This window comes from Myotis yumanensis, unplaced genomic scaffold (assembly GCF_028538775.1).
Source record: "Myotis yumanensis isolate MYYU_CA2020_CCGP unplaced genomic scaffold, mMyoYum1.0.hap1 SCAF_2, whole genome shotgun sequence".
NCBI classification, from domain to species: Eukaryota; Metazoa; Chordata; class Mammalia; order Chiroptera; family Vespertilionidae; genus Myotis; species Myotis yumanensis.
Window position 1 is genome coordinate 72,637,088 of NW_027223753.1, and position 144,179 is coordinate 72,781,266.

The 144,179-nt window shown below is 40.4% G+C and overlaps 2 protein-coding genes across 3 annotated transcripts; one reads left to right on the forward strand and one right to left on the reverse strand.

The window, feature by feature from the left end:
- Positions 1-12,185: 12,185 nt before the first annotated feature.
- Positions 12,186-103,464, forward strand: ABCD3 (ATP binding cassette subfamily D member 3). Of its 2 annotated transcripts, XM_070405641.1 has the most exons (23): positions 12,186-12,348; positions 34,072-34,108; positions 42,949-43,047; positions 47,696-47,784; positions 54,913-54,982; positions 57,128-57,225; positions 57,579-57,702; positions 59,840-59,896; positions 65,634-65,776; positions 69,154-69,223; positions 72,770-72,839; positions 72,921-73,018; positions 73,399-73,490; positions 77,790-77,881; positions 77,973-78,045; positions 78,172-78,235; positions 85,159-85,236; positions 85,339-85,404; positions 85,499-85,588; positions 89,326-89,445; positions 94,767-94,871; positions 96,966-97,022; positions 101,907-103,464. In XM_070405641.1, exons 1-23 carry the CDS (start codon positions 12,239-12,241, stop codon positions 101,982-101,984), a joined length of 1,980 nt encoding a protein of 659 aa, XP_070261742.1. In that variant the 5' UTR covers positions 12,186-12,238; the 3' UTR covers positions 101,985-103,464. The 2 variants fall into 2 exon arrangements, with proteins under 2 accessions (XP_070261742.1, XP_070261743.1); XM_070405642.1 differs by lacking the exons at positions 12,186-12,348; positions 34,072-34,108 and adding an exon at positions 40,531-40,667.
- Positions 103,465-128,052: 24,588 nt separating this feature from the next.
- On the reverse strand, positions 128,053-139,015 carry F3 (coagulation factor III, tissue factor). The gene is made up of 6 exons (XM_070405643.1): positions 138,759-139,015; positions 137,528-137,639; positions 133,551-133,741; positions 131,515-131,693; positions 130,801-130,960; positions 128,053-129,271 (listed from the first exon to the last, which is right to left on the reverse strand). The coding sequence occupies exons 1-6, from the start codon at positions 138,856-138,858 to the stop codon at positions 129,135-129,137; spliced, it is 879 nt and encodes a 292-aa protein (XP_070261744.1). The 5' UTR covers positions 138,859-139,015; the 3' UTR covers positions 128,053-129,134.
- Between the last annotated feature and the right edge of the window lie 5,164 nt (positions 139,016-144,179).

Genomic DNA, 144,179 nt, shown 5'->3' on the forward strand with positions numbered 1-144,179 from the left:
ACCACCAAACCAGTATTATATGAAATGCTGAAAGGTATCCTTTAAGAAGAGGAAGAAGAAGAAAAAGGTAAAGATACAAATTATGAACAACAAATACACATCTATCAACAAGTGAATCCAAAAATCAAGTGAATAAATAATCTGATGAACAGAATAAACTGGTGATTATAATAGAATCAGGAGCATAGAAAGGGAGTGGACTGACTATTCTTTCGGGGGAAAGGGGTGTGGAGGATTCAGGAAGAGACTGGACAAAAATCGTGCACCTATGGATGAGGACAGTGGGGGGGGGGGGCGGTGGATGGGGTGGGAACCGGGTGGAGGGGAGCTATGGGGGGGAAAAAGAGGAACAACTGTAATAATAAAGATTTAATTAAATAAATAAATAAATAAATAAATAAAATAATAAATAAATAAATAAAATGCAACCACTTTCTGACTTCTATCATAAATTTATTTTGCCTGTTCTTGTACTTCATTTAATCAAGGATGTTTGTGTGTGTGTGCATGTGTGTGTATACATACACGTATCTTTCACTGTTTCTGATATTCATCCATATTGCTGTACTTAGCAATAGTTCTTCCTTTTTATTGCTGAATAGTATTCCATCGTAGGGATATACCACAACCTGTTTACTCACTCTCTTGTTGATGGATACTGGGGTATCCAGTTTTAGGCTGTTATGAATAAGGTTGCTATGGATATTCCTGAATTAATCTTTAATTTTTCTCTTCTTAAAAAAACTTATTATTTGAATAAATTTCAAACTTACAGAGAGTTACAAAAATTAAAATAGCACAAAACACTCATATTCTTTATCCAGATTTATCTATTATAAAACCTTTGCTTTATCATTTGTGTGTGTGCTTTCTCTTTTTGTATATGTATATGTGTGTGTTTTCCCCTGAACCATTTGAAGGCCTTTTACTCCAAAATTATGGTCCTTTACTTCTAAAAGTTCAGTGTATATTTCTTAGAATATGGATATGGCCTACTATAACCACAGTATGTTTATCAATTTCAGTAATATAACATCAATATAATACTCTAATCTACCAATCATATTCCAATTTTGTCAGTTGTTAACCCAATAATGTCCTAACAAAGTCTCTTACTCTCCCCTCCCTCAATATAAAATCCAGTTTGGGATTAGCTATTGCTTTTAATTGTCACCTCTCTTTAGCCTCCTTTAATCTAGAGTATTTCTAAAGCCTTTCTTTGTCTTTATGACATTGACATTTTTGACAAACACAGTACCTGCCCTTTTTAAATGTTCTGAGTTTATAGGTTCTGAGTTTCTTCATGATTAGATTCACATTATACCTTCTAGACCAGAATACAGCATAAGAGATATATCCTTTTTAGAGGAGCTCATTTACAGAGATGAGATGTCGATCTATCTCACATTGATGATATTAATTTGGACTGCCCAGGCAAGATGTTTTTCATTTTGTTCTCTGTAAAATTACTATTTTCTCTCTGTTGTAACTAATGGTTGGTCTATGGGGAGATAATTTAGTATTATGAAAATGTCCTATTTCTTACCAAAATTTCCTCCTAGATTTAACATCCATTGGTAATTCTTGTCTGACTCAATCCTTACTATGACTGTTGCAAAATGATAATTTTCCACTTGTGTATTCCTACACATTTACCAGTTGGCCCTTAGCATTCCACTGTATCAAGAGCTCTGTCTTCTGCATTATTTATTTATTATAGGTATTGTTATTAATTTCTATTTCTTCAATTACTGTACTTATTTTGGTGCATAAATTATCCCAGATTTGGGCAAAAGGAGTCTCTTCTAGAGGGCTCTTGTGTTCATGTGACACATGCCCATAATTCTTAAAATCATCTCCTTATTTTCTGGAATAACTAGATGTTCTAGGCTCATCTTATACTTAACCTGCTCCATCCATGGAATTAGATGTTATTTTGAGGAGCCCCAGTTTGTCAGTGAAGAATTGTATTAAAGATCAAGATCTAGGTACCAAAGTATCTGCTTCTTGGCCCTTTCAGTGGACAAAATTAAGGAATATATTATACAGATATACAAATATACACCTGTGTAGGGGTTCAGAATGAATGACCCCAAGATGTGCCTCTGTGGTATGTGGATTATTTTGAGCTAAAGGCAACTATGGGCTCAAGAGAAACTTCTGTCCACCCCCTCCCTCAACTACCTAGAATTTAAATTAGGGGCATTACCCATAAGAGATGATCAGAGATAAACTTTTTAACCTATCTCTATGGCAGGAAAAACTACTAATTACTAAACACCTATCTTCTTATTGTCCTGGAAATGCCCTTCCTCCCCACTAAAGACCCAAAGCGCTTTACCTCATCCTTAGTTCAAAATGTCATACAACCTTACTTTTCTTTCTATCTCTGAACCTCTCATGTACTGTATGTATAGGATTTCTGACTTTCTTATACTTACGTAAGTACATACATACATACATACATACATATTTAAATTTGGTAATTTTCTCTTGTTAATCTGTCCCATGCAGATTTAATTATTAGACCAGGCAAAAGAACCTGGAAGATAGAGGAAAGTTTATTCCTCACCATTATCTGCAAATACATAAACATATGTACTTACACACATGAACTTTATATATGCATACACACACTATCTACATGTTTTAGATTTTATAAATTCACACCTGAGAACTTCAATTCCAATCCATTCCCTCAGGTTCTTTTTTTGCCTCCTTCCATTATATATTTCTATGTCTCTTCTACCTTCCTGAGGTCTGTAGTTACCAACAACATCAATACATTTGCTCAATCCTATAATATATTCTAAAATAGCTTCAGAATCACTTTGCCCATAATACTACAATAAAGACATTTCTAACATGAGCTCAGCATTAATTTGTAATTTGTTCTTATCCTTCACCTTGCCAAGAGTAGTCAAATATTTGTTCATCATTTACTTGGCTTCTTCCATCTTTCCTTCCTTCCTTAGCTCATTTCTTAGTGTTGTACCCTCTTCTCCCCTAACCCGCTTGCCCAGTTTGGGTTATGGTTTCATCTGAAATACAATTATGTTCATTTGTTTTGTTTTCCTTTCAGTTTTTCATTTCCCCCTCATTCTTAGTGGTTGAATTTAATTTCAAAATATGTAAGACATAAATATGCTTCAAGAGTCAGAATTACACCATATATATATATATATATATATATATATATATATATATATACAGATATATATATATTCTCAGAGAAGTGATATTCTCTTTACATTCATTCCATCTGGTTTCCTGCCGCCCCCATATACCACCAATTCATTGTTATCTGTTTTCTCCTTTAGTGTTTCTTTTACAGTGATAAGAAAATATGTATATATATCCTTGTTTTCCCTTCTTTTGTACTTAAAAGGTAGCATTCTATATAAACTTGTCTGCTTTTTGTAACTTAATGATTCCTTCTGAAATTATTTCATTTCAATTCATAGAGATCTCTATTATTTTTTACAGCTGCATAGAACTCAATCTGCACCTTTACCAAAGGTTTTAAAATCATGTCCTATGTTTGATTAGATTCCATTATTTTGTAATTTCAAATAATGCTGCAGGAAATAACCTTAAATAAAATTGTTTAATAGAACTCATTATTTATCTACGGTGTCATTTAAATTTTAATTTTAAATAACCCTGTTTTGATTATTAAAGCCTAAATGTAATAACTTTAAATAGAAATATCTAAATCCAGTGGGTACCAACACTGATTACATTACTATTCTGAATGGGTCTATCTTAATGTAACTCTATTATAGAGGAAAGAAGTGGGAAAGTCTAGAAACAGGTGATGGAATAGGAGAGGTAATACTGATTCCACCACTAATTAGTCACAAAACATTGGCCAAGTCACTTCACCTCCCGAACTCACCTCTCCCTATGATCTGTCTTCATCTGCAAATAAGGCCATTGGTCTAGATGTCAAGGTCCATTGCAGCCCTGAAATCTTCCTCTTTTGTTTGTCTCTTTATAGCTTCCCTCTCATAGCTATCATTATTACTTAAATAATCATCTTCTGGCATCTGTTTCACAGAAAAGGAACGAAGTAGATGTGAGACTAGATACCAAGGTATAAATAAATAAACTAAGTCAGTTGAATACCTAAAGGTTGGTAGTAATTTTCTTTTTAATCAGTGCTAGTTTTAGGCTTTAAAAATTGTTCCACACAATCAAGGATCATGAGTGCACAATCAAGAATTATCAGACAGCCCTGGCTGGTGTGCTCAGTGGTTGGGTGTTGTCCCATGCACGGAAAGGTTGCTAGTTCGATTCCAGGTCAGGGCACATGCCCATGTTGTAGGCTGGATCCCCAGTATGGGGCATGCAGGAGGCAGCCAGTTGGTGTTGTTCTCTCACATCGATGTCTCTCTCTTTATCCCTTTCCCTTCCTCCACTGAGTGCCTGCTATGTGCTAGCATGGTACAGGGCCTGAGGATATAGCTACTGTAAAGAAACAAGTGTGCATATGCATTTTTAATTAGTATGATCTGCTTCATTAGTCTGGGGCCGTGGTCGGCAAACTGCGGCTTGCGAGCCACATGCGGCTCTTTGGCCCCTTGAGTGTGGCTCTTCCTAAGCCTTAGGAGTACCCCCATTAAATTAATAACAATGTACCTACCTATATAGTTTAAGTTTAAAAAAATTTGGCTCTCAAAAGAAATTTCAATCGTTGTACTGTTGATACTTGGCTCTGCTGACTAATGAGTTTGCCGACCACTGGTCTGAGGTAAAAGTCACATAACATTTCATATTATTTATTTTTCCCAATGAATTGCCCAATTAATCCCCTTATTAGGAAATCCAGTATTTTGTTCTTGGTATTGCCTCTTTCACCTAGTTCACCAAAACCAATAGGAGCTAACTCAGCCCAAAGTGGTTATTAGACTTGTTTGCAGATAAGAGAGGGAATTAAGGTTTCTGAGTAGTTTGGTGACTGGAGTTTTGGCTAATAAAAATCTTTGGCTGCTAGCTGAGATTGCTATTTCAGGTAGAAGGAACAGCACAGTTAAGGGAAGACAACAGAGGGGAATAGCAGTGTGCTTTTGTCTCCTGGGGCAGAGGTAGAAAACATCTATTGGAGGGAAGGAGTGCCAAGACAAGATCCAAAGAGGTAGGCAGAGCTTCTATCGTAACTGCTTCTCTGCTCCTGTCCTCAGGTAAATATTATCCTCCTCTGTCAGTCCCAAGCACCCTTGTTCCACCGCCCCAATGCACCAGATGCACAGGTTGTATGTAGACTGGCTGAAGCACGGACTCCCAAAGCTTCTCTATTCTAGGACATTGTCCCCCCAAAACATGGGTAGTTCTAGGTGACTGAATTGGGATGGCTTTCATAACTTAGCTCTACCTGTGGTCATGAGGCTCTGCTGTTGAACTAGTTTATTACTCCAGATTTCTATTCCTCCTGAAGACTTTCTCTTTAGGATCCTGTGCTAGTGAGACAGGACTATCTCAGTCATCAGAGCGGTTCTAATAATGGTCAAACTGGACAAGAAAGAGGTTGAGATTGAAATCTCTTTCCTCTCAGAGGCTCTACTGGGCAAACTTTCCCTGTACCGGTTTGGGCTAATAGGAATTATCTTGTCAGGATGTCTTATTATATACTCTCCCTGATGCAATGGGTACCTATCTCTTCTGCCATTTGTATCAGTAAGAGGAGCTTCTCAAGTGACTCCTTTCTAAGCAAAGATGATATGTTCCTGGTGACTTACATGTTTACTTTGTCAGAGCAATGACATGCCTCTCCAGACACCCCATTATACATTAATAGAATCATATATGAAACAGAAGTAGTACAAAGGAGGAAGTGATTAACTTGCCAGGAGGTGGGGGGTAGGTAGAAATGGTCAGAAAACACAGTTTGGAGTAGGAGACCATCAGTGCCTCCTATGAAAGGATGAGCTGAGTTGGGAGTGGGGATGGTAGGGCAGGAAGAGATTGCTATTTCAGGTAGAAGGAACAGCACAGCTAAGGGAAGACAGCAGAGGGGAATAGCAGTGTGCTTTTGTCTCCTGGGGCAGAGGTAGAAAACATCTATTGGAGGGGAGGAGTGCCTTTGTGTAAGATGCTAAACATCCTGGAGTTGGTATTGGTGATGAGGAACTAGTGAGGAATGTATTCATTTGCATATGATTACCTTCTTTGGTAAGCACACACGACTTCTCTGCTCCTGTCCTCAGGTAAATATTATCCTCCTCTCAGGCACCCCACCAGGAAATCTCAGAGTCCATTTAAAATGTTTCTTCCAACTAAATAGCAATCTCACCCGTCCCATCTAATTTGAACCCAAAGTCCTTTCTTCTTGTTTGCTCTGTGTTGCCCTGACTCACATGATCACAGCCTCTTACCTAGATTATTTCAAGAGTGTTCAAACTATTCTCTCTGCTGGATGTTTCCTCCTTCCATCCATCCTACACACTGCCACTAACATGGCCTTCCCTAAATAGAAGCTGAGGTTACTACTCAACCCTGAACTTGAATTAAACATTGAATAATTAACTCCATTAAATATTGACCTCCATTAAACATTTCAACTGTTTGTCCTACTTCACACCCTTCCTTGAACCCCCATCCATACCACTTCTTTGCTCTCATTATATCTAAAGCCCCTTTCTTCTATCTATTTTTCAAGGTGTGGCCCAGATCACATCAACTGCATAAAAAATTATCCCAAAATGTAATGGCTTAAAACAAGCATGTCAAACTCATGGCCCGAGGGCCATATGTGGCCCATAATGAATATTTTTGCGGCCCAGCCAATATAACAGTACATAAGAAATGTTTTAATAAAAATTTTCTAACTTAATTTTTACAATATCCTATTATACATAATCCTATCTAATAATAGACAAACATGGTAATCCTATCTAATAATAGACAAACATGGAGGCAACCTTCGCTATGCCTCCCATTGGCTAATCAGCGCGATATGCAAATTAACCGCCAACAAAGATGGCGGCTAATTTGCATACTGCAGGCAGGGTGGGACAGCGCCATCCCGCCTGCCCTGCCGCCATCTGGGTCTGCTATCTGCGACCCGGGGTGGCTGGCGTCCGTGTGCGACCCGACCCGGGGCAGCCAGGTGGTGCAGCAGTGATCGGCCAGCCCGCCTGGCCTCCATCCGGGCATCCCATGTGCAATCTGCCAGCCCGCCCGGGCGTCCCCTGTGCGACCCGACCCCCGGATTGGTCCTGCCGTGTGCATGAACCGGGGAGGTAGGGCAGGCACCAAGGGATCCGGCCTGCCATCTGCCACCCGGGGAGCAGGCCTAAGCCAGCAGGTGGTTATCTCATGAGGGGTCCCCAGACTGTGAGAGGGCACAAGTGGGGCTGAGGGACACCCCCCCACCCCCCTCCCCCACCAATGCACAAATTTTTGTGCACCGGGCCTCTAGTTATTAATAATGAACTACAACGTTTGCTAATGACTGATTACTATAATCGTGTTACATTCTTTCTCTTACTCGCCTTACACGCAGGCGCACCATTTCTCTCCACTAATACTAGCAACAAATATTTTAGCAGCCGATTGCCACGTCATTAGTCTTAGACTGACTTGTTTGATGTGTACAACAGGAAATATATCACTTTCAGAGAACAAGAAAAGTAGGTTTATTTGCATTACGCTTATTACTTTGTGCAGCTATTCAGTGTCTGGTAAGTTAATGCTCAAGAAAAAATATTAATTTTTATTAAAATGTTCTATTATTTATGTTAACGATTACTCATTGATTTCAGCCCTTTGTATTCAGCATGTCTCTATCGAAATAAATCTATGTTTCTATGAAAATTGAACCTTTCATTTTCTTGTAGCCCATATAAATTTAAACCTTGTTTATTTGGCCCATGTTAGCCTTTGAGTTTGACATGCTTGACTTAAAACAATGATAAATATTTATTATCTTGCACAGTTTCTGTGAGTCAGGAATTTAGGAGCATCTTGGCTGGGCCAGCTGGCTCAGGGCTGCTCCTGAGGCAGCAGTGAGGCTTGACTGGGGACGGAAGACCTGCTTCCAAGGCTGGCAGGCAGGTGCTGTCTCTTAGTGGGAGGGGAAGAGTCCTCAATTCTTCTCCAGGCTGTTTGAGTGTTCTCTGTGGCAGCTGGCTTCCCCAAGAGTAAGGAAGCCAAAAGACCAAGGTGGAAGCCACAAGGCCTTTTATGATCTGGTCTCAGAAGACACATATTACGCTTTTGGTCACACAGACCAGCTCCGATGTGAGGGAGATTACACATGGGCATGAATGCCAGGAAGCGAGGATTACTGAGGACAGTGTTGGAGGCTGGCTAACACCACATCTCTTAAGAGGTTTTCTAGATTCCCTAACTCCATATGACCTTCTCCTCCCTATTCTCAATAGGTCAAACTTTCTAAAAGTCAGAGATCCTGGAGTTCTACTGATAAAATAATATTTTTTCTTAATTATTCAGTATTATAAACTGTGAGCCAGAAAAATTGCTTTGGTTAATTATCAAAGGACGATGCTGAGAAACCTTGTTCTCTAAAATCATAGCTTATCCGAACTTGGTTGTTTGGAACTCATATTAGGGAGAACAGAGTGTTCCTTTCTTGCCTGGCGGATGTCAACTATTCAAATCACTTTCACTTAGAGAAGCAGCCTCAATTTAGAGCAGCGGTTCTCAACCTGTGGGTCACAACCCCTTTGGGGGTCGAACGACCCTTTCACAAGGGTCGCCTAAGACCATTGGAAAACACATATATAATTACATATTGTTTTTGTGATTAATCACTATGCTTTAATTATATTCAATTTGTAACAATGAAATTGGGGGTCACCACAACATGAGGAACTGTATTAAAGGGTTGCAGCATTAGGAAGGTTGAGGATCACTGATTTAGAGTGTGTGCATAGGTTCAGATAAGGACTCTGGGACACAATATTCTACAATAATCTTACATTTTTTTTCCCCCAAGGAAATAGACCCCACAGTCTGCTTGTCAACTGAGGTCTGATATTAACCCATTTACATACTGATCTGAGTCTCTTAAGTACTGTTTCACTTAGATCCTACTTAAACTCTCCTCTTCCCTTAATACCATAATGACCCCCATTTCTTCCCTTTTTGGACACATGCCCACAGTTCTTCTGCTGTGTGGTGTTCTTTGCTGCAAGTTAATACACCTAACTTCTTTATCTGATGGGCTTTATGAACAGTTATATTTTATGAGCTCATATTATCTAATTTCATTTTTTTTTTAAAGAATCACCCATGCTTCTTGATCAAGGGTACCTTTTAGAATATCTTGCCCAGTGAATCCTTATCTTTCCTCTGAACTACAGTCTACTTCCTAAATATATCCTTCCTCTGAAATATAGTCTATTTCCTATACAGACTACATTTTTAAAAAATGTTCTTATTGATTTCCGAGAGAAGAAGAAAGAGGGAGAGAGTGAAAGAAAAATCAAAGATGAGAGAGAATCATTGATCTGCTGTTTCCTGTATAGGGGGATCATACCAGCAATGCAGGCATGTGCCCTGACCAGGAATGGAATGGTGACCTGTTACATGGGTTGATGTTCAACTACTGAGCCACACAGGCTGGGCCAGACATTTTGAACTAAACTTGCATGCTTTTCCTTCACTGCTACAGACTCTAAAATTATTCGAATAGTCACTTTCTCCCAAGGTTCCTAATACTTTTACATTACTAAGCAATTTATTGCTCAATTAGCAATTTTCTCTTTTGTCCTTCTGAGCAACTTCTTCTTGTTAGGTCACTGAAGGAGGAATACACGAGGCCAGAATGGTGAGGGATTACGAATTTATTTGATCATCTGCACACCAGGTGGCTGAGCCTGGATAGCTCCAGCACCCAGTGACAATAGTCATTGACTTTTAAAAGTCTTTTGGTGGGCTTTTTTTCTGGGCGGATACTTCTTTATGCATACCTGGAGGGGAGATAATGGAATGTGGTCACCACAAGTGAATGTGGTCTCAGCAAAGGGAATATCCATAGTGAAATGACCTGGAAAGCCAGTTCCCAGGGGAGGAGTATCAATTCAATTGCTCAATCAAACCTAACACTTCTCTGGTCTTTAAGATTCAGCTACAAAATCATCTTCTGTGTCAAGCCTTAACTGAAGGCTCTAGATTTAGAAAAACTAAGCATTTACTCTTTTGTGCTGTTGTAATGTACCCTGCGAATCACACAAGGGCGCCTCAAGAAGACAAATTAAAGAGTCACATTTATTGCAAATCCAGGACTATGAGGGGGCATTTCGCTCTCCCAGATGTCATAGTGATAAGATGGCCGCAACACCAGATTTATATAGTCAAAAATCACAAAGGTATTGATTACACCCCAGGGTTTGGAATGAGGAACCTGGTTTGCAAAAAAGCAGTTTACAGAAGCAGAAGCAGCATGTTATCTAAATCACAGTTTTGGGGTCTCCGGAACACTGAGTCAACAGGGACACGTTAACTGTAGCCCTCTGACCTTGGGATAATTGTGCTGTCCTTCCCAGGTAAAGGAAAATGTGCTTTCTAAGACCAGTATGACCACAACCAATGGGATATTCACAGTACAATCAATAGGGTATTCAATCGAATGGGGTGATTTATATAATTCAGAAAATCAAAATAACTTTCCTATTGTTAAACAAAGCAAATAAGTACAGAAGTCAAACAGCAGGGTTAAAGTTAAACTATAGTTTCTACCTGAGATGATTGCTACCATACTTCAGTGCCTTGCTTATACCTTTAACGTGGCACTTACGACATTGATAATTTTCCCCATGTTTTTACCTCCACCACCTCTGCAAAATAGGGATTATAATCTGTTCATCCTGTATCCACTGTGCCAGGTTTACCTAATTACAATTGTTAAATGAGGTAATGAAATGTATACATGGCAAATGAACAATTTAGTAGAAGCTCTAGTTCATTGAAATTTAGACTTTTGAACATCTCTATACACACACAGATACACCATTAGTATATCTGGTCTTTGTGATTTTTGTCAACTGTTTAGGCAACTACCCACTTGTACTGAAACCAACATTTTGTGGGCTATTTTAATGAGGGCTACTTCAACACACAGGCTACTTTTAATATGTGTGCACATTATGCAAGGTTTTATGTACTCATTTTCTGAATGACACACTTGCTTTTCTCCAGTTTTCTCAACTGAAGAGAGGCGCTCACTAAGTTACTGTACACATGCCAGTCTAAACGCTAGGAATCACCATCTCTGCATCACCAGGGCCAGGCAGGAGAAGAATGCTGTAATCTGGAATGCTCCTCAGGTCCTGGGAGTAAGGCCAGTTTAACACAATGCACGATTGTGATTTCTGAAAGCTTCTTTGCAAAGAACAGCGTTTCTCAAACTTTTTGTTTGACCAGGCCCACATAAAGAAAGGCATCTTACATTACTACTTGGGACACATAGATACAAAAGACTGGGATAAAAATTTCAAAGAACTCCTTTCACCCGGGATGCATTCCGAGATTTTATATCGTGTTCAATTCTTCCCATTTCATTAAAACACAAAAAAGTAGTGGTCTCGATCTGCCAAACTGATTTCATGGTCCCCTAGAAATTACTAGTATAACCCATGGATTGGAAAACACAGGCTTGCAAAAAGGTCTTGGGTTTGTAGTCATTCTTCGCCCATCTCCCTACACTTCGGAGTTCCCGACAGTTGTTTTTGTGCATGATGACCAAGCCCCCAGTTTTATGTAAACGCCCTGGGAGAGGGCCCTTCCCTTCTTCCAGGGCTCCTTTAAGAGGGTGGTAACGGCCCACGCCGGGGGTGGAGTGGCAGATCCCACGAAACCCCCGGCGCAGGCCCGGCTCGCTTTTCCAGTTCTTGTGAAAGCCCGGGTGGGTGCGCGCGCGCGCGCGCGCGGAGGTGGGAGGAGGGGTGAGGCAGGGACAAGGGCCGGAGGAGCCGGGAGGCACCGCGGGAAGCGCGGGGGTTTCTCCACGCCCGCGTTCCCGGCGACTCCGCGGGGGTCCGCGCGTGCGCAGAGAGCGCCCGGGACGGTTCCGGCCTCCGCGGTGCCTGCGCGCGCGCCCGCGGAGCCCAAGTCCGAGGTGGGCTGCGGCGCGGCGGCGCGCGCCAGGGGGCGGTCCTGCGCGGCCGGCCCCGCCCTCCCTCCGCGCTCCTCCCCTCCCAGTCTCCCCCGCGCTTCCTGCACTCCGGCAGTCTCCGCCGCGTCCCCCAGCCCGGCTGCTCGCTCCCGCGGTGCCATGGCGGCCTTCAGCAAGTACCTGACGGCGCGAAACTCCTCGCTGGCGGGGGCCGCGTTCCTGCTGCTCTGCCTGCTCCACAAGCGGCGCCGCGCCCTCGGCCTGCACGGGTAAGAAGGCCCGTGGCCGCGCCGCTTTCCCGGGACCGAGCGGACGCTCCGGCGCGTCTCTCCCGCCCGTCCCGGCGGCGGGCGGACCGGTCCCTCTGCCCCGCGGGGTCAGGCGGAGAGAGCGCCGGCCGCGGCCGCTGCCAGGCTCCAATGTCAGGGCGTCCGGCTGTGCCCGCGGCGCCGGCGTCCTCGGCGCTCCCCGCGCCCCCGCGGGCCTGGCCGATCCCTTATCCGCCCGCGGGAGTGTGCATATTCTGCGCCCGCTGGCAAACCGGTGTGTCCGTGCCCGGACCACCTCCTTGCTGCGACCAACTTTCTGGGTGTGTTCTGGTTTTGCCATCTCATCGCCTGCCACACGGTGGGTTGGCTTTGTGGGCGCGCGCGTGTGTGTGTGAGGCTGGGAGTGGACTCGCCAGGCTGGAGGCTGTTCACTCCGACGAGGTTTGGCACGACTCCATAGGAGTTGCTGTTGAAAGTTGCGGGAATGGTTCCTGCGAACTCTCCTGGATCCACTTGGCACCATTGCCTTACGAAGTGGTGTCACCTTGGAGCGGGCCCGTGAGTGCCCTGGCGTCTCACCCGAGAGCAAGGCTCCCTCCCTCCCTTGGCTCTGCAGGTGCAAGTGTGTTTTTAGGTGAGGATCGAGATTCTTTTTCAGAAACTGATCGGTGAGAAGAGAATGCAGAGGATGAGCCTATAATGAGGCTTAAAGTTTAAATTACTGAGATGAAATGACTGGATTATTTTAAAACTCTTCAGAATGGTGTTGAGTCTGTCGTTGGAGATGTTGTACTTCCAAAATCTTACGAATGCCTTTTTAGTCGCTGTCTTTTGGCATCACCGTTTGAAGATCAGAGAATTCTAACTTTAAATTGTACTGGCTTTTTTTTGAGTATATTTGGTAATAGGGCTAGTTAATTTTACTGTCTGGTGTCTAAGGAACCTGTGGCTTCTCAGCTTTTTTTTTTGTCTGCTCTCGACAGTAGGTTTTTCTTACAAGATATTTCTTAGAATCGTAGAGCCAGTAAAACCACTTTAAAAGTTATAATATCACATTATTTCACATATTAAGAGAATAAGTAATTTAATGTTCTGAGTTACTTTTTAGTTTTGTTAATGCAGCTTTTTCATCCGTTTAAGTTATATATACATATATGACGCTTTATTATGGAAATATTTACACATTACATTTTTGGAAAAGTAGATGCAGAATAATTCAATGAAACCCTCTACACTTTACCCAAGAAGTACCATCAATATTCTTCAAGTCTTGTTTCATCTATAACTCTGTGCTCCCCATCCCTTTCTTTTATAGGTTTTTAGGTAAAAGTTGAATATATTTAATATACAGATCTTAGTTATATATATTTTATTTTTTAGAAAATCTTTATTGTTGAAAGTATTACATATGTCCCTCTTTTTCCCCCATTGACCCCTTCAAGCCCCCCCCCCCTTTGCCACACTATTATCTGTGTGTGTCCATGGATTATGCATATATATGCATAAAAGTTCTTTGGTTGATCTCTTCCCTTCCCCCCTTCTCTCTGATATTTGACAGTTCCATGTTTATCTCTGGATCTATTTTTCTTTTTAAATTTTAATTGATTTCAGAAGGAGAGATAGAAACTTCAATGATGAGAGAGAATCATCTGCCTCTTGCACCCCACCCTACTGGGGATCAAGCCCACAACCCCAGCATGTGCCCTGACCAGGAATCTAACCATGACCTCTTGGTTCATAGGTTGATGCTCAACCACTGAGTTAACACCAACCTGTCTCTGGATCTATTTTGTTAATCAGTTTATTTTGTTCATTAGATTCCACATATGAGTGAGATCATGTGATACTTGTCTATCTCTGACTGGCTTATTTTGCTTAGCATGATACTTTCCAGGTCCTCCATGCTGCCTCAAAGGGAAAGAGATCCTTCTTTTTCACTGCTGTGTAGTATTCCATGGTATAAATGTACCACAGCTTTTTTATCCACTCATCTACTGATGGGCACCTGGGCTGTCAGCAAATTTTAGTTATTGTAAATTGTGCTGCTATGAACATAGGGGTGCATACATTCTTTCTGATTGGTGTTTCTGGTTCCTTAGGCTATATTCCTAGAAATGGCAGTTCCTATTTAATTCTTTGATGAAACTCCATACTGTTTCTATGATGGTAGCCATTTTGACAGGTGTGAGGTAAAACCTCATTGTCATTTTAATTTGCATCTCTCTGATGACTAGTGACTTTGAGCATTTTTACATATATATTTTAAATATATGGGCACAACAGTGTAGCACACACCTATCATAAATTAGAACAATTTCTTCCCAGAAAGTTCCCTTGTATACATTCCCTGCTGTCACTGCACTAACTTTTTTCTCAGGTTTGCCTAATTATACATCTTACTTTGTTCCTCATTTATGGGGAGTAGTAGAATATTTTTACTCATGGATAAAAGAGACCATGTATTCAGTTCAAAGACATTATCTTGTTTTAGAATGGTACGTTACTCTGCTAGGTGCTACTGGATGAAGAAAGGTAGGTGTGTGTGTGTATTACACAAATATAAAAAGATATGACTTTTTTTTTCTCAGGGAGCTTATGTACTTGTTAGGGAGAAGAAATTTAAATGTAAATTAGGCAAAAATGTAAGGTGCTAACACAGTGCACTGCAGACAGATATTCCTTAGAAGTTCTGAGAAAGGAAAGATTAATGTGTTTGTGAAGTTAGGAGAGGTTTTTTTCCTGAAGGATGTGCGCTATGCCTAGTTTGGAGATAGGAATGGATAACAGGAGATCAATTGAATGTTATAGCAGCCTTCATCAGATTTTTGTTGTATGTTATGATAGGAAGAGAAAAAGTTTTGTGGTGTCCTTTCAATCCGTCTCCCACTTTTTAAGAAACACAAATGTGATTATTTTTTTTATTGAAACTTTTCAGGTATGCTAAAACACAAAGTTCTTAGCATGAGAGAATGGTGTTCATGGTGTGGTGCTTGATGACTTCTACCATGTATCCATATGGGATTAAAAATCTCTGAGTACGGCTGTTTCTGCCCAGCCTTTGCAGTCTGATGGTAATCACTGGTATCTACAGGTCTCCTCCCCACCCTTTGACGTTTCTTTTCCTTCAAGACTCAGTTCAGTCAACACTTTCTCTTAAGTGTTTTCTATCTTTTCCTGATCTCCAAACTGATGTTATTGTCCTCAGCTCTCAGGATACTTCAAGCATTCCTCTACTCCAGCAGTTACCACTCTGTATTGTATTAGTTCATTTTGTTGGCTTCTGCCTACATCAGGCTCGGAGTTTCTTGAGGGCATGGACTGAGTCATCTTTAAATTCTTAGTTTGCACATGTCATGGGATGGACAATAAGTGTTTATAGGGTGGACCAATGATGTGGGATAGGTGAAGAACTTGTGAAGGTAATTGTTTGACATAGTTGGAGCCCTGAGGCCAGTACAAACATGAGTAGAGACATTATCTTCGCAGAAGTGATTAATAGTTGTGTACCAAGGGTAGTGTAATATGAGCTGGGTAGTGGGAAATCAGTGGGCTAATTTTAGAAGGCAGGGAAAGGACCAGTCTACATTGCCAAAGTGTTTTATGATCTTAAAAAACAAACCAAAAACCAAAAAAAGAACAAAGCAGTTCTTTTCTTTCTTATGAATGCTCGTCAAAGTTCAGATTTCTTGTCCTGGGTTTCACAGTCTTCCTCCATCTGATCTCATCTTACCTGGCTAATCTTATATGCCACTGCCTGCCAATGGGCAGTGTCTGTTCCAAATAGGCCAGTTTCTGCAATGTTCTCCAAACAGGCCAAACTCATTCCTGGCTTTGGAGCTTTATTCACCATGTCAGCCATACCTGGAATATCTCTCTGTATCCTCTGCTCTTCAACTCTTATCCTTTAAGGGTGAGTTCCATGAAGTATTATTTAACAACTCTTGATAATTTAAATGATGATAACCCCCTTGTTAACTTTCTGAAGCATGAACTTAGGTACGTTTCTTGTTTTATCTATTAACTAGTGACCCGGTGCATGGATTCGTGCACATTGAAAGGAAATTAATTAGAAGAAATATTTTAATATCGCTATTCACCCTTTCTCTATAATAGAATGTCAACCAGATTCACAATCAACAATGACAGATGGAAACACACGTGTGTGATTGGCTCCAGTGAGAGCTTTATATGTACAGCGCATGCGCGAGTCAACTTAGCCTTTTATCTATATACTAGAGGCCCGGTGCACAAAACTTTGTGCACTCGGGGGCGGGGGGAAGAGGGGGTCCCTCAGCCCGGCCTGTGCCCTCTCGCAGTCTGGGACCCCTCGGGAGATAACAACCTGCTGGCTTAGGCCCGCTCCCGGGTGGCAGAGGGCCGGCCCAATCCCTAGGTGCAGCCCCTGGTCAGGCTCAGAGCAGGGCCGATTGGGGAGTTGGGGTGCCGCCCCCTGTCATGCACAGAGCAGGGCAGATCGGGAGGTTGCGATGCCACCCCTAGTCACGCTCAGGGTAGAGCCGATTGGGGGGTTGGGGCACCGCCCCCGTCACACTCAAGACAGGGTTGATGGGGAGGTTGCGGCACCACCCCCTGTCACGCACAGAGCAGGGCCGATCAGGTGGTTGGGGCGCTGCCCCCTGTCACGCACAGAGCAAGGCCCATCAGGGGGTTGGGGCTCTGTACCCTGTCACACACAGAGCAGGGTCCATCAGGGGGTTGGGGAGCTCCCCCCTGTCATGCACAGAGCAGAGCAGATCAGGAGGTTGAGGAGCTCCCCCCTGTCACGCACAGAGCAGGGCCCATCAGGGGGTTGGGGAGCTCCCCCCTGTCACACACAGAGCAGGGCCGATCAGGGGGTTGAGGAGTTCCCCCCTGTCACTCACAACGTAGGGGCCAATAGGGGAGTTGGGGCACCGCCCCCTGTCACACACAGAGCAGGGCGGATCCGGGGGTTGGGGCGCCGCCCTCTGTCACATACAGAGCCGCAGGGCGATCAGGGGGTTTGGTCGCTGCCCCCTGTCACGCTAATCCCAGTGCCGGGAGGCATATTACCCTTTTACTATATAGGATAGAGGCCTGGTGCACAGGTGGGGGCTGTCCGGTTTGCCCTGAAGGGTGTCCTGGATCAGGGTGGGGGTCCCCACTGGAGTGCCTGGGCAGCCTGGATGAGGGGCTGAGGGCCGTTTTCAGGCTGGCGGGTGACTGAAGCTCCAAACCGCTCCTTTTTTTCTTTTTCTTTTTTTTTATTCTGGGCCAGCTTTAGCTCTGAGGCTCGGCTGCTGAAAGCAGGTTTCTGGCCTTTGTTTACCTTCTGTATTTGAAACAATGTTGCAGTCTGGCTGGCTGAAGCCTGGCTGACTGAAAGGAGGTTTCTGGGGTTTTGTTTAGCTTCTATATTTGTTACAATGTTTCTTAGAGAGCAGCTCAGAGGCCGGCAAGGCAGGCGGGGAACCTGGCTTCCTCTGTCACTGGAGCAAGCAAGCCTCCCTGTTTGCGTTAGCTGCCTGGCTGCCGGCTGCCATCTTGGTTGGCAGTTAATTTGCATATCTCAGTGATTAGCCAATGGGAAGGGTAGCGGCTGTATGGCTAATTACCATGTTTCTCTTTTATTAGATAGGATAGAATAAACTTGCCTAATTAGACATGCTTTCTGATTTAGCTAAACTTTTTCCAGCCCAGTGAAGCACCCCAAGTTCTCTTTCAGGTAATTGTCAGCAACACAGCAGTAAATATCAACACAAAGCAGATTACTATTGTAGATCATGCAAGGAGAACAAAGGGTAAAATATTTATCTGTAGCGGTGTTTGACTGTATTCTGTGCAGTGAGAAAACCTGAAGTCATTTTCAAGTTCCACCGTTTCTTACTTCTTTTTAGTCGGGTCAAATTTCTAAACTTTCTAAATCTCTGTTTTCTGGCTAGTGAAAAGAAAATAGGATTCCACCGAGTCTCATATCTACCTACTCCAGGACTTCTGTGAGAATCAAATGAGATGAGGCACGGGAAAAGGGTTCACAAACATTTGGTTAAATTGTAAAATGTTTGCACCTGGCTATAAAGCAAGTAGTGTTTCTGGGCTGAAGAAACTCCAAGGAGGCTAGTCACTAGGGAGAGGAAGCCTGGTGTTGCTACGTGACATCATTACCCGGCCCACAATGACCATTTCTGGGCTGGGCTGGGTTGTGGGCCACATTTTGCACCATGGGGTCTTGGCAGCGTTGGCTGTGATTTGGTGGGGTATCACTCTGGGGTGGTGGCAGGGCCTGTGTCCCCTTGGGGGAAGCCAAGTGTTGGTTTATCGGCACCAGGTCCATGATGTCATTTATTTTTAAATGGCCAGTGCGCGTCATGGCAGCTCCTACGTTGAGTGTCTGCCTCCTGGTGGTCAGTGCACATCATAGCTACTGGTTGGATGGACACTTAGCCTTTTATATATATAGACTAGAGGCCTGATGCACGAAATTCGTGCATGGGGGAGTGGGTGTGTGTCCCTCAACCCAGCCTGCACCCTCTCCAATCTGGGATCCCTCTCACAATCCAGGACTGCTGGCTCCCAACCGCTTGCCTGCCTGCCTGGCTGATTGCCCCTAACCACTCCCCTGTCAGCCTGATCACCCCCAACTGCCCTCCCCTGCTGGCCTGGTCGCTCCCAACTGCCCTGCCCTGCTGGCCCGGTCATCCCTAACTGCCTTCCCTTGCTGGCCTGGTCGCCCCCAACTGTCCTCCCCTGCAGGCCTGGTCCCCCCAACTGCCCTCCCCTGCAGGCCTGGGTCCACCTCAGCTGTCCTCCCCTGCAGGCCTGGTCTCCCCCCAACTACCCTCCCCTGCAGGCCTGGGTCCCCCTCAGCTGCCCTCCCCTGCAGGCCTGGGTCCCCCCCAACTCCCCTCCCCTGCAGGCCTGGGTCTCCCTCAGCTGCCCTCCCCCGCAGGCCTGGTCACCCACAACTGCCCTCCCCTGCAGGCCATCTTGTGTCCACATGGGGCGGCCATCTTGTGTGTTGGAGTGATGGTCAATTTGCTTATTATTCTTTTATTAGATAGGATTATTAGATAAGATTGCTTGACTAGGTGTGATCTAGCTGTCACTTATCAGGGTGCATCCAAGTCCACCAGCTCATGGAGTGATCCTTCATCCTTTTCAAAGCTCCAGTCTATAGATGATGGGAACACAGTCTCCTCCTCCAAATATCTCAGAGAAGTTTCAGGGAGCTTGTGTTTCTCCTAGATATGCCTAATTCACTTCTTCACTTCTCTATTTTAGACCCCATTTACATCTTATCTCTTGAGCCTGTCTTTTTGGAATCTGCCTTCATTCCTTTGCAGTGGTTCTCAACCTTCCTAATGCTGCGACCCGTTAATACAGTTCCTCATGTTATGGTGACCCCCAACCATAAAATTATTTTCGTTGCTACTTCATAACTGTAATTTTGCTACTGTTATGAATTGTATTGTAAATATCTGATATGCAGGATGTATAGGCGACCCCTGTGAAAGGGTTGTTCAACCCCCAAAGGGGTTGCGACCCACAGGTTGAGAACTGCTGCTTTAAAGCATCAGCCACAAAGCAGGTATTTGTAGTAGAGTTTTATTGAAAATTTGGGAGTGGTGGCAGGGATTTTATCAGCATAATGAACAGCTTAAAAATGGAGACGTTCTTTTATTTACAAGTTCTTTAGACATTCCCACTGTTGGAAATTTGTTCACTATTTTCCCCTAAGCCTCAGCCTTGTGGCCTGTTGCTGGGTCTTTTCTATACTCCTTGGATGTTCTCCTATTTCTGGTTTCTGCCCCTTGTACTTTTCTCCCCACTAACCTCCGTAACAACTTTTCTGAATACTTTCATCTTGAGATCTTTCAAATCAAGCTCTGGGAGGGGTTGGTTTCACCTTTCTCAGTTTCACAGGCCCTCTGAATGTTTTGCAAATATAGAATAGGTCAAGTGAGGGGTTGTAGCTGCATGAGACACTTAGGATGAACTGAGAGTAGGTCTTACAAGGGGAGGCCTTGGCCCTAGTTGGATCCTCAGAATAAAAAGGAGATGCTTAAGCAGCCATAGGTGAAGCAGGCCTTAAAGGATTTGTCAGGAAAAGCAACGGTATACAGAAACCAGCTAATGGCAGGTATGGTCCAGATGCAGACTTCTCAAACTGTGTTGCTGTGTGTGATGGGGGAAGTAGGTATAGACTGTTTAATCACACTTCTCAGTTTTGGGCACATTAGCATCATTGACCAGACATTTTGTTTCAGGGCTTTTGTGCTTGCTGTTCCCCTGCCTGGAATGCTCTTCGCCTAGATATCCACACTGCTTACTCTGTCCCTCTTTTCACTCTTTTATTAGACATCTCACAGGCAGACCTTCCATTGCCACTCAGTTTAAAATAGCATCCTCTACACATTTACTCTTGCCTGGCTTTACTTTTCTCCTTAGCACTTCTCACTACCAAATGTGCCCATGAACATCTCTCTACAGAAGCCTTTTGAATTGACAGAATCATTTACTTTTATAACTGGGTAGTATTTAAGTTACTTTTTTGTGACATGGTTTCAGCCCTCTGTATTTTTTCAGTTGCTGCTTCCTGTATATGATACTCTTTATTTCTCCACCTCTTAAAGACAGGTGAGAAACAGTTCATTATTCTAAGTGTAGTCTGACGCAGAGTGGGACCTGCTTTGTAGATCCTAAGCTTTTGTTAGAATAGGTGAGGTTACATTCATTTTTATGACAAATAATATTCTTCACTCATATTTAGTGTACACAATTGTTTTCCCTTCCTTTCCCCTCTTCAATTTATTTATTTATTTTTTAAAAACTTAAGTGCAGGTACTTAAACTTCTCTTTGTTTGGGCACATCACTTCCTCTAATTTTTTATTTTTTTAGAATGTATTTTATTGCTTTTCTACAGAGAGAAAGGGAGAGGGATAGTTAGAAACATCGATGAGAGAGAGAAAGATTGATCAGCTGCCTCCTGCACACTCCCCACTGGGTATGGGCCCGCAACCAAGGTACATGCCCTTGGCCGGAATCGAACCTGGGACCCTTCATTCCGCAGGCCGACGCTCTATCCTCTGAGCCAAACCGGTTAGGGCTCCTCTAATTTTTTTTAAAAAAATCCGGCATACTTAATTAGTCCTATTCCTTCTCTCTCTTTTCCCAATAAATTAAGTATAGAACAGAGTTTTTACACCACTATAACTTGTCTATTAATTGACACCCTCAGGGTATGATATTGGTTCTCAGCTTTAACAGCTACCTTGCACCTTTTCACACGTTTCATTTTGCTAATGACCTAGCACTCTGACTATAGGGCAAGGCATCTGATCCATATTGGGCCAGTCAGAGTCCTCCTTTGGGATATTTCTGCTGGAGTCAGTGGGGAAGGAAGGACCTTCCTCCCTCCCCTCCACCCCCTAAGTTATGGAGCTGTGAAGATGAGACCCTAGAGCTGAATCTGGCATTGATCTCTTTTACCTGGAAAAGGTAGAGAATCCCTGAGTGGTCCAACATCAAGTGCTTGGTAGCATAATAAACTAAGTTAACCGATTTTCATGATTTCCTTCAGAGAAGAGGATGTATTTGATCTGACATGACTTTGGTGAGCTCATTTTTGCTCCTAGAATTTACCATTTTCTAAGTACCTATGCCATGCTATCAATTTAGATAAATAAGTTGTAATTTTTTTCTCGGATTAACATCAAACTAATCCATGACCTGATGAATAAAATATAAGCTGTTGCAATAAAGTATAAACTGGAATTATGAAGAAGAAAGACAGGCTCTTTGTAATTTTCTTTAGAATTATATATACCAAATTAAGTTTAATGTAAACTGGGTACTGTATTTCTCTATTTTTTTTTTTAATTAATTTTATGGAATATTAGAGTTGTTTAAAAATGGCATTTGTAGTCATTTCTACAAAAAATTTAGGCATCAGGCCTTTGTTTAAAAACATGGCTTTCATTATAAAAAAATTTTTCATAAGGAAATCACTTTGGTTTTAGGCATCTCTGTCAAGAACATAGCCTTCCATAATATAGGATAAGATGCTTTGGATAACTGATGTTTGTGCTTTAGTGGGATTATTTTTTTTTTATTAAGATAACTTGAAGCCCTATTAGGTAAACTGTAGTGAGTATGCTTAAAGGTGGTTTTTTGAAACATGCATTTGTTATATCTTGCTAGATTTAGCAGTCCTGAATTAATGCAATTAAATTAATAAACTAGAACATTGAAAATAAAGGTCATCAAAGCTCAATCAGTTATTTTGATACCTGAATAGATATAGCAATCTCACATATTACTATAATGGTACCACAATACTACCCATAAACATAGATCGTATGATTTACTCTATGCTTAAGAAGTTATCTGTTGCCATTGAAAATAAATATGCTATGCGGAATGAGGCAATGTCTTTTGGTAAATAATAATTTAGTCATTTAATCAGGATGTTGTGTCTATATGTCACTGTTTAAAACATTTGTATACTTTCATTAACCTATGAAGTAAGCAGCATGACATGCTATTTCCTCAGAAGGAAAAAATATGGTCCTATAAGGTTATCTTACTTTAGTGAGAAGGACAAAAATTTTTATAAAAATTTATCTTTAATGTTGAAAGTATTACAGATGTCCCCCTTTTCCCCCCACTGTTGACCCCCTCCACTCTGCTCCCGCCCCCTCCCCAGGCCTTCCCCACACTATTGGTTTGCCCATGGACTATGCATGTATGCATATAAATTCTTTGGTTAATCTCTTCCTACCTCCCCCTCCACCCCCAACCTCCCCCTTCCCTCTGAAATATGTCAGTCTGTTGCATGTCTCAATGTCTCTGGGCCTATTTTGTTCATGAGTTTATTTTGCTCATTAGATTCTACATATAAGTGAGATCATGTGATACTTGTCTTGCTTAGTATAATACTCTCCAGGTCCCTCCATGCTGTCTCAAAAGGTTAGAGTTCCTTCTTTTATACTGCTGCATAGTCTTCCTTGATGTAAATGTACCACAGTTTTTTAATCCATTCATCTACTTATGGGCATTTGAACAGACATATAGATCAATGGATTTGAACAGAGAACCTAGAATTCGACAAGCCATTATACTTAATTAATATTTGACAGTGGAGGCAAGGACATACAATAGAGTAAAAACAGTCTGTTCAATAAATGGTGTTGGGAAAATTGGACTGGTATATGCAAAAAAAAAATAAATAAAATGAAACCAGACCACCAACTTACACCATATACAAGAATAAACACAAAATGTATAAAATACTTAAATGTAAGTCATAGAAGAAAATATAGGCAGGAAAATATCAGGCATCTCATGTAGCAGAATTTTCACAGATACATCACCTAGGGCAAGAGAAACAAAGGAAAAAAATAAACAAATGGAACTATATCAAACGAAAAAGCTTCTCCTCAGCAAAAGAAATCAGCATCAAGCTGAAAAGGGAACCCACTGCATGGGAGAACATATTTGCCAATGATGCATCTGATAATTGGTTAATTTCCAAAATACATAAGGTACCATACAACTCAATAAAATGAAGACAAATAACCCAATTAAAAAATGGACAGAGGGCCCTAACCGATTTGGCTCAGTGGATAGAGCGTCGGCCTGTGGACTCAAGGGTCCCAGGTTCTATTCTGGTCAAGGGCATGTACCTTGGTTGCGGGCACATACCCAGTAGGGAGTGTGCAGGAGGCAGCTGATCGATGTTTCTCTCTCACCGATGTTTCTAACTCTCTATCCCTCTCCCTTTCTCTCTGTAAAAAATCACATGCGGGCTTTTTCTGGGTGGAGAATTCTCTGTGCAGGTCCAAGTTCTGGGAAACTCTGGAGGGGATAGGTAATTGTCTTAGCAAGTGGAATGTGGTCTAAGTAAGTCGAATGTCCATTGTGAAGTGGCTTAAAGGTCAGTTCCCAGGGGTGGGAGTATCAATTCAATTATTTGATCAGACCTAACACTCACTACTTTATAAATGCATTGGAGGAACCCTATTTTAAGACAGTGACTCATAAACAAAATATGAAAAGTACCTCAGTTACCAACATTTGCATTGGTATTACTTCTTTATAAATTTTAGAATCAGCATGTTGAGGTTTTGATGTGGATTGCTTCTAATCTGTAGATCAATTTCTAATATTGCTTATATTGCCCTCTCATTTTTTATTTTGATTAGTTTTGCCATGAGTTTGTAAAATGTGTTAATTTTTTTTCAAAATTCCAACTTTTAGTTTTGCTTTACCTCTGTTGAGTGTCTACTTTTATTTGCTTTTATTTGTATTCTTTTATTCTTTATACTTTCTTCATTTAATTTTTTTGTTTTTTCTGATCTGTGATAAATTACAAATTTTCAGCCTTCTTTCCCAATGTATGCATTAAAGACTATGACGTTCTCTCTAAGCACTGCTTTGGTTGCATTCCACAGGTTTTTTGATATGTATACTATATCATTTTGCAAACATAATTTGATATGTATGTGATTTATTCTAAAGCACATTTTTATTTCTTTGACACGACTTTTCACAAGCATATCTCTTTATGTCAGTTATATATAGTTGCATAACAAATAACTCCAAGATTTAGGGCATAAAACAACTATTTCCCCCCTCAATTCTATGGGTGGCTGGGCAGTTTCTCTGCTGCTGTTTGTCTGGGTTCGCTTGTGAGGCTGCATTGGATTAGCTGCTCTGGAAGGTTCATACCTGGCAGTTTGTGCTGGCTGGTGACTGGGGTCCCTTGGTTCTTATCTAAGTGACTTTTTATCATCAAGCAGGCTTGACCAGTCCCTCACATGGTAGTCTCAGGTCAGCATTCTAAGAGGTGAAGGTGAAAGCAGAAACACTTTCACTACATTCTATTGCAGCGGTTCTCAACCTGTGGGTCCAGACCCCTTTGGCAGTCGAATGACCCTTTCACAGGGGTCGCCTAAGACCATCCTGCATATCAGATATTTACATTACGATTCATAACAGTAGCAACATTACAGTTATGAAGTAGCAATGAAAATAATTTTATGGCCAAAACCGGTTTGGCTCAGCGGATAGAGCGTCGGCCTGCGGACTGAAGGGTCCCAGGTTTGATTCCGGTCAAGGGCATGTACCTGGGTTGCGGGCACATCCCCAGTGGGGGATGTGCAGGAGGCAGCTGGTCGATGTTTCTCTCTCATCGATGTTTCTGACTCTCTGTCCCTCTCCCTTCCTCTCTGAAAAATCAATAAAATATATTTAAAAAAAAAAAATAATTTTATGGTTGGGTCACAACATGAGGAACTGTATTTAAAGGGCCAGAAGGTTGAGAACCACTGTATATTGATTAGAACAAGTTGCAAGCCTGGCCCAGATTCTAGGATGGGGAAATAGATCCTTTCTTTTTAGGAAGAACACAAGGAATTTGTCTTGGTATTTAATCTACTACAATTTCCAATAGTTTGGAAATTTTTTTTTGTATTTTTTGTTGTTGTGATGATGGACTAGACTTGATTATGTTCTGGACATTTTATGTAAAATTACTTACAGGAATAATTTTGAGGCTTATAGTAAACATACCTTCAGTATAGGAGGAAAGTTTTTCTAAAGGTTCCTGGAAGCTATATTAGCCAGGATACAACTTAAACCAAGTTCCTAAAGAGCACATTCTAAAATTTTTAGTATAGCATCTTAATAAACAGATGCAAGACTCACATTTCAGATTTCATATTTTTGTTTTTCAAAGGAGTTATATCATTGTATGTCTACATCATTGTCATGTTAATGCCTTTGAAATCAAAATGTCTACTCTTGAACTTCAAATCTAAATATATTCAAAATTGTCTTCTGGCCCTTAAATTTATCTTATTGAGACTTGAAATTTAACACTTTTACAATGAGTTTATTGTAGAAAAGCATTATTTCTTTTAATGCTTCTTTGCCGGAAGCCGGTCCATCCTTGCTGCTTGACACAGTCGCTGAAGGAAAGAAACATCTGCACAGCATATGTTTCAAGGGACCTGGCATATATAGCATATTGTTCTTAATATGTTTGCTCTCCTTAGCGCCATGTGTTTTAACCAAGGTCACCTCTCTGAGAAAGGTTGTTTCCCCAGGTGGGGATTTTTCCCTGAGGTTAGGGAGGGGATACAACCCCTTAATTAAGTGCCAGGCGGGTAGTTAAGCTACATAATCTTTACTCCCTGGAATGGAGATAAGGAACGCCCTAACCTTTGTAATAGAAATTGACAGGATTAAAATCGGCTGGTATAAATACGGATGTAACAAGACAATAAACATCAGATCCTAACTAGAACCTAGCCAGAGAACATGGCAAAAGATCCTGGACAGAACCTGGCTACAGAACTTCCCTGGAGAACCTAGACAGAACATGGCAGGAGAAACTGGATAGAACCTGGCAGGAGAACCTGGCGACAGAATCTGGCTGAGGAACTCAACTATGATGATCACCTGAATGCTGCCTTTGTGTCATTCCTTCTTCGCCGACTCCGTCCACACCTTTGGGGACCCCTGGACCTGCTGGGGTTGGACCCCAGCACTTCTTCTACTGTTATTCTTTTTTAAAATTTTTATTAATTGATGTTAGAGAAAGGAAGGGAGAGAACATCCCTAGGTTGCATTCCACATGCCCCCCGACCCGGGATCGAACCTGCAACCTTTTTGTGTACAGGACGATCCTCCAACCAACTGAGCCACAATGGCCAGGGCTACTGATATTCTTTATTAAGGTTAATGGAATCACTGTCTTCTGTTCACTCACGGTGCATATTATGAGATCTTAGGAAAATGATCTGTGTCTTTCAGGGCATCAGTTTGGAGCTAAAGGTTTCTATACCTCCTCTACCTTTACATAGTTTTTTAAGTCTGTGCTCCTCTTCTCCTCTCATTTCCATATTTAATTAGTGCCCAGCTCTTATCTATTTCTTCACCTGTATTTCTAGCAATTTTCCTTTCCATCCCCATAGCCAGTGGGCCCTGATTGACCTTGGCTGTGTACACTCTACCAGTGATGGCGAACCTCTGACACGCGAACTCATTTTTTTGGTTGATTTTTCTTTGTTAAGTGGCATATAAATATATAAAATAAATATCAAAAATATAAATCTTTGTTTTACTATGGTTGCAAATATCAAAAAATTTCTATATGTGACACGGCACAGAGTTAAGTTAGGGTTTTTCAAAATGCTGACACGCCGAGCTCAAAAGGTTCACCATCACTGCTCTAGGCCAACTCCATCAGATACCAGCTTTTACACATGCCCTAATGAATCTCCAAATCTCTAGCTCCCTCTTCTTTCCTGAGCTTCTGACTTAAATATTTGTGTGTGTATGTATGTTTTTAAAAATAAGTTATCAGTACCTGGGCCTACTAAAACCATTTGAAACTGGATATGTCTTTGTTTGAATTTACCTTTCCATCCCAAATCTGTTTTTCCCATTTCTTATACTGAACATGGGCCCTAACTCATTGAAGGTTTCTTTAGGGCCTGGAGACAATAGACCTAAAAATGAATTCTCTAGGGTCCTAAAGTTTTTGGAGAATTTTCTAATTTTTTGTTTTCACTTTGCTGATAGATAGCTCAGTTGGTTAGAGAGAGTGTCCTCTGGATATGCCAAGGTTGCAGGTTCAATCTCTAGTCAGATCACATAGAAGAAGCAACCAATGAATGCATAAATAAGTGGAACAACAAATTGATGTTTCTCTCTCTCCCCCGCCCTTCCCCTTCTCTCTACAATCAAATAAAATTTAAAAATATGTAAATAAATTAGTATGAGCACATTCTGGTTCATGTAACTGATTACCATACTATTGAAAATGTTTGTGCCTATATTTGCATATGAATTGTTGCTAAGTGAATCATCCAAAGACCCACATGCATGGTAAAAGAATCTGCTGCATTAGTATCTGCCTTAGGTTGAAGTATAGTAATTTAAAATTAAGAAAATCCGTCTTTAATTTTGTACTCATACTGAATTATTTTGCCATTAAATTTTTTTTGTAGTGATAATTACAGGTAAAAAGTGTTTTTATAGAATTTCTAAGAAACTGAAATTTTATAAGGAAGCTTTTATTTGATATGAAAATGACACAACAATAGAGTAATGCACCATTTTAATTGTCACAGACTAATAAAAAATATATAGAATTTACATGTAGATTATGAGAATGCCTTGTAAGATGTCATGGTACACTCTGATGGGGTATTTCATGGAAGCCTGAAAAGAGAAAATTGGTGGGAGATTTGACTAATCCTGTGGCCCCCAATTGTGTGTGTGTGTGATTTCAGAGAGGAGAGGGAAAGAGAGATAGAAGTATCAACGATGAGAGAGAATCATTGATTGGCTGCCTCCTGCATGCCCCCTACTGGGGATCGAGCCTACAGCCTGGGCATGGGCCCTTGACCGGAGTTGAACCCAGGACCCTTCAGTCTGCAAGCCGACACTCTATCCACTGAGTCAAACCAGCTAGGGTGCAAATACTTATTTTTGTGAGCAGTTGCATTACACAGAACCCTGTTTGTCTCTCTACATATCAACTTGTAGCATTTATTAAATAGTAGTAAGTGCTATGAATTTTCATTGAATATTTTAATTTTTAGAATTTTGTTTTGGGATATTCTAATAAATTAATTATTCCATCAACATTAATAAAGCAGTGATTTAAAACCAGTTCATTGTTTATTAAAGAAAAATAATGAAGATTATAAAATAATCTTGGACCTCAACTGGAACAAATAATACATAAATAATTCTTTCTACTCTTTTACCCCAGCATTGGTGATTAGTTGTAGCAGTGTTATCTCACCCATCACTTTAAATGAATGTTGATTCCATTTTTATTGGCTTTATAATTTTTGCCTGTTTTAAATGATAAATTTTATTTTCTGGTGTAGAAGAGCTATAAAAAAAGTTAATGTCTTCTTAATTTTATGCTTATACATACTTAAGAAAGCACCACTTTAATATAAGGCAATGCTAGGGTCTGTAGGATTTTTTTTTTTCCCTCAGAAGAGGTTTATACATTACCCTGAGTCTAGAAAACACTGTTTAGATAAATGAACTAAATAAGAAAAGCTTTAGGGTTAGAATTATTGTTATAGTTAATTAAATTTTTATTTAAAGTTTTCAGAATTGTGTTCTTTTTTACTTAGTCTGAAAGCTCTAAAAAATTCTATATTTTAATCCCTTGCAGTTTTTCCTCCCAGTCTCATAGTTTATCTCCATCCATCTTTAGGGGAAGTTCCTGTTTATTAATTTTGCATGTTTTGTTGGCATTATTAAGGAACAGTAAACTTTATCTCCTTTTCCCTTACCTTTCCAACAATAAAGAACAAACAAAATACGCTATTCTATTATGTTCTTAGGAAAAAGTGTCTACTAAGTTTTGGTCAAAAATTTTTATAGCTTTATTGAAGCATTATTAAGATACAACAAACTGCTTATATTTAAAATCAACAACTTGAGTTTTGACATGTAAACACTTATGTAACCATCACTATCTATATCTATATATATATAAGCCTAAGCGACTGTTAAGACTGAGCGACTGGAACAATCAGACAAGAGGCCAGTAGCTATGACGTGCACTGACCCAGACCTTGCTGCTGGAGCCCTGACAGCCCCGAATCTGGTTCACCCACACCCCAGACCAGACAGGACGGAGGAGGGAGCCCGAATCCTCATGGAATCGGCCGTTGGTTAGCTTGCTGCTGGGGCCAACCTCCCGTGGTTCCTCCCCCCGGCTGGCTGAGAGATCCCACCCGTGCATGAATTTGTGCACCAGGCCTCTAGTAATTAAAATAAGGAACATTTACAGTCACTTCAAAGATCCCTCATATCTCTTTGTTGGTCACTTCCCTCCCTTCCACCAGCCTGGAGCAAGCACTGATCTGCTTTCTGTACCACAGTTAGTTTGGGCTGCTCTAGATTTTCATATGAGAGAAATCATACACTACATACTTTTTTGCCTAGCTAATTTTAGTCAGCATAATGATTTTGGGATTCATTCATGTTGTGTACCAGTAAAATTGTTGAGTATGTTTTATGGCTATACCACAATTTTTTAATCCATTCACTCATTTGGATTAGTTCCAGGTTTTAGCTACTAATAATAAAGTTGCTATGAACATTCATGTAAAGTCTATGTATGAACATATGCTTTCATTTTCCTTGAGCAAAATACTTAGTAGTGGAATGGCAGGGTTGTATAGAGGGGGTTAAACTTTTTAAGAAACTGCCACACTGTTTCCAATTTAATTGCACCATTTTATAGTCCCATCAGCTGTGGAAGGAGATTCCTGTTGCTTCACATCCTTAATAACACTTGTTATGATCTTAGCTATCCTAGCAGATATGCATAGTGGTTTCAATTTGCATTTTTCTAAGAACTAATTATTTTGAGCATGTTTCATGTGTTTATTTTCCATGCATACATTTTCTTTGGCAAAAATGTTTAAATACTTAAGTGAATTGTCTTCTTATTCAACTGTAAGAGTTTTTTTAATGTATTCTGAATACAAGTTATTTCTTGGATATATAGTTTGCAAATATTTTCTTCTAGTTGGTAGCTTGTCTTTTAACTTTCTAGATAGTATCTTTTCACGAGCAAACTTTTAAAATTTTAATGAAGTCCAATTATCTTACCATTACTATGTGTATGTTTTGTACACCTTTATTTTAATCTATTTAGCTGATAAATTGATCTTTTTTGTTAGGCAAAAGGAATACACAAAGGTAGAAGACATGCCTATTTGTTGTAGAGCCTTTTTAGTTTCATAGGATAAAAATCAAGAAAAGGAAAATACGGAATTTTTGTTAGACTTGAATCTGCCTATCAGTAGATCATGTTTCTGGAATTAAATTCTCTCCAGTCTTTAGCGTAACATTTCAAGTGAAAACAATATAACCAATTAAATGGGATTCTAATATACTGCTCTGATTTATCCTAGGAGATCTCTATATGTTTATATAGCTAGTATCTTCAAAATTGAGAACATCTGTGGAAAACATTTAAAGAATTCCTTAAAAAGCGGATTTTTAGAAAGCCTTATAAAAGAGGGCTCATAATTAACTGAGTATGCATGAGTGTGTGTGTGTGTGTGTGTGTGTGTGTATATGGCATTTCTGAAACAGTTTTGCAATCTCATAAAAATTTTAAAATAGATAATCCTGTAATACAGTTGAGATTAGAAATAATAAGCCTAAGCACTTTTAAAATATGAGCATCTACTCTTACTGAATTGTAGTTAAGTTTGGCTTTCTAGCCTTGTTCAGTGTGACCTGGTATTCTATTACTGAAAATGTTTATTCTGCAGATTCTTGGAGCTCAACTAGATGTTGAATAGAGGGCTGAGTAATATATGACCCCTATAGTAGGTATGGAGATATGCTACTCAGATTCCTCTTCAAGAAGGTCTAGTCCAGCTGTGATAAGTGCAGACCAGGTAACCCTTTCTGCCCACATTTTAGGATCTGCATTAGCTGTAGAGCCACCTTCCTAAGGTCATGACCTCCTTGGAGCAGCATGCATTTGTACACTAAGCAAGGAAGAGGTATAAAGACCTGATCATTTCAGCCAATCACAGCTTCCCACCTGGTTAGGTGAAATTTTGTTGGGCCTGCATCACAGTTTAAATTCTGCCCAAACTTGCTTTCTTCATCTTCCTTTCACAGGTGTTGAGCCCCAATAAATATATTGTACCCCAAACACCACCTTGTCTATATTGTGGAGAAGCCAATCTGCAATAGCTCCTGATCTGATAGAACTAATGTACTGGGAGGAAATAGACATTAAACAAGAAATTTGTAATGTGATCGTAGCATAGGGTGCTATGATAGTGTGTTATAAAAAGAACCTAAGCCTGGTCATGATATTGTTCAGGGTGGTGGCTTAGATCAGTAGTCAGATCTGGGTTAGTGCCAGACTAACTACTTTGAGTAGCATGAAACTTAGATATACTACTTCTTCCTTTCCAAGCCAGTTTTTTCATTTGTAACATGGGAATGACACATAGTCTCTCATCCTGTAGGTAACTAACCTGGGATTGTTCACATGGCTGGGAAAAGGTTCCTAGCATCAAGAGAGAGTGTTCAATGCACAGACATTTTCAGGCCTTGCTTGCGTCAATTTGCAAATGTCCCATAGCCAAAGCAGTTTACGTGGCCAAATCTTTTTTTTTTTTTAATATACTTTATTGATTTTTTACAGAGAGGAAGGGAGAGGGATAGAGAGTTAGAAACATCGATGAGAAACATCGATCAGCTGCCTCCTGTACCCCCCCACCCCCCCACTGGGGATGTGCCCGCAACCAAGGTACATGCCCTTGACCGGAATCGAACCCAGGACCACTCAGTCCGCAGGCCGATGCTCTATCCACTGAGCCAAACTGGTCAGGGCAACGTGGCCAAATCTTGATTCAAGAATGGAAAAATAGATTTCACCTCTCCATGGGAGAATTTGAAAAAACAAGTATATATGTGTATATGCATAAATTTACCAATATATATTATCTGATAGTAGAAGTTAACATTTATTAAACACTTTCAATAAATGACTTATACTAATAAAAGGGTAATATGCTAATTAGACCAGATAGACCAGACGTCTTCCGGGCGCCATTCCAGACATCCTTCCTGACAAAGCCGGGGGCATGACTGGCCTGCAAACTGCCCATGGCCCCTTGCCCGGGCAGGCCCACCCCCCAGCCGGGACCCCCACCCCGATCTGGGGCCCCTTTCATGGCAGGCCAGCTGGCCCTCACCCATGCACTAGGCCTCTATACTATACTAGAGGCCCAGGGCATGAAAATTCATGCACTGGAGGGGGGGTCCCTTAGTCCAGCCTGCCCCCCTCTCACAGTCCAGGAGCCCTCAGGAGCAGGAGGTGACCCGGCATTCAGAGGAAGGCGACGCCCCCATCACACCTATGCTGCTGCCACTGCCAGCAGTGCAAGCCTCGGCTGGCCCTGATTACCTGAGCCTCGGGTGGCCATGGACAGCTGGGCAGCCAACATCCAAGGCTTGCCTGCGCCTCAGGCTGGCCCTAGATGGCTGGGGGCTGAGGGAAGGACCGGCTGCACCGTGCATCTGCTGCCCCCCCCCCGGCTGTGTTGAAAGGACTGGGGGATTCTGGCGGGGCTGAGGGGACTGGGTGCCGCCATCTTTGTGATGGTGTGATGGTCAATTTACATATTCCCTCTTTATTAGATAGGATAATAAAAGGGTAATATGAAAATTGACCCTAATGGCAAAGCGACCAGAACGACCACTGGACCAGTCACTATGAGGCGCACTGACCACCTCTTGGTCCCTTTCCCTGGCCAGCAGGCTCCTATCACCTGATGGCCACCTGCGACGGGGGCAGGGCTGGTGAGCGGGCGGGAACAGCCCACCTCTCGGTCCCTTCCCCCGGCTGTCAGGCACAGATCACCTGATGGCTAACAGGGAACTGGGGGTGGGTGGTGGCGGGGGGCGGGGCCGGCTGTGGGTAGCTGGGGAAGATGGCCCTGATAGCAGGCCAGGCCTAGGAACTGGACCTGCTCACGAATTTCGTGCGCCAGGCCTCTAGTATTTAATAAGATGCAGCTGTACTATTATACTTAATATAATCTATGTATGATATGTGAAAGAAGAAACCTTTGGAGAATTTAGTATGTCCTTTTGATATCTTAAAACAAATTTTATGATGGGAATAGTTTGCAAATAAAGTGCTTTCTTTTTTTTTTCTGCAGTAAGAAAAATGGAAAACCACCATTACAGAAAAATGAGGTAAAATATTAAATCATCAACTCCTTGGAATTTTATGCATTTATTTATGTGTTATATAATTTTGAATTAAGATAAAAATCATAGCATTTTTAGAATTGGAGAACTTAAATATCACCTCCAATCTGCTACATATTATAGGAATTCTTCCTGAAATAGGAGTCCTTGATAGACTGGTATTTACTTGAATCTGTTCATTTGTTGGAGAGTACCTAGGAGGCAGACATAACTGTATTAGTTCTAGCTCATGATGAGATTAATCTCCCCCCGGGCACTTAGTGATGGCCTATTTTGTCTTTTGCAGCAACATAGGACAAGTCTACTCTCTTTTCTCTGATAGGCCCTCATATTGTTTAAAGATAGTTATATCCTTTGGGTCTTTTTTCCCCCCATTCTAAGCAATCCTCATTTTTTTCAAGTGTCTCTGACAGTGTTTCTGATCCTTTTTCAATTCTATATTCATTCCTCTAGACCTATACTCATTAGTTTCTCTAGACTTAGAATAGAATGTAGTTGAACAGACATGGTCCGATTAGCATGGAATATATCAGCACTATTATATCTCTTTATATGTATTGCTAAAAGTCAGCCAAAAATTGCTTTTATTTTTTTTAACCATAACTGCTGTTTACATTCAGTGGAAAGTGAGTAGAAGGAAGTAAATAATAAAGATGAGAGCAGAAATAAATGAAATAGAGTCTAAAAAAACAATTCAAAAGATCACTGAAACCAAGAACTGGTTCTTTGAAAAGATAAACAAGATTGATAGACATTTAACCTGACTCATCAAGAAAAATAGAGGACCCAAATAAATAAAATCAGAAATGAAAAAGGAGAAGTAACAACTGACACCAAAGAAATACAAAGGATTGTAAGAAAATGTTACGGACAACTATATGCCAACAAATTGGACAATCTGGGAGAACTGGGTAAATTCCTAGAAACACAATCTTCCAAAACTAAATCAGGAAGAATCAGAGAATCTGAATTTACAGATTACAACTAGTGAAATTGAAGCAGTAATAATAAAAAAAGAAAAAACTCCCAACAAACAAAAGTCTTGGACTGCATGGCTTCACATGTGAATTTAACCAAACACTAAAAGAAGAACTAACACCTATCCTTCTCCAACTATTCCAAAAAACAGAGGAGGGAAGACTCCCAATCTCATTTTATGAGGCCAGTATCATCCTAATTCCAAAACCAGATAAAGACACTACAAAGAAATAAAGTTATAGGTCAGTGATGGCGAACCTATGACACGCGTGTCAGAGGTGACACGCGAACTCATTTTTTTGGTTGATTTTTCTTTGTTAAGTGGAATTTAAATATATAAAATATCAGAAATATAAGTTTTTATTTTACTATGGTTGCAAATATCAAAAAACTTCTATATGTGACACGGCACCAGAGTTAAGTTAGGGTTTTTTTTTTCAAAATGCTGACACGCCAAGCTCAAAAGGTTTGCCATCACTGTTTTAGGTCAATATCCCTGATGAACATAGATGCTAAAGTCCTCAACAAAATATTAGGGAACTGGATCCAGCAATACATTAAAAAAAATCATACACCATGATTAAATGAGCTTTATTCCTTGGATGTTAGGTTGATACAATATCTACAGAACAACACATACACCACATAAACAAAATGAAGGATAAAAACCACATGATCATAGCAATAATTGCAGAAAAATGCATTTGATAAAATCCAGCATCCATTTATGCTAAAAACTCTCAGTAAAGTGGGAATAGACGGGACATACCTCAATGTAATAAAGGCCATATGACAAACCCACAGTCAACAACATACTCAGTGGGCAAAATTTACAAGTTTATTATAACCTTCAGGTATCATTCTGATGAACTGGTCAGTTGACAGATTCTCAACATCTGTATTTGTCAGTTGATGTCTTCATTTCTTTTTTTAAATAACAGCTTTATTGAGATACAGTTTATATGCCATAAAATTCATCCATGTAAGTGTACAGTTCAGTAGTTTTAGTTGTGAGACCATCACCCCTAATTTTAGAAAATGTTCCTCTCCCCCAAAAGAAATCCTGTATTCATTAGGAGTCATTCCTCATACTCTCCTGGGCCCTGACAGCCACTAATCTATTGTTTCTACAGATTTGCCTATTTTGGACATTTCATAAAAATGTGGCTATTTGTGACTGGCTTCTTTCACTTAGCATGATGTTTTTAAGTTTCATCTGTGTTGTTGCATGTATCAGTACTTCATTCCTTTTTATTGATGAATAGTTCCATTGTGTAGACATACCATATTTTATCAGTTGAGGGAAATTTAGATTGTTTCCATTTTTGGTCTATGATTAATGATGCTACCATGAACATTCATATGCAAGTTTTTGTGTGGATATATGTTTTCATTTCTCTTGGGTATATACCTAGGAGTAGAATTGCTGGGTTGTGTGGTAACTCAGTTAATTTATTTGAAATAAACATTAATTTTCCCTATAAAGGTCAGCTTATTTGGTTTATAATATTAGTCTATATGATATCTATATTATTATACATATTACACTATGTACTGTTATATATATTACTAGAAGCCCAGTGCACGAAATTTGTGCATGGGGGCGGGGTTTAAGGTGCCCTCTCGCAATCCGGGACCGCTCGCTCCTAAGCGCTTGCCTGCCTGCTTGCGGCTGCCTGCTCACTCCTAACCTGCTTGTTCCTAACCGCTCGCCTGCCTGCCTGCTCAATGTGCATCGTTTTGGTCATTCCAGTTGTTCCATCTTAATGGTCGCTTAGGCTATTATATATGTAGATAATAGGTCTATCTATTAGTATAATTTTGAATGTAATTCTAGCATCTAGTCTATTAGGTAGCAGGTATTATCTACAAATTTAATTGGCCTTCTCTTTTGTTGTCAAAATTGCTAATAGAATTAACTAGGTAAGGACCAATGAGATTACTCTGTGGCATCTCTTAATTTTTTTTTTTATGGTTATGTTTTATTCAGCTGTAATTTTATTCAACTGTAGCAAAACCTGGTCTTTATTTCTCCATTAAGGCCACAATAATTTTATAAGAAACACCAAGTTCCTTGATTAATTTAGTAATCTTTCAACAAATATTGAGTCTCTTATATATGCCTGACATTGTTTTTGGCTCTGGGTGTATAGCAGTTATAAAAGTAGGTCCCTGTCCTTATGGAGTTTACATTGTATATGTCAGCTAAATACTAGTATAATATCCTCAAAAAGAAGAAAATTAGAAGAGTTTAACATGACTTATTCCTAGTAAACTCACACTGGCTTAGAGTGGTTAGTGTTTCTTAAGTATTCCCAAATCCTTCATATTAATATCTATTCTCTGAATATCCTGGAGATTGACATCAAAATTGCTCTTCTTTAGTTTCCATCATCTTTTCCGCAGGCTTTGAAAAATGGTTCAAGATGTGTTTATCTCTAGTGGTCTGGCATATCTCCATCTTCATAATCTCTCATATATCTAAGTTATATCTGAGTAATCAAACCATAGCTGATTTATATCAAACCTTAGTTATTTATATCTACTATCTACATATTATATCTGCAAATTCTAGGACATCATCGAAACTAGTTAGTACAGCTAAGTTCATTCACTTGTTTTTAAATTTTCTTTTTTTGTACTATGTTTTTATCATATACTTATTTGCTGATCATATTGTGTGAGCAAGATAAATTTAGATTAATAGGTTTGCAAAAAAAGGATGTAAGGTATTGTGCACACTGATACCACACTTGTAAAATTTATTGAGGAAGTGCACACATGCACATTATACACATCTATCTATATATATATATATATATATATATATATAAAGAGGTAATATGCTAATTGGTCCTAACGGTGTCACAGCAACGACCAATTTGCATATTGACAGACCAGCAGGAGGCTGCATGCGCAGCAGGGGATGGGTGGCCGGAGCCAAGTTCCCGGGGGTCTGAGGAGAGTGCCTGACAGGAGCTCGGACTGCAAAGAAGGAAGAGGAAGCGGCCATGGGGAGCTCTTCCAATCCCCCTGCATGGACACCCTACCCCAGCCCCCACACCCCCAGGGGGATGGGGAGGCTGACCGGATGGGGAGAAGACCCAGCTTCGAGGGTAGCGGCAGCCCACACCTCTGACTCCCGATCTCTTCGCCCGCCACCCCCCGCCAGGGGCCACCCACAACAATAGCATGCCGGCGACCACCCGTCAGCACCCCCGAGGCACCCAGGGCCTGCGGCCTGCTGCTGCTGGGCCCCCTCTGCTGGGGCCGGGCATGCCTCTCCTCCCTAAAACTCCAGACTCGGGTGGAGGCAGGCCTGAGCGGCCCCCCAGGGTCAGGCCCCCCCCCCCCGCCCCCCCCCCCCCCCCCCGCAGTAGCAGCAGCACCAGCAGAAGTGTGCTGAACCTCACTGGGGGCGTGGCTAAACCCCTCCTAGCCCGCCTGGCTCTGCCCTGGCCCGTTCCCCCCCCCCCCCCCCCCCCCCCCCGGTTCCAGGAGATTGGAGTCCTGCCCTGAGCAGGCACAGCTGTGAAAACAGCCACGGACAATTTAAAGAATGGCGCCAAGCGAGAGGTTTGACATTTACTCCCCCTTCGACCTCACTGCTCCCCTAACGCCCCGCCTCCAGGGACAACCACTGCTACAGGGCTGCTGGCCAGAGCCCGCCCCTCCGAGGCCTGCGGAACCCTCTGCAAAGCTTCCATAGCTACAGTGCCAAGAAACAATCATGCCCTCCTTCCCTAATCAGCACCTGCTACCTGCGAGGGTACCCGTGGGTTTAAAAATAACAATCCCTTCCCGTTTAGACATCACTTACTTGATGAAACATTTCTAGGTTTATTAGCTCAGAACCTCCTCATGACAACCCACTGAGGTAGGCGGAGAAGAGATTACAATTCCCATGGTATATGCATATGTATTCATAAATGAAGCTCAGAGAGGAAAAGTATCAAGCCCAGTGGTTCCCAAGGTGCAGCACATGCCCCACACGGGGGCAATTTGATTTTAAATGGGGGCAATTTGAGAATGAGTTAACAGTGAATTTTTTGCATTTCTTATGGTTCTAGGGGTCCTCATCTACAGAGTATCCTACATAATAAAAGGCTAATATGCAAATGATCGAATAGTGGAATGACTGGTCAGTATGATGTGTGCTGACCACCAGGGACAGACACTCAACGCAGGAGCTGCCCCCTGGTGGTCAGTGTGCTCCCACAGGGGGAAGCCAGGCTCACGGCTGGCGAGTGCAGCAGCAGTGGTGGGAGCCTCTCCCGCCTCCGTGGCAATGCTAAGATGTCCAACTGAGGGTTTATGCCCACTAAGCCGACAGTCAGACATCCCCCCAGAGCTCATGGACTGTGAGAGGGTGCAGGCCAGGCTGAGGGAACCCCCCCCCCCCCCCCCGTGCACGAATTTCGTGCCCCAGGTCTCTAGTATATACTAAAATGAAATCTGGTATATATGCCAAATATTAAGTTGATATCTCTAAATGGTAGGTGTAAGCCTCTTATTTTTGCTAATCAGAATTTTCTTTTTCTTTCTTTTTTTTTTTTTAGTGAATATGTTACTTATGAGGGAAAGCAATTTAAAAGAGATTTTTTTTCATTGAAATTTGTTATAATCTGGTAGGATGGGGTGGATTGAAAGAATTTTCATAAGACATAAGATTTAAGAAGGAGAAAAAGATTGAATTCAGTTAGAAAACAGTATATAGAGATAATTAATTTGATTTTAAAATACTTTTTTATTTAAATTTGTTGTAATTTACATCATGTAAATTCAAAAGACATTAAGGTAAACAGTGTGCTGGGATTGGTGTTTAGCATTCCCATGCATATTTTTATACTTTTTGAAGTATAGGTATGTATAGCTCCATAAACAATATAGGTAAAATTATTTTGCATTTTGAAACATTTTATAAATTGAATCATTGTATATATTATGCTTACACTCTGGTCAGCACTGTATGGCCTTTTATTTTATTTGCTATTTCAAATATCTATCTTTTTTTTAGTCAGTTTTAGTTCATCTCTCCTTTCCAAATCATTGACCCATAAATAGGAACTTCTCAACGCCCTTGTTGCCTCCTGAATATTAGGTACATTTTTTTCTGGTTATATTAATACTTGAACTTCTTAACTGGTCTTTATCTAATGGCTTGCGTGCTTTTTCTATAATTTATATGTTAAATTTATAGCAACAAAGTGGTTTTTGTATTTTTAAGAAATTACTGGGAAATTTAGAGGTGGGGAAAGTCAATTATAAATTTAAAATGCATGCTTACTGTTTACAAAATGTAATGTCTCTGTAGGTATTCTCATTTAGAATGGTTTCAAGGTTCAAGAATGGTAGAGCATCTCTATTTCTTGAGCTCTTCTGAGCCAGTCCTCCAGTCCAGGTGGTGTTTTTTGTTTTTTTTTTTGCAGAAAATCCTGTGAGGACTTTAAGAAGTATATAGTTCCCTTCATGGATTGAAATGTAATCAAGGCAGGCTTTCAGACAGCTTAAGCAATAGGAGCAGTGACAACAGGAACAGAAAAAAAGAGGAGGAATTGTATACCAGGTAGCTGTGTTTTGTTTTTGTTTTAATGCTTCAATGTTACTATCTTAGAACTTTTTTTAAACCTTCCTCATTGTTTGCCCTAGATATTTATTTATTTATTTATTTATTATGTATTTTTTGTGAACCCATGTAGAAGTAGGTAGTGCTCTGTTTAAGTCAGAAGATGGCCATTTCACTTTGGAATTACTCTATTTCACTTCAAGTTAGCAATGGAAAACTGGCTATTGATGGGATGAGGTGAGGTAGGGAGGCAGTGACAGGAGAAAAAATTTGAGAGTAGAAGTTTAACTATTTTTTTTAAGGTAATTGGTGTGTATTGCCTTTTCCTTGTTCTTTTCAGTTTGGTGGAGTAAAAGGGAAGATTTAGGTTGAAGTTGTGAGATTGCCTGGAAAAGAATAGGCTAGCTAAGTAAATAGAGTAGGGCTTTTTGTCTGTTTTATTTACTGCTGTGTCTGTATCATTTAGAACAGTGCCTTGGGCTGAGTAAATATTGAATCAATGAATGCATGTATGTGTAAGTGAAGTAGACTGGGCCTGTAACTCAGTAGGATGAGGTTTGCAGCCTTCAGTAAGGTTTGAAAGACCTGACTCTATTCCAACAATTGTAGGATTGGCTGATTTTTATCCAGTTCTTTTTATCAGTCTTCCTGATTGAATTCTACAAACACAAACTTAAGACTTCCTTCCTTGGTCTATAATTTTGTACTACATTCTGTGCCTAATCCTATATAATAAAGAGCTAATATGCAAATGGTTGTCACACCCTTTTGCCCTCCCGCCCTCCCACTGGGGCTGGTGGACCTGAGGCCGTGCCGCCCTGCCCGGAGGAGGTTGATGGGGGACCTGAGGCTGGGCCCCCTGCCTGGTGGGGCTTGACGGGGGTGGGCTGGCCAGGTCTGGGTCTCATGTGACTTTGAGGTGCATGCGGGTGGGTGGGGACTTGACTCTGGGTCCCACGGCGCACCCCAGACTCTGACAGGAGGGAGATTTTCATATACATCTCACTAATTTTCTTTCATCTCTGACACTTCTATTATAGAGAAAGGGCAAATAGCAATATTAAAATATTTCTTCTAATTAATTCCCTTTTAATGTGCACGAATTTCGTGCACTGGGCCACTAGTAGGATTATAAAGCACTTAGCACAGTGTCTGACATATAGATGGTAGCTTATTACTAGTCTAATTTAGTACGAAAATTATTCACTGTAGGGTATCAAGATAGATGCTAATTTAACTATAGCATATTTACACTAAAGTTTGTCTAACTAATAGAATTCACTATATCTTGGGTATTTATCAATAGTATATTCGTTAACAAATAATTGAGCTGTGATTGTGGGAGATGTGGGAAGGGCTAGGTAGGGGATGGGTTCCTTCTGGAGTGTCTTATCTATCCCAAGAAGTTCCTCCTATCTATTCTTCCAGACAGTCCAAGGGTAATAAAGTAAATAGCCTCCACCATACCCAATTCATATCACTTTGTCCTTATCGTTGCAAACCAGTCAAAATGAAGAAATGTCTGAGGGTAATAAGATTAATTACTACTCTTAAATATCTTTAGTGGTTTCCCTCTACACTGACAATAAGTCTAAATCCTTACTGTGGCTTTAACCCTCTGTTCTTCATAGGTCTTTGCCTACCTTCAGCTTTCTCATTTTGTTCCCTTTGCTCTAGCAATACTATCATCTTGCTCCCATTTTATTCCTACCACTAGGTTTTTCTGCTTGGTATTTCCTGTGCTTCACTACCCTCTTCCCTCCAAGCTGATGACATAGTTTCACTTTGTTTATATCTCAGCCCAAATGCCACCTTCCCAAAGAGACCTTTCTCATCATCTTGTCTGAATCATTGTTCATTTTCTCATGACCCTGCCTAGTCTATCTGTAACAATTTACTTATTAATTTTTATGTTTCCCCTGCTCTGTGAGCTGTATGAGTGAAGAAACATTGTCATTGAATTTATGAGGAAGAGAGAGTGAATTGGCAAATTGCATATTAGAAATGCTAAGTGATAAATTTAGGAATCTAAAAGTTTCATGCAATTGATATCAGGGAAATTCATGTTCAAGATAAAACAAATGCAGCTTATTGTTTTTGGTAACATCTTATTTTTCTTGAAAGCATGTTTGAATATGAAGAGCAGTACAATTCTGTATTTTCTCAATGCAATAACATCTTGATAGTTTATATTGACTTAGATAACACATGGTTCTTTAATCTTATTTGTTGTAGATTTGTTATAGCTATATTAAAATTTTTGTTTTGTTTTTTTATATAGAAAGAAGGAAAAAAAGAGCGAGCTATGGTGGACAAGGTGTTTTTTTCAAGGCTCTCACGGATTCTGAAAATCATGGTCCCTAGAACATTTTGTAAAGAGGTAAGTCATATATAAACAAAGTGAAATTATAATATTAGGTGTTCAACTTTAAAGGTTACATGAAATTAGAACAATAAAATTATAAAGCTTTTGTCATACTAAGGCCAAATGTTTTCTATATGGGTCATGGTGACTACTAAATTTTTGTCTTTAAATCATTGTCACATAAGTATCCTTATTGTTCAGTGCCAGTTTTAAAATAGTCTTCTCTTATTTATGAAATATTATTTTATTATGTTTTATGTAACATTCTAGAGTACATTAGTGCAGCTACCCTAAGTTATGGTGCTGAAAACAAGATTAAATTTAGAAAGACAAATCATTTTATTTCATTAATATACTAATAAGTCACATTGATATGGGATAGGTTTCAGGGTTACTTCTTCATATTTGACTAAATATGTTTTGTTTATTTTTAAATTTATTTATTGAATTTATTGGGGTGACATTGGTTAATAAAATTATTAAACATGTTTTTAAAAAAGATACCAAAATGATATCTGAAATTTCAAATATTTTCAGTGAGTTGGTTGTAGGAATAAAGTTTTATTATCCCTTTCTTTGCCCTTTTATCAAGATTATCTTTATTGATGTGTCCTTTTTTTTTACTGGCCTGAAAATTTTTTTTTATTGTTTAACATATTACAGATAAGTTTTTTTAATGATTAAAAAATAAAATATTGCTGTGTTTTCCATCTTTAATCACTTCAGTATTTTCCTTTTATACAACTAAAAATATCACCTTTTTAAAAAAAATTTAAATTCCTTATTGTTTGAAGTATTACATATGTCTCCTTTTCACCCCATTGACCTCTCCCTGGCCACTTTCACCCCCCTGCACATGAAGTCATCCCCCTACTGACTGTGTCCATTGGTTTTGCTTATATGCATGCATACACGTCCTTTGGTTGATCTCTTACCACCCCCCCCCCCCCCCTCCGCCTTCCCTCTGAGGTTTGACAGTCTGTTGGATGCTTCTGTGTCTATATGGATCTATTTTTGTTCATAATATTCCACAAATGAGTGAGATCATGAGATATTTGTCTTTCTTCGACTGGCTTATTTCGCTTAGCATAACACTCTCCAGTTCTATCCATGCTGTCGCAAATGGTAAGAGCTCCTTCTTTTTCAGCAGCGTAGTATTCCATTGTGTAGATGTACCACAGGTTTTTAATCCACTCATCTGCTGATAGACACTTAGGCTGTTTCTAAATCTTAACTATTGTAAATTGTGCTGCTGTGAACATAGGGGTGCATATATCCTTTCTGATTGGTGTTTCTGATTTCTTGGGATATATTCCTAGAAGTGGGATCACTGGGTCAAATGGGAGTTCCATTTTTAATTTTTTGAGGAAACTCCATACTGTTTTCCACAGTGGTTGCACCAGTATCATCACCTTTTACTCTTCTTCTCCTCATACCTTATCCTTTCAGTCACTGGGATCTGACAGTTTTTCTTCTAAATATTCTAGCCTGGATGTCATAGTGTTCTTTAATTAGTCTCATTTCAGAGAATCTCCCTTTTAATCTTTTCTGCCAAATTTATCTTACGATGTTTCCCATTGTTCAAATTTTAAAAAGCATTTGCCTTATAATCTATTAATAGCAAGAAAAGAATAAGATGCTCCAAAAACAATGTGATTCCCGAGGAGAATAAATATTCCTCCATTACACTGGACTTGCTCTCCTTCTCCCTTACTTCCACCTTTAAGTGGAACTCTTAAGAGTTCCACCCTTAAGAAACTCTGAAAAATAAAAACATTTGTTTATTTCTGATTAGATAGAGATAATGTGTTCCTTGAAAAAAAAATGGTAAATGCAGATAGATATTTTTTTCTTCTTGGTGCCTGTTAGCCTCCCACTCAGAGAGAACTTCTGTTATTATTTTGGTGTGAGCACATAATAAAAATGAGATCACACGGAAACTTTGAAATATGCTTCCTCCCTTGTATTTTAAATGTTTTTCCAAGTATCCTTGAGTTTCTCTTAAATTAGTCGCTTTCCATTTCTACTGGATTATTATAATCTCTTAAATGGTCTGTTTGCTTCTCCTTTTCTAACTAGTTAAAATCCTAATAAAAAGAATATATACATTTTCTTATAGGATAAATCACAACCTGACTTTGACCTTCCTTTCAATATCATCTGCTTAGAAGATTCTTTGCCATGTTTCAGTCAGGCTGTGTGCTGTCATGACTTCATGTCTATGACATCCCGGGCCTCCGCCCCAACAAAATTAAGTTATTTTTTAAACGTAACAAATACTTTTAAAAAAAATAGCTTAATGCTCATTATCTTCTTTGTGAAGGTTTCCCAGGACTCTTCAGGCATAGTTAGTTATTTTCTTATTCTACAACCTACCTGACTTTGGAGAGTTCTTATTTAAAATACAAGCTTCTCGCCATAACCAGTTTGGCTCAGTGGATAGAGTTGGCCTGCAGACTGAAGGGTCCCAGGTTCGATTCTGGTCAAAGGCATCTACCTTGGTTGCGGGCACATCCCCAGTAGGGAGTGTGCAGGAGGCAGCTGATCAATGTTTCTCTCCCATCGATGTTTCTAACTCTCTATCCCTCTCCCTTCCTCTCTGTAAAAAATCAATAAAATATACATTTAAAATACAAGTTTCTCTGGAAAGTTTCATATATTTCCCCCCTCATCAGTTAACAGCATATACTTATTTAACTACTTAGCAGGGGTTTGTTGACTACAAAATGAATGCGAGACATTGGATAGATCTCTAGGAGTTAGTAAGGAGATAGAAGAGCCTAACTTGGCTAACCTGCCAGTTTTGTCTAGAGTTTTTTTATGAACCATTTTTGAAGGATATGAAAATCCAAATTTAACCCTAGTTCAAGAAAGTGAAGTAAACTCCTATAGAAATCAAAAAAGATTGGAGGTAGGGATAGATTAACTAATTTATAAAATAGAGAAATGAAAATACTACATATGAATATATGGAAATTCATATATACCAGAAGGTGAGAGAAAGCCTACATTAGTGCAGATCTTCAATTTCTGTCATAGTCTGCAAACCCATTAATAATGGGAAGAGTGGTGATTTTAACTACATCTTTTATATAAAGGCTTTTTGGGGCTGTCAATAATTAGTTTGCCAGATTTTGCTAAAGTGACACAAGTAAACTTGATACTTACTTTAAGGATAAATTAAGCCAAGAGCATAAAATGAAGAAATAAATAAACTATCTTTGTCTAATGCCACCTTTATACAACTGAAGTGAGTAATTTAGGATTGAGACTGTATGAAAGGTCTGAATTAAAAGTTAACATTACAGTTAGAATGGCATACAGACAACATTTATTAAAATCAATAGGTTCTACTGTCAATTGAATATCTAACTTTGAGATGGTAAGATAGGGTAGAAAGATGGTATTGTTTCTTTCCAGCAGACATTGGGGTAGCATTTGTCATAGCTCAATCACAGACTTTATTTCACACCATCTTCTTTCTTACAGCTTCATTCACTACTTCTGTGTATGACTCCCTGCCTTGTCTTTCACTTAAAGGGCTATATTTTTAGTACCTTAATCTTTTAAAAAAAGTATTTGTTTTGCAAAAATTACATAAGTATTAGATGCAGTTGCCCCTCAATTCCATAACTTTGAAATTAAGCACCAGCTTCCCCGACTTTAGCTTCTGTGTTACTGTCATATTCTTCCTGTTTAGAAGGTTTAAGGTCAGTTTTGAATGTGTATTGGAGGTTGGAGGGTAGATTTTCATCTAACAGAGAGATAATTGATTACTAGCCAGCCACTCGATACCTCATCTCTTCCCCCTTGATAATTCTTCTTGTACAGCATTGCTTCAGTAATTTTTGCTAAACAGTACCTTTAACATTTTGTTCTACCTACAAGCCTTTAGTAGTTTTATATTGTCTAAACTCTGCTGGATATGCTATACTGTAATTCATATGGTTTTAATCCATTAATTTTTCATTAAATCATTTTTTTTTTACTCATAATCCTCATTCTTTCTTTTGTTTTACTTGGTATGATTAATGTATTTCTAATATCATTACCCTCTTTTGCTACCCAAGGCCTTCCTATCCTGTTACTTAGCACATGAAGTGATGCAAATATACCTACATTGGTCTGTTTTCTTCCTTTTTTTTTAGTGTAAATTTTGCCTTGATAACTAAATTGAAAGTCCTGTGAGGGCAGAGGCACTCTTAGAGATTTTCCTAAAAAACAGAACCAAACTTATTCTACTTGGGCAAAAGTATAGTCTTCCATATTAATTGTTTAATTGTATATTGACAGTTATTATCATTTTTCTTAATAATATACTAAAAATACAAGATAATCATAATACATGTGATTCGGGTAATTTAAGTAATAATGCTAATTTCTGACAATGACTAATTGTATGAAGGCAAGTCACTTAACCTGCCTGGGATTCACTTTTGAATTCTGAATAAAAAAGTTAGATTAAGTGATCTATAAGGCCTTTTCCATTTATATTTAAAAAAATTTTAAAAATTGCCTATAGGTAAAATATCAGCCAACTGTATTAAAGCTAGAATAAAGCCTTGAATTTAGAAATAAAAAATCTTTACCAAAGTAATATTTGTTTGTTTTTTAAACTTTTTAAAATGCATTTATTTAATTTACTGTACCTGATTTATTTTAGACAGGTTACTTGTTACTTATTGCTGTTATGCTGGTGTCTCGAACATATTGTGATGTTTGGATGATTCAAAATGGGACACTCATTGAAAGGTACTTTTCTATTCACCTTCCTCCCATATGTATGAAATACTAACCTGTTTCATATTTAAACAATATGTTAATGAGCAAGAAATATATTCTACATTAGGTAAATACTTTAATCAAATTATGTCTCTGTTCATTTACTTCAATATTTATTGAGTGTCTCCCATGTGCCAGGAACTCTATGAGAGGGATATACTGGTGAATGGGAGAGACCCTCCCTGTATCCAGGCCTGCAGAGCTGACAATTTATAGAGGGTTAGAGAAAAATAAGAGGAAAATTAAAATGCAGAATAGTAAATGCTTTACCAGTATTAGGGATTTTAAAAAGTCACCACATTGGATGACTAAAATTAATGAGATAATTTGGAGGAAAATATCAAAGCATTTTAGGGAATCCCATTGAAAATGTTGATTAAAAGGAAAAACAATTCTTAGACATTTCTTTCAGTTTTTGAAGTTAGTGTTTATAAATTTTTACTATGGTCATTTTACATATTAATTATTAATTACTGCAATTGATAATTTTGGATCTAAAAACAAAAATAACGTGTTGATAAAAAACTTATTCCTCATAATACCAATTGAATGTCAGAGTAAAATTTTTCTTGGAATTTTGTTTACTGGTATGTAATATTTTATCAGAAAATGTCTTAAATACTTAATCTAAGATAACTTTTGGAATGATAGTACTTACACTTTTTAAATGCTCTCAAAGTTTGAAATAAAGATTATTCCCCCTCATATCCTCGATTTGCTACTTTGAGGATTTGTTGGAAGAGGAAGAATGCTTTCTTTATGTACATGTTTTCTGACTCAGCTGTCTCAGAGAATAAGGGTTTTCTGCATAAGCTTAAAGCCCTAATCACATGCCTCTGAATTTGTGTAAATTGTGTAGGCTCCTATATTCAACACAAGTCTCTCTGAAACCTGTGGTCAGTCCCAGGCCTTTTAAAAGGTTTTAGTCAAAGTAATATATAAACAACTTAAAAATGATATGTGAACATAGCTTAATGTCAGATAGTCTTGCAGGAGTTAGTCACAAACGTATCAATCCTGTGCACCATTTCTCCAGTCATAACTGTCATTCCTGGAGCCAGTAATTTTCTGTTCTTTTTATTGTTTCATCTCTCTCTCTCTCTTTTTTTTTTTTTTTATCTCTGGACTTTAGTGTGACATACTTGTGTTACTGTTTCTAGATTTTTCAGTTTTAAGTATGTATTTATTTCCTACTTTGGAAGATGAGAATCAGCTTTTTACACTTTTAGCCATGCCCATGCTCATCCTTTCCCTCTCAATGTTGTTATATCACAATATTTTATTAAATTGGAATTTATTGTTTACTTGATTTTGACTATTGTTTATAGCTGAGCCACATGGCATATATTTTAGTAGTTTCTTTTATATACAATTTTTTGTTTCTCCTGGCATTTAGAAATTGCAAGGTTTTGTGTGCTTTAGGTTTTTGCCTATTTCTTACTAATTGAACTCAAGCTTATTGACAACACTGTAAAATCATCTCAGTATTGTAATATGGTCACATATACCAAATAATCTGTTGATTTTATCTATTACTACCCACTCTGTGCTTCATGTTAGTTTCCTGTCTTCCTGCTCTAACCAGGATGGATTGCATTTTAGGCCCACTAAATAGCAGTCATGTTTGAATTTGCTTTTATCATGCATGATCTTGGGAATTTCTTTCATACTTCTCTGCTGCATTGACTAACCTGTTTTCTGTATCTTTTGTTTTCTTTTTCCTCAGTTTATGTTCTCATTTTGGCAAATTCAGTCTTTTTCTGAGAAAAGGTACAAGGGAAATACATTTTTGAGACCTGTTAGATCTGATAATACTTGAAGTATTTATACATTCCCAGTTGGAAATTACTTTTTGTCAGAATTTGGAAAGTATCCCCTGTTATCTTCTACTAGAGGCCCAGTGCATGAAATTCGTGCATGGGGCGGGGGGGGGGGGGGGGTGTCCCCTCATCTGAGCCTGCACCCTCTCCAATCCGGTACCCTTTGGGGGATGCCTGACTGCTGGTTTAGGCCCGATCCTGGGGGTCCGGTCTAAACCAGCAGTTGGACATCCCTATCACAATCCTCTACCGCTGGCTCCTAATTGCTCATCTGCCTGGTCACCCCTAACTGCCCCCGCCCCCCCCCCGGCCTAATCGCCCCTCACTGTCTCTGCGTGCCAGCCTGATCGCCCCTAACTGCCTACCCCTGCTGGCCTGGTCGTCCCCAACTGCCCTCCCTGCCAGCCTGGTCGTCCCCCCCCCCCCCCCCGCCAGCCTGGTCGCTCCTCATGGCACACCCCCCCCCCCCCCCCCCCCCGCCAGCCTGGTCGCTCCTCATGGCACACCCCCCCCCCCCCCACTGGCCTGGTCGCCCCACATATCCTGCTGTTCAGTCATTTGGTTGTCCCTCACTGACCCCCCTGTCGGCCTGGTCGCCTTACGCAGCCTGCTTGTTCAGTCGTTTGGTCGTCCCTCACTAACCCCCCTGCCGGCCTGGTGGTAGGCACCCATCTTGTGAGGGCATGAGGGTTAATTTGCATATTACCTCTTTATTATATAGGATAAGACTTACTGGTTCTTAACCTTTGGAAATTTTTATGATCATTTGTTACTGATGTATTGCTGGTGTTTGGGAATTTTACTGAATATTGGTATGATTTGTTCATTTTTTTTTTTTTACTTCATTGTGCTGGGCATGAGGTGGGCTCTTTTCCATCATTCTTCCTCTCCATTTTTATCTATGCCTTTTCTGGAATCCTTATTAGTTGAGTGTTGTACGTACTGGATTGATCATCTGATTATGCTATAATTTTTATACTATTTGTTAAAATACGTTTTTATTGATTTCAGAGAGAGGATAGGAGAGGTAGAGAGAGAGAGGGGGAGAGAGAGAGAGAGAGAGAGAGAGAGAGAAACATAAACATCAATGATAAGAGAATCATTGATTGGCTGCCTTCTGCACAACTGCTACTAGGGATCTAGCCTGCAATTCAGGCATGTGCATTGACCAGGGAATCGAACTGTGACCTCCTGGTTCATGGGTCGACACTCAACCACTGAGCCACACCGATTGGGCTCTATACTGTTTTTATTACTGATATTTATTCTGTATTCTAGGAAGTTCCTTTTAACTTTATCATCCAGAGAATTTTTATTTCTAAGAGTTATCTTTTTGTATGGATGTTCATTTTTATAGCATTGTTTTTTGTTTGTTTCCTTCATGATCCTTTGACTGTTGTTCTGATCTTGTTAGAGGCTTTCCTCAAGCAGTTTGCTACTCTTGGCTCTATATTCATATTTAAAACTGAAGGCCTAAAAATCTTGTTAGAAGCCAATTTGAGAGCTTGTTGAGTGTCTGGTCTCCAAGGTTTGTAGGTGTCTGTGGGCAGAGTCTGGTCAGTTTTGTGTCTGTGTGCCTCTAACAAATCTAAAAATTTCAATATAAACATAGTTCAGATGTTCATTGTTGCTAGCATATTAGCTTTAGAAGGATCGGTTTTATTGGAATCCTTTATGTATTTAATGTAGAGAAAAGTGATGTTCTTTTACATTATTATATAATTTTATGCTTTTTCTTTGATGGCTGTATTATTTAGATGCCATATCTGTTAATAAAAATATAGACTCCCCAACTATTACCTGTGGTAAAAATATATAGGTTACATCCGCTCTGAGTAACATTATCTATAATAATGAAAGTGTAATATGCAAATTGACCGAACGACCAAACAGCAGAACGACTGTTCGGATGACCTTCCGGACGACCATGCTGTGACACCCACTGGCGCCAGGCCATCCAAGGCGAGTGCGATGCGATTGGTCGGGGGGCCCTGCCATCACCCTACGATCACCCCACAGAGGGAGGCCCAGGCTACCCTCTGCGGGGTGACCGATGTGGGGATTCCACGATTGATTGACCCAAAGAGGGAGGCCCAGGCCACCGGCTGGTGGGGCGATCAATGGGGGGGCCCTCCGCTATCTCCCCAAAGAGGGAGGCCCAGGCTACCTGGCTGGTGGGTGGGGCCTCCCTATGCGCAGCGATGGATTGTGGAGCCCTGGTTGGGTGGACGGGGCCTCTCTCTGCTGGGTGATCGATCACAGAGCCCCGTGATCGATAGCCCCACAGAGGGAGGCTCAGGCCTCTGGCCAGCGACACTGTGGCGGGTGTGTGGGGCCGGCCAGCGATTGCCCCGCAGAGGGAGGCCCAGGCCAGCTAAGTGATCACACCTACGCAGCCAGGGGAAGGAAAGCCCCAGTAGGCCCTGATCGCCGGCCAGGCCTAGGGACCCTACCTGAGGAGTCCTAGATTTAGAGAGGGCGCAGGCTGGGCTGTGGGACACCCCCTCCCCCCCCCCCCCCCCCCCCCCACACACACACACACACAAATTTTGTGCACCGGAGCCTCTGGTATTAAATATCTGTATAGAATTTGTCATATATTACATATTAAAGTCATGGTATAATACAGGAGATTAGTTTATTTTAAAAGATTTTCCCTTTTATTCAGATTTTGATTTCATGTTTTTGTAATCCAAAAGTATATTATTTATTCTTCTAAACTAGAGATTTCCAACTTTAATTGAATAGATGCCAATACATATTTTCTTAAAGACTTACTGTCCTGTAGAAAATGCCTAACTAAGAGTATGTGATGCATTAATTTAATTGGTGATTGTGGATAGAGGAAAGTTATTGTGTAGCATGAGCCAGCCTTTAATTGTAGAGTAATCATCTTGTTGCAATTTTAGTTATGAGATGTAAAAAAATATTTTTTAAATTTAATAGCTTTTAAAAAACTTATTTTGATACAATTTAAACTTACAGAAAAGTTGTAAGAATAGTATAAGGAACTACCTTAAACAGTACTTTTAATCCAAATTTACCAATTGTGAAATGATCATTTTAAAGTTAATTTTCTCCTTAATAAATATTTTTGAGCTTCTGCTGTAGCAGAAATATGAACTATTTTATATTTAGTCAAATTACAAGTTTTAAAATATTGTGAGTTCATAATATGGAACATTATTTGAAAAATTTACACATTTCTCTAACTTGCTACTAAAGCTACATTGTAAATGGATTTATCTATTGTTTCCCATTTGTCTTCCAAAGTAGGTTTAGATTCATCCGTTTCTGCTTTGGTCCTTAGTGTACCTCATTTTAATATCCTTTATACCTTTTAGGCTTATTTGTTAACAGTGGCTAATTCCTTTGGAGTGTGGGCACATTTTAAATAGGACACACCTTTTCTTTAAGAAACTGTGGTAATTACATGATATGGAGGTGAATCCTTCTATCTTGTTGCTGTTACACGTAATCATCAATATATATATTTTACTTTCACCCATTTGGCTACAAGCAGCATCTTTATCTTTTATAAGATTCTTATATGTATTGAAAGTAATAATGATTGGGACTACTATATTCTTCATTATTATTATTTTGTTTTGCAGTGGAATAATAAGCAGAAATAAAGCTTTATTCAAGGAACCATTTTTTAAATTTATAGCTGCTATTCCAGTGGTAAACAATTGCTGAATGATGGCATGTGTTTTACCAGTTTTATAATTTTGTGTGTTTCGCAGCTTGGGCAGCACTAAAGCACTTGGTTTTATGTAAAGTTTGGTTCAAACAATTTTAAATCTCTAAACCTTTTGTTCTATCTTAATTGCTTTGTGTCTCTAATAGTCTTATTGCTATAAACAACATTTTTGTGTGCTTCTATTTTAACTTTTTTCTAGCTCAACTTAAATTTTTTAACTTTTTAGTAGTTGTATCAAAATTGGACTATTGATTTTTATACCAGTCTAAAGTAACATTTCCCAAAGTTTGTTCTGTGGAATGCTAGTTACGACAGAGGAAATGCTGCAACATGCTACAAAGTCCTCTCAGAGAGTAACAATGCACATATACATTAAGTGCTTTGAGAAGGTCTTCGGTAAAGATATTTGTTAGCTTTGTTTAAGCCAGGTTTTCCTGAATTTATTTGACCATGGAATTATTATTTTTTTATCTAAAGATCAGCTAACATAACTTGGCATTATTCACCTAATCCTTCATTAAAAGCAAATTATTCTCTATCATATACCGTGTGTGTGTGTGTGTGTGTGTGTGTGTGTGTGTGTGTGTGTGTAGTTAGGTTTAAATAATTTAGTGCAGTATTTTTCAAAATATATTTTATTTATACTTGAAGTATTAATGTTATTTGATGAAAGTGTGTGATCAAATAAATTCTATCTCTTTACTGGATCATAGATGTACAGTACTCAAATATTCTTTACTTACATTATATTAATGGCTTTCAAACTTTTTAAAAAAGTAGTGGAACCCTTACATTAAAAGTTCTTAATGGATATTTTACAAACAAATAAGTATGTAAAATTGATCAAAAACAGATTTAAAAAAGAGGAGCTAGTTTAGTTGAAGTATGTTAACAGACCTTGAGACTCTGAGGAACCCTATTGATTTACTGAGTTATTTAGTCTCCAGGGTCAGCAAAGTAGACCTACAGGTCAAAGCCCAATGCCGTCTGTTGTGGTAAAATTTTATTAGGACGGCACTGGTTTCATTCTTGGCAGTTTTTGTTCTACAGTAGCAGAAGTGAGTGTTTGCAACAGAGATCCGATGGCCCACAGACTTTAAAATATTTGCTCTTGACCCTTTATAGTAGGAATTTGCTGATCTCTCATTAAGTCTATGTGTTCATAACAAGGCAGAATCAGAATGTTAAAACATTTTAAAAACAAAGAAATACTAGTTTGTTTTATCCATAGTAACCCATTCCTGAGTCTGTAGAGTTAATTGTTTTGCCATTTAAACCCCTTTTGTGGCAGCCTAAGCCTTTTTAAAAAAATTAACATTTTGACTAAGGAAAGAACTAGTTCCTCTTATTTAATGCTGCCTTTTATATAGAGTGATTTTCAAGAAAGCTGTTTAAAACGATAAAATTTCAAAAGTTGAAACATGTATTTGTAAGAAAATATTTAGCATCTTTTTTTCATATTCTTTTGATTCAATAAAAATTTGCAAGAGTAATTTTACAGCTGTTTTCAGAAGTTTTCTTAGTGTAAAATATTGCTTCTTTTGCAACTAATGCATTGCATGTGGTGGTTTGCAGTGGTATCATTGGTCGTAGCAGAAAAGATTTCAAGAGATACTTATTCAACTTCATCGCTGCCATGCCTCTCGTAAGTGGAATTCTTTAAATTTATACAGGGAAAAAAACTGCATCTTCCAAAAATCTTTAAGGATATTTACTTATTAACTTCTTTAAAGACTTATGATACTGAGTTCCTATTTTGAATTTAGTTTTATAACTGTAGTAGAACATTTCAATGTAAACCTTTACACTAGATGAAAAATTAAAAGAATGTCTACATATGTGGATTTATTTTTAACCTTTAAGCTAAGGTTTCTTGAATATTTATAGTATCCCACTAAATGGGAGTAGTCCCCCCCCCCCCCCCCCCAATTCCCCAGTGTGAGAACCAAAAATGTCCCATGGGGCTGAGCTTGCGGGGGGGGGGGGGGGGGGGGGGGTGCGGCACAAAATCATCCTGATTTACATTGATTGCTTCAGGCCACAATATTATAGTAACTCAAACCACTAATGTAGTTTAAGTTAAACTATAATTTATTATCTGAATTTATTAAAAATAAAGGTGAGTATTTGTTCTAAATCAGTGGTTCTCAACCTTCCTAATGCCGTGACCCTTTAATACAGTTCCTCATGTTGTGGTGACCCCCAACCATAAAATTATTTTCGTTGCTACTTCATAACTGTAATTTTGCTACTGTTATGAATCTTAATGTAAATATCTGATATGCAGGATGTATTTAGGTGACCCCCCAAAGGGGTCGTGACCCACAGGTTGAGAACCGCTGTTCTAAATTATCAGTGATTTTCTTAGCTTTGGTTTTTGTTCCATTTTATTGGCACTATAAGAATTTTAGTGTTTTAAATGTGGGAGTTAAAAGGAGAAACTTGATTGTAAAATGCATTAATTATATGTCAGATTTAATAAAGCTGAGATAAGTAGCTTAGCTATCAGTCAAAAAATGAGATTAAGCAGAAAATCAGTTTTGTTTTTGGATAAAAATTTTATGTAAATATGACTCAGAACTATGGAAAAATATATATATATGGCTAATATTCAAAGTGTCCACTCGGAGTTCGACCTGGAGACTGGGAGTTCAATCGTTCACTATGACATGTGCTGACCACCAGGGGGCGGCTTGGAACGAAGGAAGGCCCCGGCCGGTAGCCATCAGCCAGGGAAGGAAGACCCCTGCTGGCAGCCAGAAGGCCCCCATCGGCCCTGATCGCCAGCCAGGCCTAGGGACCCTACCCGTGCACGAATTTCGTGCACCGGCTAGTTTTAATATAATGATGGGAAAAAGTAGTAAATATGACTCTAGAAATAATCTGTAGGTATAAGACATACAACTTTAAAAAATATTTTTTTTTATTGATTTCAGAGAGGAAGGGAAAGGTGATGAGAGAGAATCATTATTGGGTGCCTCCTACATGCCCCACCCTGGGGATCAAGCCTGCAACGTGGGCATATAACCCGACCGGGAATCAAACCATGATCTCCTGGTTCATAGGTTGATGCTCAACCACAGATCCACGCCAGTCAGGCTATACTACTTTTTAAAACAAATACAGATGCAATATGTATAGAATTCCATTGTCTGGGGTTGTAACACTGGTAGTAGGAAGCAGAAAGTATACACAAATGTCAGTACTTCTTAAAAGCAAGTTCTTTACATTAGATAGGAAGGTGACACATTTGGCTTTTTTTTCTACCAAAATAAAAGGTAGCAAGAGACTTATCAGAATTAATGATATTAACATACTCTAAAATTAAGTTCCAAGTAAAGTTTAACATATCAGGATAATAGAGCCTTTGGCTTAGCACAGTGATGGCGAACCTTTTGAGCTTGGCGTGTCAGCATTTTGAAAAACCCTAACTTAACTCTGGTGCTGTGTCACATATAGAAATTTTTTGATATTTGCAGCCATAGTAAAACAAAGACATATTTTTGATATTTATTTTATATATTTAAATGCCATTTAACAAAGAAAGATCAACCAAAAAAATGAGTTCGCGTGTCACCTCTGACATGCGTGTCATAGGTTCGCCATCACTGGTTAGCATGTTCTTTTTGTATCTGTAAATTTTAAGTAAAACAGAACTAAATTATATAAATTTGGACTATTAATTATAAAAATCATAGGATTTGGGGACATAGCCAATGACAGAGAAATACATTATGATTTAGTAAGTAGAAATTAAGCAAAATCAGTAATATGTGTTTGTTTGTTTTAGATCTCTCTGGTTAATAACTTCTTGAAGTTTGGGTTAAATGAGCTCAAACTGTGCTTCCGAGTAAGGCTAACTAAATACCTCTATGAGGAGTATCTCCAGTAAGTAATAACCTATTTTTATATTAAAATACTTAAATTGAACGGTAATACTTATGATGTTGAGATGTAGATTTTCTTTTTTGTTGGCTATGTTTTCAAGAAAATTGCTTTTAGACCCAGAAACATATAAGGAAAGACCCAGTATTTAGAATCTATAATTCTGGCTCTTCCATTAATTGGCAAGTCATCCTTCTCTAGACTTGTTTCCTCATCTTTAAAGTAAATTAGGACAATCTCTGGGGCCTCTTCCAACTCCAAACTTTTCTGTTTCTATTAATGTGAACTAAGTAGTATAATGTGAGTTTTTAAAAAATATCATTTGTTTTAAAGTCATTTTCTTATTGCTATTTTAGAGCTTTCACATATTATAAAATGGGGAATCTGGACAACAGAATAGCTAACCCAGACCAGCTGCTTACACAAGATGTAGAAAAGTTTTGTAACAGTGTAGTTGATCTGTATTCAAATCTTAGTAAGGTAAGTTTCTTAATTTTTTATTATTACTTATTAATTTTTTGAATTTTGAATGTCAGCAAATTTATGTAGAATTGTTTTGATTCATATAAGAGCATCATGTAAATATTTAATACTTTTATGAGAAAATTTGAGTTTTAATAGTTTTAACTATAATTATTTAATTTTGTATATTATTTTTATAATGTGCTTTAGCTAAGAACTGAGAATTTAGTGTCCTATAAAGATTTCATAAGAATATTAAGTCTGATTTCAGTAAAACAACAAAAATTTACATTTTTATCTTTTGACTTCTCTATTTTCTGCAATTGTTAAGAGATCTGCGGTCAATTTATGCTTCTAGTTCTACATCCATTACCATTAGGCTAGCACTTCTTTCTGCCCATTCTCTCCTTCAGTATCTCTAATCCTATTAGATCATTTAAATAATAGTCAAAAAGCTTTCATAAGATATTAATTTACACATGCACTTGGACATGCAGTGGGTACCTGTGAGACTATCTACACAGCATTTCCTCCCGTCTTCATTTTAGATGATGCCCCATTTCTCACTTTGATGCACATGACAGCTCTTGGTCTACGGTGGGAGCTTGTCTCAGACTGGACCGTTTATAATATCTTTGCCTCTGGCCACAATTGATCCAGATATCCATATACAAGGGGCTTGGTCACAGTGTAAGAACAGGAATGCTCTGCTTCAACCATATGGATGGAGGGAGGATAGGCAATTCTTAGAAAAGTAATATGTATCCACAAGAGCTTCACTCCTCATGATATGCTCACTGCTAAGATACCTTTTCACTTCATGCCAAACCCTGTCTTTATTCTGCTCTCTAGAAGAAGCCTTTGCTAACTGGTTCCAAACTCTAGGAACTCTGACAAAACTATATTGTTCAGTAATTCAGCTTTCTTTTCACCCATTACCACATTTATTTATTGTTTAAATTTATATTTATTGTTGGAGGTATTACAGATGTCCCCTCTTTCCCCACCTGCCCACCACCTCCGTCCCACCCCACTCCCCCGGGCCTACCACATTATGGTCTGGGTCCAAGGGTTATGCCTATATGCATATAAGTTCTTTGGTTAATCTCTTCCTGTCCCCCCTTCCCTCTGAGATTTATCAGTCCATTACCATATTTTAAAGTTTGTTCTGTATATATGTGAGTGTGTGGGGTTAATATGTAAAGTTTTTCATGTAATTCTGTAGACTTCTAGTCTTTACATCTTGGCACTTGAGCAAGTCTACAGCTCAGGTGTTGTCACATCTGCAGTAGAATAAAATTCCAAATTAATTGCTATGCATTATAATATATTTACTTTTAATATTATCTTATTGTTTGAACTCTGACTTAAATTATGAGTAATTTTTATCAACTTTTAAATGTACTTGAATTTCACAGGTATCATAATTTATAAGGCAAAAAGAAAGTAGTACAAGCCAATTAATAAACCAAGTCCCTGATCCTTGTAATGTATATATCAGTCAAAAAGGGGTGGCTCTAGACTTAAGTGAGCGAACTCAATTTGGATTTCTTGAGAAACACTTCAGAAAACACTTTTAGCATGTCAGTTGAGCTGTCTCTGTGTGAGGTTCTTAATGTATTGTTTTAGTCCTAGAAATTTGAATTTTATATCAGAAGATTATATTCATAAATAGGCTTACTATGTTATTTCAACATATAGATGTTCGGACAAAATAATAGAATCAAACAGTAATAAGAGCAGGAAGAGCCTCTCATTTTTATAGGTGAAGATATATAGAAACCAGAAAAGCTGGTAGCACATTTGGAGTTACAACTTGGGTCATTTTATGTCTTTGCACTACCTTGAGAAATTACTTAGTTACTAATGGTCAGTTATCACAGTAGAGCTACCTTAGGTGATGAAAAGTGATAAAAATTTTCCACCAGTCAGTAGACATTGGTCAGTCTTCTCCATTTTCTATTTTTTCACAATAAGAACTGCCTTTTGTATAATCATTGATCAACATGTTACAGTACATTATACACAGTGGGAACTCTACATGTTAACAATTACATGTTATATATTAAATAGCATTTTGTATTTAATGTATTAGCTATCAATCTAGGTAACCTAATTCTTTTTACTGATATACCTTCTGATACTTATTTTACAGCCATTTTTAGACATAGTTTTGTATATCTTCAAGTTAACGAGTGCAATAGGAGCTCAGGTGAGTTTACTTTTATTCTGCTTTTTAAATTACTGTAATGCTGTATTGTGAATAACTGGGTGGTTTGTAAGAATATATTTTATATCTCAAGAACATGTTTTTATAAGATTTACCTAATAAAGTCTAGTTATAAAATAATGCCATACTAGAGCTTTAAAATTTTTTCTAATATGGCTTTTTAATTTTCCTTAAATCAGATACTTGAAAAACTTGTGGTATTGATAACCAGAAGTGCAGTGTTTAACATTGAACATACATGTACTTATTGTTGCAAAGTAATGTCTAAAAAGAGATTTGGAAACAATGATTTAAATATGAAATTTGAATGTTAAAATATCAGGAATACTTTTAGAATGGCTATACCAGTTTCAAGGATATTTTATGATAATATATATGGTTGTTATATGAGCCTAATTACCCTGTCTCTGATATTTGTGTTGGTAAGAGTGACCTTTAATTTTTTCCTGAGTATTCTTATTAAAATTTAACTTTAGTCATTTAATATGTAATGTTATTGTTATCTCTATATATAAAAGCCTATGCAACCGGCCGACCTGCCGGTAGCTATGATGCGCACTGACCACCAGCAGACAGATGCTCAATGCACAGGCATGGAAACTGGAACAGACTGATGAATCTCAGAGGGAAGAGATTAACTAAAGATCTTATATGCATACTAGAGGACCGGTGCATTGTTGGGGTCCCTCAGCCTGGCCTGCGGGATTGGGCCAAAACCAGCTCTCCAATATCCCCGGAGGGTCCTAGATTGCGAGACGGTGCAGGCCAGGCCAAGGGACCCCACCAGTGCACGATTGGGGCCAGGGCGGGATGTGGAAGGTTGGCCAGCTGGGGAGGGTCCGTGGGAGGGCTCCGGGGCATGTCCGACTTATCTCACTTAGTCCCGATTGGTTGTACCCCAGCAGCAAGCTAACCTACTGGTCGGAGCATCTTCCCCCTGGTGGTCAATGCACATCATAGCGAGCGGTTGAACAGCCTTAGCATATCATTAGCATATTACGCTTTGATTGGTTGAACGGACAACTTAGCATATTAGGCTTTTATATATATATATATATAGAATCCTATCTAATAATAGAGAAACATGGTAATTAGCCGTACCTCCGCTACCCTTCCCATTGGCTAATCAGGGCGATATGCAAATTAACTGCCAACCAAGATGGCGGCCGGCAGCCAGGCAGCTTGAAGCTAACAGGAGGCTTGCTTGCTTCAGTGACGGAGGAAGCCACTGTTCCCCGCCTGACGCTGCTGGCCTCTGAGCTTGCAGTTTGAAACATTGTTACAAATATAGAAGCTAAACAAAACCCCAGAAACCTGCTTTCAGCCAGCTGGGATCTCAGAGCTGGAGTTGAAACAGTGTTTCGATTATAGAACCCAAACAAACCAGATACCTGCTTTCAGCAGCCAAGGCCTCAGAGCTGGAGCCAAGCCTCAGAGCTAAAGCTGGCCCAGAATTAAAAAAAAGAAAAAAAGGACAGGTTGGGAGCTTCAGTCACCTGCCAGCCTGAAAACGGCCCTGAGCCCCTCACCCAGACTGGCCAGGCACCCCAGTGGGGACCCCCCACCCTGAAGGGGGTGTGACCAGCTGCAAACAGCCATCATCCCCTCATCCAGGCTGGCCAGGCACCCCAGTGGGGACCCCCACCCTGATCCAGGACACCCTTCAGGACAAACCAGCCGGCCCCCACCCGTGCACCAAGCCTCTATCCTATATAGTAAAAGGGTAATATGCCTCCCGGCACCGGGATCAGCGTGACAGGGGCAGTAACCAAACCCCCTGATCGCCCTGTGGCTCTGTGTGTGACAGGGGGCGGGGCCACAACCTCCCTATCCGCCCTGCTCTGTTCGTGACAGGGGAAGGCGCCCCAACCCCCTGATCAGCCGTGCTCTGTGCCTGATAGGGGGGAGCTCCCCAACCCCCTGATCGCCCTGTGGCTCTGTGTGTGACAGGGTGTGGCGCCCCAACCCCCGCCCCCCCCATGGGCCCTGCTCTGTGTGTGACAGGGTAGAGCCATAACCTCCCCATCGGCTCTGCCCTGAGTGTGACAGTGGCGGCGCCCCAACCCCCTGATGGGCCCTGCTCTGTGTGTGACAGAGGGTGGTGCCCCAACTCCCCTATCGGCCCTACTCTGTGCGTGATGGGGGAGCTCCTCAACCCCCTGATCGACCCTGCTCTGTGCGTGACAGGGTACGGAGCCCCAACCCCCCTGATGGGCCCTGCTCTGTGAGTGACAGGGGGCAGCGCCCCAACCCCCTGATCGGCCCTGCTCTGAGCCCGACCAGGGGCTGCACCTAGGGATTGGGCCTGCCCTCTGCCACGCGGGAGCAGGCCTAAGCCAGCAGGTTGTTATCTCCCGAGGGGTCCCAGACTGCGAGAGGGTACAGGCCGGGCTGAGAGACCCCCCTTTCCCCCCCGAGTGCACAAAGTTTTGTGCACCGGGCCTCTAGTCTACACTAATAAAAGAGAAACATGGTAATTGGCGTACGACCGCCACCCTTCTGATTGGCTAATCAGCGTATCCTTATGCAAATTAACTGTCAGCCAAGATGGCGGCCGACAGCCATGCACTGAAGCAAGCACTGAGGCTTCCTTGCTCCAGTGACTGCAGACTGCAACGTTCCCCGCCTGACTTGCAGGCCTCTGAGCTGGCAGTCTGAAACATTCTAACAAATATAGCCGGCTGGGATCTCAGAGCTGAAGTTATACATTGTTTCGATTATAGAACAGCAAACAAACCAGCAGTGGAAGCCTCAGAGCTAGAGCCAGAGCTAAAGCTGGCCCAGAAGAAAAAAAAAAAAGAAAAAAAGGAGCGGTTGGGAGCTTCCCGCCAGCCTGAAAGCAGTCAAAACCGCCAGCCTGAAAGCAGCCCTCAGCCCCTCACCCAGACTGACCAGGCACCCCAGTGGGGACCCCCACCCTGAAGGGTGTGTGACCAGATGCAAACAGCCCTCAGCCCCTCATCCAGGCTGGCCAGGCACCCCAGTGGGGACCCCCACCCTGAAGGGTGTGTGACCAGATGCAAACAGCCCTCAGCCCCTCATCCAGGCTGGCCAGGCACCCCAGTGGGGACCCCCACCCTGATCCAGGACACCCTTCAGGGAAAACCAGCCGGCCCCCAGGCCTCTATCCTATATAGTAAAAGGGTAATATGCCTCCCAGCACCGGGATCAGCGGAGCAGTGAGGCCTCCTGGCACCAGATCAGCGTGACAGGGGGCAGTGCCCAAACCCCCTGATCGCCCTGCGGCTCTGTGTGTGACAGGGGGTGGAGCCCCAACCTCCTGATCGGCCCTGCTCTGTGTGTGACAGGGTGCGGCGCCCAAACCCGCCCCCCCCCCCCCCCCCCCCACGGGCCTTGCTCTGTGTGTGACAGGGTAGAGCCATAACCTCCCCATCGGCCCTGCCCTGAGTGTGACAGTGGTGGCGCCCAAACCCCCTGATCCGCCCTGCTCTGTGTGTGACAGGGGGCGGTGCCCCAACTCCCCTATTGGCCCTACTCTGTGCGTGACAGGGAGGAGCTCCCCAACCCCCTGATGGGCCCTGCTCTGTGCGTGACGGGGGGGGGGGGGGGGCAGTGCCCCAACCCCCTGATTGGCCCTGCTCTGTGAGTGACAGGGGGCAGCGCTCCAACCTCCTGATTGGCCCTGCTCTGTGCGTGACAGGGGGTGGCACCACAACCTCCCCATCGACCCTGCCTTAAGTGTGACAGGGGGCGGTGCCCCAACCCCCCAATCGGCCCTACCCTGAGCGTGACTGAGGGTGGCATCACAACCTCCCAATCCGCCCTGCTCTGTGCATGACGGGGCGGCGCCCCAACTCCCCAATCAGCCCTGCTCTGAGCCCGACCAGGGGCTGCACCTAGGGATTGGGCCTGCCCTCTGCCACCCAAGAGCAGGCCTAAGCCAGCAGGTCGTTATCTCCCGAGGGGTCCCAGACTGGGAGAGGGCACAGGCCGGGCTGAGGGACCCCCCCCTTCTCCCCCGAGTGCACAAATTTTTGTGCACCGGGCCTCTAGTATATATATAAAAGCCTAAGCAACCAAATGACCAGTCAACGGGTCGCTATGACGTGCACTGACCACCAGGGGGCAGATGCTCAATGCAGGAGCTACCCCCTGGTGGTCAGTGCGCTCCCACAGCCAACCTCCTGCAGCCAGGCAACCTCCCATGGTCCTTCTCCCCAGCCAGCCAGCCCCGATCGGCCCCAATTGCCGGCTAGGCTGAGGGACCCCACCCATGCACAAATTTGTGCACTAGGCATGTAGTAACCATATAATAATAGTTGGTTTATGTGTGTGTGTGTGTGTGTAAATTGATTAGTAAATAATTTTGATTAGTTGTTTAGTAATTGATTAGGTGATTATTAAGTAATTTATATAGAGGTTTTTGTTTCTTTCCAAATATATATATTGTAGTTGATTAGTAAATAATTTATATAGTGGTTTTTGTTCCTTTCCAAAAAGCTGGGAACAGCAGTTTTCTATTTGAATTTTATTGTCTACCTTTATTTTGCTATTTCTGGATCCAGGCTTAATCATTCTTATAGCATGTTTTCGTTATAAGAAGTGAATAGGTCTAATCCCTCTTGTCTCTATGCTGTAATATTTTTTTATGGTTCTTATTACATTTTATCTGATTCTGCATTTTTTGAAGGTAGAAACTATGTTTTAGTTATATTTTTGCCCATACTTGTTGCAATGCATTGAATCAGTCGTATTTAATTTAAAAAAATCGTGAATACACACTGTATTTTACACATATTGTGCTGGGGGGATAGGAATGAAAAGATGAGTAAGACAGGAACTACTGAGGAGGGATTATGATCTGATAAAAGAGGTATTCGAGCAATTATAATGCAGAGTGATAAGTCCAATAATAGAAGTTTGAATAAAATATTTACTCTTGGAAGAATTGGAAGTGATATCTGAGCTGCTTTGAGAAGGATGAGTAGACATCTCTGAATGTCAGGCTTGCCAGACATAAGAACAACCTCATTGAATGGCATGTTCAGGAAACAATTATTTTCGTATGGCAGAACATAGCATTTGTATGGGAATGAGGGAAGTGTCAGTATGAGCTTGGGAAGGTCAGCTTGAAGACTCTGCCTTGGAATGGTCAGTGGGCGATGAGGTCACTTACCAAGTTAGAAAGTGTAGAGCTGGAAGCAAGATGTATGAGAATGGAAAGGCAGATGGAGCTTGTTTGGGGGAGCTAGGCTTGAGGCTCTACAGAGCAGTGAGGTGAAGATGAATAGTACTTACTTGGAAATAATTTCTTGGGTTTTTAGGAATGATGGGACTAGAGATATAAATTTGGGAGAAGAAAGCTGAGAAAGAAACCTCAGAGAATATTAACATTCAAAGAAAGTAAAAAGGAGATCTGAATTATTGTGGAATCTTGAGTAAATATCAAGAAGAGTTCCATTGGGAAAGTTAGATACCATAAAGAGTGATGATGACTGACTGCAATTAGGAGTTCTTAGGTGAGCATATTTGGGAGAGCTGGGGATGAGCTGCAGAGGTGGGAGGAGGAATAGATGAATAGATGAATAGTAAAAGCTTAGAGGTCCAGTGTGTGTTTTTTCAGAAAAGAAGGGAAAAAATTAGTCAAAAGATCAACTTCTCTCAAAGTCACAACTTAATTATAGAAATTGTATATGTGTGATCAGTAAATTTATTAAATATCCTTGAACTTTGTGTCTTTCTCTTGCAATGATAATAGGGCCCAGCGAGCATGATGGCCTATTTGCTTGTTTCTGGGCTGTTCCTAACTCGACTTAGAAGACCCATTGGTAAGATGACAATAACTGAGCAAAAGTATGAAGGAGAGTATAGATATGTTAATTCCCGGCTCATTACAAACAGGTAAGGAGAAATGTATTAAATGTATTTAGCTGTACTAAAAATGTATTTTTATGGATATTGATACCATGTAAGTCAGTGGTTCTCAACCTTCCTAATGCCGTGACCCTTTAATACAGTTCCTCATGTTGTGGTGACCCCCAACCATAAAATTATTTTTGTTGCTACTTCATAACTGTAATTTTGCTACTGTTATGAATCATAATGTAAATATATGATATGCAGGATGTATTTTCATTGTTACAAATTGAACATAATTAAAGCATAGTGATTAATCACAAAAACAATATATAATTATATATGTGTTTTCTGATGGTCTTAGGCGACCCCTGTGAAAGGGTCGTTTGACCCCCAAAGGGGTCGTGACCTACAGGTTGAGAACCGCTGATGTAAGTTGACTTCAAAAATCTAGTAACACTGTAAATGAAATTAGGTGTGTGTGTGTATTACCTCTTTTGAAAATATACATTTTGAAAGATATCAGTTTCATAACCTTTTTTTCTGGTTAACTATGTAGTATTTCTGATTCACCTCTTCATGTTATTGACTAATTTTGTTAATTTAACTTTAAACATAGTCAAAATACAATTCAAATTTATATATAATACTCAAAGAAAATTTTGTCTCAATTTATCTCAAAATGTTTTTAAGACTGTGTTTGTAATACTCAGTAATCCAGTCCTACTGCATGTGCCTCTACCTATTTTCCACAAAAATCCAAAATAGGAAGAAAAAGTATTGAGCTTTGGAGCCAGCCTGACTAGTTTCAAAATCTACCTCTTCTCCTCATCCATTATATATTCAACAACTTTTGGCAAGTCGTGTATAGCTTCACCTTTTTTGTTTAAAATAGGTAGATAACAGGTCTATTTTGAGGATTAAATATGAAATATAAGTAGCTTGTAGGACAGTTTTTTTTTCAAAAAATACATTTTTATTGATTTCAGAGAGGAAGGGAGAGGGAGCGATAGAAACATCATTGATGAAAGAGAATCACTGATAGGCTGCCTCCTGCACGCCCCCACTGGGGATCGATCCCACACCCAAGCATGTGTCCTTGACCAGATCCAAACCTGGGACTTTTCAGTCCACAGGCTGACGCTCTACCTACTGAGCCAAACCAGCGAGGGCTATAGGACAGTTTTTAAAAATTTTATTTTTTAATATTTATTATTGAGAGCATTATAGATATCTACCCCCCTCCCCCATTTCCCCGTTTACCCAGACCCCAATCCTCTCCCAGTCCATACCACTCTGTTGTCTGTGTCCATGGGTAATGCATGTATGCATATAAGTTCTTTGGTTAATCTCTTCCCACCTTCCCTTCCCCCTTCCCTCTGAGATTCCTCAGTCTGTTTACAGGACAGTTTTTGATATGTAGTGGTGCTCAGTAAATTTTCTCATATATTGACCTGTCAACTGTATGTTATTTTTAGGGTACTAATATTTATTATTACCCTATAGGCATTTACAAAATTACTCTTTTAATAGTTCCCTCTTTTTTTATTTCCTTAGATTGCTAAAATGGTACTGGCTTTAAATAAGGTTTTATGCTCCAGGGAGGCAGAGAATAGATGGTTGCATAGAGAGGTGATTTGCCAAGTGACTGAAAGATGGTATCAGCTAGGATTCTTTTATTGTAAGAAACAGAAAACCCTGACTCAGAGGGCTCCAACCTAAGGACATTTACTACTTCACACAATAACTCATAAGGTAGAGCAGTTCCTGACTCTTCTTTGATGTTCTCTTTGCTCTGCCTCCTTTTATGTTGCCCCTTTCTTCAGCCTGGTTCTTCTTGTGATAACCAGGAGATGTCAAAAGCAGTTCCAAATCTCATTAACCTTCTTCCCTTGCAAAAAGTCTGGAAACAAAAATGGAGCCATTTCTTCTGCTGTATGAAAGCAAGGAAACTTCCCCAGAAACCGTACTGCAGACCTTCTTTCACATCTCATTGGCCAGAATTGTGATTTGCTCAGGCATGCCTCAAGCATTAACAGCAAAGTGATTGGCTTAGAACATAGAAACTCATCCCCTGTAGATGGTGTTGAGGCCATTACTAAACCTTTTGGATACCCAGAAAAGGATAGGTAACTTTAAGAAAATTGGGGTTCTCTTAGGGAAAAGGATGAGGACAAGAATAGGTGTTGGAAAGGCAGCCATCAGTACTCTAGGATGTCTTGTCCTTTCAGTTTTAGAGGGGGTCTAAGCTGACTCAGTTCAGGGGAAGTAGAATTCTTACCCCATCTTCCATCAGCTTAAATGTGAAGAGGAGATCGAAGGAAGTAAGAAAACTAATTCTAGGTGCAGATTCTGTTTCTGTTTCTGATGCTTTGGGGCTCTCATTGTATCAAGGGAACCATGAAACAGGTCAGACATGATGAATCTTTATGGCAAGTTAATTTTACTTGAAGGAGTTGAAATAGAAGCTACCTTATTTTTATGATGGAGAAAATACAGGCATATTTTGGAGTAGAATATGTATTTCACATAAATTATTAAAGGAGAAAAGAAACTTGAAATAATTAGGTGTTTATTGAAGGCTGTTTTAACTGTGCCTCCAGGACTCCTATGTAAATCTTTCCTTTGCTGTAAGAGGTGCTTTGCTGGGAAAGTTTATATCATACTGAATAAAATGGAAAGACTGAAACGAGGATCAGATATGGTCAGTTTTAATCTCAACTACTTGACTTGCTAGCTGTATGACTTTAGCAAATTTACTTAATTACACTGAACCTTTCTTCATCTGTAAACACACCCTTTTATTTCTAGTCAAGACACTTGTGGCCCTTTTGGGCCCATTCAAACCAGCTCAAGAAAACGGAAGTTGTTGGGAGGATACGGTGGGGTTCCAAGAATAAGAACAATTATCCAGCTAGGCCCCCTGGGAGCTGTCACTGTGAGGCTGTGAAGTCTGAGTTCGCTTTTCTGTCTTTCAAAGGCTGTATGTCATGGCATCACTACCTAACTTTCTCTAGCTGTTGTTTTCCTCTCTCCTTCCTATCTTGGTCTGTACTCAATTTGTAGTTTATGATGGCTGTCCCTGCCGTGCCTTCTGTATATCATGGCAGCTTCCTTCTCATTTCTTATTTCTTTATTCTGATTTCTGAGGGTCAGCACACTTTTTCCAGCCAGTTATATATGACACATACAACATATGGTTGCAGTCCAGTCTAGGATCTAGTCGGGTATGTATTCCTATGCTCTGATCAGCTGAGTCAGGAGCTGGGTCTCAAGTGCAGACCACTGCTTGAGATGTACTTGGTAAGCTCTTAGTCACAAAATGCCCATTTAGATAAAAATACTCAGTCATAAAATACTGTTTTGCAATTTTTCAGGCTTGGTTAACATCAAAATTAATTGTTAAATTATTTTTTTAATAGTGAAGAAATTGCCTTTTATGATGGGAATAAAAGAGAAAAGCAGACAATCCATGCGGTCTTCCAAAAACTGGTAAGAAAACATGCTTGAGGCTCATGTATTTATGGAAAGATTTTTTTTTTGCTTATGTAAAATACAAATATATTGTTTTCATTAAACAATATGAGAATAAAAACTATCATATCAATATATTAAGTTGCCTAATTATAAAATGGTAGATTTATTAAAATAATTGTCAGCAAATTTTTACAGATGTTGCATAGGAGTCTTATTTAGTGATAAATTTAGTGATTTCTATAGAAAATTTGTTTCAATAGCATTCATGAAAATACTATGAAGATGATTATTTAGAGCAGGGGCCAGCAAACTTTTTCTGTAGAGAACAACATAATACATATATAGTTTAGGTTTTTCAGGCCTTATGGTCTCTATTAAAGATATTCAACTCTGCCACTCAAATGTAGCCATCTATAATCTATAATAATAAAAGCGTAATATGCTAATTAGACCGGTAGACTTTCTGGACGAAGCCGGGGCTAGGAGGGAAGCCTGGTGTCGGCAGCTGGGGAAGGAAGGCCTACTCTTGCATGAATTTCGTGCATCGGGCCTCTAGTATTCTATATATAAATGAATGAGTGTGGCTGTGTTCTAATAAAGGCTGGATTTGGACTGTGGGCCATAGTTTGTTGACCCGTGATTTAGAATATAAACATTGTTTCTTGTGGAAACTATATTTCAGTTTTTATTTACTTGCCACTTGGAAAATTTGAATTCAAGTAATTTTATTTATTATTCATTCAAAAGATATTGAATGCCATCTAGTTGCCTGAGCCTGTTCTAGGAGCTAGTGTGTTAACAGTGGTGAGTGTGATGGCAAAATCCTGCCTTTATAGAGCTTACATTTTAGTGGAAGCTGGTAAAATTTAATATATATTTGAAGTGATTTAAGAAGATTAAAATGGTTGCCATTTAAAATTATTTTATAAATTGGATTTTTGTCTTATGTATATTTAACATGACTGAACTTTGATAGTGCTCACTAAATTGCATTTAAGGTAATTTTCCAGGAGTCGTTCACCAGCCCACTCTTAACATGGCTTGTTCATACTTATCCTTTACATTTCAGCCCAAAAGTTTACATCTTATTGATGCCTTGCCTTCTCTGATTAGTCTGTCTGAAATGGCCTCCACCAGTTACTTTCCATTTTAGTGATCTGTGCCCTTAAAAGCATACATTGCAATTTATAATTACCTGGTTTATTTGTTTATTAGTTTGTCTCTTTCATTAGAATGTAAACTCCATGAGCTCAGGAACTTTGTTCTATTCGTTGTTGTATCTTCCGTATTTAGCACGCATGTAGCACACAGCATTCATTGAATGAATGTTCCAGCCATTATTCTTTTGCAGAAGGTAGTAAGAGCAAGGTACCCAGTACTTAGGAATGCCACATTTTAGTGGAGGAGTCAATAAACATGTAAACAAATGGATATTTTCTATGATTTTAGATGGTAATGAACTCTGTGACCAAAGATATAATAAGATAAAGTGGTAGAGTATGATGGAGGCTATTTATTAGGTATTTTAGCTAGGAAGGCAAGATCCTTCTTGAGGAGGTGGCATTTCATCAGAAACCCAACTTGAAGTGGGTGGGGGGTGTTAGTCACAAAATATCAGTATTAGCTGTAGGTACTTCCTAGATTCTAGGAAGACTGTATTCCTGGCAGTGAGCACGGCAAGAAGAAAGCCTTACGCAGGAGCATGTTTTCGAAAGCTGCATTTCTGGAACTCAATCAAAGGAGCAAAGTAGAAGCAGATGAGGTTTAAGATAGAGCCCAGTGACAGATCATGCAGGACCTTGAATAATCCGATAGATGAAAAATGTGAGAACACTAAAGATGCAGAATAAAAAACATTTTTAGAGTTGTAATTTTGAGATAATGCATGTTCAGATTAAAGCTACACACTCGGACTTTGTGGCCTTAATTACATGAGCACTTGGTTCAGATTGAGTAGTAATATCATTCATAATAGACCAGATGTCTCAAACTAAAGTAAAGCATTGAGTGCCAATCTGGACTGCTAGTGTTCAACCTAAATGCTCTCATCCTTCTGTTCTTTTTGTTTTGATTATTAACAGCCAATAATCAAAACAAAGCAAAGCATATAGTATCTGATAGTATTATGAATAAATATCATTGTACTATTATTACATGTAAAGGATCCCGCATTAACATTCTTTATGTAATTTTCATTCTGTTTGTATAAAAATGGTTTCATGAAGTATTTGTTTGGCACCTGCTCTGAGATCATCATTGTGCTCAATGAAATGTGATCTAATCTAATAATAGACAAACATGGTAATTGACCATACCTTCGCTACGCTTCCCATTGGCTAATCAGCAGGATATGCAAATTAGCCCAACCAAGATGGCGGCCGGCAGCCACACAACTGAAGTGAGCAGGAGGCTTGCTTGCTCTTCCCTCCCTGCTGCGGCCGGGCTCTGAGCTCCACTCTAAGCAACAGAGTTGCAATTATAGAAGCTAAACAAACCCCAGATATCTGCTTTCAGCAGGCCATGGCCTCGGAGCTGGAATCAAAGCCATGCCTGGCCAAAGGGTGCTTTTTTAAAAGTTGGGAAAAATGTTATAGAAGGTAAATAAATCCCAGAATAAAAAAAAAAAGGAGAGGCTGGGAGCTTTAGTCGCCAGCTTGGCCAGCCTGAAAACAGCCCTCAGCCCCTCATCCAGACTGGCCAGGCACCCCAGTGGGGACCCCAACCCTAAAGGGGGTGTGGGCAGCCTGAAAACAGCCATCAGCCCCTCATCCAGCCTGGCCAGGCACCCCAGTGAGGACGCCCACCCTGAAGGGGGTGTGACCAGCTGCAAACAGCCATCAGCCCCTCACCCAGGCTGGCCAGGCACCCAAGCAGGACCCCCACCCTGATCCGGAACAACCTTCAGGGCAAACCAGCCGGCCCCCACCCGTGCACCAGGCCTCTATCCTATATAGTAAAAGGGTAATATGCAAACTGACCTTAACAGCAGAAAGACTGGGAATGACTGGTCACTATGACACACACTGACTACCAGGGGGCAGACGCTCAATGCAGGAGCTGCCCTCTGGTGGTCAGTGAGCTCCCACATGGAGGAGCTCTGCTCAGCCACAAGCCAGGCTGATGGCTGCCAGTACAGCGGTGGTGGTGGGAGCCTCTCCTGCCTCCTCAGCAGCGCTAAGGATGTCCGACTGCAGCTTAGGTCTGCTCCCTGCTGGCAAGTGGACATCCCCCGAGGGCTGCCAGGCTGCCAGAGGGATGTCTGATTGCCATCTTAGGCCCAATCCCCCGAGGAGCAGGCCTAAGCCAGCAGGTTGTCATCCCCCGAGGGGGTCCCAGAATGCGAGAGGGCACAGGCTGGGCTCAGGGGGACCCCCCCCCCCCCCCCCAGTGCACAAATTTTTGTGCACCGGGCCTCTAGTATACAATATAATCAGAAATCATTTGCAGTCAGTAAATATTTGTTGAGTAAATATATTACACAGTTTCTTTTATCCTTATGGTAGATTTGTGTGTTTTTTAAACATAGAAAATAATTATTTTTTTGCTTTTGCTTTCTGCCAGGTAGAACACCTGCATAATTTCATTTTGTTTCGGTTTTCTATGGGCTTCATCGATAGCATAATTGCCAAATGTAAGTATGCTATAAAAGAGATAGTGGAATGAGATTTGTGGAATAAGTGGAGTATTTTAAATCTTAATTGCTTTGTTTCAGATCTTGCCACTGTAGTTGGTTACCTAGTTGTCAGCCGCCCTTTCCTAGATTTGTCTCATCCTCGACATCTCAAGAGTACACATTCAGAACTTCTGGAGGTAAAGTAGTAATAATAATAATAATGGTACATTGAAAATTTAAATATAAAAATAAAGAAAACCTGGTTTTTGCCCTAGCCAGTTTGGCTCAGAGGATAGAGCATCAGCCCTTGGACGGAAGGGTCCCAGGTTTTATTCCGGTCAAGGCCATGTACCTTGGTTGCAGGCTCGATCCCTGGTCCCTGTCGGGGCAGCCAATCGATGTGTTTCTCTTGCATCGATGTTTCTCTCTCCCTGTCTCTCCCCTGCCCTTCCACTCTTTCTAAAAATTAATGGAAAAAATATCCTTGGTTAAGGTTTAAAAAAAAAAAGAAGAAAAAGAAAACCTAGTTTTTAATCTTAGAAACGTAAGTGAAAACTAATATTTATTTCTATTTAAGGATTACTACCAAAGTGGAAGGATGCTTTTGCGGATGTCTCAAGCTCTGGGTCGAATAGTTTTGGCTGGCCGTGAAATGACTAGATTGGCTGGGTAAGTAAGATTAGTATTGAGCAGTTGCAGAGAATTTTTAAAAATATGTTATCCTTAATGATTGTGCTCTGTTGGAGTTAAGATCAGTGATAACTGAAGCTGCTACTCCTGGAAGCTGGTTTTGATAAAGAATTAAGGAAGATTTTTCTCTGATAGTGAAGTCTTTATGTTTCCTTTAGATAGTTGTTTTGAGCCTTAAACTAGGTTAGGATTTCTTAAACTGCTTCATGGACACTGGTATTCAGTAATCTGGGAAATGTTCAATCATGGCAGTCTTATTAATTCACAGAAAATTAAGTTAATGAATAGAATCTTCTCAGTTGAACTTTCTGTTTCCCATAATACTTTGTTTTTCTTAAATCTTTGATACTGGCAACCTAGCAAAAGATGAACAAGGATGAGGTTGATATTAATGGGATAAAATGAAAAGTTATCTTGTGGTATCTGTAGGTACAGTTGTAAATATGGTCATATTGTCTAAGAATATTGTTCTTAGACCATAAAATGGAATTAAATATTTCAGTATTTCAAGCTCTTAATATAAAAGGTTGGTATAAAAAACACACAGTATAATGTAAAAAAGGACCATAAATTTTATATCATCTGGAAAAATTGGATGGCTTAAGGTGTTTGCCAGGCCAGAGGTTCATTTGCATATTTCCTCTTTATTGCTCCCCCTCCTCCTATGGCAGTTAAAGTCTTGAGGGCAAGATAGAAGAAGTTGTAAACTATGTGCGGAGCCTCTTTCACTTGCGAACGCTGACATTCTTCCTACTTAACTTTCTGGTGCAGTTCATGGCATACGGATGCTTCTTTTTCTTTAGGAGATTTCTGCTTGTTATTCACAGGAAAATCCTGTTTTGTGTCTGATATAGAACGCTTTCTCTTTGACGATGATGTCATTCTTATATGCCTCAACCTTTTGTCATTAGTTTTGATTTCTCTCTATTGCCACAGTGATTTCTATCTAATATTAAGAACATTTTATCTTTTCCCCTCTTTATTTTTAAAAAATACCTTTTAATTTTTTTTTTTTATTTTTTTTTAATTTTTTTTTATTTTTTTTTTAAATCTTTATTGTTCAGATTATTACATTTGTTCCTCTTTTTTCCCCCCATAACTCCCCTCCTTCCAGCTCCCACCCCACCCTCCACCCTCACTCCCCACCCACTGAGTTCATCCATAGGTGCATGATTTTTGTCCAGTCTCTTCCCGAATCTCCCATTCCCCTTTCCCCCCCAAGAATAGTCAGTCCATTCCCCCTCTATGTCCCTGATTCACTACAGTCACCAGTTCATTCTGTACATCAGGTTATTTATTCACTTGATTCTTAGATTCATTTGTTGATAGATGCATATTTGTTGTTCATAATTTGTATCTTTACCTTTTTCTTCTTCCTCTTCTTAAAGGATACCTTTCAGCATTTCATACAATACTGGTTTGGCGGTGATGAACTCCTTTAGTTTTTCCTTATCTGTGAAGCTCTTTATCTGACCTTCAATTCTGAATGATAGCTTTGCTGGATAAAGTAATCTTGGTTGTAGGTTCTTGGTATTCAGCACTTTGAATATTTCTTGCCATTCCCTTCTGGCCTGCAAAGTTTCTGTTGAGAAATCAGCTGACAGTCGTATGGGTATTCCCTTGTAGGTAATTGAGGCTCTTTCTCTTGCTGCTTTTAAGATTCTCTCTTTGTCTTTTGCTCTTGGCATTTTAATGATGATGTGTCTTGGTGTGGTCCTCTTTGGATTCCTTTTGTTTGGGGTTCTCTGCGCTTCTTGGACCTGTAAGTCCATTTCTTTCACCAGGTGGGGGAAGTTTTCTGCCATTATTTCTTGAAATAGGTTTTCAATATCTTGCTGTCTCTCATCTTCTGGGACTCCAATGACTCTGATATTAGTCCGCTTAAAGCTGTCCCAGAGGCTCCTTACGCTGTCTTCACACTTTTGGATTCTTTTTTCATTATGCTTTTCCAATTGGGTGTTTTTTGACGAATCTTTGGTTTGATTCTTGCACTCCTCTGGTCTGCTATTGGGTATAATATTCTTTATTTCAGTCCGTGTATGCTTACTTTCTAATTTCTTTATCGTAGCATCGAGGGTCTCATTAGTTTTCGTGAGGCTCTGCACAAATTTATGGCAAGCCCTCAAAATTGCGATTCTTAGCTCCATATCCTCCATTTCTGTCATGTTTTTTTGTCTCCGCATCTTTTATGCTTTCTTGGTGCACCCCCTTGTGGTCTCTGTGCGCAGTCTTGTTCTAGCGAAGCCTTAATTGTTGTAGTTAACACTAGAGGGATTTGACCACCAGGCCGACTGGCGGTGGAAATCAGCTGTGGGAAAACTTCAGTCCTCAGGGGAGGTGCTAGTCCAGCCCTTGCCTGAGGCGGTCGGCAAATGGTTGTGCGCAGGGTTTGGGCGGGGCGGGCTCAACAGGGCGGGGGGGAGGGAGCAGCTATGGCCGCTCTCAGTCCGTCCCCAGGGGCTCTGCCTCTCTGTCCCAGCAATCGCTGCAAACCTCGGAGGGGCTGTAGCCAGACAGTCCCGCTTCTCCCGTTTGAGTCTGGGTCCCTAGAGACTCGCCCGGATCTGTAGCCCAGAGTCTGAGATTCGCTCCTAATTGAAAACGACAATCGCGCCCTCAGCCGCCAGCCCGCTTTGCGCGCGCACCCTCACCACCGCACCGCCGTACCTTTAAATTTTCCACACTGCTCCTCCGCTGAGCGTCGGAATGCTGTTGTTCTTGCTTCTAGTTGAAGAGACTCTCCTCAGCCAGCCTTCCCGTGGTTCTGGTTGATGTCCGCTCCGACTTTTAGTTGTATTTTTGAAGTGGTTGTCCACGGTGGCAGTCTCTGGTGTTTTACCTATGCCGCCATCTTCGATTCTCCTATTTTTTAATATATATCTTTTTTATTGATTTCAGAGAGGAAGGGAGAGGGAGATAGAAATATCAGTGATGAGAGAGAATCACTGATTGGTTGCCTCCTGCACGCCCCCTACTGAGGATTGAGCCTGCAATCTGGGCATGTGCAGGAATTGAACTGGTGACCGCTTGATTCCTGGGTCGTCGCTCAACCACTGAGCGACACCAACTGGGCTCTTTTCCCCTCTTTAGAATAAGAGAGGAATCTTCCAAATCTTCTGTTTGCAGGGTGGTAGCAGCCATTTGGCATATCCTATATAATAAAAGCCTAATATGCTAAGTGTCCAGTCAGCCATTCAACCAATCAAAGCATGATATGCTAATGATATGCTAAGGCTGCTCAACCACTTGCTATGACATGCACTGACCACCAGGGGCAGACAATTGACCAGTTGTTGTGATGTGCATTGACCACCGGGGGCAGACGCTCTGATTGGTAGGTTAGCTTGCTGCTGGGGTCTGGCTGATCGGGACAGGCTGGACATGCCCTGGAGCCCTCCCGAGGTCCCTCCCCAGCTGGCCAACCTCCCACATCCCTCCCCAGCCCTGAACGCACACCAGTGGGGTACCGTGGCCTGGCCTGCACCCTCTTGCAATCCTGGCTGAGGGAACCCCCAACCCCCACCCCAAGTGCATGAATTTTGTGCACTGGGCCTCTAGTGTATAATAAACACCTTCATCAGATAGAAGGCCATCTTTATACCAGGCTTTATAGCACACTCTAGCGGGAACTCAGGGCCTATGGAATGCCCAAGTACTAGTCCTACTACTATCTACTAGAAACTTCCTTAAACTTATAGCAGCAAGCAACTTTCTTGACTTACTAGTACCTATTAAAGAAGTATCTGTTGAGGTAGGAATCCTATGAAACCTCTCCCTTTATCCCCACGTTTCTGCTTTTGTGCTGAAATGTAATAGTAAAACATGCATACTATCACTAATACTTTGTTAATGAGACTTCTTTTAGGTTATTTTATTTACACTAGATAATAATTTTAAACTTCAGTTAAGTTTGTATAAAATAAAAGATGTGGGTGACTCGGTTGGAGCATTGTCCCATACACCAAAAGGTTGCAGGTTTGATTCCCAGATAGGGTACATGCCTATGTTGCTGGTTTGATCCCAGGTCTGTGTGTGCATGGGAGGCAACCAATCGATGTTTCCCTCCCTCTCTCCCTCCCTCCCTCTCTCCCTCCCTCCCTCCCTCCCTTTCTCTTTCTCTAAAAAAATAAAAAAGTAAAAACAAATCCTCGGGTAAGAATTAAAAAAAAAAAGTAAAGATATGAACTTACACAATGTTATATGTCAATTTTATCTCAAAAAATAAATAATATATGATAGCCTCTGGAGATTTGATCATAGCTTTTTTTTAAATTTCAGTTTTACTGCTCGGATTTCAGAATTAATGCAAGTATTAAAGGATTTAAAAACTGGAAAATATGAACGCACAATGATCTCTCAACAAGAAAGGGGTAAATATGAATGTTCTAGGTCTTACAATTTACGTTTTTGCTTTAATACACAGTGTGGTTATGATACTTTAATACTTATTTTCTATTTAAGGTACTGAAGGAGCACAAAGCATTCCCTTGATACCTGGAGCTGGAGAAATCATCAATGCTGATAACATTATAAAGTACGTACAGAAAAAGTCTTTTTAGGAACATAAATATTTGTTAAACTACATAGTACCCTTTTCTTTCAGCTACACTTGCTTAGTATTTAATGTAAAATTATCCTTTTTTATTAATTTCTTCTGTAGATTTGATCATGTTCCTTTAGCAACGCCAAATGGAGATATCTTGATCCGAGATCTTAATTTTGAAGTAAGTTTTAAAATGATTGTATAAAAACTTAACTTATCTTTAAAATGTGAAATGCATAAGGGTTGAATATTTAAAATAATTTTAAGGCTTGACTTAATCTCTGAATCCACAAAATTGCTTTAAAAAGTAAGTGCTTGAAATACTTAGAAATCTATTTTTCTTAATTGATAAGACTTTAGAATTTCAGATATTACTATAAAAAGTCTTTTGCAAATGAAGTCCTTGGCTAGTGCAACTGAGGAACTGAATTTTAAATTGTATTTAATTTTAATAAATTTGATCTTTAGCCACATACCTAGTAGACAGCATAGCTCTAGAATTCCTCTCTATATGCCAATATATGTGGCCTTTTATCATTTGTGTTATGTGTAGGGGTTCTTTTCAACTGCTTTCTGATAGTTTACAAAATAAGGTATGTAATTATTAGATTTGCTTTTATTTTTAACTTTTAAAGATATTTTTATTGATTTCAGTGAGGAAGGGAGAGGGAGAGAGAGTTAGAATTATTAATAATGAGAAAGAATCATTGATTGGCTGCCTCTTTCACACCCCACACTGGGGATTGAGCCCACAAGCCAGGCATGTGCCCTGACTGGGAATCAGCCGTGACCTCCTGGTTCATAGGTCGCCGCTCAACCACTGGATTTGTTTTTAAATTGTTATAATCTTACATGTCTTCAATTTTCCTATACTTAGTAATGTATCTTTATTAATTACATCTCCAGTTTCTTTTTTAAATGAAAAATGTTAGTTATGCTAAGTAGTTTGAATTTATTTAAATAACAATGAGTATTGTATACTATATTTTTTAAAGCCAGGAAACACAAGTGGAAGTAGAGAAAATGTAAATATAGTTGGTAAATATTGAATGCCTACAAGTATTACAGAAGTGTTTTCTCATTTAGCTGTAGGTACTTCAGTCAGTTTGGTGTGTATCTATCAGGCTTGATTTCAGGTATAAAACAGATCAGAACCCCATCTTTGTTAGATTTCAGTAGTCCCATTATTGCCACAACCCAAGGATCAAAAGGGTCATCAGATTTCTTCATTAAAGAATCCTCTTGGCCCTTTCTTCCACTTTCCCTCACTCTGTCTTTATGCAGAAATAATTAATCCAACAATACAGATGCACGCATAGCTTAAGCATGTGGGGTGGGATTTGGGACTCTATGTATACACAGATACATAGAGTAGGTAAGAGTATGATTATGGTCTGTAATATTACTCACTTTTATCATAAGGTACTACACAAAAGCTCTCATTTGCCTTTTAGTCCAAAAGCCCTTCCCATTAAGGCCCTTATGTTTGGATTTAATATACTTCCAGCCAGTTCTTATAACTTCATTTTTATAGTCTCAGAAAGGCCGTTGCTTTCTTGCTCTTATATTGGTTTCATTTGGAAAATCCTATTTGAGTACCCAGTTATGCCCCTACTTTTTTAAGTTTTTTTCTTTGTGACTATATTTTATACCCTCTGTTACCTATCCTGTGATTCTTTTGTTTTCTCCTCCACCGTTTCTTTGACTTCTGTCTTTTTGAGCTATTGTAATGAATTCCTCTTTCCTCTTCTGTCTCTGACTTAAGGAATTTTAAGTTAGACTTTGCTTTTCTCATTTATTTTTGTCTTTCCATTTTATTCTTTTTGTTTTTGTTTTTTTTATTGTTGACTCTATTGCAGATGTCTCTCATCCTGCCCCGCCCCTTCCCCTTTCCACCCTGCCTCCCACCAGGCCTTTACCACTCTATTGTCCATGTCCATGGGTTATGCATATATGCATATATATTCTTTGGTTGATCTCTTCCCATCCTCCCCTTCCTTCTCCCCTCTGAGATCTGTCAGTCTGTTCTATGTATCCTTTTCATTGTTATTCTTAACATAGCCTTCCTTTATTCAACAAACATCCTTCAGTTCTTTTTTACCTCCAGTTACTTTCTATCCATCTATTTTACTTGAAATAAAGATTCCTTTTTTCCTGGTTATAGGTATAATAAAATGGACTTGGCCCCTATTCTACTTTATCCTGGCTTATTGGCATGTGCCATTTATATAACTTCCTTTCAACATTTCTCTTTACAAACATTACCCTTCCTCACAAACCTTACAACTTTCAGAACCCACTTTTTTTTTCCTTTAAAATGACACGAAAACTGTAATTTCTTTCCAATTAGAATTCTTAACCCTTAGAAACCTTAATTTTTAGGTGACATGTAAGTAATTAACATTCCTTAGATTAGCAGTATATTCATATTTTTAAGAGATATTTTAAATAAAATACAAGACTTATTCATAAAAAAAATAAATAAAACAGACTTGACCACCAAAAGTAAATGTTTTATACTTTATGATTAGTTTGTCTAAGCTTATGTTATTTGACGTAAGAGATTGTATAGCTTATTCCTATAAAAACTCCTCAGCACAGGCATATTTATCTATCTAGATATAGATTGAAGAGACCCTAAGATAGCTTGTAAATTATAATATGGACGTTAAAATAGTACTTAGTAACTTACTCAAATTTTTACCTTTTAGTAAGGCACATTTATAATGTATAAGAAGCCTATAAATCCTCATAAGCAGAATACTTTTGCATAATTTCTCTTTTACTAAAATCATTTATGGGTATATTTTTTTCATGATTTATTATGGTAAATTAATAGAAAGGATTTATAAAGAAGTTTTATTTTTCAGGGAATATTTATTAAAATATTCAAAGCATTTGTTGCTCCATTAAGTCAATCCAGTAGCCTCAATAGTAAGTATTATTACAAATTCAATTTTCAGTAAAAGTTATTGTTGGCTTTTAGTCTTTTCCTGTTGTTGTTGTTAATCCTCACTAGAGGATTCTCCTTCCACCCATTGATTTTTAGAGAGAGTGGAAGAGAGAGAGGGAGAGAAACATTGATGTGAGAGGGACACATTGGTTGCCTCCTGCATTCACCCTGATGGGGGCTGGGATAGAGCCAGCAACCCAGGTATGTGCCCTTGCCCGGGAATTGAGCCCAAGACCCTTAGGTGGGTGGGCTGACCCTCTATCTAGCCACACCAGCCAGGGCAGCTTTTAGTCTTAATTCAACCCAGGAAAAAAAAAATACATTTTTATAAATCTTTAATATGGAGAAATTACCACTGGCTTACCATGATTGATTTTATAATGGGAAGTTTTATCCCAACATTACCAAAAGCCATGGAATAAAGAAAAGTTAATGCCGAATCTAAGACAGTTGAACATAGGAGTAACTGAAGAATGTCCATAAGTCTAGCTATTATTTACATAATTACAAACTTGGTCTTATAGTTTCCTGGCATATTGAAACAAATAGTATGGAGAAGTATTAGATACCAGTGAAGACTATAATGAGCAGTGAGGAGCAGAAAAAAGATATGACATTACTCAAAGCATAGTAGTAGGGAACCAGGTAAATAACAGCTCTCTGAACTGCAGGAGCTCGTGAGGGCATCATTGTTCTAGTAGAGTAAAATTACTATATAATAACCTTGTACTGTTAGGAATAGTCATTATATTCCATTTTATAGGAAAAGGAAATAGATAAGTGCACATAAAGAAGTTCATCAAAATGATACTTAAAAATAATTTCTCAGTTCATTCCTCTGGAAAAGTCTTTCAGAATAGTTTATTCTTTAACATTGATTGCATAAGATGTGGTCAGCTATGTGGTAGACCAGTAGTTCTCAGCCTTTTTTAAGAAGCTCATTCTTTCTTTGTTTTTATTGTGGTAAAATATACATAACATAAAACTTAACTGTTTTTACCATTTTTTAGGGTACAGTTCAGTGGTTCTCAGTACATTTAGTGTTATGCAATCATCACCACTATCTGCAGAACTTTTTCATCATAACAGACAGAAACTGTGTACCCGTTAAACATTAGCTCCTCATTTTCCTCCTCCCCCCATTTCCTGGTAACCTTTGTTCTACTTTCTGCATCAATGAATCAAACTACTCTAGGTACTTCATATAAGCAGAATAATACAATATTGATCCTTTTGTGACTGGTTTATTTCACTTCATAATGTCTTTAGAGTTCATCCAAGTTGTAGCATGTTTCAGAATTTCACTCCTTTTTAAGGCTAAATAATATTTTACTGTATATTATATATATACTAGAGACCTGATGCATGAAATTCATGCAAGGGCCTAGGCCCTGGCCCCCGCCCACTGTCACCACCGTGTCCAGGGGCCTCTGCCGCCTCTGCAGCAGCCCCCACCTGCTGCGGCTTTGTCCAGAAAGAAGAATGTCAGAAAGGACGTCCGGTCTAATTAGCATATTACCCTTTTATTATTATAGATATATGCTGCATTTTGTCCATTCATTCTCTTGGGTCACTTTTTTTTTTGCTATCTATATAATAAAAGCCTAAGTGACCATTATGGCGGAATGACCAGAACGACTGGTCGCTATGATGTGCACTGACCACGGGGGGCGCGGGTGGGGTGAAGATGCTCAACTCAAGAGCTGCCCCCTGGTAGTCAGTGTGCTCCCACAGGGGGAACCCCGTTCAGCCAGAAGCCGGGTTCATGGCTGCCAAGCACAGCAGTAGTGGCAGGAGCCTCTCCCGCCTCCACGGCAGCGCTAAGGAGCAGCGAGCCGAGCGGTAAGGGGCAGCGAGCAGGCGGGTGGTGAGGAGTGAGGGGTCCAGGACTGCGAGAGGGATAGGGATGTCCACCTGCTAACATAGGGAGCGGGCCTAAATCAGAAGGCAGACATCCCCTGAGGGCTCCTGGACTGCAAGAAGGCGCCGGCAGGGCTGAGGGGACCCCCGCCCCCACTCCCTCAGTGCACGAATTTCATGCACTGGGCCTCTAGTTATAAATAATACAAACGGTTCTCAATTTCATCAGAGCAAAAAGCCTTAAAAATCCTTTCAATGGCTTACAATGCCCTGTAGGATTTGCCTGCCACTATCCTGCCCCCACTGCTTATCTCTTTGAGCTCATTTCCTACTTACTCTTCTGTTCTCATTTTTCTTCAGCCGAATCAGCCTCCTCCTTCTTTTTTAATAGAACAGGTACATTCTTGCTTCAATGCCTTTGAATCAGCTTTTTGTGGTAGGGTTAGTACTAGAACAGTGATGGCAAACCTTTGACACCATTTTGGTTGATTTTTCTTTGTTAAATGGCATTTAAATATATAAAATAAATATCAAAAGTATAAGTCTTTGTTTTACTATGGCTGCAAATATCAAAAAATTTCTCTATGTGATACGGCACCAGAGCTAAGTTAGGGTTTTTCAAAATGCTGACACGCCGAGCTCAAAAGGTTCGCCATCACTGTACTAGAACAATATTCCTCCAGATAAATTCCTAATTCATTCCTTCTTTCAGTATTTGCCCAGTTGCCTGGCCTGACCCCTTTAAAAATGCAACCTCCCTCACCACTCCCAAATTTCCTTATGATCTATTTTTTCTCCGTAGCACTTATTTTCTAACATTATTTAATTAGCTTATTTATTATGCACACTTACTGTATGTCTCTCCCACTAGAACAGTGATTCCCAAAGTGGGCGCTGCAGCGATCCAAGGGGGTGGTGATGGCCACAGGTGCATTTGGGGGCGATGAGTAACTGTTATTAAAATTTAAAAAAAATTAATTTCCAGGGGCTGAGTAATATTTTTTCTGGAAAGGGGGCGGTAGGCCAAATAAGTTTGGGAACCACTGCACTAGAATGTAGGCTGGTAGGGGGAGGGTTTGGGCTTTTTGTTTGATTGTTTTGGGTGGATGGTTTTGGTCTCTCTCTTTTTTTTAAATGTAGCTCCATTGCCTAGAACAGAGCCTGACACTGAGAATTTAGTAAATATTTATTGAATTAAATAATAGGAACCTGAAGCTCAACAGTAAATTGTCTAAGGTAGGTGCCACAGCTTGGCTAACGCCTTTTTCTTCACCTTCGTTGTCTCCCTTCCTCATGTGTACATGGCTGTGTAATGTTATATGCTAGATTATAACCCAGGTTTTCTGAATCTTCACAGGGTTGATTAATACAAGACTGCAAGCTTAGAACTTAGCCAGTTTTTTACATATTCTTATTTAACTTTATGTTATTGCAGACCAGTTTGGTGGCACTTGCAAATAGTTATAATGCATATATACTTTGATCCAACACTTATTTCTAAGAATCTGATATATAGAATCATATTTCACTAGTGCATAAATTTGCTCACTGACTTGGAGGTTCATTGCACTATTACCTAAAAGAGCAAAATAAAATGCAGACAACCTAAATATTTAAATAAATTATGGCACATCCTTAATATAGGATACACTGCGAGTATTAGAAAAAAGAATGGGAGGAATCTGAATATACTGACCTGGAAGAATATTTATTATATATTGTGAAATAATAACAAATGTAGGACATATATAGTACAATTCCATTATTTTTTTAGAAAGATTGGATAGCATAGGAAATATAGTCAATGATATTATAATAATTATGTGCCAGGTGGGAACTGGAAATATTGGGGAATCACATTGTAAAGTATATGATTATCTAACCACTATGCTATACACCTGAAATTAATACAAAATAATATTGAATGTAAACTGTAATTGAAAAATAAAAATTAGAAAAAACCATACATATTGATTGTTTTCAAGAATTCTCAAGTTTTTAAGCTTTAGCTTTTTGTATTTGGTTGATATTAAGTTGATAATATCAATAATGATTTTTAAATTAAAAAGCGAGTAAAATTTGAAAGTAAGCAAAAATAAAGGGTCCCTTCAACTATACCCTCCACTGCTTCCATCTGATATCACATTTATAGACAAAACGGAAAGTTTATCATTAGCAAAGAACGTTTGGACTCTGAGGAAATATTCATTGTTTACAGATTCACTCTAGTTCATTTACCTCATTAAATTAAATCTGTTAAAATTATTCATTAATTCATAATTTTCTTTCAGGTTCGATCTGGGGCCAATGTTCTAATTTGTGGTCCAAATGGCTGTGGGAAGAGTTCACTTTTCCGTGTTCTTGGTGAAGTAAGTACAAATTGGCCTCAAAATTTTGCAGTTTTATTTTGCCATATGATCTACCACATTGTGAAATTTACTATTGCTCATCCCACTTCTTTCCTTTTTTAGTTATGGCCTCTTTTTGGAGGACGTCTAACTAAACCTGAGAGAGGAAAGTTATTTTATGTTCCTCAGGTAAGACCTTGAGTTATTTTGTAATCTTTAATTTAAAGATACTTTTACTTATTGCTTAAAAATTCACTTCTAATGAATTTTGGTCTGTTATCAGAGACCTTATATGACCCTTGGAACCCTTCGAGACCAAGTGATATATCCAGATGGAAGAGAAGATCAAAAAAGGAAGGGGATATCTGACCTAGTACGTAATGGTTTATATCTCAGACCTGCTGAAAATACTATGTTTAAGGTTCTTTTTCTTAACCAGTTACGTACTTTAATTTTTTTTAATTATTTTTTATTTTTTTTAAATTTTTTTATTGATTAAGTTATTACATATGTGTCCTTATCCCCACGTTACCCCTATCCCCCCCTGCTCATGCCCTTACCCCCCTGTTGTCCGTGTCCATTGGTTAGGCCTAAATGCTTGCATATAAGTCCTTTGGTTGATCTCTCCCCCTTACCCTCACCCTCCCCTACCTTCCTTCTGAGGCCCGACGGTCCGATCGATGCCTCTCCATCTCTGGATTTGTCCTTGTTCATCAGTTTATGTTGTTCATTATATTCCACAAATGAGTGAGATCACGTGGTATTTATCTTTCTCTGACTGGCTTATTTCACTTAGCATAATGCTCTCCAGTTCCATCCATGCTGTTGCAAATGGTAAGAACTCCTTTTTTACTGCAGCGTAGTATTCCATTGTGTAGATGTACCACAGTTTTTTAATCCACTCATCTACTGATGGGCACTTAGGCTGTTTCCAAATCTTAGCTATGGTGAATTGTGCTGCTATGAACATAGGGGTGCATATATCCTTTCTAATTGGTTTCTTGGGGGTATATTCCTAGAAGTGGGATCACTGGGTCAAATGGAAGTTCCATTTTTAGTTTTTTGAGGAAACTCCATACTGTTCTCCACAGTGGCTGCACCAGTCTGCATTTCCACCAGCAGTGCAGAAGGGTTCCTTTTTCTCCACATCCTCTCCAGCACTTGTTGTTTGTTGATTTGTTGACGTTAGCCATTCTGACAGGTGTGAGATGGTACCGCATTGTCGTTTTGATTTGCATCTCTCAGATGATTAGTGACTTTGAACATGTTTTCATATGTCTCTTGGCCTTCTGTCTTCTTTCGAAAAGTATCTATTTAGGTCCATTGCCCATTTTTTGATTGGGTTGTTTATCTTCCTTTTGTTAAGTTGTATGAGTTCCCTGTAAATGTTAGAGATTAAACCTTTATTGGTGATAACATTTGCAAATATGTTCTCCCATTCAGTGGACTTTCTTGTTGTTTTGTTGATGGTTTCCTTTGCTGTGCAAAAGCTTTTTATTTTGATGTAGTCCCATTTGTTTATTTTCTCTTGAGTTTCCAATGCCCTAGGAGCAGTATCAGTGAAGATATTGCTTCAGCATATGTCTGAGATTTCGCTGCCTGTGGATTCCTCTAGTATTTTTATGGTTTCCTGTCTTATGTTTAAGTCCTTTATCCATTTTGAGTTTATTTTTGTGTATGGAGTAAGTTGGTGGTCTAGCTTCATTTTTTTGCATGTATCTGTCCAATTTTCCTAACACCATTTATTGAAGAGGCTGTTCATGCCTCCTTTGTTGAATATTAATTGAGCATAGTGGTTTGGGTCGATTTCTGCGTTCTCTATTCTATTCCATTGATCTATATGTCTGTTCTTGTGCCAGTACCAGGCAGTTTTGAGAACAGTGGCTTTGTAATACAGCTTGATATCTGGTATTGAGATCCCACCTACTTTGTTCTTCTTTCTCAGAATTGCTGCAGCTATTCGAGGTCTTTTTTATTCCAGATGAATATTTGGAACGTTTGTTTTAGATCTGTGAAATATGCCTTTGGTATTTTAATGGGGAGTGCATTGAATCTATAGATTGTTTTGGGTAGTATGGACATCTTGATGATGTTGATTCTACCAATCCATGAACATGGTATGTTCTCCCATCTGTTTATGTCTTCCTCTGTCTCCTTTTTCAGTGTCCTGTAGTTTTCCATGTATAGGTCTTTTACCTCCTTAGTCAAGTTTATTCCTAGGTATCTTAATTGTTTTGGTGCGATGGTAAATGCGATTGCTTTTTTAGTCTCTCTGTACATTCATTATTGGTGTAGAGAAATGCCATAGATTTCTTGGCGTTAATTTCGTATCCTGTTACATTGCCCAATTCATTTATTAAGTCTAATAATTTTTTGATGGAGTCTTTAGGGTTTTCCATGTACAGTATCATGTCATCTGCGAATAATGACAGTTTTATGTCTTCTTTTCCAATTTGGATACCTTTTATTTCTTCTTCTTGTCTAATCGCTATGGCTAGTACTTCCAGTACCATGTCAAACAGGAGTGGCAAGAGTGAGCATCCCTGTCTTGTTCCTGTTCTTAGGGGAAATGGTTTTAGTTTTTGCGCATTGATTATGATGTTGGCTGTGGGTTTGTCATATATGGCTTTTATTATGTTGAGGTATGATCCTTCTATTCCCACCTTGCTGAGTTTTTATCAAGAAAGGGTGTTGGAATTTGTCAAATGCTTTTTCTGTGTCAAATGACTATGTGATTTTTATCTCTCAATTTGTTTATGTGATGTATCACGTTTATTGATTTGCGGATATTGTACCATCCTTGCATCCCCGGGATTAATCCTACTTGGTCATGGTGTATGATCTTTCTGATGTACTGCTGGATCCGATTTGCTAGGATTTTGTTGAGGATCTTGGCATCTAAGTTCATGAGGGATATTGGCCTGTAATTCTCTTTCATTGTGTTGTCTTTACCTGGTTTTGGTGTTAGGGTGATGCTGGCTTCATAGAATGTGCTTGGAAATGTTCCTTCCTCTTGAATTTTTTGGAATAGCCTGAGGAGGATAGGTTTTAGTTCCTCCTTGAATGTTTGGTAAAACTCCCCTGTGAAGCCGTCTGGCCCCGGGCTTTTGTTTGCTGGACGCTTTTTGATGACTGCTTCAATTTCTTCCATAGTTATCAGCCTTTTGGGACTTTTAGAATCTTCCTGATTGAGTTTTGGAAGGTTGTATTTTTCTAGGAATATTTCCATTTCCTCCAGGTTGTCTAGTTTGTCAGAATAGAGTTGTCCATAGAATTTTTTAACTATCCTTTGCATTTTTGTGGGGTCTGTTGTTATTTTGTCTTTTTCATTTCTGATTTTGTTTATTTGGGTCCTCTCTCTTTGCTTCTTGGTGAGCCTGGCTAGAAGTTCATTAACCTTGTTTATCCTTTCAAAGAACCAGCTCTTGGTTTCATTGATCTTTTGTATTGTTTTTTTCATCTCTGTGTCATTCATTTTTGCTCTGATCTTTATTGTCTCCTTCCTCCTGGATACTGTGGGCTTTTCTTGTTGCTCTCTTTCTAATTCTTTGAGTTGTAGAGTGAGATGATTTATTACCATTTTTTCTTGTTTTTTTAATGTAGGCCTGTAGAGCTATAAACTTTCCTCTCAGGACTGCTTTCACTGTGTCCCATAGATTTTGGATTGTTGTGTTTTCATTGTCATTCATTTCCAGCATGTTCAGTTATGTACTTTTAATGCCAGGCAGTTTAATCCTAACCTGTAGAGCTTTTAAAGCTTTGAAAGTAATTATACTTTTCAAGTTGAGGTAAGATGTTGACCACTTTGCGTAAATATGACTCTTGAGTGTTTAACCTTGTTTATAATATTATTTATTTTCTCATTGCTCTTGTCCTTTAATTATGTACAGTAGTATCCTCCTTAAGCTGCTAGATATATTTTGTCAAAATTAGTATAGGTAGGAAGTAAAGAGTTCAGGGTACCCTTGTGCCACATTTTTGTGTGAAATGTACCTCTTTAAATGATATTGGCAATAGAAGTATAGTGATTTTAGTTTAAAAAATAAAGCAACATAGAGAATGTTGGTATATTATTACATTTGATTTCATCTTTAATCATTTTTCTGAAAGGTACTGAAGGAATACTTAGATAATGTCCAGTTGGGTCATATTCTTGAACGTGAAGGAGGCTGGGACAGTGTTCAGGATTGGATGGATGTGCTCAGTGGTGGAGAGAAGCAAAGAATGGCAGTAAGTATACTCCGAAGACATTGCACAAAAATGCACCTGTTTGATTAATCAAGGCACATATTTTTACTTGCATATTTTTTGATATATATTTTTATTGCTTAAATTATTACAAAGAGTATTACATATTTCTCCTTTTTTTCCCACGCCCTTGACAATCCCCTGGCCTCCCCTACCCCCCAGTGTCTTATGTCCATTGGTTATTGCATATTTTTTTTAACACAGATAAAAATTTATTTAATCTTAGAATAAGAAATACCCTTCCAAGCATGATCCAAAAGTAAAAAACAAGAAAGTTATTGATATATTGGCTACTTAAAACAAAAGAAAAATATCTAAACTACATACTTGAAGTTATGAAAAACTGTAAAAAAAAAGAATTCACAACATATATTTTTGAATTATGAATAACTTTTAGAAATCAATGAAAAGATTTTAAAAAAAACATTAGAAAATATAGTTAAAGCATGGTTAAGCAAGTTAAATCAAAAAGGAGAAATACAAATGGCCAATAAACATGAAAAATATTTTACCTCACTAGTAATAAGTGAAATGCCAATTTAAATAAAAATACCTTTTAACCTATAAAACTGGAAAATTTTGAAAAGAATGATAATAACTAGTGTTAATGAGGGTGTGAGATAATAGATACTTTCATACACTTTAAAGAGAATATAAATTAGTTCAAACTTTCTGGAGGGCAATTTGGCAAATTGATACAGCATTTTAAAATGTGTATACTGACATTTAATTGTTCACTTCTAAGAACTTATCCTAAGGAATTAACAGGATAAATGCACAGAAATGCCTGTACAAGAAGTTTCTTTAGTGTATCATTTAACAAAACAAAAGATTGGGAAACCTAGCCTGGCCAGTGTGGTTCAGTGGTTGAGCGTCGACCTATGAACCAAGAGGTCAAGGTTCAATTCCCTGTCAGGGCACGTGCCTGGGTTGCAGGCTTGATCCCCAGTGTGGGATGTGCAGGAGGCAGCCAATAAATGATTCTCTCGCATCATTAATGTTTCCGTCTCTCTCTCCCTCTGCTTTCCTCTCTGAAATCAATAAAAAAGAAAAAAAATTATTTAAAAAAAAAAGATTGGCAAACCTAATATTTGCCAGTAGGGGAACAGGAAGTTATGTAATAATGCAAGAAGATGGACAGAGATGTCCTCACACATTAAGTAAAACAAAAGATTATGTAATGGAATGTATAGCATGATTATCTATATGTACATTTTTTTCTATATGTTTATATTAAAATATAAAATCAGAACGCCAAATGTTAATCACTATAATTTCTGGATGTTTCGAATAATAGGGAATCTTTACTTTCTTGTTTATGGCTATCTGTATTTTCTGATTATTCAAAAATAATGAGCATTTATTATTTTTTATTATACTTTCATATTTTTAATGGCAATTTTTATAGTATAGATTAGTTTAAATAATAATAAAGATGCTTGAAAGTAACTTGCATGTAAATTTGAAATTTTGAAAAATTTTAAGTTTTCCTGTGAAAGGAAAAACTGCAGATTCAATTACATACCATTAATCCATTTTTTGTAAAAGTTGAGGAAACTTTGTACCATGTTGGTCTTGGGACATATAGTAATTATGGTTGGGTTATGAGATCTCGTTCAATATCTTTTCCCTACAGACATCTCTTTGTCTTACTCAGGCTATTCTCTGAAGTAGCTGAAGATATTAGAGGTGATCAACCCTAATTTTGTTATCATTTTATTCTTTATTCTGTTCTTGCCCCTTCCCTCTGCCATTATATATATATCCTTGTGTCAGGGCTCAGTATCTGCTACTTAAAGTTATTTAGATTTTTATAGTTTTCCTACTATAAAAAAGCATTTGAGAGGAACTGTATTTTAATTTTATGATTGATTAAACTTATCCTTAATCAAATGTCACTGTAGAACAGTACATATTAAGAGTGATACTTGGAGTACTCTGTTAAGAGGGATCACTTTTAAAGAGTCATTTTCTAATGGAATATATCACAGTTTGAGCAGATCCAGAGGAATTTTTCTTTCCAGAATGTTAGTCTCGTGGAAGTTAGAGAAAACTGCAGCCAAGGAAAGACGACAAAAGAAATGGCTTATTGCAGAATTTCTTACTTAGTATCTTCAGGTTATATTCTACCTTCTTGTTGCCTCCTACTCCCTGATTTTGCATGTTGCTTTTTCTAAAAGTATACCCATCCTATGCCAACATAATATCAACCTAATATTGTGATTTGTTTGGCTAGTGCTATGAGTATAATTTAGAGTGAAGAATGAACCATAAACAAAAGAGAGATGCCAGCCATATTCAAAATGGAAATTGGGCTGAAGGAGTGAAAATTTGAAGTGATGGGCATTTCTTGAATCAATTTAGAGGATGGCTATAGGAATAACTACAAGTCAAAACAACAAATTTAAATTCTGTACTGTGACGTCAAAGAAAATGGGAGGATAGTCAAGATTTATAAATGGACACAGTGAAAACTCAGGGAAAGAAAAATAAATGTGCATAACTAATGAATCTTGTGTGTGTGTGGTATAAAGGTATAGAAGGGATAGTTTTTATTTGAAGACAAGAATGCATGGTCTTGAGGAGTGAGAGGATATCTTACAGAGTAAGGGAATGGGGCCTTAGCCAGTTTGACTCAGTGGATAGAGCATCAGTCTGCAGACCGAAGGGTCTCAGGTTCGATTCCGATCAAGGGCCCATACCTCGGTTGCCCAGGCCTGGGCCCTGATCAGGGCCCGTGCAGGAGGCAACCAATTGATGTGTTTCTCTCACATCGATATTTCTCTCTGTCTTTCCTTCTCTCTTCCACTCTCTCTAAAAATCAGTGGAAAAATATCCTCGGGTGAGGATTAACAAAACAAAACAAACAAGTAAGGGTGTGGGGAAGGAATCCTGTAAAGCCAGATGGACAGTGATAGAGTTGTTAGGAAAACGGAAAAAGCTCACCCATGGCACTGCTGCATGACCGTGCCATTGGCAGTATGTCCTGTGTGGGCCAATGTCTGGAGAATTGACCGGGAAATTTAAAAGACAGCATATTGTTTTGCTACTTTCAAAGGTTTTGTGGGGAGAAAGAAAAGGTGAATGCAACAAATATTAACATTGATGAAGTTGGTGAAGTATGTATATTCATTTTACTATTCTTTCATTTATTTAGTAGGATTAGAAATTTTCAAAGTAAAAAGTTGAGTGAAGACAAGACAGTTTTTATAAATTAAAAATTTACATTCACAAATTATAAAAATTATAATTTTTAGGAAGAACAGATTTGAAAGGTTTAACCACCTAAAATAAATAGCGAATTTGTAATAGTGAAGGTTTGTGTAAAACAAATGAACCAAAGGAATTTTGAGCAAGGAGAGTAGGGTTTGAATGTGAGGGAATGGAATAATACTATTGAATAATGGGAGGTCTGGTGACAAATTTCTAAAAGTTCCTTTAGTATAAATGTAGGGAAATGAGATTATTATCCCATTATTTTAATAATAAGAAACCTAATTTAATTATGGTATAATTTCCACGGAACTCAATATTAGCCAAGTGTCTGCCCTTATAATCTAGTTAGCACATGGGTTGGGAAAGTGTGGTCCTCGGGCCTATGAAATCATTTGGTCTGGCCCTGCCAAGGCATTAGAGGTGAGTTAATTAAATGTTTGACCAAACATAGCAGGCTAATTTTTTAAAATATATTTTTATTGATTTCAGAGAGGAAGGGAAAGGGAGAGAGAGAGATAGAAACATCAATGATGAGAATAATTGATTGGCTGCCTTCTGCACAGCCCCTACTGGGGATCGAGCCCACAACCTGGGCATGTGCCCTTGACTGGAATTGAATCTGAGACCCTTCAGTCTGCAGGCCAACACTCTATCCACTGAGCCAAACTGGCTAAGGCAAGCAGGTTAATTTTTAACAAGTTAACTGCCACACGTCCAAAACGGAAACCATCCCCACAAGCCATGATATTTTGAATTTAATTGCGTCTATAGACACTTATGGTGTACAAAGGGTTAAGTTGATGCTTTTGTATGGCCCGAGAATCTAAACTAATAAAAGGGTAACATGCTAATTAGACCGGATAGACCAGATGTCTTCTGGACATCCTTTTGGACAAAGCCACGGTGGCGGGGACCGAGACAGAGGTGGTTAGGGGCAATCAGGCCGGTAGGGGAGAGCAGTTAGGGGTGATCAGGCCGGCAGGGGAGCAGTTAGGGGCATCAGGCAGGCAGGCAGAGGCTGTTAGGGGCCATCAGGCAGGCAGGCAGAGTGGTTAGGGGCGATCAGGCAGGCCGGCGAGCGGTTAGGAGCCAGTGGTCCCAGATTGCGAGAGGGATGTCCGACTGCCAGTTTAGGCCCGATCCCACAGGGGTCTCGGATTGGAGAGGGTGCAGGCCTGGCTAAGGACCTTCCCCCCACCCCCACATGAATTTCGTGCATCGGGCCTCTAGTGGTGTTATAAATATCCAAATGGCCTTTGGCATAAAAAAGGCTCCCCACTCCTGTGTTAGGAGATCCAAATATTCTCAACTAACTGTAATACAATGGCAGTATATAACTACCAAAAAAGTGCACTGGGAAAATGATGAGGAAAAGTAGATTGTGACTGGCATATCCTGTTTAATTCTTCCAGCAGCCCTGTGAAGTCATTTGTTAGACAAAGGATCAGAATAAATAATTCCCAGAAAATAAAACACATATAGAAAGTAAATGTGAGAAAATGTTCAGCATTTCTGCTAATCAAAGAAATGTAAGCTATAACAATCTTGATGTTAATTTTTACTTACAAAATTAGCAAAGGCTTTAAAAAACGAACAAGCTGATGAAACAGGTGCACAAAAAATTATTGGTGAGAATATTGATAACAATATTAATATTGACAATGTAATATTAATGGGCATTACTTAAGCAACAAAACATTTAAAGGTAGACATTTTTGTACCTGAGCCATTTATGAGTCTGACTTGTAAGATTTTTGGTTTAAATATGTACCCTTTAATCTTGTGTAGAGAACTTTCTTTAATATTAGTTGAAACTCTACTTCACCTCATATCAGTCCTGAAAGTTTTGTTTTACTCTGAACAGTATTTCCTATGCATTACATTTCTCTTTTTGTTCAGGAAATAATAGAAACAACTAGGTTTATTTACATTGCTTTCATTTCTGGGAAATAGATTTTTTTGAGTTAGAATAATTTTCATATTTGCTTTATAAGACTGTAAGTGCATACTTAATTTAAAGTAAACCTATTTTAGCTTATTAACTTATGCATGTGATTATACAAAATATTATTATTTTTTTGCTTCAGATGGCAAGATTATTTTATCATAAACCCCAGTTTGCCATTTTGGACGAGTGCACCAGCGCAGTGAGTGTGGACGTGGAAGGCTACATCTACAATCACTGTCGAGAGGTAAGTGGACAGGTTTGCAGTGTGAAGGTCCACGTCCTCCTTCCTGCTTTACTCTGTGTCCAACCAAATAGCTACCCAAAGAGAAGATTCTAAATTATTAAGTAACAAAATTACTATCAAAGGAAGATATCTCGCTTTAGCAAGGACTTTAAGGTGATTATAGATATAAGAAAAAGTAAATGAATTCTGTATATAATTCTCTTTAGCCACATCTTAGATATGAAACAAAAAATATATTTAAACTTATTTTTCTTTCACCTTATTCCCTATATTAAGAGTTAATAAACTGGTATATTTTTAATTTGTTCCATGAACTTTACCTAAATATGATTTGTGTGTGTGTTTTTTTTGTTTGTTTGTTTGTTTGTTTTAATCAAGAAAATGCAACAGTAATCATTTGGCAACTTTAATTTATTCATTTTTTCCCTCTGGCCTAGGCAGTATTTTACCAAAGCTTCTTTTAGTAGCCTTTTCTGGGGCTATCTACATTGGTTCCGTTCTATTCAGTAGTCTCAGTTGTTGTTTTTTTTTCCTGTGAGAGATTATCACTAACATCTATACAAAATTTGGAACAAAATCCAAAAAGAATTTACATCAATAAATGAAATACAGAGTCTTTTAACATTTTGTAGCTGTTTTTTAGGAGTTTATAATAAATATAAAAGGTCATGTTGCACAGGAAGGATGAATTCCTGCTACTCCCAGTGTGGTCATGGATCACATCACCTGAGAGCCTGTTAGAAATGCATGTATATAATATGCTTTTTAAAAATATATAATATATATAAAAAAGCATATATATATAATATGCTTATTTTGTCCTACAGTTCCTAACCAATTTGAGAATCCTTCCATAAGGGAGCTAAACTTAAGACGTTTAAAGTTTTAAGTGATATCACTTTACATTATCACTTCATACAGCAGACGTATAAATACAACATTGGGCACTTAAACCTCATGATAGAAGTGATCCAGAATATACTGCTGATTTTTAAAAAAAATTGTCACATGACAATAAGATTTAGAACTCATGATGGAAAGTTCCTGGATACAAACAATGATGTAGAGCAGGATTTCTCAGTCTCAGCTCTATTGACATTTTGGTCTGGATAATTTCTTAGTTGTGGGATGCACCATAGGCTGTTTGGCGGTGTTTTTACCTCTACCTGTTAAATGTCAATAGATGCTCAGTTGTGACAGTCAGAAGTGTTTATGGACATTGCCAAATGTCCTCTAAGAGAAAATTGCACGCATACACCACCACCTAGTTGAGAACCACTGATCCAAAGCAATTAGTTAAGTTAGTGTTGATGTTTTTTTAAATATGAAGTTCAGATATGTGGAAGCTTATTTGCAGTCTAAATCCAGTAAGTTTTTTAAAACCAAAAGATTTTTCATTATTTTCTGGCAAGCTCACTGGGTAGCCAAACCTGGTCTGAACTAACAAAAGGTATTTAAACTCCTTTAACTGTCTCACTGTCAGTGTCTACACGTGTTGCAATAGAAATATTTATGTGTTTAATTATAGAATTTGTCCCAGGACCCTCTGGGGGTGGTAAGTACTGCATTTCCAAAATCTGAATTCTAAGACAAATTCCAAAACAGGGTTTTCCAGAAAGGATGATGACTCTGTGTTTAAAAAGCAAATTGATCTTGACCTTTTGCTATTTCTATCATTCTTATACTTTTTTCATGTATTTTTCACAATAAATAGAAAATGTGCTAGGATATATATTTTTCTGCCCCAAACAAAATAATACATACTGCTGTTAGTTTAGGTTTTTTTTTTCCCCATAAAGAACTTCACTGATATCTGTTCATTTTTATTATGTGGTTGATGGCCTATGCTTTGTATTACCTTGAATATTTGACATCAATTGTAATTTTTTTCTCTTTGACATTGATTTTTTAACTATAGCTACTGAAGACCATCATCTTAATATCTTAAACCAGCGGTCGCCAACCGGTGGTCCACGGACCACTGGTGGTCCGTGAGGTCCAAAAGGTTGGCGACCGCTGTCTTAAACTATATAGAGTGGTTTAAATTGTAATCTATGTTATTGCTATAAACATAAGTCATTTTCTTTGTAATAGGTTGGCATCACCCTCTTCACTGTGTCTCATAGGAAGTCTCTTTGGAAACACCATGAGGTTTGTATTTCTTACATTTTCTTTCTTTTTCTTTTTATCCTCACCCGAGGATATTCTTTCCATTGATTTTTTAGAGAGAGTGGAAGTGAGGGAGGGGGAGAGAGAGAGATAGAGACAGAGAGAGAGAAACATCAATGTGAGAGAGACACATCAATTTTTTGTTTTCCCCATGCACCCCGACCAGGACCGGGGATCAAATTTGCAACCCAGGTACGTGCCCTTGACCAGAAATCAAACCCACAATCTTTCGGTGCATGGACCGATGCTCTAACCATTGGGCCACACGGGTCAGGGTGGTTTGAGATTTATTGGAGTATATTCCCTTATATACATATACCTTAAGGGAAAAGGTTGATTCTGTTTCAGTCTTAGAAAATGAAAGAGGATTTCCTTAAATATTATTGTAATTGTCAGTTTTGAAAGTTACAATATATGTAAACAATCCCTTGTTATATACAATGAATATTAGAGAACCAATTAGTGGTTCTCCAGTTTTAGCTATCACTATTATATAATAACTGACTAAAATTTGCATAATTTTATCACAGCTGTGGCCAAGTAAACTTTTTCTTACCATCCAGTATTAACAGAAGGGGAAAGAGTCTTTAAAAGGATTAGATCCCCAAAAGTCTAGGGACACTTTTAGTGGAGATCAGGATGACAAGGAAACTAAGTGTTGTCAGCTATGTGTATCATTGCACTGTGATAAAATAGAATTCATTAGGTAGTCACCACAATTTGCAAAGATATTCTAGTGAGGTTTACACTGTGCAGACATCTTATTCTTGCCATTCCAGCAGTGCCACTCTCAAGATGGCAGGCAGTTCTTTTCAACTCTTAGTATAAAATGATCAAACCGTAAAAATAAACCCAGCTTAATTCATTTTATTATTCTTTAATATATGTTTTTATTGATTTCACAGAGAGGAAGGGAGAGGAAGAGAGAGATAGAAACATAGTGATGAGAGAGAATCATTGATTGGCTGCCTCTCCTGCACGTCCCCTACTGGGGATTGAGCCGGCAACGCGGGCATGTGTCCTGACCGTGATCTCCTGGTTCATGGGTTAATGTTCAACCACTGAGCCACACCAGCCGAGCTCATTTTATTTTATTTCCTTCTGTTTTTCTTTCCCCTTCCTGCTTTCCTTCTTATTTTTCCTTCCTAAAAATACAGAAAATTTAGGTAAAAGAAAGGGTCTGAGAAAAGTTGGGACAGTGGTAAGCATAACTTATCCTATGAAGTACATCGCTGTTTGAGCACCTTTTGTGTCAAGTACTGGGCTACGGTAAGTGTCTGAGGGATTCAGAGTACTATCTTTACCTGCAAGAACCTATAGTTTAGATCAGCGGTTGCCAACCGGTGGTCTGCGGACCACTGGTGGTCCGTGAGCTCCGAAAGGTTGGAACCGCTACTTTAGGTGACAGTGTACAAATGATAAAATGAGCATGGGACTGAAGTCAGAAAACCTGGGTTCAGACACCACTGTTTCTGGCATCAATTGCTTTCTTTGTGTAATAAAGTTATTGATCCTTATCTGCCTGTCTCATAGATTACCTTGAGGATCAAAGAAACGGCCTATATGAAAGTACTTCATAAGGTGTAGTGAAATTCCATATAGCTGTGTGACTTTTAAAGATAGTTTTGCCCTGGCTGGTGTATCTCAGTAGTTGGAGCATTGGCCCTGGCACCGAAGGTCCCCGGGTTCAATTCCCTGTCAAGGGCACGTACCGGGGTTACAGGTTCGATCCTTGGCCCAGGTCGGTTTGTGCAGGAGGTAACCTATCAAAATGTCTCTCTCGCATCAATGTTTTTCTCTCTTCTTTTCTCTCCCCGTCTCCCTTTAAAAAGCAATGGGAAAAAATACCCTCAGGTGAGGATTAACAACAACAAAAGGTAGTTTTTATCTTACGGCATTATAATTTGTCCATATTTTCATGAATTGAATGAGAGATTGAATAACTAGAAATCAAAGCAGTTTAACATATATCCAAGCCTTTGTGTGTGTGTGTTTTTTTTATTTTCATCTGAGCATATGTTTATTGACGTTAGAGAGAGAGGACAGGGGTAGGGTGGGGGAGGGAGAGAGAAAAATGTCAATTGGTTGCCTCTCATATGTGCTCTGACTGGGGATTGGATTCACAACCTAGGTATGTGCCCTGATCGATAATCGAACCCACAGCCTTTTGGTATATGGGATGATGATCCAATCAAATGAGCCACCCAGCCAGGGCAAGTCTTTGTGTTTTCTTAGAAGTTCATAAACTTAACAGGACAGTGAGAAGTCTTGGGTTTTACCTCTCCTTGTCTTCTGGAGATATGTATAGATGAGTAGGAAAATAACCATCAGGCCAGTACCATGTGAAGGAGGGGTGACAGGAAGTATAGCAAAGTTAGAGCCAGAATAGCTAAGAAATAAGTATAGAAAACAGGAAAACAGAAGTCTTTTCTGTCAATAAAAAGCCACTAAACAGAAGGTTTTATTAACCACTAGAGGCCTGGTGCACGAAATTCGTGCACGGGGGTGGGGTTCCTCAGCCTGGACTGCACCCTCTCCAATCCGGGACCCCTCAGGGGATGTTCGACTGCTGGGATCGGGCCCCAACCGGCAGTCGGACATCCCTTTTGCAATCCGGGACTGCTGGCTCCTAACTGCTCACCTGCCAGCTGGCCTGATTCCCCTAACTGCTCTCCCCTGCCGGCCTGATCCTTCTCACTGCTCTCCCCTGCCAGCCTGATCCCTCTAACTACTCTCCCTTGCCAGCCTGATCCTCCTAACTGCTCTCCCCTGCTGGTCTGATCCCCTTAACTGCTCTCCCTTGCCAGCCTAATCCCCCCTAACTGCTCTCCCCTGCTGACCTGATCTCCCCTAACCACCTCTGCCTCGGCCCCGCCACCATGGCTTTGTCCAGAAGGATGTCCGGAAGGTCGACCAGAAGATGTCCGGTCTAATTAGCATATTACCCTTTTATTAGTATAGACTAGTGGCCCAGTGCATGAAATTCGTGAATGGGGATGTGTGGGGGTGGGGGTTCCCTCACCCCAGCCTGCACCCTCTCCAATCAGGGACCCCTTGGGGGATGTCCGACTGCTGGTTTAGGGATCGGGCCCTCCCCTGCCGACCTGATTTTGCCCCCAACTGCCCTCCCCTGCCAGCCTAATCGCCCCTAACTGCCTCTGCCTCAGCCCCCACCACCATGGCTTTGTCCGGAAGGAATTCGGACGTCCAGAAGATGGCCGGTCAAGCTGGTCTAATTAGCATATTACATTTTTAGTAGTATAGATAGATTATGTAGGATAGGATTGCTTAAATGGGAGGAAAGCCTTTTTCAGCAGGAGGAGATGCTCTTGGCAGACAAAAATACATAATCCCTATATCTGGACTGATAGCCAGCCATATGCACTATATTGCCAAACCGGTCATTAAAAAATTGAACCGCTTTCTTTTTTTTTTTTTTTTTTTTAAAATATATTTTATTGATTTTTTACAGAGAGGAAGGGAGAGGGATAGAGAGCTAGAAACATCGATGAGAGAGAAACATCGATCAGCTGCCTCCTGCACATCCCCCACCGGGGATGTGCCCGCAACCCAGGTACATGCCCTTGACCAGAATCGAACCTGGGACCCTTCAGTCCGAAGGCCGACGCTCTCTCCACTGAGCCAAACTGGCTTCGGCTGAACCACTTTCTTAACACCTTACACCAAACAGCTGTTGCCCTTAAAACCCCTCCTCAGCCCCCACCTTAGGTTCTGCCTTTGCAGTTCACCCAGATTAGGTTCTGATTGGTCAGTTTCTATGCCAGTCAGCGTCAAAAGCTCCACCTCCTAGGCAGCCATTGGCTCCTGGCACTTCACCCAGATTTGGTTCTGATTGGTCAATTTCTATGCCAGTCAGCGTCAAAAGCTCTGCCTCCTAGGCAGCCACTGGCTCCTCGCACTTCACCCAGATTTGGTTCTGATTGGTCGGTTTCTATGCCTGTCAGTGTCAAAAGCTCCGCTTCCTAGGCAGCCATTGGCTCCTGGCACTTCACCCAGATTTGGTTCTGATTGGTCAGTTTCTATGCCAGTCGGCATCTACGAGCCTATCAATGGGCCTGATCAGAGAGGCGGGTCTGATCAGCAGCCCCAGCAGAGGCCTGAGAGAAAGAGAGGCGTGGTTGCTGGCCAGGCCCCGAGAGAAAGAGAGAGGCAAGTGCTGATCAACAGCTGCCATGGAGGCTTGGATCAGACCCTGCTTCTCTCTCCTGGCCTCTCTCTGGCCCTGATCCACAGCCCCCTCTGCAGTCAGTGCTGGGTCGGGGCGCCACGGCAACCCAGTACTGACTTCCGGTCGGTCGAGCCTTCCGTCATTTTGGATGTTACGGACCCTGGCTCTTTATATATATGGATTGTCCTGAGTGTCTTCCTTGGATGGGAGATATAGGGATAGCTCTTTTCTTCCTCTGGCAAATAAAAATAAACAGAAAGCCTTTAGTTAGAGGTTCCAAGCTGACCTAGGAAACATTATTCTGGAAGCATTAAAGGCTGCTGGATTGAACAGACTTGCACTTGTTGCAATTTGACCTATGGTAGCTCAGGCCCTTGGTTGTAGAAACGTTCTAATTTGTGGGATGCTTATAGATTTGGTTTCTTTAAATAGTGAGGAGGTCTAGTGTTTTAATTACAAGCAGAGTTATATTGTTGCTATTTTTTAAAAGAATAGACTTCTTTATTTAGTCTTACCTTGAGAGCTGTATGCGTTTCTGTGTATCAACTTTTAAGAATTTAAGTTTAGTTGCTTAAAATAATCATTTCTAATCATTTACTTCTATAATTATCTCTACATAAATTCTTGACAAGAAGGAAATTCTCTTAGTTATTGATTTCCCCCCTTCTTTCCCACAGTACTACCTGCATATGGATGGCAGAGGCAATTATGAATTTAAACAGATAACAGAAGATACAGTTGAGTTTGGCTCTTAGAATCCAGAGAACTGTACCTGCTTCAATGAAATAATTACAGAACACACTTAGAAATGCAAAGTACATTGTAAAATAAAGTTGAGCTTTTTTAAAACCAAGCAGCAAACTAACTAAATATAAAATAATTGAGAACAAGTTGTTAAAACATTTAATATTATGTAGGATATTGCTAATTGTGTATATGTTGGTTTAATTATTAATATGTACTAAGAATGACCTTATTCTTGTGGTTGAAAAACTGCCTAAATTAACTTGGGCTTAAATCAGTGTCACCTGATTCACCTGGGGATATAAGTCATTGAAAGTCAGCTAATTTGACTCATGGCTTTGTCTTTTCCTTCAATGAAGAACCCTGTTTAAAACTGGTGTCATCACATGTCCTATTCTAACAAGATAGCTTTGAGTTTAATTTTCTTGTGCCCCTGATGGTGGGAAGCAAACAAATCATAGTGTATTATCAAAATGTACAGCATCATTGCATAAGAGCATTTATTACACAGCGGCAGGTTTCTTTAGCTGCCACAGTTATACTCATTCCTTGTGTATGTCCTGGGGTACATTTGACTCCAGGAAAGCCATTTGAATTTCCTTTGGCCAAATAATAAATGTGTCCCTCTCAATCTTCAGTGTTGAGTTGTTTTAAGGGTTTTTACAAAAAGTATACCCAGTCTTGCTTACAAAAGGTGGTTACTATGTTTCACACTTACTCTTCCCAATGTTTGGGATATTAAAACACAAAGTCTTTAAATGTCAAGTTCAAGGTCTTAGATGTTTAGATTTTTTAAAAGAATCACGAATTTGTGTACATTAAAGCCCATTCATTAGAAGTGTGGTGGTTACATGGTGTGAAACTCCAAATGAGTCATAAGAATGCACTACATGAACGAACGCACTGAGTATACAACATTATCACTACCTTTGACTGTGATTTTATGTTTTAAAAATGTTATAAAAATATTATGCACATGGGTGAGTTATGTTCCCTAGGTACTGTTTTATCTCCATGAATTTTTCATAGCTTTTTAATATTTGGGTTATTATGTTGAACTATCCTAAGAGAAATCGATTTCACCTTACCAGACCACCATTAATGACTACATCTATTATTTGCACAGGGAGAACTGAATATTATAAATAAGCTAGATATGAAATCAGTCTTATCAAATGGGGGTTCAGAAAGGGACATTCTTTATTCTTGTTTCTGCATAGCTGGTTTTGTTTTGTTGCAGAATTAATTATAAAATTATCAGCTACTAAAGTAAAACTTGATTTACTGATTCCATAATATATAACATTCAGTTTTTACCACTCTTTAACAAACTTGTATACTTAATTTCTGTTCAGCTTTTTTTTTTTTTTTTTAAAAAAAATCATATTCTATACACCCTTTGCTTGTTCTTTTTATTCTGGTATCTAAATAATGGGTAGTTCATACAGCCTTGACTTGAAAAACACAAAAATAAATTAACATTCAAAAAGCCTTTTTTGCACCCAATGTCTCTTTTTTTGAAAAGTTGTGTCAAATGTGGTTTTAATGAAATGAATTTGTCTTTTAGAAAAGCCAGTTAAAACCTTTAGTGTACCTGACAGATGCTACCAAATAGCCAGGAGATCTTAAAATATATTACTTGTCCTGGGAAAGATTTTAAGGCATTCGGGAAGTTTGAGATTTTCAGATTTCTAGACTGTCCCAAACCAATAGCTGCCTCCCAGTCCTTTCTATAGTGGATTCTTACTATTAGAATTGTTTTCTTTCTTTTTTAATTTAACAAATATTAAAGCAACTCACCACCTGGGTCATGGGAGGCGCCTCCTGGAGAGTCACAGTGCACTGTAACGGAAGGTGTTTCAATTGTTTCCCAAGTGATGGACCACAGAGCATTGTCTTCCCGTAATTCCTGTGAGCATTTTGTATAAATTGCACAGGAAGATGGAAGTTTAATCTGAGAATAAACTAAAGAATAAGAACTTCCATCCATGAGCAACACACTGCATATTAAGTATCATTCTGTGTTGCGTACCAAACTTCTACTTTTTATATAATGAAAAATTTTTATGTAAGCAACTAAGATTGTTTGCTATGCATTAACGGAATAAATGCGCCTAGAGTTTGCTACTGCAGGGGAAGCATAAGTTTACTTCTACCCTCTTAGGGTTTTTGGCTGGGCCTGAGAATTAAATTGACATAAAACAGATTAACAGGAAAAAATCATGAAAGTTTAAGTTTTATGAGAAACTGGATCCCTCATGAGGATATGAAGACCCAAAGAAGTGGCAGAACCTAAAGGCTTTTTTATACTAGGTTGAACAAAGAGAGGCAATTATGGGAAAGTAAACAGGAGGCTAAAGGAAGGTAAGAATTCTTTTAATCAGGTTTGTGTAGAATTTTCTGAGTGTCAACATCCTGTCCTTGGTGTTAAAAATGTTACTTCTGGTGCAGGAGGGCATCTTCCCTGTGGGGGTTTTATCTCCTGTTTTCAGGAACAAAAAGAAGAGAGTCTGAGTGCTCCTCTTTCACCTGCTGTTTTTTTATTTTAAGTGCCTTTAGCTCAAATAAGCCAAGGTGGCATGTTTTGGGGTGGCATATTCTGCCACCCTTCACCTCCTTCCTCCTTAATGATTAGCATTTGGCTTTAAACTGTGGAGATATAGCATCTGTCATTTTCTTATATAATTTTTAACTTTTAAACTTAGTGTTTAAAACTGTAATTTGCCTAAAACCAATGAATTTTCTTCTATCAGACAGACTTTAGCATCATTAGTTGTAGGAAACTGTTTACATTTTTACCTACATCGGTAATTTTTCCTTTGTGAAGAATTGAAATGTTTTGACCTATAAACATATCATATGCATGTCACTTAAAAAAATATCTAATACTAAAAATTACTAAAAAGCTGTCCTTTCCCACTCACCAGGGCAACCGTTCTTAACTTTTAATTGTTTTGTGGTGATTACTTTTTATTTTTAAACAATATGCTAGCTATTTCTTGTTTTACCAGTTTAGACATTCCTATTACCCATATTTCTGCCTCATCCCCCACATATAGTTAAGTCATTTTTAAAAATTTGCAAACACTTTTAAAATATATATATATATATATATATATTTTTTATTGATTTCAGAGAGGAAGGGAGAGGGGGAGAGAGATAGAAACATCAGTGATGACAGAGAATCATTGATCAGGTGCCTCCTGCACGCCCCACATTGGAGATCAAGCCCGCAACCCAGGCATGAGCCCTGACCAGGAATCGAACTGTGACCTCCTGGTTCATAGGTCGTCACTCAACCACTGAGCCATGCTGGCCGGACAAAATTTGCAAACACTTTATTGTACTACTAGAGGTCTGGTGCACAAAATTCATGCACGGGTAGGGTCCCTAGGCCTGGCCAGCGATCAGGGCCAATCGGTGGGGTGATTGGGGGGCCCCCACTGGCATCCGCCTTGGCTAGCCTGGCACAGTCCGCTCACCGGCCCCGCCCCCTGCCGCCACCACTGGTAGGGGCCTGCATGCTGGGGGCAGCTCCTGTGTTGAGTGCCCCCTGGTGGTCAGTGCACGTCATAGTGACTGGTCGTTCTGCCATTCAGTCAATTTGCATATTGGTTTTATTATATAGGATAACACATATGCAGAAAAGCCCATAAACCTTAAGCTCAATAAGTTTTTAGAAAGTGCACATTCTCATTACCACCCCCCAAATCAAGAAATCACTGTCTCACCTCAAAGTCCTTCCTCTGATCATTTTTCAATTATTAGCCCCTAAAAGCCATTCTGACTTTTATCACATAAATTAGTTTGCCTATTTTTGAACTTTGAACTCCATGTGTACTGCACACCCTTTTGTGTATGGCTTCTTTCCCTTGACTTACCCTCAACTTTCTGAGACTGATCCATGGTAGATGTGGCAAGAGTTCCTTCACTTTTATTGCTCCATCATATGATAGTCCATACGGGATTCATCTTTCCAATGATGGGCATTGAGTTTTCTGTTTGGAGCGATTACGAATAGTCCATATAAACGTTTTTATGCATGTCTTTGGTGCACACATATGCATTTTTGAAATGGAACATGTTCAGCTTTGTTATGTACTGCCCAATTGTTCTCCAAAGTAGTACTGTTTCTATACCGTAAATGTATGAGAATTCTAGTCTTCCTAGTCCTTGCCAATGCTTGGTATTGTGAGTGGGTTTATTTTATTTTTACTTATGTATTTTTAGCTATCAATAGTATGTTATTGGCTTCATTTTGCATTTCCCTGATCAGTAATGAGCTTGAACTCATTTCATGTTTATTGGTCATTTGTATATCCTCTTAAAAAAAGGTTGGGAAACTAAGGAGAAAAACAAATGGGACTACATCAAAATAAAAAACTGTTGCACAGCAAAAGAAACCATCACCAAAATGAAAAGGGAGCCCACTGCATGGGAGAACATATTTGCCAATGATACATCTGATAAAGGGTTAGTTTCCAAAATATATGAGGAACTCCTACAGCTTAACAAAAGGAAGACAATCCAGTTAAAAAATGTACAAAGGACCTAAATAGACACTTCTCCAAAGTGGACATGCAGATGGCTAAGAGACATGAAAAAATGCTCAAAGTCATTGATCATCAGAGAGATGCAAATTAAAATGACAATGAGGTATCTCCTCACACCTATCAGAATGGCTACCAAAAAAAAAGGACCAGTGCTGGCGATTATGTGGAGAAAAGGGCACCCTAGTACACTACTAATATGAATACAGACCGGTGAAGCTATTACGGAAAAGAGTGGAGTGTCCTCAAAAAATTAAATATGGAACTGCCATGTGACCCAGTGATCCCACTTCTAGGAATATATCCTAAGAAACCCGAAATACCAATTAGAAAGAATGTATGCATCCCTATGTTCATAGCAGCGCAATTTACAATAGTTAAGATCTGGAAACAGCCCAAGTACCCATCAGTAGACGAGTAGATAAAAAAGCTATGGTACATTTACACCATGGAATACTATGCAGCAGTAAAAAAGAAGGATCTCTTACCCTTTGAGACAGCATGGAAGGACCTGGAGAGTATTATGCTAAGTGAAATAAGCCAGTCAGAGAAAGACAAGTATCACATGATCTGGCATGTGGAATCTAATGAATAAAATAAACTTGAAGAAAATAGATCCAGAGACATAGAAACATGGAACAGACTGTGAAATCTCAGAGGGAGGGCAGGAGTGGGTGGGAAGAGATCAAATAAAGAACTTGTATGCATATATGCATAACCCATGGACACAAACAATAGGATGGTGAAGGCCTGGGGCAGGGGGCAGGGTGGGCTAGAAGGGCTCAATGGGGGCAAAAGGACAGAACTAAGGAGATGGTGACGTGGGACACTACCCATTAGGGGAATAGGGCAAGGGGACTCCCAGGGGGAAAGGAGATATCCAAGGGGCTGGTGTCTAGGGAATGTTGCTCAGCAGCAATTGTTCCGAAGGGCAGCTGTGGTTGTCTACGGTTAGCAGATGTTAGATTCAGTGTTGTGGCGTATGTAAAGCAGGTGTGCTCTGATTGGCTAACAATAAAGCTTTGCCCTTACTGGTTTGGCTCAGTGAATAGAGCGTTGGCCTGCGGACTGAAGGGTCCCGGGTTCGATTCCTGTCAAGGGCATGTACCTTGGTTGTGGGCACATCTCCAGTTGGAGGTGTGCAGGAGGCAGCTGATCAATGTTTCTCTCATTGATGTTTCTAACTCTCTATCCCTCTCCCTTCCTCTCTGTAAAAAATCAATAAAATATATTAAAAAAATAAAAATAAAGCTTTTTTGGACTATAAAGCAGTTGGGTATGTGAGGATTTGGGTTTGGCACTGGCAAGCTTTGGGCTAATGGTCCTAGCCCACTGAAGAAGTCAACACCATGGGGGTCATTAAGGGCTAATACAGAGGGAGCATCTCTGGGCCATCCTTGGCATAGTTCTGCGACCAGTAGAATGCAGCATAAGTTCTAGTTAAATCATTTTAAATGAACAATCAGTGTTTGCTTTGTGATGAATGTGCAGTAGTCCCCCCTTATCCCATTTCGCTTTTTACAGTTTCAGTTATCACTGTCAGCTGCAGTCCAAAATAGTAAATGGAACGTTCCAGAAATAAACAATTCATAAGTATTGAATTGTGTCATTCTAAGTAGTGTGGCAAAATTCTGCACCATCCTGCTCCATCCCATCCAGGACTGAATCATCCCTTTGTCAGGCATCTTCACACTCTAAACTCTACCCAACCTTTAGTCAATTAGTAGCCATCTCAGTTATCAGATCGATGGTGGGGGTATTCAACTAGCCCTTATTTTACTTGATAATGGCTCCAAAGAGCAAGAGTAGTGATGCTGGCAATTCAGATATACTAAAAAGAAGCTATCAAGTCCTTCCTTTAAGGAAGGATGTTTAGGTATGCATGTTTAGGAAAACATATAGCGTATATTGCATATGATATGGTGCTATCCGTGGTTTTAGGCATCCCCGGAGGAATCCTGGAAGGTATCCCTTGGGGATAAGGGGGGTGGGGGGACTGTAAATAGTATTTTTCACTGCACAGCCAAGTAGAGAAGTGTGAATTCTTTTTAAAAATATTTTTATTGATTTCTGAGGGAGAGAGAGAGAGGAACATCAATGATGAGAGAGAATCACTGATCAGCTGACTCCTGCATGCCCCACACTGGGGATTGAGCCCATAACCCAGGTATGTGCCCTGACTGAGAATTGAACTGGACCTCCTAGTTCATAGGTTGATGCTCAACCACTGAGCCACGCAGGCCAGGCAAGAAGTGTGAATTTTAACTATCTTTTCCCTTTAGTCTCAGATTGCCTTCCTTTTTTTTTTTTTTTCTCAACTTTGCTCTATCTGCCATAAATCTCTTAACAGATAATAGTCCTTAATTATTTGCAGTTGTGCCATCACATCCATGTCCTTTTCTTCCCAGAGATGTTCTTCCCGGTCTTCTGTCCCCCTCCTCCACCCGGGCTCTGTAGGTGAGCTGTCAGTCTGACACTGAGCTCTCTTGTGTTGGACCCCATGTCTTCCTCTGTTGCGGTTTACATCTTTATGTACTGGAACATGTCCTACGGAGCTTCCTGGGAAAGGGGACATGGCAGGGAAACTCTTTGAAGTCTTGTGTGTCTGAAAATATCCTTATTCTGTTACGCCTGGTGGGGAGTTCAGCTGGAATGCTGAATTTAACCTGAAGATCATTTTCCCTTAAAAATTTTTATAGTCCTTTTCCTCTTCTATTTGTTTTCTTATATCCAGTTTGTTGTTGAAAAGTTCAGTGTTCTGATGCCTGTTCCTATGCACATGCCTATGACTCTCCTGTCTAGAGTATCTCCTTTGCTGCATCTGGCAGGTCCTTAATCTCCAAGAAGGCAGATTAACTTTCTTCCTCCCTTTCCTCCTCGGAACAGAATATGGCTCCCTTTTCAACGTGGACACATTTATATGTCTTTGTCCACTAGTTACTGAAATCTCTAGTCCATTAATTTACTCGCTCCTTTTCTCTTGGTCGCTATGGATTGAAACCTTTGCAGTTTACCTAGTATCATGTTAGTGGGGTCTTGGGAAGGAGGAAAGAAACATATGTTTCGTCTTTAACTGGAAGTCCATATAGACTTTTTGAAGTCTATATTTATATATATTTTTTTCACATAAGATTGCATATTTTAGCATTAAAGAGGATAATGTACTTAAGAAAACTCAAAATGAAGAACTGGGTCATGATTCTGAGATATTCGTTAGAACATTGATTTCACGGTGATTTTGTAGACTCACAGAGTTACTTAGAGCTCTCTGTTGACTCAGGTAAAGCTTCTTTCGCTAGTTCTTAGAGTGGAAAGGGAAGCTCAGTAATCTGGTCATCCTGTTTCTCTGAAAATGCTTTTAAAAAATTAATCAACCCAAATAAAAATATAGATATTGCCCATATTTTAAACGCTGTCTTTTCTTTAAAAAGGTAAATTAATTGGCCAAACTCTTCTTTTAGCCAAAGACATTTTGCCAAATAGTTTTCAGTTTTGGATGCTTGAGGCAACACAAAATGCCAAACTTTGCCAAACACACATATTTTTGGCATGATTGTATGCCCAATACATGATTTTAATGACGCAAGCATTCCTGCTTCCTGAACACTTCCTGTACTCTCTCCTCTTCGTTCCCCCCTCTGCCCAATTAACTCTGTATCCTTTAGTTGGCATTTTAGATACCCTTTCCAAGTCCAAGCTAGATGGCCCTACATGAGTCCGCCCAAACACCCTATACTTTCTATGTCATAATATTTATCTCCTATTATCATTACTTGTTTGTCATTTTATTCTATAAATGCATGAGCTCAAATAGAGAGCTGGGATTACGCCTGCTGTATTTTAATCAAATCCATAATGCCTGGCACATAGCACTTGCTAAGTATTAGGATAAATGAATGAATAAGTGAGTGAATCCAAATGCATAAGCATTGTTCTTACTAAGGAATTTGTGATCTAGCAAAGGGGCCATGGCAGGTAAAGAACTCTTCTGCACAATGTTAAGGAACTTAAGCAGGACTTGTGAGAGTGCAGTGATGAGGCAGGGAGAGGACACTGGGAATCTGAGAGAGGAAGGCTCCTAGGTGAGGTCCAGGAGGCAGGATGAACAGTCTGGAAGGATGGGGAGGTAGAAACAGCACACATGACTCAGTGGAATTGAGAATTGAACTGGACCTCCTAGTTCATTACAAAGCTGTGGATTGAGGCAGAGGTTGTCAAATAATTGTCTTTGGGAAATGTGTAGTATTTGCAAAAGGACCAGGCTCTCTTTTACCTTTGTCATGGATTATTAACGGGCTGATAGTTCAGTCTAATAAACAGCATCTTCTCACCAAGGCTGTGCAGTTCTATCCATTGGTGTCTGGGTTCCTTCTCCACCCCCTACAACCCACACGCTGCTTTTGTAAAGTCAGGACCAGTGGGCTAAATGGTTGGGGAAATCACAGAGAGCAAAGTGTCTCAGGTCTCCGTGAGCACACACATCAGCTGGCCAGTGTGATTCTGCTCCAGAGGTCTTGGTGCGGCCTGAGAATTTCCCTCTCTAACTAGCTCGCATCATGCTCAGCCCCCAGACCACACTTTTTAAGAAGCAGGATCTGGGGTGGGAGTTCTAGCTGGGGACTAAAGAGACCTCCACAGGCGTCCTTGCAGCAACTTGGAGAAGGTTCTCTGGTTCAGTGATTCCAGGCTAAGCATTCTGGTCAAGTTGTCGATCCTCCGCAGGAACTGAAGATGGCGCCACAGTGTTAGTTATAAAGGACACTCCCAGTCTCAAATGTTAATATGCAAAGAAAAGAAAAGCATTTTCCTGCCCCTCTGACTGTTACATTTCTTATTCTCTGGCCTGATATATGCTCAAAGAAAACGTGTTACTTTGCAGATGGAGCATAGTTATTTGGTGGTCTTTGAAAATTCGGCTGAAAAAAGTTTATGTCGAGAAACTTTTTAAAAGCTTTTTTAGAACCCTGTTTTGTTTTATTAAAGAACTTTACCTTTTATTTAATTTCTTTTTAAATTTCTTTTTAAATTACAGTTTACATTCAATATTACTTTGTATTAGTTTCAGGCATACAGCACAGTAGTTAGACAATCATATTTACAAAGTGATCACCCCAATATTTCCAGTACCCACCGGGCACCAGACATAGTTACTACAATATTATTGGCTATATTCCCTATGCTGTACTTCACATCCCTGTGACTATTTTGTAGTTGCTAATATGTACTTCTTAATCCCTTCACCTTTTTCACCCAGTCCCCCAAAGCTCCTCCCTCTGGTCTGTATCTATGGGTCTGTTTTAATTTTATTTGTTCATTTATTTTGTTCTTTAGATTTCACAGATAAGTGAAATCATATGGTATTTGTCTTTCTCTGTCAGACTTCTTTCACTTAGCATAACACCCTCTAGGTCCATTCATGTTGCTGTAAATGGTAAGATTTCATTTTTTTCTTAATGGCCGAGTAATATTCTAACAGTACAGAGGGTTTTCAAAAAGTTAAAAATGGAACTGTCTTATAACCCAGCATTCCACTTTTGGGTATATATTCGAAGGACCCAAACACTAATTCAAAAGAATATATGCATACCTATGTTCACTGCAATGCTATTTACAATAGCCAAGATATGGAAGCAACCTAAATGCCCATCAATAGATAATTGAATAAAAAAATTGTGATACATATATGCAATGGAATTTTAGAATCCTATTTTAAAGTTTATTAAATTTTGTGTATTCAAGATGAAACACAATTTCTCAGTTTCAAAATTCTTAAATTATATTTTTTTATTTTCCCTAGGGAATGTGTGTGTGTGTGTATGTGTGTGCGCTAATATGCTAAGTGTCCTACTGTCCTGGCCGCTATGACATGCACTGACCACCAGGGGGCAGATACTCAATGCAGGAGCTGCTGTGACGCACACTGGCCATTTACAGAGAAACAGCACCGAGGACTTGGCGCTGACAAAGCAACACTTGGCTTCCCCCAAGTGGGACACAGGCCCTGTCACCACCCCAGAGCAACACCCCACCATAATCGCAGCTGATGCTGCCGAGACCCCATGGCACAAAATGCAGCCCTAGCACAGCCAGCCCAGAAACGGTGGCTGTGGATGCCGGGTAATGACGTTACATAGCAACACCTGGCTTCCTCTCCCTAGCGACTAGCCTCCTTGGAGTTTCTTCAGCCCAGGAACACGACTTGCTTCATAGCCAGGTGCAAACATTTTATACTTTAACAAAATGTCTGTGAAGCATTTTCCTGTGACTCATCTCATTTAATCCTCACAGAAGTACTGGAGTAGGTAGATAGAAGACTCGGTGGAATCCTATTTTCTTTTCATTAGCTGGAAAATGGAGACTTAGAAAGTTTAGAAACTTGACCCGACTGAAAAGAAATAAGAAATGGTGGACCTTGAAAATGACTTCAGGTTTTCTCACTGCACAGAATATAGTCAAACACTGCTGCGGTTAAATATTTTACCTTTTGTTTTCCCTGCATTATCTCCAATAATAATCTGCTTTGTGTTAATATTTACTGCTGTGTTGCTGACAATTACCTGAAAGAGAAGTTGGGGTGGTTCACTGTGCTGGAAAAAGTTTAGCTAAATCAGAAAGCAGGTCTAATCAAGCAAGTTTATTCTCTCTATATAAAAGGCTAAGTTGACTTGCGCTTGTGCGATACATATAAAGCTCTCTCTGGTGCCAATCGCACGCATGTGTTTCCATCTGTCATTGTTGATTGTGAATTTGATTGACACTTCTATTATAGAGAAAGGGTGAGTAGCAATATTAAAATATTTCTTCTAATTAATTTCCTTTCAATGTGCACAAACTAACTCAAGCACCGGGCCACTATTTATAATTGTTCATTATTGATGCTCTAATAATGTATAATTGTGGAATTTAGGCTAAAAGGGATTGAAGAGCCTTAGAACAATTAGTGCACTTGACAACAGAGAAAACAGTCTTGAATTTTGCTTAAGTTCTCTTGTGTTTCTATTCCTCACAATAGGACCAATCCTAACAGACCCTAATGTGACAAACCTCTGGGGAGTGTGCAGTCTAAGATGGAGATCTTGTCTGTGCTTTATGTATTCTGAATGTGATTTTGGCTTCACAGAAGGCTGCATTCTGACTCTCCAAGGTCTAGGAATGCCTCATTTGGGTCTATAGCTACTCCCAGCCTCTGACTGCAGTAAATAGATTAAACCAGTGGTTCTCCAACTTTATTGTCACTAGAATCACATGAAGGACTTATTGTTAGACACAGATGGCTGATCCCCATCTTACACCACTCAAAAAAATTAACTTGAAATGGATTAAAGACTTAAATGAAACCATGAAACTCCTAAAAGGAAACAGGAAAAAGCCCTTTGACGTGGGTCTTAGTCATGAGTTTTTGGAAAGCATACGTAAAACACAAGCAACAAGATAAAAAAAATAAGTTGAGCTACATCAAAATAATAGTCTTCTGCAGAACAAAACAAACCATCAACAAAGTGAAAAGTCAATCTATGGAATGGGAAAAAAAATGTTTGCCAACCATATATCTTATAAAGGATTAACATCCAAAATATATAAAGAAGTCATACAACCCAATAGCAAATAAATAAATAAATAAATAAATAAATAAATAAATATCCAATTAAAAATGTGCATGTGTAAAGGATCCAAATAGACATTTTTCTAAAGAAGATATATGAATGGCCAACAGATTCATAAACAGATGCTCAATATCAGTAGTGATTAAGGAAATGCATATTAAAACCACAATGAGCTATCACCTAGCACCTGTTAGAATGGCTGTTATCAAAAAGGCAAAAGATAACAAATACTGGTGTGGATGTGGAGAAAAGGAAACCCTTGTGGTCTGTGGGTGGGTTGTAAATTGGCACAGCCACTTTGGAAAACAGCATGGCTGTTCCTCAGAAAATTTAAAATGGAACTACCATATGATCCAGCAATCCAACCGCTGGGAATATATCGAAAGGAATGGAAGCACAAACTCAGAAAACTACACACTCATGCTCATAGCAGCTCTATTTACATACCAACATACGGGAACAGCCTAAGTGTCCATGGACAGATGAGTGGGTAAAGAAGATGAGTGGGTAAAGACCACAAGGATTGCCTTTTCTCCACATCCGCACCAGCATCTGCTATCTTCTGCCTTTTGGATAGCAGCCATTCTAACAGCACATTTTTATGTACCTGTTGGCCATTCATATATCTTCTTTATCCATTCCAGATGAGGAATGGAAATTCTACCATTTTCAAGAACATGGGTGGACCTTGAAAGCAGTAAGTGAAATAAGTCAGACACAGAAAGACAAACTGTATGACTTCACTTACATGTGAAATCTAAAAATAAACACACACACACACACACACACATCCAAAAAAAAAGAAAAAGAAACCAGATTTGTGGTTACCACAGGTGGGAGGTGAGATTGGAAGAAGATGGTCAAAAGGTACAAACTGCCCAGCCTGTGTGGCTCAGTGGTTTGGTATTGACCTATGAACCAGGAGATCATGGTTCGTTTCCTGGTCGGGCACATGCCCAAGTTTTGAACTTGATCCCCAGTGTGGGGCATTCTCTCTCATCATTGACGTTTCTATCTCTCCCTCTCTGAAATCAATACAAACATTTTTTTAAAAAGGTACAAACTTCCAGTTAGAAGATAAATAAGTACTAAGGATGCCATATATACAACATGATGACTATAGCTAACACTGCTGTATGATATAGGAAAGGTGTTAAGAAAGAGAGAGTAGATCCCGAGTTCTCATCAAAGGAGAAATTTTCTTTTCTTTGTAGTATATCTATATGAGATGATGGAGGTTAAATTAACCTATTGTGGCAATCATTTCACAATATGTGTAAATCAAACCATCATGCGCACACCTTAAATTTAGACAGTGATGTATGTCAATTATGTCTAAAAAATCACCTTGGAAAAAACCACACAGATCCCTAATTCAGTAGGTCTGAGGTCAGGGTCACAAATTTGCTTCTGTAAGAAGCTCTAAGGTGATGCTACTGCTGCTGGCCTGGGGACCACGCGAAGAACCAGTGGCTAAAGCTCACAGTGTAACGAAGCAATGGTTTGGAAGTATCCAGGGAAATGAACAAATTTCTTCAGGGAATTAGATTTGCACACAAGATTTAATCTTTGCCACCATGCAGACAGTTTCCCTTTCAAAGAAAAGAGCATGACTTAGCTGTTCATAGAGGGAAAGTAAGAGGATACTAAAAATGTGGACAAGGGGGAACCCACGCGTGGAGTGAAGTGTAGGAAGGATAAGTGGGTGTGTCAGGAAGGCCCGGGGCCTACCCTACAGCATGAAGTCAGATTTAGGACAGAGAAGACTCCTTTTCTGTCTTCCCACCAAACCCTCTCGCAACAACTGCTGAGTGAAATTCCACCTTTACTCTCTCATTCTTTGTATTTGAAGAGTATGGCTCTTGGTTAAATATGATTGAAAGGAGTTTTTAGGGGTAAAATAGGCATGTTTAGGGAGTTTTAAAAATAAAGAGGGTCCATTGGGGAAGGAGACACAGTTGGCTGGGGACTTGGAGCTGGCAAAAGGCACACATTCGCAAAGAACTAAAGGCTCCACAGCCTATGGGGAGAGGAAGACACCCATTCACAGAAGACCGGGGAAAACCACAGGGAGTAGAGAAACAGAAGGGAGAAAGAGGAAAACTGATTTCACAGGGAGTGGAGAATTCTGCCACAGAAGGGAGAGAAAAGGAGGGGGCCCAGGTGGGGTTTGTGCTTTGAAGCTGCTATCGTGACCAATAAGAAGGGAGTATCAAAAGACAAAGAACTGCAGACTTTATAAATCTTAGGAAAAAGGGGCTTTGGGGCTACCCCTTTGGGAGCCCCTCCCCCTGTGGGAGTCTGTACTTGTTTCCAATAAATTTCCACCTTTCCATATATGTACCACCTTTTGTCCGTGGCTTCATTCTTCAAATCCACCTGGACAAGAACCGGGAAAGAAACCACCATTGCATCCTGCCCAGAGAAGAAACCATGCATTTCAGTTTGGTTTCTGCCTTTCATTATTATGAGCCATTGACATTTTAATGTGAGTGAATTTAAAATCTTTTCTGTAGTTGGAATGGTGAAATGACATCTTGTGGAATATCTACCTATGCTTTTCCCTGGTGTGTTCTTTACCTGTGACCCTCCTGATTCAGCCTGTCATAGTTCTCTGATCATTGTCTCAGGGAGAGAAACAGCAGGTGAAAGCAGAGAAGAGTAGAATCTCCCCTGGTTCAGGATGGGATTAGAGCACAGAGTCAGAGACACAAAATGGGCTGGCCCCACACCCACATGTGGAGGTTGAAAATCTAGGGGGACATCTCACCTGCAGAGGTTCCCCCTGAGGAGCGGGGTCTCAACCCCACACTGGGCTCCCCAGACTGGAACATCAGTGCGGAGAGGAGAAGCCCCCATATCATCTGGCTGTGAGAATCAGCAGGGATTCCTCTCTCTGTCCTGGTGAGACAGAAGGCTGCTGGAAACCCAGTCACCCTCTTAAAAGGCCAGTGCTCAAGCTCTCCCTCACAGGCACTCACCTTGGGCTCTGACGGGGACAGTGGCTCAGGGATGGGAGAGAAGCACCAGATACATGCAAGGAGAGACTGAGTTGTGTGGCTTCAGTGCAGGGGCTGGAGGGAAGGCTGCCTGTCAACACTGCCCTCCTGTTGGCTGACAGGTGCCATCTTTCCTGGGTCAGGCAACCCCCGCCCCCCGCCCCCGCTAAATCTGAATGTACAGTAGTCTGGTGAACTCGAGCTCCATGATGACTCCCTGAGACACCACTCCACCCAACTTACCAGTAATCAGCCTAGGCTCATGCTTCAGTCTTTCTTTAAAAACTTGAGAAATTCCAGTTAAGCTTGAGAGTGCTGGAGCCCTTCAGGGATGGCTGAGTTGCATGACTTGCAGGGAGGGGTCGGACAGACGGCTGCCGTTGTTCCTGGGTGGAGCCCTCTCTCAGTGTGGCCATTTTTCTTGTGTAGAGGCCTCCCCCAGTGGCCAAATCTGAACCTGCATTAGTCTGGTGAATCCCTGAGACCCCACCCTACCCAGCTCCTCTATGACCCACGGCTCCTCTGGAGACAACCAGCCTAGGCCTGCATTGTAATCTTTATAAAAAAAACCTCTGGTCAAGCTTGGAGGGTGCTGGAAACATAAAGGGAAGATTTAATTGTATGTCTTCAGGATGAGGGCTGGAGTGACAGCTATCGGCTCTGGGCTGAGCCATCCACCTATATAGCCAAACCAAATTCTGTATTAGCCTGGTGAACTCCGTTAGCTCCACCCTGATGGCTCCCTGACATCTTGCATTTGCCTCGAGGATCTGTCAGCAACTAAACGTTATGAGCAGGTGGTGGCAAGTCTCAGGTGCCTTGGATCATTTACTGACCTGCCCCAGGCCCGGTACTGGTGGCAGCTGACCTCAGTTTGCAGCATGGCTCCTCCCATACACATCACACATGACTGCAGGGAACAGGCAGCTATAAACCACTGATTACTTTGTAGCTCCTAATAGGTAGCCTCAGGGGGTCACAGGCAGTGTCTGACATTGACCTGAAACAGAGTCTATCCCAAGAGGCCCCAGAACCAACACACTAAATCAGGGGTCCTCAAACTACGGCCTGCGGGCCACATGTAAATACAAATATTGTATTTGTTCCTGTTTTGTTTTTTTACTTCAAAATAAGATATGTGCAGTGTGCATAGGAATTTGTTCATAGTTTTTTTTAAACTATAGTCCGGCCCTCCAACAGTCTGAGGGACAGTGAACTGGCTCCCTGTTTAAAAAGTTTGAGGACCCCTGCTAAATGGCCAGCTTCAGACCACAACAGAACACCACCCAATTAACTCCACAAGTGGCACACCCAAAGGGAGATCTCAGCAAGCAACAGATCATGCTGGGGTAAATGCTGGTGCAACTGTGGTGGTGGCCAATCCTCACAGGAAGTTAGCCTGAGGGTTAACCCCACCCACTGACATGTAAGCAGCAGTCAGTCCTCAACTGCAACAGGAGGGCACACATAGCCCACACAAAGGACACTCCTAGAGGACCCAGCTGAGGTGATCAGGGAGACTGTGTCACTGGATCTCACAGGACACCTACTATATAGGCCACCCTACCAAAACTGGGGAATGTAGAAGATCTTTCTAAGAAATAGAAACATACAGAGAGAGTCAGCCAAAATGAGGAGACAAAAAATATGTCCCAAATGAAAGAACAGGAAAAATATCCAGAAAAAGAACTAAATGAAATGGTGGCAACAAGCCTACTAGATATAGAGTCCAAAAAACTGATTATAAGTATGCTCAAGGAACTTAATGAGACCTACAACAAAAAGATAGTAAGCATAAAAAAAGGACAGAAAAACCATATGTCAGAGCAGCCATCAGGAGCCCTTTACAGCTCTGCTGGTCTGACTGGTTCCGAGTCCATATATTCTTCTAAATTCGCCTATCTGACTACACCAGGGCAGGTGCTTCTCGAACCCTGCCCACTGTACTAACTTTTGGGACCTTAGTTCAAGTTCCTCCTTTATCTTCTGCTCACTAGACACAGGTCAATTCTCGGTGGTGGGGCAGACGGAGAAGCCCTGAGAGGTTGTGGTGTATAAGAATGAGTCTTTATTGCAGAAGCCAGTGGCCACAAAGCCATCAGACAAGAACAGTCCTCACAGCAAAGTCCATACAGTCAGGCAGCCGGACACCGCCTGGTGAATACATATGTTTCCCATAAAGCAGCATCAGTCTCTATACCTGCAGCTATTATCTGAGTAGCCACACGCTGCCTCCTAGACTCACTGCCTCACATCGTAACCGTACCTGAGCTCTCCAGCTCAGCAGCTTCTCCTGTCTCCCCTGCCCAGCTTATCTCTCTAGCAGACTTCTTCACACACTCCATCCTCGCTGCTCTCTCTCCAGACGCCAGCCTACTAGCTGGCCAGTAGCCTACTTTTACACTATTTAGACAAAGTAGGCTTTGTGCCAATAGTTCCATCAATCATATTGGCTACTGAAGGGCACAGTGTACTGTGTGTCCTTGCATCCGCTCCTGGTATCTTGGTCTGATTAGGATTCTCAGGCTCAGAGTCCTTAAACATTCCGTTTAGGCACATGCCCAGAGCCACCTTTGGCCATTCTGGTGTATTGATAACAAGGCCTCTGTACTTCCACTGGCCTTGACTATCCAGGGACCTGACATGGTTCTCACACCATAAAAAAAGAACCTGTAAGAAATGAAGTCTACAACAACTGAAACAAAGAATACACTAGAAGAAATCAACAGCAGATTAAATGAAGCAGAGCATCAAATCAATGTTTTATAAGACCAAGTAGAAGAAACACCTAATCAGAACAACAACAAAAAATTATTTTTAAATGAGGATAGCCTAAGGGACCTCTGGGATAATATAAAATGTAACAACATCTGCATCATTAGAGTACCAAAAGAAGAAGAGAGAGAATAAGGGACCAAGAACCTATCTGAAAAAATAATGACTAGAAGCTTTCCAGACCTGGCAAAGAAAATAGACACGCAAGTCCCGGAATTGCAGAGAGTGCCATACAAGATGAACCCAAAAAGACCCAAACCAAGACACATCATTAAAATGGCAAAGGTTGAATACAAAAAAAAAAAATCTTAAAAGCATATAAAGAAAGATAGTAGCCTACAAGGGTGCTCCCATAAGACTGACAGCTAATTTTTCAACAAACACTTTTAAGGGCAGAAGGAATTGGCAGGTAATATTTAAAGTGATGCAAAGCAAGGACCTACAACCAAGATTATTCTACCTGGCAAGGCTATCCTTTAAAATTGAAGGTGAAATAAACAGCTTCCCAGATAAGAAAAAGCAAAAGGAGTTCATTACCACCAAACTAGTATTACAAGAAATATTAAAGGGTCTTCTTAGGAAAAGAAAGAAAGAAAAAAAAGAGAGGAACATAGTTATAAGTAATGAAGTGGTGATAAATATGTACCTATCAATAATCACTATAACTGTAAATGGATTAAATGCTTCAATCAAAAGATAGAGAGTAGCTGAATAGATAAGAAAACAAGACCCATACATACACTGTCTATATGACACCTACCTCAGAGCAAAAGATACACAGAGACTAAAAATAAAGGGATGGGAAGAGATATTTCATGCAGATGGAAATGTAAAAAAGCTGGGGTAACAATAATTATATCAAACAAAATAGACTTTAAAAAGAAAGGCTATAATAAGAGACAAAGAAGGACATTGCATAATGATAAAGGGATTAATCCAACAAAGGATATAACCCTTATAAACATTTGTGCACCCAACATAAAAGCAACTACCTATATAAAGTAAATATTGATAAACATAAAGGGAGAGATCGACAGTAATACAGTCATGGTAGGATATTTTAACACCCCATTGGCATCAATGCATAGATCTTCCAGACAAGAAATTGACAAGGAAATAGCAGCCTTAAATAACACACTATTCCAGATGAATTTAATTAATACTTTCAGAGCATGTCACCTTGAAATAGCAGAATATACATTATTTTAAAGTATCCACGGAACATCTAGGATAGACCACATGTTAAGACACTAAAGAAGCATCAATATATTAGAGAAGATTGAAATCATATCATATATCTTCTCTGACCACAATGGTATGAAATTAGAAATAATTTTTAAGAAAAAGCTGAAAAACACAAACATGTGGAGGCTAACCAATGAATAGATTAACAATGAGAGCAAGAAAAAAATAAAAAAGACAAATGAAAATGAAAACACAACAACACAAAATCTATGAAACACAGTAAAAGCCATCCTAAGAGGAAAATTCATAGCACTACAGGCCTACCTGAAGAAACAGGAAAAATCTCAAGTAAATAATCTAACCTTATATCTAAATGAACCAGAAAAAGACAACAAAGCCTAAAGTGAGTAGAAGAAGGGAAATAATAAAAATCAGAGCAGTAATAAATGAAATAGAGTCTAAAAAAAATACAAAAGATCAATGAAACCAAGAGCTGGTTCTTTGAAGATAAACAAAATTGATAAACCCTTAACTAGAGTCAACAAGAAAAAAAAAGAGAGGATCCAAAGAAATAAAACCAGAAATTAAAAAAGAGACATGAACTTGTATGCATGCATATGAGCATAACCAATGGACATAAGACACTAGGGGGTAGGGGAAAAAAAAGGACACATATGTAATACCCTTTGTAATACTTTAAGCAATAAAAAAAAAATGAAAAAAAAAAAGAGACATGACAACTGACACCATAGAAATACAAAGGACTATAAGAATTTGTATGAACAACTATATGCCAGTACATTGGACAATCTGGAAGAAATGGATAAATTCTTAAAAACACAATCTTCCAAGACTGAAACAAGAAGAAATAGAAAATCTGAACAAACCAATTACTACCAACAATATAGAATCAGTAATCAGAAAACTTTCTATAAACAAAAGTCCTGGACTGAATGGCTTCACAGGTAAATTATACCAAACATTCAAAAAAGAATTAGCACCTATTCTTCTCAAAATATTCAAATAAATTCAAGAAGAGGAAAGCCTCCCAAGCTCTTTTTTTTTCTGATTCCAAAACTAGACAAAGACAATATATATATGCCAATATCTTTGAGGAACATACATGCAAAAATCCTCAACAAAATAATAGCAAACCAAACTCAGCAATACATTAAAAAGATCATGTACCATGATTAAGTGGGATTTATTCCTGGGATTCAGGATTGACTCAATATCTGCAAATCAATTAATGTGATACAACCCATAAACAAAATGAAGGATAAAAATCATGATCAGCCCTGGCTGATTTTGCTCAGTGGTTAGAACATCAGCCCATGGACTGAAGGATCATGGGTTTGATTCCTGGTCAAGGGCATATGCCTCAGCTGCAGGCTCATTTCCTGGCCCTGGTCAGGGTTCATGTGGGAGGCAGCCAATTGATGTGTCTTTCTCATATTGATGTTTCTCTCTCTCTCTCTCTCTCTCTCTCTCTCTCTCTGCCCCTTCTCCCTTCTTTCTACTCTTTCTAAAAAAAAATATCAATGGAAAAAATACCCTTGGGTGAAGATTAGAAAATAAATAAATAATCATCCTATATAATAAAAGCCTAATATGCAAATTGTCCCCTCTACTGGGAGTTTGAGAGTTCAACCGCTCACTATGACATGCGCTGACCACCAGAGGGCTGTGCAGAACATGGTGGGCGTTGGTGACACGGTGCTGGCAGCAGGCAGCAGTGGAGGCGCTGTTGGCCCCAATGGGCCCGAGGAGAGCGGGACTACGGTGGGATGGTGGAGCAGGTGAGCAGGCAGCACCAGGCCAAGGCGGGTGCGAGTGGGGGCCCGATCACCCCGCTGATTGCCCTGCAGACAGCGACCAGCAGCTGGCAGGCCCTGATCCCCCAATTGGGGCTGAACCTCAGGCTGGGATCGGGAACTGGGGGTGGGTGGAGGTGACCAACCTCCCATGGCACCTTGTGACCTCTCGCCAGCTACCTGGGGGCAGGGGTGATAGGGATATAGGGACTCCGGCACCATGACTCAGGCGGAGGGAGGCATGTGAGGGTTTGGGGGCTGAGGTGCTGCCCAGGGCCCAGATATCAGCTGGGACCTGCCCTTCCATGCCAGATGTTTGCACTTCATCTGCCGGCCAGGCCTAGGGACTGGAAATGGAAACATTAGGGGAGAAACAGGTTTTGGGGTTGGGAGAAATATAATCTCTTCAGCCATTTTAAAATTGAGATGCTTGCCCAGTCGTGTGACTCAGTGATTGAGAATTGACCTATGAACCAGGAGGTCACAGTCTGATTCCCAGTCAAGGCACAGGCTCAGGCTCAATCTCCAGTAGGAGGCGTGCAAGAGGCAGTCAATCAATGATTCTCATCATTGATGTTTCTCTCTCTCCCCCTCTCCCTTTCTCTCTGAAATCAATAAAAAATATATATATTAAAAATAAATTAAATGAAACTGAGATGCCTGTTAGACATTCTCATAAAGTGTGTAAACAATTGGACCTGGAGTGTAGGGAAGAGGCAGGGGGCTGAGATACTTGGGAGCCATCAGCATAGCGATGGTGTGGAGATGTAGCGTGACAGAGCTCGGTGACAGAGCCGGGCTGGGATATGTTACTTGGAGAGTGATAATTGATAGAGACTAGGTTGGTGCACTAAAGTAATCCAACATTTAGAGTCAGAAAGAAGAGAATGGTATCCAAGGAGTAGGGAGTGAGAAGAAAATCCAGACAAGGACTTTTATAGGTCAAAGGAAGATTCTTTTTAAAGAGGGAAAATAACAGGGTATGTTGCGTTCTGTAGGAATGATCCAGTAGAAAAGAAGAACCTGACGATGCTGGAAAGGGGATAATTTCCATGTAAAGAGTCGTTGAGAATGGAATGTTACTTTACAATATAAGCCCTTTATATTATAAGCTGACATTATAGGCACCTTCTTCCTCTATGTGTATAGTCCATGGCCAGTGCTTACACAGCATTAGTTAGGGTGCCTTGGATTGCAAGTCAGAAAAGCCAAGAAGACCTGAATCAAGCTTGAGTAAACAATTATTGGCTTTTACAACCTGTGAAAAGTCCATGGATAGGGATAATCTCAGGCAAGGCTTGATCCAGCAGTTTGGTGGCTTAGTTTCTTTCCATCACTCTGCATTGCGCTCCAATGCGCCAGCTCTAGTTAAGGCTGCTCTCTTTATGGTCTCAAAATAACTGCCAGCAGCTCTTGGGGCTACGTTTTCTCATTATGTTCATCAAGAAAGAGACTATTCCAATATTCCCAGAAAAAGCCCTGAGATTCACGCTTCCTAGACTCGGTTAGGTCATGTGCCAACCCTTAAACCAATTTCCACAGCCTTGAGAAAGGAATGTGCTGAACGACAAAGACAGAGCCATCTAGACACTTGGCTGGAAAGCATGGGCTATGGGAAAAAAATAATCTCCACTGTATACATCTGAATGAGGGTCATGTTGTAACAGTAATAAACCTCCTCAAGCAACCTCTGGAGAAAAATAACACATGTTAAATGCGCATATCCTAAGAAGGGTAAAAATTGCATTTGGGAATGAGTTTATTTACTATTAGATGGATAGAGATCATTGTTCTTTTGGTTATTCAAGACAGGTACTTAGATTGTAGGCCATCAGCTATAACTAAGGTAAAATGTCTTTGGATTCCACAAGTATTAGTGTCTTATAATAAGTCAAAATTGGTCAATAATTTAAGATGGTAGAAAAAAAAATCTCTGTTCAAAACATGAAAGTTTAGTTTGGTAACAATTAGATCTATGGGATCCTTCAAGGGCTGGGGTAAGTAATGCAGCAGGATTTGGCCCACAGAGTGGCGGTGGTTTCTGGGTACCAGCTAGCAACTGATAGTACGGTGTGGATTTCAGCAGGCCTTGCTTCCTCTCAGCCATAAGCAGAGGTGTAGCAACCTGAAACAGGTAACATTTGCAGCATTGACGCTTCCTGTCCATGGCAGTGCGGCCTCATTCGGGTCTGTAATGGATTCCTTCCCTATGAACAGCCAGACACCTCTCATTACTACCCAGACCTGCTTTCACTCTGCCAGAACTTTCTTTAGCGGGACCATTAAAATTCCTTAGATTATGAGGCCTCGGAATTGCATAACGCTGTACTGATTCCTGGCAGGGAAAGCGCAGTCTGATGGAAAAGCCACGTCAGACGCCGGCTCTGGGAGCTTGTTCTACCCCGGGAAGGGCTAAGCTCTTTGCCCCACGTGAGCAGGAATTCAAGATAATGGCCAAAGCACACTTCTTTCAGAACGTCCCATCCAACCTCTCTGCTATGGATTCTGCTGCAAATGTACCCCCTCTTTTTCTGGCACAACACACTCCCCTCCCCAGCCCTCCAAGGGTGTAAGATTCATCCTCTCCAGCATTAACACAAACCGATGATGGCAAACCAACCAACAAAACCAGCTCGATTGAACAACCACCGGCCTGTTTCCCTTAATTTTTCCAAAACGTCTACCTTTTTTTTTCTTCTTTTGGGCTACCATTTTTAGGGAACCTCAAAGAAAGGTTTGTTTTGCCCATCCTTCCTTAGAACATATGATATCAAACATATCATGTTTAGAGTTTTGTTGCCAATTCTTATTTAGTTCCTTAGAGCAAAGGAACAAAACGGAGTTAAAATTTATGAATGGCTGGACTGTGAATCGGGTCTTTGCTCATTTCAATGCTTGCTCAGTGTCTCCGTGTGGGACCACGTCCAGGTAGGTGTGCCATCTGGATGCTTTTCCTAGACTCCACTGGCCCGGCCTTCCCCGGCAGGAGGCAAATGTGGTTGTGGCCCGAGTAGGTGCCAGGGACTTCTTCCTCATCACTGGTTAGAATCCTCTTTCAATAGAGTTGAGAGAACAAGACTGATCTGCTATGTTTTATTTGTATTTGAATGGAGGACTCACTGTCTCTACATTCTCGAGGGCGGTGATGAACCCAGCTCCGCTATGACTCAGAGCCCATTGGCATGGCCATCCTCAAGGAGCAGTAAACATGAGCTCGACCCAGTCCTGCCCGCAAAGAGCTTTTAGTTAATTCTAGAGACTCCACTCTACTTCTCTCTCTCCCTATCTTACATAGTCCTTTTATCCAATGTTTTTTCAAGACAATAATCCAAAGAACTTTTTTCCCTTCTCTTCTCCAACCTTCACCTGCAACTCAAACTAATGCATATGGCAACAGTTCTCTCCCTCTAAGTCTACAGTAGATTATCTGAGTTCTACCTTCCCTGTAACACTATCATCCCTGCCCATTGTTGTGTAACTTGTGCAGCCTGTAGGCAGTGTTGGCAGGTGTGGTCATGTGTCTTGCTTGAACCAGTATCACAGGAGCTGAGGTGACAGTGGGCCAGTCTGGAGCACAAATTTTTAGAGGCGGGTTAAAACTTGAAGAGGTGGTTGCCTGTTTCTACCAGCTTTCTGCTCTGATCCAAATACAGGCTACCCTTTAGTTTGGGTTTTAGAATGACAAGACATTAAGAAGAGCTGCAGCTGGTCAATGTGGCTCAGTGGTTGAGCATCGACCTATGAACCAGGAGGTCTTGGTTTAATTCCTGGTCAGGGTACATGCCTGGGTTTCTGGCTCAATACTCAGTAGAGGGCATGCAGGAGGCAGTCAATCAATGATTCTCTCTCATCATTGGTGTTTCTAAGGGATGGAACTGGAGAGCATATATATATGAAGAGCTGCAGCCCTGGCCAGTGTGGCTCAGTTGGTTGGAGCATCGTCCCATGTATCGAAGGGCAACAGGTTTGATTTCTGGTCAGGGCACATGCCTAGGTTTTGGGTTTTGGGTTTGATCCTCGGTTGAGGAGAGTATGGGAGGCAACCGATTGATCTTTCTCTTTCTCTCTCCCTCTCTTTTCTTCTCTCTCTAAAATCAATAAAAACATATCCTTGGGGAAGATAAAAAAAAGAAAAAGAAGAGCTGCATTTAACCCACAGCCACCAAACTGATGTAAGAAATTAAAAATAATATAAAAATGTTTTCATAATCCATTGAGAATTTTAGGGTCCTTTGTTCCTGAAGTTGAGACAATACAAAAACCAAATCAAAAACAATAAATGGACCTAAATAGACACTTTTCAAAAGAGGACATACAGAAGGCCAAGAGACATATGAAAACATGCTCAAAGTCCCTAATCACCTGGGAGATGCAAATCAAAACAACAATGAGATACCATCTCACACCTGTCAGAATGGCTATCATCAACAAATTGACAAACGACAAGTGCTGGGGAGGATGCATTGCTGGTAGGAATGCAGACTGGTGCAGCCACTGTGGAAAACAGTATGGAGTTTCCTCAAAAAATTAAAAATGGAACTTCTATTTGACCCAGTAATCCCACTTCTAGGAATATATCCCAAGGAAACAGAAACACCAGTCAGAAAGAATATATGTACCCCTATGTTCATAGCAGCACAACTTACAATAGTTAAGATTTAGAAACAGCCTAAGTGTCCATCAGCAGATGAGTGGATTAAAAAACTGTGGTACATCTACACAATAGAATACTACGCTGCTATAAAAAAGAAGGAATTATTACCATTTGCAACAGCATGGATGGAACTGGAGAGCATTATGCTAAGCGAAACAAGCCAGTCAGAGAAAGATAAATATCACATGATCTCCTTCATTGGTGAAGTATAATGTACAACATAAACTGACGAACAAAAATAGAACCAGAGACACAGAAGCATTGAACAGATTGTCCAGCCTGAGGGAAGGTAGGGGCTCAGGGGGTAAGAGATCAACCAAAGGACTTGTATGCATGCATATGAGCATAACCCATGGACACAGACAGGGGGGTGAGGGCATGTGCTGGGGAATGGGAGTAGCTGGGGAGAGGTCAATGGGGGAAAAAGGAGACTCATGTAATACTTTAAATAATAAAGAATAAAAAAACAATAAACGGAAGATATAATAAATGAAACAGTCACAATTCCCAGTCACCTTTATTTATATAAAACTATATTAAATAAATTATCTCAATATATACAAATAGAACAATATCACCTCTATAAATAGAAAATCCCATATAAAACCTTTAAAAAATTATATAAATATATACAATGTTGACCATATAAACTTGAAGTACCTTAAATCATAAACTTTATGTAGTTTGTATAGTTTCATAAAAATATAGCTAGCTGTCAAGTGTTTAATTAATAGCATTTAAGTCAGTTAAAGTGCTAAACTGTAATGCACATGCCCAAAGTTGTCAGGCTTGGTCAGGCAAAGTGGGAGTCTTCTGCATTTAACACATGCATATGTTTTGCCAACTATTTTGAACCTCCAAAAGAACTCTAAAAAGAACCTAAACTCCACATTTTAAAAGGACAGACACATGTTAGAAAAGTCCACCCAATTTCCATTTTACTCTCCCACATGGTTTGAAGTCAGCATGTTGAAAGTATTCCAAAAGTCCACCCAGGACTTTTTAAGGCATTTGTTCATTTGTTTTTGTTTAGATGACCTGGTTTCGTCTTGAGTGTAGAAAATACAGTCTAAAGCATGATATGTGCAAAAGGTGCCATAGTGTTAAAAAATAAATTTAAAAAACTTGGAATTGCCAAACCGGTTTGGCTCAGTGGATAGAGCATTGGCCTGCGGACTCAGGGGTCCCAGGTTCGATTCCGGTCAAGGGCACGTACCTTGGTTGCGGGCACATCCCCACTGGGGGGCGTGCAGGAGGCAGCTGATGGATCTCTCTCATCGATGTTTCTGGCTCTCTATCCCTCTCCCTTCTTCTCTGTAAAAAATCAATAAAATATATTTAAAAACAAAAACAAAAACTTGGAATTGGTTGTACCATTCATTACATTCCAAAGTGACTAGTGCTGGTCTCGAAACCAGAATGCTATTCATGAGAACAGTCAGATAAAGAACTTTCTTTGGGCCCAAGAGTCTCCATGCTCCAAAAATTCATTTTTGTTTCCATATATTCCATCCTTTTAAAAGTTCTTTGTCACAGTGCAATATAAACTGCAGAAGTCGGCAGCTCTAATGTCACGTGCTTTATGCAACACGGAGCGGGGAGTTCGCCTTGCCACTTTTCCTTGCTCTGGCCTTCCTGCACTTGTACAGACACAGGGACAGGGTGATGATGAAGATGATGACCACGAACACCACTGCTCCGATGATGAAGAACATGTCTGAAAAATAAAAGTTACCAAGTCAATGTGGAGAGAGAGCTCGAATCCCATTTATCAGTGGACAGAACTGAGGGCTTAACTCCAAATTACACCATCCTGCTTTTGCGTAATTTGAAATTTCTTTCCTCTACTCTTTCCACCACAACGCATTTTGGTTAGGAAAGAATTTGTCAAACCCTAGATGTTGTAGGGCAATTGACAAAGGCCAAAAGCTTAAGTAAACTGGTTAATGTTCTTAGTCTAGAGAAGGTACACATAGATGGAAGTAAGAACAGCTGTTAGAAACAACTGGCTAAAAACAGTGCATAATGCTGAGTTTGGTGGCAATGATTACAGTAGAAGATGAACTATCAGTGCAAAGAGACACACAGAGGGCTACCAGAATTCAGCTGAGAGAGATGAAAACTGGCTGGGGCAATAAGAAGGCTTCCGGGTGGAGGTGGTGATTACAATGGTTCTCAAAGGACGCATTTCTGCAGATAGAGAAGAGACCTGGGAAGCAGCGGTCAGGATGTGCACGAAGACAGAGGCAGCGGAACTCGAGTTGGCTTTAGAAAGATGGATGTTAGGGCTGTGGGTACGATGGCCCAGAGCGTGCAGGACCAGAGAGAAGGAGAGTCCTTTCCTTCTGTCAGTGTCAATAAATGGAGGAGAATTTATTTTAAAGTGTTTTTAAATTTTAAAATCTCTTCTTAGCAAGGAGCTAGGTCATCATTACTATCTTTTGACTTTTAATCCCTGGTAGTACTCAGAGCACTTTCTTTATAAAGCTTGGAGAGAAACTCCTAGGCTTACAGCTTCATGTACATATGTGTCTACACACCTACAGCAATTCCAGTTAGAAGCCTCTCCTCACCGTGTGTGGACCCCGTGTGTGCACACGCATGGACACACGTACATGGGTATATGTGACAGGCTGAATCCCTTCCCTTCATGGGTTAGACCAGGGGTCCTCAAACTTTTTAAACAGCGGGCCAGTTCACTGTCCCTTAGACCGTTGGAGAGCCGGACTATAGTTTTAAAAAAAACTATGAACAAATTCCTATGCACACTACACATATCTTATTTTGAAGTAAAAAAACAAAATGGGAACAAATACAATATTTGTATTTGCATGTGGCCAGTGGGCTGTAGTTTGAGGACCCCTGGGTTAGACTTTACAGCCCACTGTGGGTGCTCACAGCTGGTCCAGATGCTCCCCTCAAACCCCGAAGATTAGAATTTAAGTATGAAAACATGCCCAGAGAAATCTGTGATTGACACTAAACCCCAAAGATGGACTATGTGCCTAGTACTCAGCAGAGAGCTTAGCATGTGGTAGGCGCTCAAGAAAATACTCGCTGCTATAAGGGAACAACATAGAAACATTTCTAAAGGCCTAAAATTATGAGTAACTTCCAAAAAAACCACACAAAACCAAGAAAAACCAAGACACTTTCTCTCTGAACAAAGGACACCCTGGTTCTGCGGCTGGAGCTGGTCTTCTGGAGGGCACCCATGCCTCCCGCCTGCTGGGCAGAGCCACTCACCTTTGAACACACCCTTCTCGTGGCTGCTGCACTCAATGGGGCTTTCGGGACTCTTCTGGTTAGCTTTTCGTGACGCAATCACGGCTTGAACATTGAAACAGTAGTTTTGTCCTTTATCCACATCAATCAAAAACTCATTAGTGTTTGTCTTGACCATTTTCTGTTAAAAGATAAAGAGTTCTTAATTCATCTGGGCTCCAAGTGAGTTCTTTCTCCTTTACCAGGTCACCGTGGAAGCAAAAGCCTATGTAGACACATCTGACATATACAGGATGAGAAGTGACTTGGCTAAATATTCCTCATGCTGACTGCTGAGGGTGCTTTTTCCAAGACTAAGATATCCAACTTAGCCCCTGTAGGAGATGTTTGCAGTAAGGGAAAGGAAGGATGACGTATTAATTGTTGAAGGGAAAACAAATTTTGTCTCTGTGATCCTCAATAGAGAAAGAAATGTGAGACCTGACAGGAACTTTAGAGATGATCTGGTCGAGCCTCTTGGCTGAGGAACCTGGGTATCCAAGGGGGCCTCCTCCAAAGTCACAAGGTCACTCAAAGTCATGGGTAGAACCAGGACAGCAAGCACCCCTCTCACCCCACCACACTGCCCTCTCAACCACCCGTTCTGTTACTTTTGAATTGGGGCAGAAGTGGGTTGTAAAATCAAGGACCTACGATTTAAAGCAAGTCATAAAAACCAGTGGAAGAAATCCTCACCTTTCCTGTACTTGAAGCTTTCCAGTAGTAAAGTGTGTAACTTAAGTCCTCGCCAAAGACATCCCGGAGGCTCAGGAATGTGCCATTCATTCTGACTAAGGTCCGAGGATCCTGTACTGTCACATTCAGTTTTGTCCCAATTTGTTCAAAACTCTGAATTGTTGGCCGTCCGAGGTTTGCTAAAACAGAAAATAAACTTCGTTGGAACCAAAGAATTCTCTACAAATAGAATCCCATTTAGTTCTCACAGTTAATACCCTGGTCATCCCTCATAAAACACCTGCACAGAACCCGCTCCCTAGCAGGAGTGAGCCAAGTGGCACCAAGCCGAACCCCGAGACCTGCTATAGAAGCGCTGCCCATTGGAAATAGAACCGGAGCCACCGATGTCAGTTACATTTCCTTGTAATCACATTAGAAAATGTGAAAAGGAGCAGGTGAAGTGAATTCCAGTAATATAGTTTATTTAACCCATTATAGTGAAAATATTATCATTTCAACAGGTAATCCATCTAGAACTTTTGGAGATATTTTTTCAAAATCTAGTGTGTATTTTTACCCTTAGAGCATTTGCCACATTCCTAGGGCTCAATAGCCACACGTGGTTAGAGGCAACTGTATTAAACAACACAGTTGCACAGATTCCATATTTTAGGTAAAATAAATGAGGGGCTGTGGGAAAGCCCGGGAGATGTCCTGGCATCCCCAGGAACCAGTGTTAAGCCTTGGGACTCTGGAGGGCGCAATGATCCCATGTGTTTTGGTTGAGCAACAAGAAAATCAATCCCAATAATTTAACACAAATTATGTGCAAGTTATGTGTAGGCACATGCAAAATAAATATGCAAACTATATTTTATCTTGTACCAAAAAGGGACTTGAAGTGGCTTACAAAAATCTCAAGAACTGTCACAGAAAACCAAGTGGGTGCCATCAATGGAAGGAGGACAGCCAGTGACCCGGGGCGGAGTTAGCAGAGGGAGCATGGATGTGGTGTCTAATGCCCAGCTGGGTGCCGTGACAGACACACAAGCGAAAGACAGGCTCTGGCAAACAGGAAAGGCAGTCAGATTCACCTGGGCGAAGGCTACCTTCTATTTCAACCCTCCATGTAGATACTAGAGGGGAAAGGTTGGCTGCCTGTCCCTCTGCCCCTTCTCACCATTCCGGCCTCCAGAAACTCTCCTCTCTCACTGGGTGGTCAGAGGGGTAGATAGAAAAGCACTGATAACATGACCCTTTCACTTTAACCTTTCATTCTAGGTCTTCCTCAAAGACCTGTGAAGATTTAAAGACCTTAAAAGACCTTAAAAGATTTCACCCTTCCTAGTGTGTTACAGGTTTATTTAAAATACTGTAGTCAGGCCAAAAAATGTAATCTCCTACTTGGCCAGGATCCTGTGCATTCCCCTGGGAGATACTAAGGGCCGATTACTGGGGCAAAGGCGGGGGAGGAAAGCACTCTGCACTTTCAGAACCTGCACGAAGCAGGCAGGCTGGGAGCAGCTGGGCAAGCGCCCGGCACAGCCTTGGCCAGATGAGGTCAGCAAGCATGACTCTGGATCAGAGGGAAACTGGACTTTCCCTGAGCAGTTGTGACTGTGAAAACCTGTAAACTGGGACTTCTGGTCTGCTGATGGGATGGAAATGGTGTGTGTGTGTGTGTGTGTGTGTGTGTGTGTGTGTGTGTATGAGTGTATATGTATGTAAATAAAATATACATGGAGAAACACTGAAACCCCAGTCCTGGTGGAAGTCCTAGTCCCTCAGTCCCCATCCGGCCTGTCTCTGGCACGGTCTGGGGATAGGCTGGGGGAGAAAGTTACTTGATAATACTGTTATCAACTCCAAAGTTCACGCTCTGGGAATCTCCTACCACATCGGAATGAGTGAAGAGGGCTGGGGCACTTTATGGTTCCTGAGAAAAAAGATGTGGTTCTGAAGAAATCTTGTTTTATCTACAGGCCCCTAAGGGTCATGAGCTCACAAAACGATTCGGGAGCTTATAAAAACGAGAATGAAACTGATCTACTTACTCTCTAAGTAAGGAATGAACTCCGGGGAGTTTGTGTACTGGGGCTCCCCAGTGTAACCGGTGGCATTTGCCGGTGTGGAAAGGACCCGCGCTGAGTACGTCTGCTTCACGTCCTTCACAATCTCATCAGTGACGTCACACTCTGTGTCAGTGATGGAGTAGCATTTGCTTTTCCAATTTCCTAATCTATGGCTAAAGGAAGAAAGAGAAACGGAACATTAGGATTTGTATCCAACGAGACAGATGGCTTTCTGGCTGTGGTGCTGTGACAATAATAGCATCCACACCACTCGTGAGCAGGCACTCCCATGCTCCGCACTTTAGATGCACTGGAGTCCTCACAGTAACCTGGGGTGGCTCTGTAATCATCTCTCTCTTCACAGTAAGGTAACTGAAGCAAAATGAGATTAGGTGACCAGCTCAGTCACACAACTGACCTAACTTTAAGCCAGACAACAATTTTTGGGGTCTGTGCTCTTAACCATTTTAAATATCTTTCTTAGAATGTACATGATTTTTTATTAAGGCCCAACTATTTATTACTTATTATCTTGTATTATATTCTATTTATTATAAACATTCTATATTCTTTGTAGAATATAGTCAATGTAGTAATAATGGAATCTATATAATATATTCTACATATTACATTCTATCACGACAATTATTGGTGTGGTTCTTTAATATTTATTGAATTTACTATATGCAGGTACTATACTAGGCCCTTTACACATTACTTCATTTGATATGATCCTTCCAAGAAGGTATTGGATCTTTTTTTACACACAAGGATACTGAAGCTCGATATGCTAAGTAATTTGTACAAGGTCATGTAACTAATGGGGTGAGAACTGGGTCTGTTCATCTCATTCTGCGACATGCCTCTCTCACTTTTTTTTTTTTACAAGATGTGAATACTTCCCATTAAAGACCACAGAATAAAATAGTATCTCTCTCACAAAGCCTGAAAGACTAAGAGGCTAAAAGATCTTCCTTCATTGAAGAGGAAATTATTTAAAAAACTTCTATAAGTATAAAATTGCTTTAAAGGACCCAAACAATCCATAGATAAATGTCACTGTGACTTGATCCACACACTTCTGTCCTCTCTCAATTGACAGCCAGACAGCTCTTCCCTTCTCTTCAGCATCATCCACTGCCTCAGCCCCGTCCATCATTTAGGGCCTTGTTCCAGTCCCACTTTCCCCGGGAATCTCCAGATCTCCTTGCTCAGATCGGATCTCTCCCCTCCCTGTTCCCAGCACTGATATCTTCACTAAAGCACTTCATGTTGAACACAGTCTGCATGGTACCAGGGGTCCATGCCCTTGTGTTTGCTGTTAAGCAGCAAGGCTGTAGGGCTTATACACAGCAGGCCTTGCTCAGTATTAGATGGTCTGTATTTACAGGTTGAATGAGGAGAAAAACAAACTGAATTCAATTGTCTACATCCATGCACATGAGCCATAAACAGGTATTTTCCAAAAATCGGAACTAAATAACACTCTTTGTCCTAAAATTCACAAGCTAACATTGATACAGAAAGATTTTGACTTCTTAGATTCCTCTAATTTTCTGTGACAGAAGTAGAGAGGCTGTTTTAATTCTGGAGTGAAAAAAGTGAAGGAAAACACGATGATTCTTCTTCATCCTATGGCAAACATGTCGTTCAGAGAACAAGAGAGAGACTGCTGGGCTCCGAGGCTACATTCCACCTGACAGATCCGTATTTGGTTTCTCCCAGCTCACACACAGGAATTACAGTACTCAATGTCACCGAAACTCGTGAAATCAGTAAAGCTGCATGAACAAGTAATAAAGGGGCAATTCTGTAGTAAGCGCCTCTGAACACTGTTACCAGCACTAACATTTTAAAAGCCTTTGAGGATCCTCTAGGTATTCATTGCAAAATCTCCTGACTTGGAAATAATAAAAATCCTGCCTCAATTACTAAAAAATTCCAATGGAATCAAGACTCATCAATGTAGGAACAGGTTGTTTTCTAGGAGCTTTGGAAGTTCGGTTTTAGAATTCAAACGTTCCCATGGAATCAATCTTACAGGTGATGTGTCAGTGCTTGAGCCAATAGCACTTTGCAACCGTCACTGAAACTATTTCCAAATGGGAAAAATACAGTTGAGCTCCAAATAGGGGCTGCAGGCCTAGCAGTGGTGCCCCATGGCTGGGGACAGGCTAGTGGTGGGTACAAAGGAGCAGCAGGTGCAGAGGAGAAGCAGGTGGAGATGCTGCCATTAGAGAAGGAAAACTGGGAGGGAAGGCGGCCCACTGAGGAGATGGAGCTTCACAGAAAAACCTGAGGAATAAGGAGAAACTCATGTTTTGGCACCAATCCTCCTTCCTCCTCCCAGCTGTGGGGACTCACATCGGCTGCGGCAGACCCGCCAGAGAAGGTGGTGGTGGTAGAATACTGGGCAGACCTTGGTTCCAGACCCAGCTGGGCACTCACCATCAAGGCACTCATGAATTAATCCCTCACCTTCCTAGGGCAATAATTTCCTTTCCTATAAAATGACTGCTGTGATCCTTTTCACCAACACAGAAGAGTGAGGTCTGCAGCAGGGTGGAGGGACTGCTCACAGGTCCTCTAGCACATGGGCGAGAGTATGAGATATGGGCTCTGCAAGAACCCCGTGTCCACGGAGGCCCCCAACCAGCAGCTCTGCATTAGGGTGTTTGCAAACAGGGGCTGCGTTCACTTGAATATCAGCCCTGGAAAGTCCAAGAACTGAGAGCTAACAAAGGCTTATGTTTAAAAATCAGGGAAACCATAATATGTTCCCATATGCTCACTAAACATAAGACTGAATATATTTCAGAGGTAAGCATTCTTCCTAAAATGTTATTTTCAATCTCCAGAAGAAAGTATCTACCAAAGTAAACTTCAGCTCTTGACTAGTGGAATCCAAATTGACAACTTTGACCATAATCATAATTATGACCTCAGGTTATGAAATTCCTTTCTCACCCTCCCTCTATCTATACAAGTATTTCAGTGCACACACACACACACACACACACACACACACATTCTCTTCTCTGTGGGTTTGGCAACAGTCATCATGAAGTTCATTTTGTAAAACAAGAACATCTACCTAAAAGACTGCCTCCATATGTAGGAGTTGCATTTCTAATACTCTAAAAAGGCTTGACAAGCTGAACAATACAAAACAAAAAGCAAAACACTTTAATTTTAGCCAGTGATACTTTTGTGCCTTTATACAATGTGTTAAAATAATTTCCACAGCTGCTCTCCTCTAATTAATAAGATCTCTTCCAAGTCTCCTAGAACCTTTCAGAAACAAGAAACTTACAAGAATATAGAGAAAACCATCAAGGAAGACATGTCCACATTTAGACTGAGTGTACTGAATTATGGGCTCTTAGGGAGAACTGTCAATCAGAGCAGCCCTGACAGCTGAGCACGCAGGCAGAGGAGTATTTCTTTCCAGCGGGGTGAGTCACAAAATTGACCTCCCCTGTTAGCACGTATGCAACTGAAGTTTGAATCACGAGTCCGAGGATGAATGCATCCAACATTGCTTCAGGGCAATGTATGTATCCAAACTCCAGCACACCTCTTCCCTTCCCTAACACGTTAGAGCAGGCTTACAGTCTAGACAGCCCGGAAAAAAACGGGTGCGATTAGGTGAGATTAGTTATCCATCCAGAATCATATCTATCAGTGACATCAAGGCTTGCTCAATAAGGTTCACCTCTCCATAGCTTCTAGTCCACTTAGGAATTTTTCCATCATCTCCAAAAGCAATTAAAATGTTTTATCAGTTTAAGGGCTGGAAATGTGGCAGGCTTAGCAGAATATGGCAAATTACCATGTCATCTATCCAATAACCTCAACCATCAATCAGCTTTAAAGACATTTAAAGTAGAAACATCAAGACAGCACAGGGAAGGAAAAACATCAAAAGCCATATTTTCCTCTTTTTGTATCTAACTTACCTTATCTGAACAGTGTAGACATGATTGATGGGTTTGGGTTCCCACTCCAAAATTGTCTTGAAATTCGTTGATTTCCAAGTTATATTATATGCTACCACCACACCTGTAGTGCCTTTAAACAAAAGAGAAACAGCTATTGTTACATGAACTTCTCAGCACATGATTTCACGTTGACGGTATAAAACACCCTACCCCCTAAACATCACCATAAACCTCACAGTAATTTTTTTCCAACTATGAAAGCTTCATTACCGAATTATCCAGAGGAAAAAAATATTCAATTTTTTCCCAAACCCAGAATTTCCTCATGGTAGGTTCTTCCTTGTAATGTAAGGAAACAGGCAAGGATCTTGAAATTATTGTTTGAAATCATTCACGTGGGACTCCCTGAGAAAACCTGACCTGGAGGCACAGTCCAGGAGCCATCAGGGCCCTGGGAGGGTCCCTGACCCAGCTCGGGGAGCCTAGGTCTCCAAGGTTGAACTCTGGCAGGGAAGGCAGCTAGGAAGGGTCTTCCATAAGTTATGGAAAAGGGCAAATCCCACATGTGTGAGAGCAGTTAGGGCTGCATATAATGAAAAAGCCAAATCTTGATCCTTTTCATTTTTATCTAAAATGTCTCTATCCTGAAACGTCAGTAGACACCTAGGCAGATGTTGGGCCTGTCACACGGGAGGATGCTTGTACACCGGTTAGGATGCTTGGTTATTAAGGTCTGCGTTGCTAAGACTGGGCAGGTCAGTCGCACAGGCATACGGAGGCATGGACAATGTAACGACTGCTTCAATCCAAGCGACATTCTGCAACAGGATTGCCTCTAACTCAATCTAAACTAGGACGAGCAAGACCACACCGAGGGCCGCTCTCTATTAGGTGCACACTTAAGGATACTATTCAAACCACTGCACGCTGACCCGCGCAGGTGCGGACCCAAGTACCAAGATCACTGGGAAGCTCTTTCCCTAAACTTAAAGCTGGAGCCACAACTTCCCTTACACATCTACGCATCTCCCTGTAAGCATCTCTAGCAGATGCTGGCGGGGTCCCGGGCACCAAACGCCTACCCTCCAACTCGCGCCCAGGTTGGTTCAAACGCGGGTGGGTGAGCGCGGCTGAGTTGGGCAGGCGCTGGGGGCACCTCCAGGCAGCAGGACGAGCCCGCTGTCAGCCAGGGCTGATCCCCGCCTCGGGCAGAGCGCCCCAGGAATTCAGGGAGGCGGGTGCCACTCACCTGAGGCTCCGGCCACCTGGACAAGGACCCAGCTGAGGAGGAGTGTCCTGGAGACAGCGGCCTCGGGGCAGGTCACTCGGGGTCCGGTGGGAGACGCCATGTCCACGAGCTGCTGGCGAGGTCGGGAGGATTCGTCGCGCCCCGAAGGCTGGAGAGGTTGGGTTGAATGCGCCCCTGGGGAAAGAGCGGGAAGGGGCGCGGGGAGCCGAGTCTGGAGAAGCGGGTGCCGGGCGCGCTATAAAGGGCCGCGCGGACGCCCGCGCCTCGGCGATCGCGGCGCCCGCCCTGCCGACTCCCCGCCCCCGTCCGTCGTCGCCGGCAGCCGCGGTGGGCGGCCCTACGGATCCACACCCCTGCCCCGCCTCCTGCGCTAGGAAACTCCAGGACCCTGAAAGGAGTGATTCACCCGTGATTCACCCGCGCCGCCCAGCTCCGAGTGGCCCGCGGTCGCTGGAGGCTCCAGGTGCCGAGGGGAACCAGGTCTCCCGAACCCCGCTCCCAGGTCCCCTGACCCTCAGCCCCCTGGCCCCAGGCCATCGGGGCCGGCGCCTCCGCCATCCAGCCCGAGCGGACAGCAGGTCTGTGGGGGGGGGGAGAAAGAGCAGAGCGTTGGAAAGAGTTCTCGGGATGGAGGACAGGGCTTCTTCCTTCCACTTGGTGACAGAGTGTGGTCCGGGCTGGGGGAGCGGCAGCATTTACCAAGTTTGATAGCAAGTACAGGCTCCTGGCTCCCGCTCAGCTCCCACCTCGAAGGGCGTTTTCCCCTGCACTTTGCCCACGTTGGCGCTGGGCCTGGAATCTGTAGCCCAGTGATGAGCAGGGAGGGCCCGCTTCCAGCTGCGGTTTCGTCTTCTGCCCAGAAAGCAAGGGTACCTGGTCTTCCTACCCCCCAGGCGCTTAACGTGGGCCCTTTAAGGTGGTGCAGATGCAGGTGTCTGCCGCCCACAGGTCCCAAGGCCAGCTAACCCCTGAACCACCCAGGGTAGTGACCGCGGAAAAGCAGTCCCGGACCTGGCATTTTGCCCCTGGGAGAGTTCCAGGGTGACATCTGCAGCCCTGTGGTTCCAGAAAGGATTGTTCTCACATTGAGGAAGACATCTGTGGAACCGAGTTCCGCTCAAGTGCGGAGAAAAAAAAACGAAATGAAATTATGTAACCACATTTTCGTGCCGCTGGTGTTCAGTGTCGGGTTTTCTGAATTAGTTTCTGGCTTCCTCTTCTGGGCTCTGCTGTAAAATGGTTAGGCAAGAGACTGTCCATCTCATCCTACCGAGTGGCATTGGACGCGGGCTTGTCAAAGTACTTTCCATCTTTCGTTATTCCTCCAAGACAGGCTGGAGCGCTTGCAGGGGGAGAGTGGAGTCTTTTCTTTCTCACCTTCTTCCCCAAATTTTTTCCCTGGGGAAATTAGCCTTGCATTTTAGTGCATACTGCACACACATATCCGTGTAGCCTGCTGAGCCATAGCATTGCCCGCATTAAAAAAAAAAAAAAAAAAAAGAAAGAAAAGAAAGAAAGAAAATTTGTAAAAGTTTTAGTTTCTCCCTTTGCTGAACTGAAATAGCACATCCAGGTTTAGCTCTTGTAGTCCGTCCGTCCTGGAAGCGATGAGTTGCACTTGCTGGTTTCCTCTTTGAGCTCTTTTCCAGCTCTAAAACCTGCAACATTTATATTTGCAAAACTAAGCCATGCAATCCTCCTTTTCACAGGCCTGAGTCATTTTCTAACAGATCTTTAGCTGCGTGTGGAATGTGATTTTTTTTTTTTAACTCTGGAGTAAAGGTAATTAGGAGAAAATGTTGCACATCAATCAAGTGTGCTAGGGGACCCAAGGAATTGTTGCTATGTCTACTATTCCAGTTGGAGCTACCAACTGTCCTGAAATCATAAAGGGCTTTAAGCCATGTCAAGATCAGCATTTTGATAAGAAAAATATGTTTAACATTAGATTTTGATACGAAAGTTACCTTAAAGGTTGATAGATCACATGAATATTTATTTTGCACAGTCACTAACATTATCAGACAGAGAAGAGAGGAATTTCTTGGGTGTTTGCATAGCTTTTGGGGTAAATATAAAATAAAATTCTTCAATATTTTAATAATGCTAAAAATTATTACTGTTTTTAAGAAGAAGAGGGAGAAAATTGGCTATGATAAACAACATCTCATAGCAAAATTTTTTCCTGATTGATCAGACTATGGCTAGATGCTCAGCACCGTTGAAAGTACATTTTTAAAAATTGCACAGGAACAAATTTATTGTTAAAGAATTTCATTAACCTTACAGAATTTTTAAAACCCTCTTCACTGAAGTCAAGCTTAGCAGTTACCAATGTTCCTTCCAATATGATACATCTTGGAAACTCTGAGAAGTTTGAAAAATTCCTAAACTTTAGTGACAATCAGGGCGCCTGACCAAGCCCTTTGTGATTAGATATTAGAATGTCGGAGGGCAGGAGGGGACCTCATAGACATCCTTTGAAGATGAGCATCCTGCGGCCACCTGGCCCGAGGGAACCAGCTTGCCTCATCTTCTGCCCCAGGAGATTTCTTTCCATTGCCACGCTTTCTTCTACTCCCACTGCATGAAGTACGATTGGGCTATAAGCCCGGGTTTATGGGATTAATTGGTACATCTATAGGCTCTTCAGTTGGCAAATAACAAACTTGCAGTTTGGGGTACTCACTGCTCTTCAGCAGAAATATCCTGATGGTTATTCCTTGAAATATACGTGCATGGAGACATGGAGAAGAGGTTGCATTGTCTGAATAACCTGTGATGAAATGTGGTTGGTAAGGAGTCGGAAGATGACTGGGGTGATGTTGCAGCCCTTCCTCTGTGCTTTTATGGTACTCACCACCAATTTCTCCCCCTTGACTATTACGGGCTTCACTCGCTTTCCACTGTTTGTTGTCTGTCTTCTCTACTACAGCTCCTTGGGAGAATAAGGAGTTGTTTTTTTTTCTTTTCTTTAAATTTCTCGATCCTTTGCCCCATTACCAGCACATGGTAGATTATATATATATATATATATATATTTGATTGATTTCAGAGAGGAAGGAAGAGGGAGAGAGAGATAGAAACATCAATGATGAGAGAGAATCATTGATGGGCTGCCTTCTGCATGCCCCACACTGGGGATTGAGCCCACAGCCCAGGCGTGTGCCCTGACCCGGAATTGAACCTCGACCTCCTGGTTCATAGGTCGATGTTCAACCACTGAGCCATGCCAGTTGGGCCACATGGTAGACTTTTAACACATTTTGAATCAATGACTGCTTTGGAACCATGCATGCAGCCAAATATTTTCATTGGGATTCAAGAGATGAAATTTGTCTTTGAAAATTTTCTGTCTCAAGGCTGAGTGTTCCAAAATGCTCAAATTGGTAAGAAAATATAAATCCATTGTGGATTTCAAGGTATCACTTGACAGCAAACTTCAGCTGTCTGTCTAGGGATTACTGATCCTTGCTATTCGGGAAAATCTAATCAGCAGGAGAGGTAGCTGAGGAGCAGAAAACAAATGCAGAAGTTTGGAACTGTTAGCATTTTCTTTTTAAATATATTTTATTGATTTTTTACAGAGAGGAAGAGAGAGAGATAGAGAGTTAGAAACATCGACGAGAGAGAAACATTGATCAGCCGCCTCCTGCACATTTCCTACTGGGGATGTGCCCGAAACCCAGGTACATGCCCTTGACCGGAATCGAACCTGAGCCAAACCGGTTTTGGCGAGTTAGCATTTTCTTAAAGACTGGATTCTAGCATGAGTGAGAAGAACTTTCAGCCACATGATGAAGCTGTCAGTAGCTCTCTTTACATAGCAAGGTTTGGTGACTTTTCAGAATGAATTGCACAAAATGTATATCTTCCCAGGAAAGGGTGATAGCAGGTGAAATTGAGAGTAATTCATATACTAGTAAAACTATTACATGCATATAAAATGGCAAAAAGAGCAATGAAACCATTTTTCTCCAAATTCAGGTAAAAGGAAAAATAGGAGAAAAGACCAGAGGGAATTAAGAGTGGGAACACAACCCAGATGGTGTGGCTTAGTGGTTGAACATGGATCCATGAACTAGGACAGGGTGGGCAACCTTTTTGTGAGTGCGTGCCAAAACCAGCAACATCTCTGACTCAAAATTCTTCTGCGTACCAATCCTAATTTTTTGAGAACATGTTACGCCTACTTGATACCTCTTAAGGTGTATGTATGCGAAGAACCGTGAAGAAATAATAAAATTCATTTGAGCAACAAAAACACAGTAGATGATGAGGAAAAATACATATATTTTTTAATATATACATGTACACTGATAGTCCAACAGAAAACTTTATGATTCCATTTGATATTATCAGTGGGACTTTTGCTGCTGCATCACTGATGACAGAGATTTTACATCAGGTATATATTTCGTGACCTTCAAAGATATGCACGAGCTACTACTTTCATCCGTCAGGCTACTCCTATTATGAGACTTAACAAAATTCATCACTGAGAACAAAGATTCACAAGCGCGTATGTGGATGAAACCAAAACACTGGTCGGATCTAGGAAGGCAGGGAGAGTTAAGGCAGAGGCATAGAAATTGCTCTTCCCCTCTCTCATCAATCCATGTCTATGATCTTTAAGATAACTTGTTATGTAAAATTATTTATTTATCTAAGATGCACCTACACTGAATTTATCTGAAAAATAAAAAAGTCGATATTAAGAAAAAAACTGTAAATGGAAGATTATAAGAGAGGGTTTCACGTGCCAGCAAAAGTTACTGGCGTGCCATGTTTGGCACATGTGCCAGGGGTTGCCTACCCCTGAACTAGGAGGTCACAGTTCCATTCCCAGTCAGGGCACATGGCCTGGTTGCTGTCTCGATCCCCAGTAGGGGGCGTGCAGGAGCCAGCTGATCAATGATTCTCTCTCATCATTGATGTTTCTATCTCTCCCTCTCCTTTCCTTTCTGAAATCAATAAAAATATATAAAAACAAAAACAGTGGGAACACAAAGTTCTAGGGAAAAGAAAAGTGACTCAGCAGAACCTAAAACACATCTGGCAGGGTATAGTTAGTCATGGAAAATTTGGCAATCATGATTATGCATTTTGTAAAAATAATTATATACTAGTCCAACTGCGAACATTTAGGCCAAAATTAAATAGTTGAAAGCCCACACAATGAAATCTATATCCTGGTCATTTAAAATCTTTCTATTAAAGTTCAAAGAAAGCTTTGACAACTAAGTGATCACATAGCACCAGTATTTTGAAAAGTATAATTTTAGAGAAAAAAATCTTCCAGGTCAAATTAGGCAAGGATTAGTATATTCAGTACACAACTATATAAATATAAGGCTTATCAAACTACTTGTCACTTTCATTTTGATAACAGTGAATATTATTTTTTATTCTCTACATACA

Coding starts and splice junctions, on each gene's coding strand:
- F3 (XM_070405643.1), bottom strand. CDS start 138,858: ATGGCGTCTCCCACCGGACCCCGAGTGACCTGCCCCGAGGCCGCTGTC. Junction 130,961..131,514: donor AAGCTTCAAGTACAGGAAAG/GTGAGGATTTCT, acceptor ATCTTTTAACAG/AAAATGGTCAAGACAAACAC. Junction 129,272..130,800: donor CGAGAAGGGTGTGTTCAAAG/GTGAGTGGCTCT, acceptor TTTATTTTTCAG/ACATGTTCTTCATCATCGGA.
- ABCD3 (XM_070405641.1), top strand. CDS start 12,239: ATGGCGGCCTTCAGCAAGTACCTGACGGCGCGAAACTCCTCGCTGGCG. Junction 54,983..57,127: donor TCATCGCTGCCATGCCTCTC/GTAAGTGGAATT, acceptor TGTTTGTTTTAG/ATCTCTCTGGTTAATAACTT. Junction 85,405..85,498: donor AGTTATTTTATGTTCCTCAG/GTAAGACCTTGA, acceptor GTCTGTTATCAG/AGACCTTATATGACCCTTGG.